The sequence below is a fragment of the Barbus barbus genome, assembly GCF_936440315.1.
Source record: "Barbus barbus genome assembly, chromosome: 38".
Lineage (NCBI taxonomy): Eukaryota > Metazoa > Chordata > Actinopteri > Cypriniformes > Cyprinidae > Barbus > Barbus barbus.
The window spans coordinates 4,326,300-4,448,195 of record NC_136716.1 but is presented as its reverse complement, the minus strand read 5'-3'; the positions used below and the strand labels follow the sequence as shown (position 1 = coordinate 4,448,195).

General features: G+C 36.3%; 6 protein-coding genes across 11 annotated transcripts; 3 read left to right on the top strand and 3 right to left on the bottom strand.

The window, feature by feature from the left end:
* Positions 1–2,739: 2,739 nt before the first annotated feature.
* LOC306857813 (phosphatidylcholine:ceramide cholinephosphotransferase 1-like) lies at positions 2,740–25,019 on the bottom strand. Of its 2 annotated transcripts, none has more exons than XM_079397995.1 (6): positions 11,356–11,595; positions 9,557–10,356; positions 8,183–8,300; positions 5,534–5,687; positions 4,071–4,237; positions 2,740–3,980 (listed from the first exon to the last, which is right to left on the bottom strand). In XM_079397995.1, exons 2-6 carry the CDS (start codon positions 10,168–10,170, stop codon positions 3,807–3,809), a joined length of 1,227 nt encoding a protein of 408 aa, XP_079254121.1. In that variant the 5' UTR covers positions 10,171–10,356; positions 11,356–11,595; the 3' UTR covers positions 2,740–3,806. The 2 variants fall into 2 exon arrangements, with proteins under 2 accessions (XP_079254121.1, XP_079254120.1); XM_079397994.1 differs by lacking the exon at positions 11,356–11,595 and adding an exon at positions 24,812–25,019 and having other exon boundaries at positions 2,747–3,980.
* Positions 25,020–26,905: 1,886 nt separating this feature from the next.
* LOC306857456 (alanyl-tRNA editing protein Aarsd1) lies at positions 26,906–36,427 on the top strand. Of its 2 annotated transcripts, none has more exons than XM_079397411.1 (12): positions 26,906–27,033; positions 27,321–27,449; positions 27,570–27,729; positions 28,897–28,954; positions 29,049–29,205; positions 32,528–32,644; positions 33,486–33,616; positions 33,686–33,752; positions 33,843–33,934; positions 34,112–34,166; positions 34,263–34,357; positions 35,093–36,427. In XM_079397411.1, exons 1-12 carry the CDS (start codon positions 26,995–26,997, stop codon positions 35,229–35,231), a joined length of 1,239 nt encoding a protein of 412 aa, XP_079253537.1. In that variant the 5' UTR covers positions 26,906–26,994; the 3' UTR covers positions 35,232–36,427. The 2 variants fall into 2 exon arrangements, with proteins under 2 accessions (XP_079253537.1, XP_079253538.1); XM_079397412.1 differs by having other exon boundaries at positions 26,935–27,033; positions 27,321–27,481.
* A 247-nt stretch (positions 36,428–36,674) lies between these two features.
* LOC306857350 (glucose-6-phosphatase catalytic subunit 1-like) lies at positions 36,675–38,785 on the bottom strand. Its single transcript, XM_079397257.1, has 5 exons — positions 38,521–38,785; positions 38,328–38,437; positions 38,118–38,226; positions 37,894–38,009; positions 36,675–37,615 (listed from the first exon to the last, which is right to left on the bottom strand). The coding sequence occupies exons 1-5, from the start codon at positions 38,748–38,750 to the stop codon at positions 37,113–37,115; spliced, it is 1,068 nt and encodes a 355-aa protein (XP_079253383.1). The 5' UTR covers positions 38,751–38,785; the 3' UTR covers positions 36,675–37,112.
* Positions 38,786–43,061: 4,276 nt separating this feature from the next.
* On the top strand, positions 43,062–47,386 carry LOC306857648 (glucose-6-phosphatase catalytic subunit 1-like). Its single transcript, XM_079397677.1, has 5 exons — positions 43,062–43,394; positions 44,264–44,373; positions 45,131–45,236; positions 45,317–45,432; positions 46,356–47,386. Exons 1-5 carry the CDS (start codon positions 43,177–43,179, stop codon positions 46,865–46,867), a joined length of 1,062 nt encoding a protein of 353 aa, XP_079253803.1. The 5' UTR covers positions 43,062–43,176; the 3' UTR covers positions 46,868–47,386.
* A 5,335-nt stretch (positions 47,387–52,721) lies between these two features.
* On the bottom strand, positions 52,722–55,619 carry LOC306857810 (putative protein PTGES3L). 3 transcript variants are annotated; one of them, XM_079397979.1, is made up of 9 exons: positions 55,472–55,619; positions 54,437–54,783; positions 54,149–54,262; positions 54,000–54,066; positions 53,619–53,717; positions 53,456–53,545; positions 53,258–53,317; positions 53,114–53,165; positions 52,724–53,068 (listed from the first exon to the last, which is right to left on the bottom strand). In XM_079397979.1, the coding sequence occupies exons 2-8, from the start codon at positions 54,463–54,465 to the stop codon at positions 53,157–53,159; spliced, it is 468 nt and encodes a 155-aa protein (XP_079254105.1). In that variant the 5' UTR covers positions 54,466–54,783; positions 55,472–55,619; the 3' UTR covers positions 52,724–53,068; positions 53,114–53,156. The 3 variants fall into 3 exon arrangements, with proteins under 3 accessions (XP_079254104.1, XP_079254105.1, XP_079254106.1); XM_079397980.1 differs by having other exon boundaries at positions 55,537–55,604; XM_079397978.1 differs by having other exon boundaries at positions 52,722–53,165.
* Positions 55,594–71,054, top strand: LOC306857809 (histone acetyltransferase KAT7-like). Of its 2 annotated transcripts, XR_013783141.1 has the most exons (15): positions 55,594–55,787; positions 56,189–56,336; positions 57,078–57,323; positions 57,513–57,595; positions 58,092–58,175; positions 58,484–58,582; positions 58,725–58,835; positions 59,882–60,073; positions 60,200–60,289; positions 60,461–60,601; positions 62,727–62,820; positions 65,611–65,757; positions 65,865–65,971; positions 68,228–68,340; positions 68,848–69,615. XR_013783141.1 is itself a non-coding variant. In XM_079397977.1 (14 exons), the coding sequence occupies exons 1-14, from the start codon at positions 55,773–55,775 to the stop codon at positions 68,947–68,949; spliced, it is 1,659 nt and encodes a 552-aa protein (XP_079254103.1). In that variant the 5' UTR covers positions 55,594–55,772; the 3' UTR covers positions 68,950–71,054. The 2 variants fall into 2 exon arrangements, 1 of the variants encoding a protein (XP_079254103.1); XM_079397977.1 differs by lacking the exon at positions 68,228–68,340 and having other exon boundaries at positions 68,848–71,054.
* Positions 71,055–121,896: the final 50,842 nt, after the last annotated feature.

Below are 121,896 nucleotides of genomic sequence, written 5' to 3'. Positions count from 1 at the left end.
AACATTGAGAGTGTTCTTAAGATTAATGGTGGTTTGTGTGCTCCGTTTAAAGTTGAGAGGGGAGTTAGGCAGGGATGTGCCATGTCTGGTATGTTGTATTCCCTTGCCATCGAACCTTTACTTCAAAAGTTACGAGCTCATTTAAAAGGTCTGATTTTCCCTGGTTGTAATAATTCTTTACATCTTTCCGCCTATGCTGATGATGTTATTGTTTTTGTTAATGGAAAGGAGGATGTTATTAAGTTAGAAAAAATAGTTAATGATTTTAAATGTGTTTCTTCTGCCAAAGTCAATTGGAGGAAAAGTGAAGCTCTACTAGTGGGAAATTGGAATGGAGATCTTTCTGCTTTACCTGGAGGATTAATTTGGAAAAGAGGAGGTTTAAAATACCTTGGTGTCTATCTAGGAAATGAAAATTTCATTAGGAAAAATTGGGAAGGTCTAATTGAGAAAATAAAAGGTTGATTGAAAAAATGGAAATGGTTGCTCCCTCAGATATCTTATAGAGGACGTATTCTTATAATTAATAATCTTGTGGCATCTTCATTATGGCATAAACTGGCGTCTGTGGACCCTCCAAATGGACTCCTTGTAAATATTCAAAGAGAACTGGTGAACTTTTTTTTGGGACAAGTATCATTGGACTCCTCAAAGCATTCTGTTTTTGCCCAAATAAGAAGGAGGTCAAGGTCTGGTTAATCTTGCAAGCAGAAGAGCCACTTTCCGTCTCCAATATGTACAGAAACTTTTAATGGGACCTTATTCACTTGTGTGGAGACCATTGGCTTTAAGCATCTTGAGAAGAGTGGGCAATATGGGAATAGATTTAACATTGTGTTTAATGGATCATAAAATATTGAATTTTACTGGAATTCCTCCTTTTTATCAAAACGTGTTTAAAGTGTGGGGTCTCTTTAAACAGCGGTGGATGGAACCAGCAACTTCTCTTTATAGGTTGTTGGAAGAACCAGTTGTTTTTGGAGCTAGATTTGATACTTCAGGAGAAGATTTTCCTGGTATAACAGATATACTATGTCATAAAAAGCTTTTTAAGCTAAAAAACATCATAAATGAATCAGGATATAATTTACTGAGAGCTGAAAAAGTTGCTATCCTTTTAGGAATTAGATCAATCCGTTTTGCAAAGAAGTTTCTTGACAAACTAACTAAAAGTTTAACTGTTGAAGAGAAGATACTTTTAGAAGAGTTTGGTGCAAGGACTTTAATCCCTGATAGTAAAGATCTTTTTCCAGATCTTGAAATTTGCCCTGTAATAGAGGAGTCTTGTCTTAATAGCCCCTTGGAATTAATGAGTATATTGATTTTTGTACAGTTGAAGGGAAAACATTATATAAATGCATTGTGAAAGCGCATAATCAGCGTAATTTAAGCATTAAAACAGATACAGTATGGAGAGAAAAATTAGGAATCAACTAAACCTGATTGGCGAGCATTTTACAAACCACCATTAAAAAAAAAAACTTGGTGAGTTGCAATGGAGGATTTTACATGGAGCTATTGCCTTTGTGTCTATTTTAAACCACACTGTAAGTGATAAATGTCCTTTTTGTTTTGAACGCGAGACCATTTTTCATTGTTTTATGGAATATAATCGACTTAACCCTCTTTTTGATTTATTAAGTGTTTTTTTAGATTCTTTTAATATTTGTTTTTCAAAGCAAGATTATATTTTGGGTTTCTTTTACAGTTCAAAACAAAAGTTCAAATGTCATATCAATTTTATTGTTGGACAAGCAAAATATGCTGTCTATATCACTAGGAGAAATAAGATAGAAGAAAAGCCAGGGCAAGATGTGTTAGTTTTTAAAAAATATGGTAAAATCAAGAATTCTTATTGATTTTAATTTTCATAAATTGATGAACATGAAAAAAGCTTTTGAAATGCAGTGGTGTTGCAACGATGCTCTGTGTTCAGTTGATGATGAAGAAATTGTTTTTTTTGGGGTTCGTCTAAATTTGTATAAATGTTAGTAAATATTTTAATAAATTGATTGTAAAAATCCAAAAAATCTCTCTCACGCTCTCTCACACACACACACACTTTTTGTCGTTTTTGCTTATTAGCATGATTGAATTGGATGACTGAAGGTCTGCAGCAAAGACACTGTTTAACAAAAAATGGGATTAGATACATAAAGGATTTTTGCATTGACATTTAATTATTCTATTATTATTTTTCTTCATTTTGTGGAATACTGAATCTGTTTTTGTGCAAGTGAGAGGAGTAAATGCATGTTCACATTTAGTCTAGAACTACACAGGACACACATCTCTGCACTTAATAAATGGGAAAACAGAAACTGGCATTACTTATTTGAAAAATAACTCAGATATTTTCTTTTCAATTAAAAAGTAGTGTTACATTACTAGTTACTTGGGAAAAAAAGTAATCTGATTACGTAACTTGCGTTACTTGTAATGCGTTACCTGCAACACTGCTTACTGAAGCAATTAATTATGCATAATTACATGCATCTACCTCGAAACCAAACCCTAAAATATGTATAATATTACACTATGTAAATGTATAATTACACTGTAACAAAGACACCTTAGAATAAAGTATAAATAAAACAATTGATATACGGTATTGATCTACCAAAATAATTTAAAAAGCCTTTCCATTTTTAAAACGTTTATATGTTTATATCATGACAAATATTGATAATTCAGACTGTCACTAAAAAAGAATCAAATAATGACACAAAGCTGATTTGTGCTTTTTCTGTAATTTATTTGTTTGCCAATGGACGAACACCTCCTAATATTACATCACAATATAGCAGCTTGTTGTATTGGATGGTCAACGAGGCAGATCATCTGTTCTGGCTCATGGAAAGGATGGATTGGTTCACATCATCTTGCCAGTCAAACCCAGAACTGAATACTCCAGAGACCTGGATTTCAGTCAGAGCCATAAAGCACCAGCTGTCTGACAGAGAAACAACGTGCCAAAAACCGATTCCAGAGACAAATACTAAATATAACAGAACAAAGACATAAATAAATACATTCTGAAAACAACATCAGAGAAATGGTTATGGACAACGGAATTAGCTTTGCTGACACAGTCATGAAAATACACTTTCAAAACTAGCAGTTTTGTTACATTCAAGCGACGAGGTGAGTTCTGCTTCAAGCATACTGTGCATGGTTCAAAACACTGACAAACATTAAAAAAATTACTACAGCTGACTGTCAGAACACTGTTCGCAATGAACTATTAAGGCACTGAGGAACATTAGATTATCCAAACGATAAACATCTTCTGTAGCTCTCAATGTATAGAAGTAGTTCAAAAAATAAAAAAATTGTTCATATAAACCTTCTCTGACAGCATGTGGTGTTTAGCAGACGACTAGAAAAATGTCAGGCTGTACAAAACGATTCTTGTTCCATCCAAACAGAAAAATGCACTATTTATAGTTTGTTAAAATGAGTTAACAAAACCTAGCTCGAAAAGATGGCTTTGTGCCTGTAAACAGGGGCAAAGATACTGAAGATACAAATAAATAACTTAGCATTTAGTTTGCTGGCTCGTCTTTTTGTTGGTGCAATGCAGGATGATGCTACGGGCCAGCCCAAAATCAATGACAATGGTTTCTCCTAAAGCCATAATTGTTCTCGGCCCAATATGTGCCCAATAAGTTTAACATCCGAAACCAATCCCGTGAGGATGTCACAGAGGAATGATATACATTGGATGACTGGTTTTGTTAGTTAAAGCGATCAGCTACAACTTCAGGCTTGGAGACCAACTTCCAAATATAGCATTTGCACATTAGTCAATCCGAGTCTATCCGTGTGTACTTCACGGGGCCCCAATGCAGCGATCGCCATGAGAAGGGCTTCTGGTAGCTGCGGGGGATGACGGCGGGAACGTTGTTTTCCAGGTACCGAAAAAAACGGTACCACCATACGTGGGTGAAAAAGTTGGTCTGTGATGTCTCTTTGAGGGCCTAGAAAAGATACAGATGTAGAAGGTTAAAATAAACCAGAAATAGGTTGACACGGAAATCTGAATGGAAAATTTTGCATGTGTGGCATACTTGTTGGTTGGCCATTGTGTGATACCACCAGAAGAGACGTGTGGTGATGAAGTAGGCCACGACAACATCAATCGTGTAGTGGTCATGAGCAAGAAGGATGCAAAACACTCCTATTGCGCACAGAGCCCAGCAGCCCCAGTGGTACCACCAGAACCTTCTAGGAGAATCTGTGAGGAGCAAGACAATCAGGGGTCTTATAATGTAGAATTGTGAGTCTACCTAATAGATAACCAGTGAAATAAGGCAAGGCTCGGCAACCTTTTGGGCATGAAGTGCCATTTTTACTTTACCACTTTGCCAATAAGTTTCCACTGAAATCACCTCCTCTAAAGCGCCTCAGATGCACAGCGGTCATGCGAATGGTTTGCCGGAGCCATGCACATCTGTAGACTAGCGCAGGTTAATTCTCACACATAGTATTTATACCTCCTAACCAGCTGTGTGACTATGAGGAAAGATTAACTTAAAATGTATGTCGGAATGCAGTTTTCTCTATTGCTCACTCTGCGTGCCAATGTTGGCATGTGTACCATAGGTTTCCAACCCCTGAAATAAGACAACAATCTACTGACAGCAAGCAAAACTTACATAAAGTCGACTCAAAATGTATTCTGAGGACCATTAAGATTTTTTTGCACTGAACATTTCAGCACATTTTTACCCAAACGGTCAATGCTGTGATGTCTTAAAATAGTAAACGATTACAGGTTTAGATACAGAAAAGAAATGGAAGCGATACATACAGTAATTTATACACAATTAATCATTTTTAGCGCAGGAACTAAACTTTGCAAATGAGCCAAGACTATCAAAATACTAATCTTTTGGAATTTTTACAAATTCAAAAAAAAAAATAAAAAATTTAATTTAATACTCAAAATATATGTAACCTCTTCCCCATATATCACACACTTTTGGGATTGAATATAGTTAATAAATATGAATAGGAACTCCTAGTGATCCATTGACCACTTGATGAAAGCATTGGGTGGAGAGAGGGGAGCGGGATGGGCAAAGGACCTCAAGACGGGAATCAAACTCGGGTCGCCACGAGCACAGTTGCGCTATATGTCGGCGCAGTAACCACGAGGCTATTGGTGCAGACTTTTTTTTTTTTTCGTGCATCAGAGTGGGTTTCTTGTTTCCAGTAATAACACAGTAACAATAAAAACGTCACTATATTTGCATAATCACTCATCTGTGAGGAAGTATTGATCATATAAAATATAGTTTTGGTTGACAAATGTTACGTTTTTACTTTTATTAAGCTTTCAATCCACCTGATCCAAATAGACCCAGGAATGCAAAAAATCATAATCATCTAGACTAGAGCAATAAAAGTCTTACACGTTCAAGTGCATCTCAATATCCAAATACTTTTTGGTACCACTGTATCACCAAAACTTGTGCTTCAACTGTCCACTAGGGGACGGTGTTGTCTCAAGTCAGTGTGAGTTACTCACACTCCTTCATGAAGAGATAAGTGAGGGTGAGCATGACCGTGTGGCCGCTGTACAAGTAGTCTCCACACATGTTATGAGAACCCGTGATGGTCAGACCTCCTCCTGCAATCATTTTCATCACCCGCCGCATCTGAGATTCCCAGTCACCATACAGCTGCCAGAAACAACAAACAAGCATTAGCATCATGACATTCTCCTAGAATTTCTTAAAACCTGTCCCATTTTCTTTCTACAAACTCAGCATGTGTTCATGTCGAGAGCATAAATCAACAAATAAGCCCTTTGAGACTTAACATAAAAGCAAAAAATGGCTCCCAGAAAACAAAGTTCTTGGTGTTGTTGTCTGGGCTTTCTTTCAGCAACTGCATTCAACAGGAAAGCAGGTTCTAACAAGAGTGAAAGAAATGCTGGCCTTCATAATAAGTGTTTCCTGCAGGTCCCATGGTGTGGATTTCCTGCCTTGCATCTCATCGACCATATTGAGTCTCTCTATCTCTCTCACACACACACACGCAGTTGTGAAAGGATCACCAGTGGACTGTCAGCATGGTAATACTAGAGGAGTTACTCTCCAAACAATCATTTCATTTCACAATAATATTGCTCATTTTTCCAGTACGGGCAGATTTTGTCTTAAGATTCATGCAGTCCAGAAAGAGGGCCACTGATGGGGAAAATAGTTCCCTATTTTTTTCTATGAAGAAAATTGCACATTTTCAAAATATTTCACTATTTGACATTTACTTCCCTTATTCTTATTTAACCCTTAAATTACACAACACAATTTTCAGTTAAAGGGGTGGTTGATTGTGATTTCACTTTTTTAACGTTAGTGTGTTACGACACTGAAAGTTCAATTCAAACGGAGATATTGTTTTTTAAAATGATGGCAGTTTAATGCCTACAGTTATGGCTTGTAGGGACTACAATGAGATACTTCTGGGGTTGGTGACATCACAAACCCTGTAATTTACATAAACCATGTTGTGCTGTTTTAAAGAAGAGGAAGAGTTGTTGCCATGCCGTCAAAACTAGGGATGCACGTAAAAATCTATGAATCACGATTCTGTCTTCTAAAGATTCTAACTAATTCACAAGTTTCAAAATCAATGTTCTAAAGCAGCAGTTCTTAATCCTGTTCCTTGCGTCCCCCTGCTCTGCATCTCTCTCAGATTCAGATCATCATCTTGTCAGCTCCTTCAATGAACTGTGTTCCAATTATACAATTTATGTGTATAGACAGAGATATTTTTTCACATAGCTATGTATTGTTACAAAAATGCTACAACGCAACCAAGTATTCTGCTGTATTAAAGTTTTAATCAGGAAGAAACTGTATAATAGAAGCTAACAGAAGCAGTAGCATTTACAAATAACAGCGTAACTAAAGGTATGAGACAACAACAAACCAAAAAAACATACCATTCCGAAACGTCCTGTGAGAGCCGTGCTTGCACAGGTTCTGTGCAATTCTCTTAACTAATATTCTCTGGGTCTCATTCAGGCTCAAATTGATAATCAATATTGACGACGCCATTGTTTACAATACAACACCGGAGCACATGCACTGAGGTGAGGGGCGGGACATTTCTGAACGTCCACTAGGCGATTTACCAAATCACTACACCCTGGGCCAGCTAACCGAGTCCATTGCGTATTTCTAAGTGATTTCCATTAATCATTTAGGATCATAATTCTTAGAATTAAAATCTTTTTTAAACCAGAACACTTGAAAAATTTTACATTTAATCTGTACATTTAATCTAAAAGCATAAATCTAAAATGTAAAAAAGGAAACTGATAAATTTTTTTTTTAAGGGGGGGGGGGGGGGGGGGGGGTCTGTCTTAAACCTTGAAATTTGCAGATCAAACTGACTTGCTAACATCACAATCTTAATAGAAATTTCATAAGCAGCTTTTCAGACATGTTCACAACCCTAAAAATATTATTTAAACAATTTTATTCACATTAAAGCAAAACGAACAAAATATCAATTAATTAATTTTTTACAGTAATGAGAATAATATGGTCTTGCATGACGTTAATGATCATATAAGTAAAATTTGTGCTTAATTGTTATGAAAATATTATTTAAACAATATTTTATTCATAAAATCGGTAAACTTAATATTTTCATTTTTCCATTAGAGTAATGAGAATAATATTTTGTTGGATTAATGATCATTTTGGTGAAATCGTGCTGAAATTGTCAAAGTGAAATGATCATAAAAATATAGTTTATATTTATTAATATAAATTAACATATTATTCATATAACCGCAATTAGAAAAACAATATTTGGGCTTAGAGTTAGGTTTAGGGGTGGACCTCCATGCTTATGTTTTTCCCAAAAATGAAACATTATACAAGTAAAGTATCGATCATTAAAGGAGCCAGGACAATTACATAGTCTATGCCTGAACATGCGAATCACAAAGTTTTTAATGGCACTTCTATTTTTACAGCTTTAAATGGAGTCTCTATTCCCTTCCACTGTATTCTAAATATTTTGGGTGAACTATTCCTTTAACTGGCCAACAAGCATACATGTCGAACATTGTTAAAATTCATAATCAGCACAACTAACTTTGCAATGCTATTAAATAATATGGGAATGGGAAAAGAAAGTAAGATTTTGTTATTTTTACCTTAGGAGAGCATTTGAAGTGCATGCCAGGCACTGGAAGAGTAGTAATGTACATGGTGATGCATCTGTAGAGGTAGAGCGTCCCGACTATGAAAAAGAAGCGTCGACCTACAATTGATCTGTGGAAGGAAGATGTCATGGTTAAATATTTTAACCACAGTACTACAAGAGTACATGTCCAAGCAAGTCACATTTTACATTTCACCCTAAAATTTACGGACATAAATAAGAAATTAGACCTGGTCTATTCATTAAGGTTTTGAATTTTGAAGGTATAGTCGCGACAATTAAGCACATTTTCTCGTCAAAATCTCATTACCATAATGTGACATCCAGACATTTTACATGATGATTCTCAACGATGATTCATACAGTGAAATAAAAAAATTATTTATAGATATTTATTTTTAAAAAATTGCAATGAAAAATGAGGGAAAATTATGCTCAAGCGTTATTAAATAATATTTCATTCATATTTAATTCATATTACAGCAATGAGAAATTTTTCCTGCATTACAGTAATGAGAATAATACTGTATTGCATTACGGTAATAAGTAAAATTGTGTTAATTGACATTTTTTAAATATTATTTAATATAATTAAATATAGTAAATATAATTTTAATATAATTTAATTGAAATATAATTACATTTTTAAATTTTTAATTTCATAATTTTTTGATTTACAGTAACAAAAGTGATATTTTCTTTAATTGCGGTAATGATAATTTAAGTGAAAATTGTAGTTAATTATGAAAATATAATTTAAACAATATTTTATTCACAAAACGATATCATTAAAAAAACTATTCTTTTTATTACAGTAATGAGAATATTTAAATACTGTTATTCATAAAACAGTAATCAGAAGAAATTTATTTTTTTGCATTACCATAATATTTTAGTGAAAATTGTGCGTAACTGTAACAAAAATATAATTTAAATACATTATTCCTATCACAGTAATCAGAAGAACATAGTTTACATTTGCTTTACTGTATTATACTGTACTAAATATTAATCTCATAACTATAATGCATAAAAAATTAATGATATTTTCTTCTGATTACAGTTGAATTTCATGAATAATATATTATTTTAATAATATTCTGTGACAATTAAGCACAACTTATTACTGTAATGCAATAAAATATTATTCTCATTTAAAAGGCTTAATTGTCATGAAAATAATGTCAAAGTCTAAAAAAATCTCCTTACTGTCTTTAAGCACATTAACTTATGTATTTCTTTTGAATTTGTGATAAAACATGCCTGGGACATTACAGGATTTATGAGAATCACCTATAAACAGCATTCATGCAAGACTCTCAAATGATTCACCTACACAGTATGTGCTACTTAGTGTGTAACTCACTTATGTTTTAAGAGACTCAGCTGTATAATCCACAAGACCATCAGAATCATTCCGTTGATCTCGCATATAGTGAAAGCCCACTCCACTCGATCAAAAAAGTCAAAGAACTTGTCAGGGAGTGGTGGAGATGCCTCCTTAGGAGGCACACGTTCATGGACCACAGAAATAATGACGGTGGTCAAGACGAAGCAGCATAAGGCATAGACAAGAGCCACGGCGGTCTTTCCCCACTCAGGAGGGAACTGCGGGGAAGATGGCTCTGGTATGGGAATCTGCACCAGTTCCTTGTGGAACCCATTCACTATGCCATTCCGGTGAGCTTTTCCGACACTCCCAGCATTCCCGTTATGATTCAACACCATGTGCCCATTGGCATGTCCGTTCTTGTGGACGTCGATATGATGCTCGATCTTAAGAGTCTCAATCTTTTCCAGGAGCAGACGACCACCGTCTGACGTGACCCTGGAGAGGGGTGACCTCTTGAAGTCATCCGTCGTAAGACTTAACAAAGCCGGTCCATCGTAGTTTCGTAATGGTTCTGAGTATTCCTGCAGGCCCTGATCGGTCAGCCAGAGCGAGACCTCCTCTTCTGACCACGATGCTACTTTATTCATATCAGCCCTTGAGCTTGTAGAAATGTAATGGAGAATCCGACATAGGCACACACTGCTATGAAACACAATGTTCTTCTCTGACCATGCTCATGACATTTGAAGGGCGTTGGGGAGGAATGGCTCACAATTTCCAGACGTTTAATCCAAATATGACGCACAACTACAGCCTCTTTATAGATGTATGTCCTGTAACATAAAAGACAAAAGTGCATTACTCAGAAAGCACTCCACATTCTGTTTGCAAAGGCATACAAAGCATGTAAGCACACAATTTAAGATTAATTTAATTTATCGTTGAGACACTATAATAGATTTTCTTAATGCTTTAAATTTGATTGTTTATATTTTATGCTTTCTTGTTAATTTTAATTAAAGTTGTTTCAACTTCTAATAGTTTTTGTTATTTTTAAATATCTGTATAGTTTTTAATCAGTTCAATTTTTTGTTAATTTGTTAACTACATTAAATAAAATAATTTGACCTTTTTTATATCTTATTTTATGCAACATTTAATTCAAGTAACAATGGTTTTTAGCTTATATTTAGTAAAAATTAACACTTATATTTAGTAAAAATGTGTATTTTATTTTCTTTGTCAAAAATACACTTAATTATTGTTAACATATTGGCTGTTTATTAGTACTAATAAAGCACATATTCTGCATAACCATATTCTACATTCCTAATCCTACCCAATACTCAAAATTGACAACTACCTTACTAACTATTAATAAGCAGCAAATTAATTTATTGAGGGTTAATGGTTTGTTAATAGCGAGAATTGGACTTTAAAATAAAGTGTGACCATATTCATTTGGTAAAGAAATGCATATTTAGCCATACTCTTTATTCATCTACAAAACTAATTTCAAGCATTTAAAAATAAATCTTTAGTTCTTACAGCATCTAGCATTAGAAATGAACTAGTATACAGTTTAATGACTTTCTGCTAAATACATACAAGAAAAATCTCAAAAATAAATAAATGAGAATAAACCTTTAGACCTTAAATATCTTGAAGATGAGAAATAAATTCAGTCAAATATGTTTTGACTAGTTTTTACAGGTACATGAACATGATAGCAAACGCATTAAAACAGTTAAAATAGTGCACCAATGTTCACAAATGTATCTGTGATATGACAAAAACAGACAACAGTTAAGAAGCACGTGTAACATACTCACGAGTTTCACTTTCCTTGAGAAATTAGCATAATTTCCAGTCACAGTAGACACTCTTTAAAAGAAACTTTTCCAAACTACACAACATCGGAGCCATACAGTCAATACAGCAAAGTGAACCGGTAGAACTGCTAGCTATATTTAATCTTGGTGTATTTACGGAAAGAAGCACATTTAGTTCTCCGAACGGCTGCGAGCTGGAGCAGAAACACACTGATCAGGACCACATGCATCGTCTGACTGAATTCCAGGAGCTCTTGAGAGTTTCCATGGGTGTGGCAGGACTGTTTACATTACAGCAGTAGGGAGAAAGGAACCATCACGGACAACAACTGGTTTCCATTAGCGAGGATGTCTGCCATGAGTTGGCTACCCCTACATAAAGATTGTTTTGAGCCTGTGAATAACTTTACCACATCTCTATCTAGTGCTTGCCCAAGTAAAACTCCAGGGCATGTTGCTATGCAGTTGCCAAGGTGTTCAAGTTGAGTCAAAAAAAACCCACCCTAAGTCTCTATGAAAGGGGTCTTCAAACTTTTTCATTAGTTTAAAAATAACAATAGTCAGTGGATCGTCTGTTTAAAACTCCTAATCTAGGATATCACAGTCCATAAATATTGCACTTTCAAAAAGGGTAGTTCACTGATTTCCAACTGTATTTTAGCATTATTATGAGTAAATGAACAATGTGTAAAGTCCACCAGATGCCGCTTTTAAGGCCTTTTGACAGCTCCAGGGCTTTTGTGACAATTCGGTACGTCTGCATTTTTGTAGCCCTGCTCACTGATAGTCTGATCGAGCCCAGTGCATTATGTTTTCGTATATTTTTTTGCCACAGTCATGTTGCACCGATTAAAAATAAATACAAATTCACATAAACTTTTAACGTTCTCTCAACCCTAATTTAACGTTTTCTTTACGTTACGGAAAAAGTTTTATTTTTGGCCATTCATTTACACGACAACAGCATTTTAGCGGTGTGAAAATGCTAACTTTAAAAATGGGTTTCAAATTTGAAAACTTGTGTTATCCACTTCACGTAAACTACAAAAACCTCAATTTGCAAAAATGGTGACGTCATGTGGTTGTGCATTACGAGTTCAATCTATAGGTATGTGCACAGGCGCTAAGTGTTTACTAAGTGTCTTTACAAAGTGATATCGCCAACTACTGGCCTGGCATGCAAAATATAACGTTTTTAGTCCTTTTCACGGATCCATGTGAACGTTGTTGTCTGTGCGCTAAACTTTAAAAAACACGAAGGAAAAAAACTTTTCAATTTTTAGTACAACGTTGACATGTAAACCTGCTCTAAGTCTATCATAAAATGGGCTATTTATTTTTTTAGCCCATTTTATGTACTATTATGCACTATTATCTATGTCCACAGCATAAGCAGTGTAGTTCGAGTCACACAAGTGTAATAGTAACAATGTTAAGTAAGAGAAATATAAACTGTGATGCTTGACTTACTTAAAGGTCCCATGGCATGAAAATGTCCCTTTATGAGGTTTTTTAACATTAATATGAGTTCCCCTAGCCTGACTATGGTCCCCCAGTGGCTAGAAATGGCGATAGGTGTAAACCGAGCCCTGGGTATCCTGCTTCGCCTTTGAGAAAATTAAAGCTCAGATGGCCCAATCTGGAATCTTCCCCTTATATCGTCATACAGGGAAAGGTTACCTCCCCTTTCTCTGCTTTGCCCACCCATGAGAAAATGAGCTACGGCCGTGCGAGACGAATGCAATTTTTTGTTTTTTCCTCGAGAGACATCATGGCTTGCAAATGAGCGAAGCACTGTTTTGCGTCTGAGTAATAAACTGCGCATATTAACAGACAAATTATGTTCATATTTAAAAGTCCAAACAGTCAGTAAGCGACAAGTGCTTGGAAACGCTGTTTTGTAAATGATTTATTGATGAGTCTGCTGCTTTAAGGCAAACTGAAAGCGCTGCTTCTCTGCCGCTCGCTGCTCAGAACAGACGCCGAGAGAGGCGACACTGCGCCGGGAGAGAGACCTCACGCTCGCGGGGCAGTACTGGAGACATCTTCCAACTGAATGATAAGGTTTTTTTGTTTGTTTTTTTTAAGTCGCTAGGTTTGTTAGTATGTACCCGTTATGGGGAAAAAAGCCACCTAAAGGGTCTGAAAGTTACTAAATATTGTGCTAAAGTCGCGCTTGTGTGTGTGAGATGCGGGAGCTGATGGCAGCGGGCGGTGGATAGTGTTGCGGTCCGCCCAGGTAAAGTCTAAGTGTGGGAAACACTGACCATATCCAGACACAATATTTTAAACTAACCATTCGGAGACGTCCTGCTGTAACCGCTGAGTTGCAACTTCTTCATCCGGTGCTTCTCCATCCGGATCAGATTCTGGGTCAAACTGAAAAGCTTGAAGGACTGCGTGTCTACGAGCCATTGCGATACATCCACTGTCAACATTAGCACATGGTACCGTGGCCACAAGCTGCAGGCCACACACCCACCCTCCACCTTGCCCCGCCTCTCTCCTCCTCATTAGCATTTAAAGCTACAGACACAGAAATGGCACGTCCTAAGGCAAGCTCATTTTGGGACTGGCTCATAGTGGCTGAAATTCTGGAACGAGACTTCAGATACAGTACTAGGACCACTTAGGCCTATATAAAAGCATCCAAAAAACAGCATGTCATGGGACCTTTAAAAAAGACAGGACGAAATTAAAATTCATGAATTTAAAAATTTTAAATTTAGAAATGTCTGAATGCATGTTATAGATCTTGTGAATAATTCATCCTTGTAAAACTGTATTTTTTTACAAAAACTTTTTTTTACATCATGTTTAGTCAAAATAAACCTGCCCCCTACTGCAAGCTCATATTCATCTGCCTCCACTTTTGAGTACTACTCCCACATCTCAACATCCAATAAACAACAACTAAATAGTCCAAAGTCCATACCCACCTTTTTTTTTTTTTTTTTTATTAATTTTTTTTTTTTATAATCGTCTTGGATGTGCATCACCATACAGAAGAAAAGATCTGTCGCTACTTTACTTGCATTTCATTGCAAGTTCAGCCCACTTTGCAGTTTATTTTTGATAAGAACAATTTACGTAAACACACAGACACTGTTCGACAGACATTTAAAGTGACCAATCACAATTAATTTTGTTTACATGCGGTTTAGGGATGGTCGATTTGACTGCCACTACAGAAAATAACCTGGTTAATTTCTGTCGTTCTGTTTCTGTATTCACAGAACTTGTGATCTCATTTCCAGGAAAATCATGAGTCAAGTTGCAAATGTGCACAAGAAATAATGGGAGGGGTCCTTATTTATACAATGGCACACACTTGCAAGAGCCTCGCTTCCTGTCACAACTATACTACACAAAAGTTGTTATAGCCATGAAAAACTCTTCCCCATCTTGTAGGAAACAGCAGTACATATATGATAAGATTAGGGGTAAAGAGAAGTGCAAATTTTTATCTGAAATGATTATGCAATTCAAATTAAATTAAAATAAATGAATATAGCTAACATGCAAAAAATTATATCAGAGTGTAACTATGGTTTCCTGTGACATTTTTCACACACACAAGCAAACGAATATGAATATCACTAGTCAAGCTGAGCAAGATCGATACATTAAGACAAAACAATGGCACTGTTTATAACCGCTGCTTTATCACCTCTTTTATAACTCAGCTACTCAGAAATGTTAATTCTGATTGGTCATAGCATATAGAGCATATTCATGTTAAACTCTATATTGGACTGTAGCAATCTTGTTTTCACTATGGTTTACTACCGACTGTAGTAAAAATGGCCTGGGGGGGGGGGGGGGGTTAATACTAATCTATATATTTATGTTAATGTATATGTTGAGCATAAAACATCTGAGGTATGCAATACTGATAACTTTAAAACAAGTTGTAGCAAAGAACATTGTTTGGAAGAACATGAAAATGTTAAGAGATATTAAAGCTGCACTGGTGAGCGTGACAACCACAAACCACAGTTGCAAAGCCGCTGGTAGTGGCTGAAAAACAAAATGCACATGTTAAAGTTGCTCTTTTAAGTGGATAGAGGGACAAGAATTGAGTACAAACTTTGTTTACAAAAGAAATAACAGTTTAGCAACTAAATATGGAAACATGAGGGGTATGTCAGCACATTAAATTGGATTAAGTAAAAATTGGCTTTGTATTCTGTCTTACAATTTGATCACTGAATGTCCCACATTGAATCATTAATTTCTCTTTCCCAATTCATTACTCACATCTCACCCTCAGTCTTTTTTCCGCAGGGGATTTATTAGGGCTGCTATAGGGGATTAGTATTATTTTGATAATCAATTAATGATTAATTGACAAACAGTCAATAATTTTGGCAGATTGATCAGTAGGCTTATTATTCAGCTTTTGCAATTCATTAAAATATTGAGTTATACATGTTCTATGCATATAGAGCAGAAAAACAAGTACACTGATACAGTTTTTTTCCATGTTTAATATTGTAAAGCATTAAAGCAAGTGTGTTTTAAAGCAATCTATTGCATAAAGTGTAATCATGACATGACTATAATGGAGTGCCAACTGCAGAGCTTATGCAAACATCTACATCGATACGATCAGATGCCTTCGTTTTTTCATGTTGTCTTTTTTATTGTATATAACATCCTCATTGTAAAATAATAGTTGAGGATAAAATTAATCCTTAATCATATGGACTGATTTGGAAAAAGAAACAAAAATGGCAAGTGTATAATAATTTGGAACACGGTGTAATACGCTGATGAAAATTTAATTTAAAAAAAATAAAAAATTATTATTTTTTTATATATATATATATATTGTGACATGCGTCCCGAGCACCTATCAGCGTCGCCCTGGAAACAGAGGAGAAACACCTGTTCCCAATCACCGCGGGCTGGTCGGGCACAGCTGACGCCACTTCGGCGAGGGATACAAAAGCCGCCTGGCGGAAGGACAGGGTGAGCCATGACTCCTGAGCGAAGCCAACTAACCTTTGTCTTTTTTTCCTGTGCCAAGCAGACACCAGTGCATGACCGACCAGCCCCGGGATTTGAGCACGAGCACGAGCACGACGCACGGAGCACCCACACCGGGGAGAGGAACGATCACAGAGCACCGACTGCAGCACTAAAGACACGTTGGCACTTCCCCACACAAGGAACTATTAATAAAATACACCCTCCGGGGTTTCTGTTAACCCTCAACCCCTCGTGTGATTCTTCAGCCCGCTACAAAATATATATATATATATATATATATATATATATACACACATACACACACACACACACACAGGTGCTGGTCATAAAATTAGAATATCATGAAAAAGTTGATTGAGGCCAGCAAATAAGATTAGGGGAATGAATCTAATATACAAGTTTCACTTTTTGAATGGTATTACTGAAATAAATCAACTTTTTCATGATATTCTAACTTTATGACCAGCACCTGTATATGTTTACCTGCATTTAACCCTCAAGGGGTATGTCGAGCAAATATTTTAGGTTTGACTGACAAAAAAAGTGATTTTAGTTTTAAAAGATTGATGGCTTTAAACTTTTTTTGTGTAAAAAGTGTTACATTTAAATTTCTCTATTTTAGATTTTGGGTTTTGTGATCAGTCAATGCATGAGTCGCTCACTTGATAAGGGAAATGAGCTTGCAAAATAAATATCCAACACTGACCAAAACTTAAAAAATAATAAAATATCAAAGAATATATGTAGGTTAGTAAATATAACTGATTATCAGTGTTATATGAGTGCATGTATACATATATACACACACACACATATGAAAAGTCTGTATTGCATTGTTTTGTTATATCACCCAACCCAAAAACTGGGATGTGAAAGGTCAGTTAAATGTTCAACTCTAAAACTACAAGTCAGAATAAGATGGCCAGCAGCACTGCTGATGGGGAAGGACAGGCCACAATAGACCCATTGAGTCTCTGAATCACTCTCTGTCTTCTCAGAAACTCCTCAACACACACATTCCATAAGGTGAAACTAAATTAGCATTACCAGCACGTCTTGAGTTCACATTAACAAACAAGAGCACAAACTGGGAAACGCCTCGATTCGAGCAGTTCAAAAGTCAGATATCAAAGTGGGAGGCACTGCTTTGTAGATACATTTCTCTGCATGCTGTAGCATTTGGACCAGTCAGACACACATTTATTCATTATATTTAATGAATAATCAAGCAAACCCTCTCATTCAACAAACAATCTGTGAGGGTCTATGGACGCTTCCCCCCCGAAAGAGCACCCTAAAGGGCTCAGTTACCAGGGCAACCATCTGATAAGACTGTTATATTGCTCAAATAAAATGACCCTTCTGAAACCCACGCAATGCCCATACAAACAAAACTTTCCTCCTTGTCACTCATAGACAAACCCATCTACAGATAAACATGCATCCCAGGACATTGTGTGTATGATTTTAACCATCTTGGTTTTTAACCAATAATATTCCCCCTTAAGCTAATTTGCAACAATGCTTGACTTTGCAATGTAAACGGAGCAATTAAAATTGCACTTGAAACAAGTAATACACACACACGTCATTACATGGAACTACAAATGCAAGGATGTTTGGATTTTGTGTTAATGTTCCTACTCTGGTTTGATTTGGGCAACTACTATGCGCTGAAAATTGAATAACATTAAAAAAGAATCACTGAGGAAACTGCCATGTCTATTAAAGGTGTTCTACTCCAATCTTAATGTGAACAAGAGGGATTTTCCATTGTCTGGTCCTTTAGTGCTGGTGTAAGGTTTCAAGACTGGACCACATTCACTTGATAAGAGTCTTTGGGGAGAGTCAGTGTCTGGCCTTTCCAACACTGAGAGCTTTATCACATGTCTGCCTCAAGAATAACATTCATATACAACCACGGGATACAGGATATAGCCATTATAAAGAGTATCACAACGCATGCATGTTCTACATCAGCAGCACCACACGCATGCGTTGTGATACTCTTTATAATGGCTATATCCTATATCCCGTGGTTCTATATGAGTGTTATGAGTGCCTTGTTTGCGCATGCATTGGAGTACTCTCCATAATGGTGGTAAATGGTTATTCGGGGGAGAAGAATTGTTGAATAAAGTCTTTATTTTTGTTTTCTATGTGCACAAAAATATTCTTGTAGCTTCGAAAAATTATGGTTGAACCACTGATGTCATGGAGGGTCAGAGAGCTCAATATATCAAAATATCAATATCACAAACATTTGTGTTCTGAAGATGAACAAAGGTCTTATGGGTTTGGAATGACATGAGACCGAGTAAATAATGACCAAATTGTACTCCGTAGGCTAGCTGTTTTGTTTGGTTTTTGCAAAATACTCGATAATGTCAAATTGTACATTGTTAAAACAACAATTACAATATTATCGCAGACAATATATATAGCACATCCCTAACACACAAACACATCTCGTATCTGGAGCCTTGTAAACAGCACATTTGTATATGGGGTTTGATCCTTCTCCTTTAGCAAAATGGCTATTGACTGGAAACCAGGAGACTCTCAGTTTAGTGAAGAACCAGGAAGATAGATCAGTCCCAGATGTTATTTATCACATCAACACAATGTTTGGCTCCACTCTCACAGAAGGAAGCAAGAGTAAAACAAAGGAAACTTTGCTTATAAGGGGCCAATAAACTCTGTATTACATATAAACACTCAGGCTTCATTTGGTAACAACCTCATTGACATCTACTTTTTTTGTGTGGAGTGGATCATGTTATTGATCTGGCTACGGAATTTCCTTAATGTAAAACAGCAGATCTCTAAATATGCACACATTATATAGATTTTCTCATTAGCAAACAGTAATAATCTGAATTCTTAACATTTGTTTACTAAGCAAATGGTCATCAGTTAAGAATTGTGTGCTTGTGATTTTCAACAGGACTCATTTAAAACTCTGAATGCATCAAAGTTTTGTATTGAGATTAAAACATAGCCGGAATATAATTTCATTTCATTCACATGTGTTTCATAAACACATAATCCTTTCTGGATTACAATCCGCCATCAAAATGATAAGTTTAATTATTTTAGCTGCTGTGAGAATGATCCTCCACCTGCAGGATCCTCACATGCGATAGCCTAACAGCCAGGAAAACGTCTTTATGTTTACAGACGTGACGTGCAAACCTGCATAAATTAAATATGAATAAATGAATAAATAAATATATTAATGAATAAATGGATAAATAAATGTGATAATAGGAAAATAAATAAATGAATCAACGACTTGATAAAATAAATATGATTAATTTGTAATAAAATTACCCCCCCCCCCTTAATTTATTTTCTGCTTTTAGACATTAATACATTTAAAAAAAAATCACTAATTCTTTTTTAATGTATTTTTATTATTTATACATTTATTTATATATGCATAAATTTTTTTAGAATGATTTATTCCCACATGTATTTATTTTGATTTATTTATTCATTTATTTTTACTTTTCCGTGTGTAACATGTACATGAGGAAGGTGGTCCTTGTGTAGCTTCAGTGCATCATTGGTTGAGAGCTCACGCGTCGAATCGTCAGGCCAGCTAAGTGATAGAGATGAGAGTTTTCAAAGAAAATAGCGGCAAGTAGTAATTTGTTCTCCAGTTTGCTACGGGATGTGGCAGATCAGCTGGAGAGTTGTAAGTTATTTTCACAGAACGTTATTCGCATTAGTGCCGAAATATTTAAAACATTTTCCAGAAATAAAAACAGGAAGCTGAAGCTGAAGTCTGGTACCATCGACATCAGACCCTAGGGTGATGACACCCAGAGTCAGACACCCAGTGGATGGTCGGTTTCTAGTCTAATAACTGAGTGTTATCACCCTAGGGACTGAAGTTCCAGACTCGAGGTCGACGATGCTGTGGGAGATCACATACAGTGGGTACGGAAAGTATTCAGACCCCCTTAAATTTTTCACTCTTTGTTATATTGCAGCCATTTGCTAAAATCACTTAAGTTCATTTTTTTTCCTCATTAATGTACACACAACACCCCATATTGACAGAAAACACAGAATTGTTGACATTTTTGCAGATTTATTAAAAAAGAAAAACTGAAATATCACATGGTCCTAAGTATTCAGACCCTGTGCTGTGACACTCATATATTTAACTCAGGTGCTGTCCATTTCTTCAGATCATCCTTGAGATGGTTCTACACCTTCATTTGAGTCCAGCTGTGTTTGATTATACTGATTGGACTTGATTAGGAAAGCTACACACCTGTCTATATAAGACCTTACAGCTCACAGTGCATGTCAGAGCAAATGAGAATCATGAGGTCAAAAGGAACTGCCTGAAGATTTCAGAGACAGAATTGTGGCAAGGCACAGATCTGGCCAAGGTTACAGAAAAATTTCTGCTGCACTTAAGGTTTCTAAGAGCACAGTGGTTTCCATAATCCTTAAATGGATGACGTTTGGTACGACCAGAACCCTTCCTAGAGCTGGCCGTCCGGCCAAACTGAGCTATCGGGGGAGAAGAGCCTTGGTGAGAGAGGTAAAGAAGAACCCAAAGATCACTGTGGCTGAGCTCCAGAGATGCAGTCGGGAGATGGGAGAAAGTTGTAGAAAGTCAACCATCACTGTAGCCCTCCACCAGTCGGGGCTTTATGGCAGAGTGGCCCGATGGAAGCCTCTCCTCAGTGCAAGACACAAAAAAACACCTGAAGGACCACAAGATGGTGAGAAATCAGATTCTCTGGTCTGATGAGACCAAGATAGAACTTTTTGGCCTTAATTCTAAGCGGTATGTGTGGAGAAAACCAGGCACTGCTCATCACCTGTCCAATACAGTCCCAACAGTGAAGCATGGTGGTGGCAGCATCATGCTGTGGGGGTGTTTTTCAGCTGCAGGGACAGGACGACTGCTTGCAATCGAAGGACAGATGAATGCGGCCAAGTACAGGGATATCTATGGAGCGATTTTTGTGCCAATATTTATCAAACAAATCCAGTGTTTTGCAAATAAACACAATCTGCTTTGCAGAGAAAAACTCGACTTTCAAACAAACGCAAAGAGATTTTCAAATACAAAACTCTTTGAGAGAAAATGCAGAGGTATGGACAAATATATGTATTGTGTGTTACAACTGTGAGACTCATTTGCCTTTTTATGAGGAAACTTGGCTTGATTTTCTCACAAATGCGACAGGCTGATTTTCTCACAGGAGTGCGGGCTGATTTTCTCACATGTGCAATTGAGCAACTTTCTTTTCCAAAACCGCATCACTTTTGCGTTTGAAAGTAGAGTTTTTCTTTGCAAAGCAGATTGTGTTTATTTGCAAAACACTGGATTTGTTTGATAAATATTGGCACAAAAATCGCTCCATAGATATCCTGGACGAAAACCTTCCCCAGAGTGCTCAGGACCTTAGACTGGGCCGAAGGTTTACCTTCCAACAAGACAATGACTCTAAGCACACAGCTAAAATAACGAAGGAGTGGCTTCACAACAACTCTGTGACTGTTCTTGAATGGCCCAGCCAGAGCCCTGACTTGAACCCAATTGAGCATCTCTGGAGAGACCTAAAAATGGCTGTCCACCAACGTTTACCATCCAACCTGACAGAACTGGAGAGGATCTGCAAGGAGGAATGGCAGAGGATCCCCAAATCCAGGTGTGAAAAACTTGTTGCATCTTTCCCAAAAAGACTCATGGCTGTATTAGATCAAAAGGGTGCTTCTACTAAATACTGAGCAAAGGGTCTGAATACTTAGGACCATGTGATATTTCAGTTTTTCTTTTTTAATAAATCTCCAAAAATGTCAACAATTCTGTGTTTTTCTGTCAATATGGTGTGCTGTGTGTACATTAATGAGGAAAAAAACTTAAATGATTTTAGCAAATGGCTGCAATTTAACAAAGAGTGAAAAATTTAAGGGGGTCTGAATACTTTCCGTACCCACTGTATGTAGCTTCAGCTTCCTGTTTTTATTTCTGGAAAATATTTTTTTTTTTTTTAAATGTATAAAAGCAGCAAATAAATTAAGGGGGGGAAAATTAATTTTATTACAAATTAATCATTTACTTTATCAAGTCGTTTATTTATTTTCCTATTATCAAATTTATCTATTTATTCATTCATATTTAATTTATGCAGGTTTGGTCCTCCATACACACAAAGTAGGATTTACTTGGAAAAAAAGCTAAAAAAAAAACAAATCACTCAGAAATTGCAAGTAAATTTCCCAAACAATTACAATGAAACACTGAATTAATGACATTTTTAAGTAGTCAGTAAAAGGCACTCCAATTAAATCCATTTAATTTACTGTGAAAAAATATTTTTTTACTGTGCATAAGTGGGATTTCGCACCACACATCATACATCTCATGATTTAACTTGAGTGTGTCAGCGACAAACCATCCACAGCCGTTTGACAGTGTATATATATATATTTACTTTCCACAGTAAAAGTCTATATTAGGAGCATGTGTCTCCACACAGTGCGCATGTCTCATATTTTCCATAAACAGCCTGGAGCTCTTGGTTATATGAGTGTCAACAACCACAGAGAGAAACCACACAAGAAAAAAAAACAAGCATGTGAGCCTAAGGTCAGGAGCCACAAAGTGCATCTTCATCAATACTGCCGATCCATTTTTGATAAGGATGATTAGTAGTAACCATTTAGACTTAGTGTAAACTTGAGATCATTTTGTCTTGAATGCCACTCTGTCCTCTTTACATGAACTGACTTTGTATACAACAGGAAACAGCTTTATGCAAAGTTTAATAACTTTCTGCAGAGAAGACATTTGACATGCAAATAGCAGATTTTCACATTTCTGTAAGCCTCTAGTTGAGCCCCCTGGGACTGGAGCCCAGCTGCTGGCCTTGTGTTTCCAGTGAGTTCCAGAGCGCACACACACACACCTGAGAGACATCCAATTACCCAAAGATCAACACAGGCTCCAGTCTTTCCACCAGCTAATAAATGTCTCCTGCTTAATCCTAATTACATTTAGTCATTAGTCATCTGAGAACACCTACACTGAAACCATCAAGACTCAATATGTCAATATGCAGCATTATTTCAGCCTAAAAAAACAGAAACACCCTTTTTGTCCCGAAGCATATGGCTTATTATATTCCAGCCGTGCAGCTAAAAACACAACATTATGAAAGCTACAAGAGGAAAATAACATGAGGCTCTGTTCAGAATGACACTGTAAATAAAGAAATAAATAACAGAAAATGTACTGGTCATTTTCTGCCATTTATTTTACGGATATTTCTGAGAAAACACCAAGCGATGAAGTGCAAATTTCAATACAGAAAATTCCTTCATGTCGTGTCCTATTTTTTACAGTTTTTTAAATTCCAATATAAATGAAATGGCACTGAATACAAACCTTTTTTTAATTTTTCGGCCAATTTAATTTGGACATTTTCATCATTTCAACACTCTACAATAAGGTTTAAATTATTAACATTAGTTAATGTGTTTAACAAATATTTTTAGAGAATGCATTAATCTAGGTTAATGTTATTTTATTAATATACTATTGTGCAGGTAGGCCTAAATCATGTTTGTTCATAATACATTAAGAAATATTACTTAAAATGTAAAAAATGTATTGAGCCATATCTTTCCAGTTATTTTTGCTGTAATTTTGCACTTAATTAAAACTCATTTTTTAAATACCATTTGTTTTATTAGACAAAATAGCATAGATTAACTTGCTTGTAACATTTAAAACTATTGATTTGATTTTTTTTTCTGACAAACTAGTATAAAGTCTTTACATCATATTCTTGGATTTTTTATTATTATTATTAATGTACAAAAACAAATGAAACCAATGCAAACACAATTACATTTACATTACAAAGATCTATTATTACAGGGTTCCTCCAAGATGATGACTTTTCCAATCCAGGAAAATGACTAATCCCTGATATTTCCAGGTTTTTCCATGACACAGTAAAATATAACCAGGCCTTTTCTCAGATTTCATCAAACAAATTTGTTCAAATAAAGAGAGAATCAACGTCTATTTAGTCTACTAACGTTACACCTAAGTACCTCGAAGAAGTATTACCCCTGATGATGCTAGTAAGCTAACATTGGCATTTTAAGAAAGATTCCAACATATCAAGTCCCAAATATCATCCTGCCACCACTCGATAACAAAACATAAATAAACAAATTCCACGTTTATGCATACACCGTGATGAATTCGCAACAGATGGGACGACAACAATACACGAGCATGTATGCATTTGAACAACTGTACGCATTCTGACCAGCAGAAAGTTGCGATGATCAACAGATGAACCATTGCATCCGCTGTAATCGCGACGACACTCGAATGTTCGAATTTAGGCTGTTGCACTGAAATGCGCGCGACGAATACAGTGAACGGATTGTTTAATGCAGTCGAAAACCTTACCACGAGCGCTCGTCTTCACAAACCCACGGGATGCATGCGCCTTGAGCTTCATCTTGGAGAAACTCGCTCTGAAAGAGCCTGCAGACGTCTTGAAGGGTCTCTAGGCAGCTCAGCACGCATGTGTTGAGAGTTGCATAGGGTAAAGTTGGTGGATTCTTGGTAACAGAAGCACGTAACGTTAGGTCACCAAAAGAGGTTTGTGATCAGTAACCACCCTGAAGGCGGGGCGAAACCTCACGTTTTGAGTGGGTGTGGGGGGCAAAAAGGATGAGATGAGAATGGGAAAAATCGAAGTCGTGCCATATCATTTCACAGTTAATGAGCTGTTGTCTGCAGCTGAAAGCAGTTATTGATTGTTTTGTTGATTGTTGAGAAAACTGACTGCCATCCGTGACTTATTGCATTATTCTAATAATATTCTATTAAACATACTATAATAACATAAATATATCAAATAAATACACGTAGCATGCATATGCAACACGCATATAAACGTGTTATTAGTGCTGAGTAATTTCACGTATGTACGCCGCATTTAAAACACATAATATAATTATTTCCATTAGATACATTATTACAGTAGCCCCTCACTGCAGAACAAAGATCCAGGGGGCGGGGTTGACTCTACATCTAGGGGGTGGAGACGGGTAGGTTTAGGGGTAGGGATGGGTGGGTTTAGGGATCAGGGGATGGAGACGGGTAGGTTTAGGGGTGGGGATGGGTGGGTTTAGGGATCAGGGGGTGGAGTCGGGTAGGTTTAGCGGTGGGGATGGGTGGGTTTAGGGATCAGGGGGTGGAGACGGGTAGGTTTAGGGGTGGGGATGGGTGGGTTTAGGGATCAGGGGGTGGAGACGGGTAGGTTTAGGGGTGGGGATGGGTGGGTTTAGAGATCAGGGGGTGGAGACGAATAGGTTTAGAGGTGCAGATGGATGGGTTTAGGGATCAGGGGGTGGAGTCGGGTAGGTTTAGCGGTGGGGATGGGTGGGTTTAGGGATCAGGGGGTGGAGACGGGTAGGTTTATCGGTGAGGATGGGTGGGTTTAGGGATATGGGGGTGGAGACGGGTAGGTTTAGGGGTGGGGATGGGTGGGTTTAGGGATCGGGGGGGGAGACGGGTAGGTTTAACGGTGGGGATGGGTGAGTTTAGTGATCAGGGGGTGAGACGGGTAGGTTTAGGGGTGGGGATGGGTGGGTTTAGGGATCAGAGGGTAGAGATTGGTAGGTTTAGGGGTGGGATGGGTGGGATTAGGGATCATGGGGTGGAGATTGGTAGGTTTAGCGGTGGGGATGGTTGGGTTTAGGGATCAGGGGGTGGAGATTGGTAGGTTTAGCGGTGGGGATGGTTGGGTTTAGGGATCAGGGGGTGGAGATTGGTAGGTTTAGCGGTGGGGATGGTTTGGTTTAGGGATCAGGGGGTGGAGATTGGTAGGTTTAGCGGTGGGGATTGTTGGGTTTAGGGATCAGGGGGTGGAGATTGGTAGGTTTAGCGGTGGGGATGGTTTGGTTTAGGGATCAGGGGGTGGAGATTGGTAGGTTTAGGGGTGGGGATGGGTGGGTTTAGGGATCAGGGGGTGGAGATTGGTAGGTTTAGGTATAAAGTAGGAGGAGTTGGATCTTGATCCAACCACGCCCCCTGGATCTTGTGTTCTGCAGTGAGGACCTATTATTAGGCTATATGTCATTTGTAATCAATTGTGCCACCTTCTGGTCAAGAACGTAAGTGGCTTCTCACGGAATAATAGAAAAAAAGGACAACAGTTTTCACCACTGCATACAAGTTTCTTGAGACCTGTCAAATTAAGTGCAAGATGAAAATTATTAGATGGATGTGCATACAAAAGTACTGAAGTATGGTAAAAAAGTCTAACATTAATAAAACATTAGGTTACATACATTTATGTACTGATATATAAACTACACGGAAATAATAATAAAAATTTGATCACAAAAACGAATAAACAAAATTAGCACTAATACACACTGAAAACAAATGCTGATTTAGGGTTTACTTGAAGAAAAAAAAAATCTAGGAAACGATTTTCACTCAGTAATTACAAAAGAAACAGCAAGTAACACTGAATTATTGTTACGTTTTGAGACTTTTATTTTGAAAACAGCGGCCATGATAATCTTTGGGTTTACTGTAGCAAATACTGATTACTTGTACTTTACATTTGCTGAAACATGGCTTTCCAGTGTCAGAGGGACTGTTATATGCAGGAGGTATGTGACTTTTTCTAATGTTGTGATATTTCACTGTATGTGTATCGCATGTGGAACATCACTGCTGTGTGTTGAATGCCAGCACATGTCCAGCAGTGACAGCTGCAGAGATTATACTTCGCTCTACATATAGTTCATGTAAAATAATGACATGATAAATCCTGATATTAACATTAACAAGGTACTTTTTTTTAAAATGCATTTGTCACTGCATGAGTTTAAGACAAATACATATATATTACATATAAGTCCATGCCCATGTTGTTTGTCAACTTTTCTTTTTCTAGTTCGACACGTGTGTCGTGTCTTGCGTGCCTGCAGAATTAACCCTCGAGAATAATGGAAAGAAAGAAAAACTGAAGGGCTTTAATCTGAAACTGAAAGACACGATTCTGTTTCCAGAGGGCGGGGGACAGGTGAGTTTCCCCTCTAATGATATGCCATGCAGGTAACTAGAAAAATTTGAACAATCCCTGAATATATTTTTCATTGCATGAGCTTGATTTGAGATTGATGTCTTTTTATTTAATTTCCAGCCTGATGATCATGGGACGGCTGGAGGTGTCCCTGTCCTGCGAGTGTTGAGACAGGGTCCGGAGGCAGTGCATTTCATCAGCTCTGCTCTGGAGGAGGGTCAGGAGGTGCACATCAAGCTGGACTGGGAGCGACGCTTTGACCACATGCAGCAGCATTCGGGTGAGGAAGGAATGAGTGTGTTTGGGTGAACTATTACTTCAACCCTGTGAAAGCAAATATATGAAATAATAGTCAGGAGAGATCAAATTAGACAAAGTTTGCACTTTTTTTTTTCTTAAGTATCATATTTGAGACAACATGGTTTTAACCTTTTAAACTTGTGATCACATTAATAATTTAGAGTAGTGCTGTCAAACAATTAATCGATTAATCGCATCAACAACAAAAACGTTTTTGTGTACATAATATGGACACAAAACCAGTCATAAGGGTCAATTTTTCGAAATTGAGATTTAAACAGCATCCGAAAGCCAAATAAATAATCTTTCCATTGATGTATGGTTTGTTAGGATCGGACAATATTTGGCCGAGATAGAACTATTTGAAAATCTGGAATCTGGGGGTGCAAAAAAATCTAAATATTGAGAAAATCACATTTAAAGTTGTCCAAATTAAGTTCTTAGCAATGCATATTACTAATCAAAAATTAAGTTTTGATATATTTACAGTAGGAAATTTACTAAATATCTTCATGGAACATGATCTTTACTTAATATTCGAATTATTTTTGACATAAAAGAAAAATCTATAATTTTGAGCCATACAATGTATTTTTGGCTATTGCTACAAATATACCCCAGCGACATAAGACTGGCTTTGTGGTCCAGGGTCACATATGTGTGTGTGTGTGTGTGTACTGTGTATATTTATAATGTGTATATATAAATACATACACATACCTGCATATATTTTAAAAATATTTACATGCATGTATATATTTGTGTGACTGTATATGAAGGAAAAACGCATTATATAAACTTTTTTATAATGTTATCGTGGTTTTACTGTGCTTTAATGTGTTAGTTAGCTGTTTTATTTAGTTATTTTTTTTAACCTAGTCAAAATAATCCAACTGCAGTTTGATTGAGATTAATTGGAATGCACAATGAAAAAAAAACATGATTTCTGAGAATTGTTAAAAACGGAGATATCTGTTTTTGCAAATGAACCCTTCGTGTATATATATATATATATATATATATATTAATCGTTTGACTGCACTAATTTAGAGTCAGAAATTTGCATGTCAAATATGATACAGCAGGCTTTATAGGGTTAAATGAAGCTCAAGCTAATTTCTTTACATGCTTATCATCATTTTTAAAGGTCAACACTTGATCACAGCTTTGGCTGATACAATGTTTGGATACAAAACTACCTCTTGGTAAGAGCTTTGGTAGAATCTATTAAATGACTCAGTCATAAATAAATTTGATTTCTAAATGTTAAACCATCCGGCTGATTATGAAATGATCCAGGGATTTGGGACGTCAGCGCAGCAGCATAGAGCTGGACACGGCCGCGGTGAAGCCTGGAGAGATGGAGGCTTTGGAGGTGGCTGTGAATGAGAAGATTCGTGCACACATTCCAGTCACTGTCAATCTCCTGTCCATTGATGATCCTACTGTGGAGAAGGCATGTGTGCACCTTCAGAAATCTCCTATCAGTCTTTTTAGGAATCTAATTTTCACAACATTTACAAACTACAGAACAAATGAATTGTCATTAATCAGTCATTCAGTGTGCGCAATAATAATGAAAAGATAAGCGACACAACATAAATTAAATGAAAAATGAAACAAAGCAAAAACAACATGAATAATATTCTAAGCGAAAAACTATAAAATGCAATGTTGTTCAAACATTTGGGATTGCTAAGATTTTTTAAAAGAAAGTCTCTTATGTTCACCAAGGGTGCATTTATCTGATAAAAAATATAGTGAATACAGTAATATTGTAAATATTATTACGCTTTAAAATAACTCTTTTCTGTTTGAATATATTTTAAAATGTAATTAATTCCTGTGATGCAAAGCTGAATTTTCAGCATCAGTCTTCAGTGTCACATGATCCTTCAGAAATAATTCTAATATGCTGATTTACTGCTCCAGAAACATTTATCATTATAATCAATGTTGAAAATGGTTGTCCTGCTTAATATGTTTTGTCGAAACTGTTATTTTTATTTCAGGATTCTTTGATGTTTATCAAAACTTCAAAAGAACATTTATTCAAAATAGACATTTTTTGTAACATTATTAATGTCTTTATAGTCAGCAGCCTTGCAGCTAAAATTAAATAAATATATTAAAAAAATCAATAGAAATGTGTCCACAAAATAAAACTGAATGGAGCTAACTACAACAAAACTGAAATTAAATGTAAAAATCCAGAAGTACTATAATCTTATATTGAGATAAGAAAGGAAAACATCTTTTATTTCTATTTTGCTTTTATTTATCTATTTATTTATTTTTATGTTTGGCAGCAAATCTTTCCCTCTTTTTCCTCAACAAAATGTCATACATTTTTTTTTTTTTTTTACTTTTTCCTAAGTTTATAGAATTTAAGATGTTTTGATGACCTATAGTGACATTTACATTTACATGTAGTCATTTGGCAGACGCTTTTATCCAAAGCGACTTACAATTGGGGAATACAAAAAGCGATTAATCTTGAAGAGGCAATCAGACAGAGGAAGTGCTCGTAACACCAAGTCTCAGTCATTGTTCAAATAAGTACAAGCTAGTAAGGGAGGGAGAGAAAGATAGAGGGAAAGAGTAATTTTTTTTTTTTTTTTTGAGTTTAGGATGAAGTCAAGTACTGCCGAAAGAGATGAGTTTTCAGTTGTTGCTTGAATATTGCCAGGGATCCGGCGTTCCGGATAGGGGTGGGAAGATTATTCCACCAGCCAGGAATGGTGAACGAGAATGTTCTGGAGAGTGATTTTGAGCCTCTCTGTGATGGTACCACAAAGCGTCGCTCACTAGCAGATCTCAGACTTCTGGAGGGGATGTAGGTTCATAAAAGTGAGTGGAAGTAGGAGGGTGCTGAGCCTGTGGTCATTCTGTAAGCAAGCATCAGTGTCTTGAACTTGATGCGAGCTGCCACTGGTAGCCAGTGCAAGGAGATGAAGAGGGGTGTAACATGCGCTGTTTTGGGCTCGTTGAAGATCAGGCGTGCCGCTGCATTTTTAATCATTTGTAGAGGTTTGATTGTGTTTGATGGCAGACCAGCCAGAAGAGCATTGCAGTAGTCCAGTCTAGAAACGACAAGGGCCTGGACAAGAAGTTATGCAGCATGCTTTGTCAGAAAGGGCCTGATCTTTCTGATGTTGTGTAGTGCAAACCTGCAGGATCGAGCAGTCTTTGCAATGTGCTCTTTGAAGGTCAGCTAGTCATCAAAGATTACACCAAGATTTCTGACCGAAGTTGATGGGGTAATCATTGATGAGCCTAACTCAATCGTGAAGTCATGCTGTAGAGTCAGAGTGGCAGGGAAGACAAGAAGCTCCATCTTTGCCAGGTTGAGCTGTAGGTGATGTTCTTTCATCCATGCCGAGATGTCCGCCAGGCAGCCTGAGATCCGTGCAGCTACCATTGGATCATCTGGTTGAAATGAGAGATAGAGCTGTGTGTCATCAGCATAGCAATGGTAGGAGAAGCCATGAGCCTGTATGATGGGACCCAATGATGTGGTATATATGGAGAACAGGAGGGGTCCAAGAACTGATCCATGAGGAACCCCAGTGATCGGTTGTGCTTTGGATACCTCCCCACCCCAGGCCACCCTGAACGACTTACCAGTGAGGTAGGATTCAAACCAACGAAGTGGAATCCCTGTGATGCCCCGTGATGAGAGGGTGGACAGGAGGATCTGATGATTGACAGTGTCAAAAGCAGCAGATAGATCTAGCAGAATAAAAACTGATGATTTAGCTTTTGCAATCCGCAAGGCTTCCATGACTGACAGTAGCGCAGTCTCAGTTGAATGCCCGCTCCTGAAACCCGACTGGTTAGCGTCCAGTTTGTCGTTCTGTGAAAGAAACGATACCTGGTTGAAAACAACTCGTTTGAGGCTTTTCGCTATCAATGGAAGGAGAGAAACAGGTCTGTAGCTATCGATAAGTGAAGTGTTTAATGTAGGTTTTTTGAGCAGTGGAGTTACCCGAGCCATCTTGAGTGCAATGGGGAAGGTGCCTGTAAGGAGAGATGTGTTGACGATGTGCGTGAGTGCTGGTGAGAGTGTAGGAGAGATTGCTTCGAGAAGGCATGAGGGGATTGGATCTAGAGGGCATGTTGTAGGATGGCTGGAGAGGAGAAGTTTTCATACTTCTGCCTCAGTGAGGGGACAGAAGGAGAAGATGGGAGTTTTAGTAGTGGTTGGTTGGAGGTCCTGTGGGTGTGGGGCTGAGAATTGATTGCTGATTGTTCTAGTTTTGTCTGTGAAGAATGTGGCGAAATCCTCAGCTGTTATTGAAGTGTTATTTGAAGAGATTACGTGTGTCTGGTGCGCTATTAATCTGGTTGAAATATGAAGATTTGGCAGTGTGGACTTCAGCAGAGAATGATGAAAGCAAAGACTTATACATACTCGGGTCTGACGGGTCTTTTGATCTGCGTCATTTTCTCTTTGCTGCCCTGAGTTTGGTCCAATGCTCACAAAGAACATCGGATAATCAGGGGTTAGAAGGGGCAGCCCGTTTTGGCCTGAAGGAGAGAGGACAAATATCGTCTAGACAAGAAGTTAAAGTGAAGCATAAAGTGTCAGTTGCAGCGTTCACATCAAGAGATGAGAAATGGATAGGTGAGGGAAGAGAGGAGGAAACAGAGGAAAGATGTGAGGGTGAAAGGGAGCATATTTATATCTTTAATGATTTTAAAATTATCCTGTCTCCAAATTCACTTTTACTTTGCGCAGAGCTAACAAACCACATTTTTTCTATTCTCATAAACAGGTGAGAAGCCGAGGTCTTCCTGACGACCACGCTGGACCCATCAGGATCATTGACATCGAGGGCATAGATGCCAACATGTGCTGCGGGACTCATGTGTCCAACCTCAGTCACCTTCAGGTCAGTCCTCCTCTCCCTGTCAAGCACATTTTAGGCCAATTTAACTGTGGGCCACAGTTTTAGTGTACAGGTGCATCTCAATAAATTAGCAAGCTTGAGAATACTGTCAAGCAAAGCTGATTCAAACACTTGTGAGAGCTTCACAAGGACTGAAGCTGGAGTCAGTGCATCAAGAGTCACCACGCTCGGACGTCTTCAGGAAAACGGCTACCAAGCCACTTTTAAACCAGAGACAACGTCAGAAGCGTCTTACCTGGGCTGTGGTTCAATGACCATGGGGTTACTGTGCTTGATTGGCCAGCAAACTCGCCTGACCTGAACCCCATAGAGAATCTATGGGGTATTGTCAAGAGGAAGATGAGAGACACCAGACCCAACAATGCAGATGACCTGAAGGCCGCTATCAAAGCAACCTGGGCTTCCATTACACCGGAGCAGTGCCACAGGCTGATTGCCTCCACGCCACGCTGCATTGATGCAGTAATTCATGCAAAAGGAGGCCCAACCAAGTATTGAGTACATATTCAGTAAATGAACATACTTTCCAGAAGGCCAACAATTAACTAAAAATGTTTTTTTATTGGTCTTATGAAGTATTCTAATTTGTTGAGAATTGGTGGGGTTTTGTTAAATGTGAGCCTAAATCATCACAATTAAAATAACCAAAGACTTAAATAAATTCAGTGCACACAGACTGAAGTAGTTTAATACACAAGTTTCACAATTTGAGTTGAATTACTGAAATAAATTAATTTTTCCACGACATTCTAATTTATTGAGATGCACCTGTATTATTCAGAGCTATGCTACTGTTTAATCACTCCAAAAATGTGCTCCTTAGGTTATAAAGATTTTGGGGACCGAAAAAGGGAAGAAGAATAAAACCAACCTGATTTTCATAGCTGGCAACAGAGTGCTGAATTATGCTGAAAAGAGTTACAGCATTGAAAAATCACTGACCGGCCTTCTCAAGTGAGTTAGTCAAGTGACCTGTCTGCTTTCTTCTAGCATTAGCTAATGTTTGTCATTGTGGTTTATTAGGACAGGAGCAGATGAGCACGTTGATGCTGTGGACAAGCTACAGAAGACGGTCAAACGTCTTCAGAAGGTAACCTACTGTAAAACCTACTGTGTCAGTAAAGGATTAATCTTTGACTTTTGCAATTATTAATCATTACCCTTTATGTTCCTCTGACAGAGTAATCTAATTATCCTGAGGGAAATGGCTGTTCTGATAGCGCAGAACTTCAAAAACAAAGCAGACAGAGGAAATTTCTTCAGCTTACACAAGTGTGTGATTGAGTTTGCCTGTCGAAACCTTTAGTCAAAGCTGTATGAGTGAATCAAATCGACAAGAAAGGCTGTCAACTTATTCTACTTCCATGTCCGGATGTGTTTCTGATTACATTTCTGATATTCAAAAGTTCAATCCAAGTTGTTTAAAAATAAGCCTTGTTCTTTTCACAGTAAAGACGGTGATAATGAGTTCATGAACATCATCGCGAATGAAATTGGATTTCAGGTGGCGCACATCTTTTATTCATTGAATAGAATGTATGTGCTTTGTTAGATTGGAGATTGGTGTGTAGTTTATACTTTCATTGCTGTGTTTGTGTAGGACACCGTGATCTTTCTGACCGTGGGTGAGGAGAAGGGTACAGGACTGTTCCTGCTTGCAGGGCCTGAGAATGTCGTCACTGAAGTGGGACCTCGGTAAGACCGATGCTGATTTATTCCCTTTCATTCTGCCAATTTTTAAGCCTGTAAAGCCTGACATGTCAAATAATAGTAAGCAAAATCTAAATGTTCAAAGTGGAATAATATGTCAAAGCTTTACCCAACGTCTGAAAAAAATCACATTTTTAGGACATTTTTAGAGTAAAACTACAAGGCCTTTTACTTACTAAAAAAACTATAAACTGTCAGTCAAGTGACATAGTAGATTGTGTAAAACAAGTTTTTTTATCATTTAAAGGCCTTAGAAATTTGTATATCAAATATGAGACAGTAGGCTTTATAAGGGTTAATTGCATTTTTTTTTTATTCAAGTGGCAGCTTAATCTGGCCAAGTACCACCCACTTAAACAAAGACTGTCTGCCTGCATGTAATGTGACTTTCACATCTCACACAATAATCCACTGACATGAAAAGAAAAGTCTCAATAAACAGTTGTACATTAAACACATCTTATTTCACAGACATAACGCAGAAACAATTTAACTTCATTAACTGTTCTTCCATCTAGTTTGCCTGCTGCTACTTTAACTTTTTCTGCTAATATTCCTTTGCTTTGGAATTATTGACTTTATTCATCACAGTATGTCAAGAGAATGATGCTATATTAAATATGATTGAGTTTTCAAATTTTTCCAAGGTTGCATGTAGATTTAGTCTTAGGTGCCACTCTTCTGAAACATATGCTCCTGTGTTTGTGTCGTCACATGCAGGGTATCAGAGCTGCTGCAGGGTAAAGGAGCAGGAAAGGGTGGACGTTTCCAGGGTAAATCCAACAGTCTGGTGAAGAGAGCAGAGGCTGAGGCTTTACTGAAGGAGCACAGCTGCAAACTCACCGCAGGAGAGGAATAAAACGACCGCAGACAGACACTGACATCCAGACTCTGTCTACAATGAACACATGCATCATGCTGCGACTCGACGAAACTAGACTGTTTTGTTGCAGTCAGCGGAGCAGTCCACACTGGAAGCACACAATATGTTGCAACACATCATGATGCACCTTCAGCTGATAGAGGCTCCATTTCTGTTTTTGATGCAAAACATAAAAAAAAAAATATGTTTCCATGCTGTAGATTTATTATTTATACTGTATATTATACTTCTGATGTGATGGTTTGGACCTTCAGATTTAAATAATTTTACTAGAAATTTACAGAGTACTGACGTGTAAAGTTTTTCCATTGTTCTTAAAAAGCCCATGCAAATGTAGTTTTTAAATCAATGTATTTCTAAGTGGAAATTTAAAGAAACAAATTCTAAATTATATTTGCAATCTTACAGCTGATTGGTCAGTGTTGTACTGTTATATGATTGAGTTTACAAAAACATTGTCTTATTTTGATCAGAATTAAATGACTCCATGGCATATGAAGTATATGTATTGATATTTTTTGCTTTGTTAATTTGAAGTAATGCACACCCTTCAGAAATCACCATAATGCACATAATTTATTAATTATTTATCAGCCATTGGACTGATTCATAATAATTGCCAAAAAATACTGAATTAAGTGTATAAGAATAAAAAAACAGACAGCAGCTCTATCAGACAGACATCTAATGAACTTAACCTCATGTCATTCCGAATCCATTTGATTTCATTTATTTTGCAGAATGTTAAAGCTACTGCTCTCCATACAGTCAAATGGGGGGGGGGGGGGTCTACCTCCAAAAAGGACAAATAATCACTGTAATTATGTGCCATTAAAGTCTTCCATACGAGTCATTTGCTATAATCCAAGGCCTTAAATGTCTATGTGTGTTGAACATAACAAAATATGAATGCTGACAATGCTAAAAAATCAAAAAGTAGGGCTGAAAAATCAATGTGTACATTTACAGCAGTTCATTTGTTCTGGTCTCAGGGATTGCTTGTAGTTTTGTTTTATTGGGCCAGTGATCGCTATACATAAAGCTGATTGAATACTAAAAAGGATTGTATTTGAAATGAAGTATGAATAAATCACCTGTTGGGTTTCTAAGCGTATGATTCACTCATACCTGACTGAACCACACAGCTTGTGCTAAAAAATAAATAATATTCCAAATGATATTGTTTTCGAGGCTATGGATTTATAGTGCAATTCAGATAAGGTTCGTGCTTGATTCACACCTGTTTTATTGGAGATGATTTGGTTAATCAGATTTAAGCAAATCCCCTAACTCTACCAGTCAACTAACACTCTAATGAGAGTTAATAGGTACAACATTACTTCTAGTCAACAGAATGTGTTAAAGGGACCGGTAAAATAAAGTGAAACCAAAAATGCAAATAAAAATTACAGTCCTAGACAAGATATACTTTCAGTGTTTTATTACAAATGACCTAAATAATTTCCAAAAATAAAATAATACAGAAAATCCATCCAAAAAGTACACATCTTAGGGAGGATAAAAATTGTCGTCCTATATACATATACTGTACTTTATAATTTCAGTTCTCAAAAAAGAACTTAATACTTTTGTCAAATGCCAGACCTTTTCATGTAGATCCAAAGGCACAAAAATATAAAAACACAAAAATTCTTTCTCACACAACACATCATCGTAATGTGTAATATAACAGTGCTTAAAGTGTCTGCATCCCTTAGTTAGAAAACACATTTAAACAGGCAAGTTGTTCATTGGCAGTGTTCCTTCAACTGATGGGATGAACTATGGAAAACATGCTAGCTTCAAATACTGTAAGTTGTTGTGTAGTTGCTCAGTCTTTTACAGTTCTTTCTCAGCTTAAAGGTGTTTTTTGTTTTGTAAACTGAGCGCTCCAGACACGCAGTACGGGATGATACTGACTGTGGCGAGGGGAACGGTGGCACTCTTGCAAAAAGACAGCAGGTAGAAGAGGGCAGCCGTGTGTGTGGGAGGCTTGATGGAATCGAAGAGATGCAGCAGAAACAGAGAGGCGACAATACAGGCCATCCTGACTCGAGCGCTGCTGCTCCTCTTGCTTTCCGTGTACAGCGGGGAATGAAGGCCGAGTCCCAGACCGAACAGGGTGCCCATGTTCCTCAACAGGCTGGCGAACGGCGTGGTGTCCAAATGGACCCAGGCTGGATTGACGCACCACCGCTGGGCTTTCTCAAGCGTCCACAGCAGATCCACACCCAGAGCTTTGAGGAGCAGGTACAAGCCCACCGCAAAAGAGAGCAGGAACAGCGTGATGTTCAAGTAATTCTTTAGACTGGCACTGTAGATCCATTTCTGTCTGTTGAAGGCCTCGGCAACAATCATGCCTGTGAAAAATAAGAATGAATGTATTATTTATTTATTTTTGGAATAATGATGCTGAAAATTCAGCTTTGCATCACACGAATAAATCGCATTTAAATTTATGTTCAAAGAGAAAACGGTTAAATTGCAATAATATTTCAAAATATTTCTGTTTTTAGTATATTTTTGGTCAAATAAATACATCTTTGGTGAGCAGGAAAGACTTCTCTCAAAATGAAAACCCCCTTTAAGAATCTTTATATTTAAGAGTATAGAAATGACAATTCAGTGAGCTGTTTACCTGAAATAACTCCTGCTAAAACTTGATGGGGGAAATGAGCGGCGATGAAGACCCGAGAGAGACAAACACAGACCTGGACCGTCCAGAAGAGTGTCCAAAGTGAACCACGCAAGTATCTGATTAAAAAAACAGATAGTAGATCATAAACATACTGCAGAAGCAACTATCTATTTTAAAACAAATACCATGATAAAATAACCTAATAGTGATAAATATTGACTTACAGGCTCTTAGATGAGGATTTCTTCTCTTTGCTCAGCATTATGGCGAGGACTGAGGTGACCAATGTGTAGTAAACACCAGCAGCGCCCATAGCGTGACCAGACGGGCTTCCTGCATCAAGAAGCAGCTAAGTGAGCAAAGTGCTCTTTTGATGTAAGATAAAACAGGTTTTAAGTGGACTAGTGTGGTACTTCTAGAGGAGAAAGACGCACCTGGACCAGTCTCACAGGTCATGGGATACTGCTCAATATGCGGCATTGAGCTGTTGATGTAGTAGGAAGTCTCATGGACCCACCAGTATGGACGTTCTCCAAACAGGATCCTTAAATAGATGAATGGAACAACATTAAAATTCAATTCATGATTTAATTTGACGGTAAACTCTTTATTGGTCCGTTTGCTTACCATTTGAAGACCAGATTGAGCCAGTCTCCTATCACAGCCACCCAGATGAGCTTGATCCCGACTGATTCTTTCAGATGGAACCAGATGGGAAAGAAGATGAAGAAGGTGTTCCTCAGATCTGCCGCAAAGGAGACGAAAAGAAACCATCCTTGGGCGTCTTTGTAATGGGTCTGCAGGTATTGGGTGCTATTCACTCCAAACCCGTGCAATGTATCCATCACAGCATTCATGTTTAGACTTTGTCTAAGGCACTATGCGTTGTAGAGCTTGTCAAGAGTGATAGTCCTCCAGCGCCTGCCTGTGGTTTTTATACTAGCAGGCCCACCACCACAACGCATGGACAAAACGATCTTTGAACCTTGCACATGTGTAATAAAACACAGAGTGGAACAAAAAAAAACGTCAGAGTTAAGAGCATGTTGTCCTGTCAGAAGAGATAACGCACAAACAAGTTCAGGAGAAAACGGACGTAGAAAAGACGTAGCAGTGAATCATTGAATTCATCTGTGACCTCAGAAACACATCCAGCCTCATTCAACGTGTGTGTGTATATATATATATATATATATGTGTGTGTGTATATACATACAGTGGTGTGAAAGTTTTTGCCCCCTTGCTGTTTTTACTTTTTGCATATTTGTTACACTTGAATAATTCAGATCATCAAACTAATTTTAATATTACACAAAGATAACCCGAGTAAATACAAAGTGCAGTTTTGAAATAATGATTTCATTTATTAAAGGTGGGGTATGTATTTTTTTCAAAAACGCTTTAGAAAACTGTCGGGCCCAGTACCAAAACAAACTTGTAGCCAATCAGCAGTAAGGGGCGTGTCTACTCATGATGTGGAGGAGAGAGCACTCAGTGAACATGACGGACATTAGCCGAGCGATGACAGAAAGAGAGAGATGGCGGATAAAAAAACAAAAGAGGAAAACGTCTGTGGAACAAAAGAAGGCTTACATCGTGTGTCTACCCTGGACGTGGCAAAGCGACCGTTGAAAATCATTTGACCGTTGAATCATCATTGTGTAGTTTACTCTTGGGGATTTGTCGTGTCGTGTCGCGGCGCGGCATCCAGTGTAGACAGCATCACTGATTATAATGAGTTCTATAGTATTTTGTCGCACCGCGCCGCTCGCGTCCGGTGTAGACACGGTGTTACGATAAGGCAAGAAGTAGGACCTGTGTAAATATCGGCTCAGCTTTCCAGCGCTGGACAGAACTCAAGGAGCGGGAAGGCCTGTGATCGGACGCCGAGGTTGCTTTGTTTCTTCTCGATAGGTGAGTAACATTGGTTTTGCTTTGTTTCACAGAACTAATCGTTGCCTGGGTGGCGTATATGTGTGGGGCGGAGCTATCAAACAGGGGCGAGACCCTTTTGGGGTAGGGGCGTGTTTGTTTTGGTGATTTCAAATATCAACACTGGCTACCAGAAATCACTTACCCCACATTTAAGGGAAAAAAGCTGTCCAAACCTGTCTGGCCCTATGTGAAAAAGTAATTGCCCCTAAATCTAATAACTGCTTGCGCCACCCTTTGCAGAAACAACTGCAATCAAGCATTTGCGATAACTGGCAATTAGTCTTTCTCATCACTATGGGGGAATTTTGGCCCACTCGTCTTTGCAGAATTGTTCAGCCACATTGGAGGGTTTTCAAGCATGGAGGGACTGTTTAAGGTTATGCCACAGCATCTCAATTGGATTTAAGTCTGGACTTTGATTTGGCCACACCCAAAACCTTAATTTTGTTTTTCTTGAGCCATTCAGAGGTGGACTTGCTGGTGTGTTTAGGATCATTGTCCTGCTGCATAACCCAAGTGTGCTTATGCTTGTTGGTTTTGCGCCAGATGTAATGGGACACGCACCTTCCAAAAAGTTAAACTTTTCCCTCATCAATCCACAGAATATTTGCCCAATCGTCTTGGGGATAATCAAGATATTTTTTGGTGAATCTGAGATGAGCCTTTGTGTTCTTTTTGGTCAGCAGTGGCTTTTGCCTTGGAACTCTCCCATTGATGCCGTTTTTGCCCAGTCTCTTTCTTATTGTTGAATTATGAACCCTGACCTTAATTGACACAAGTGAGGCCTGCAGTTCTTTAGATGTTGTTCTGGGTTCTTTTATGACCTCCTGAATGAGTCGTCATTGCATTCTTGGAGTAATTTTGGTAGGCCAGCTACCCCTGGGAAGGTTCACCACTGTTCCAAGTTTTCTCCATTTATGGATAAGGGCTCTGACTGTGGTTCGCTGGAGTCCCAAAGCCTTAGAAATGGCTTTATAAACCTTTCCAGATGATGCATGTCAACTATTTTGTTTCTCCTTTGTTCTTGAATTTCTTTAGATCGCGGCATGATGTGTTGCTCTTTAAAGATGTTTTACTTTGTCAGACAGATTCTATTTAAGTGATTTCTTGATTCAACAGGTCTGGCAGTAATCAGGCTTGGGTTTGGCTAGTGATATTTAACTCGGCTTTCTAAAATAATATGGTTATTGGTTAATAAAGCAAGAAGCCGTGGTTTACAGTGAATTTATAACAGCTAAGGGGCGTTGTTAAGCACGACGCAAAGCGGAGTAAAGCGGTTATTCCATGTACGTAGTAAGATTTCACAAAATAAAACGGAGCAAATAAAGTGTAATGATATTAATAAAAACATTATTCTTCTACCAAACAATGTAGTTCCTCAGAAACAGCTGTGGTTCCAACAAAGTGGTTGCCGAGCAACGAACTACAAATGTAAACAAAGGTGTATGTTTGTAGAGTAATTTACAACAGCTTCGAACTTGGCTCAACCAATCAGAATCAAGGACCTGAACTATCCGTTTTATAATCACAGTTATTTCGTGATTTAACGGGAGGGGGCAATAAATTTTTCACGTAGGGGCAGGTCGGTTTGCGTCGATTTTTTTCCCTTACTAAATGAAATAATCATTTAAAAACTGCATTTTGTATTTACTCGCATTATCTTTGTGTAATATTAATATTTGTTTGATGATCTGAATCTTTTAAGTATGACAAATATACAAAAAAAAAAAAAAAAAAAAAAAAAATATATATATATATATATATATATATATATATATATATAATCAATATATTTAAATTTTTACTGTAATGTTATACCTAAGTAATTAAGTATTTTTTTTTATCTGTATTAAAACAGTATTTCAAGTTTAAATACTTTTTGATTTGTCCCAATGGAAAACAAGCTGTTTATTTACTTATGTATTTTGTTTATTTGTTTGTTTGTTTGTTTATTGATTTATTTTATTTTTTTGTGTATTTGGGTCTCTTTTTTTTGCTCTCAGACAGGCATTCTTTTGACTGCTTACATAGGCACTTGCTGATTTATATTGAATTGGTTTGTTTAAATGTGTGTTACATAAGTGAATGAATCATTACATTGATCAGTGATGCTTAAATGACAAGCTAAACTGTAAACAATGCAAGGCTTTTTGTTAGTCAGGTCTAGCTGATACTTGTAGTGTTTGTTTATCCCTCCACTTGCTTATCCTTCCAATTGCATCTTTGCATATAACAGAATAGAAAAAAATGATAGTGATGTTTGTTGGTACAAAACAAATATATAATAATATATATTATATATGAAATATAATATTAACGGCCACTTAATGGTACTTAAAGAAAGAATATTTCTTAACAAACTTAAGTACACTTAAAAAGTGCACTTTGTAATGATGTCAAATTAAGTTTTTCTGTAAAAAGTCTTGTGGTACTAAAGCACACGTAAAGTAGTTGATTTTATTTTTAACCGTATAGTGTGTTATTTGAGATTGCATTTAAAGGTAGTATTTTTACTTACAAACATATTTAAATACACAATATACACGTATCGATAAAAATTACATTCAAGTATATTTTAGTGTAACCTAAATGCTGGACATTACGTTCAACTTTAACCATATTTCAAAGACAAAAGAAATAATTATGAACTTGCAAAAATGCACTCTTAAATTCAACTAATTGCATCTGAAATAAATTTAAACTATAATACATTTACATCAAATAACATGCAATTAAGTGTCCAAATAACACATTCAATTTGTACACAAGTATATCATTCTAGAGTATTTATTTCAATAATAAGTGCTATTTTTAAAAGTATGCACAAAAAAAAAAAACCCTATGAACTTAAAAAATCTCTGTAAGACAGAATACCATGAAATACACCAAAACAAACTGTCACAAGTCAGAACACGAATGGATCAATGAATCTGTCCTACAGGACAGTATGGTTCATTCTTTTTCCCATGATCACAAGCCACACAGAACCATTAAAACTAGATAATTGACATTAAATGCATCATTCCAAAATGTGATCGCAGTGACATCACGCTCCAAAGACAAAACTAATCAGTGTGTCCACTCAGCATTTTATCAGTATGTGTCCCATCAGCGTCATCACAGGTGAAAGGTCCTGAAATCGAGGGCCTCTGAGTTCTCCAGTCAACATGCAAACAAAACCAATCCATCTAGCCTTGAATAAAGTCCAACTAGAACAGAAAACTGGGGTCCGACGGCTGGACGAAGCCTGGCAAGCTGCCTGCGTATCTGCAGTTTGATCCCCATCCCTGTGCCTTGTGCCTGATCTCTGCTTTACCAGGGTGACCGTCCCGATCTCAGACTACAGAGATGGACCTGCTCCACAGCTGGGGGGTGAACCTAGCCGTCTATTTGCAGACGGAGTACCGGGACTCTGAGAACCTGTTTCAGTGGGTCTCCTCGGTGGCGGATCTCCACACCACCTTCTTTGTGTTTTTCCCCATTTGGTTTCATCTGCGCAGAGACGTGGGTGTCAAACTCATCTGGGTGGCTGTGGTTGGAGACTGGCTAAACCTCGTGCTAAAGTGGTGAGATGCTCATTGGTTTGTGTATTGTTAATAAACATGTTAATATTATGCTGGTCGATACACTGACTTTGAAACGATGCAGAAATTGTAGTGAACTTCACAACTAATATTAAGTAATGGCAAGTAACACATGGATTGAAACATGAAATTTTAAAGTAGAAAGCCTGAAATAGTATTTTCTTGTAAAACATACTCTAGTATTGTTTATTTTATCTACAACTTCCAAAATAAAATTTGATAGTGTAGTAAATTGGTGCATTATCAGAAATGTTCTAAATTAAATATTGCAGCTCAAAGAAAACAGAACACAATTTAATATTTTCTTTAAAAAATATGCATTTAATAAATTACTTAAATATTAATAGAAACGACTCATTTTGTAATTGGTCATTTAATTAATATTTTCAATAGGGCACCAATTTATCACACTAAAAATAATTTTTGAGGTCAAGTAAACATTATTGGAGTATGTTTTACAAGAAAATACTGTTCAAAGAAAATCATTCTTTGAAAAATAATGTTTCACAGTGTAATAAATTGGTGAGTTTTCAGAAATATAAAAAATTAAATATTGCACAAGGCAAACATAAAACACAATTTAATGATTTGTAATGAATTAAATCAAATTTAATTAATAATAATTTATATATTAATGTTTAAAATGAATAGGAAAAAAAAACAAATATATATATATATATATATTAGTAAATTATTATTATCAAAGAAATGTTATTTAATTTAAATGAATTATCAAATTATGCTGTAATTTTGTTACTTTGTGCCGCTATTCTCCCTCTGCAATTAAATGAATAATTGAAATGAACATTTTTAATAATGCATTTCCATATTATTTGATGATATATTCATAGGGTGCTCTTCGGTGAGAGGCCGTACTGGTGGGTGCTTGAGACTAAGTTTTATGGCCCTGTAAAACGTCCTGAACTGCAGCAATTCTCCATCACATGTGAAACTGGACCAGGTATATTACAGTATTTATTAAGGCTATCTGAAATACTTGATTTTGATTGGTCAACTTAAATCTTTATTTCATGCTTATTTGGTTATTTATTTATTTTTGTAAGTAGTCATTTAATAATCAGTATAATATACACTGAACTGGTCATTAGTGCTCAATAAGTGGCCCCTCCTCTGCCCATTTGGGGTTTATTTCCTAAAAAATAAAAACTGACTGGCTGTACATTAAATCCCCTTCTAACCACTTTGACTATGCTGTGTATGAATTATACAGCTCTATCTCCTAATCAAATCTGCTTCTCTGTAAACCGGTGGTTATGCAGTTTAAGCAAGGTTGCTGTTCTAATCTTTCATGTGGAAACGGATCTGCCTCTGGTTATCGTAGCGTGTCAGTTCAAGGGCCGTATCTCAATGAAGTCATATAAATATTACACATGCTGGCGAGTATCCATTCATTCTTGACCTGAATTAGCATCCTGGATCAATTAAAAAGGCCCATGAATTACCAGATTTTTTATCTTAATGGCTGCTGGTGTTTTGTTGGTCTTATCTTATTTAAGCTGGATTTAGCTGGTGTCCAAAACTCCTCTAAACCAACCTGAGAAACCAGCAGACCAGTTGAACAGATGTATTTCTAATCAAACAACATTTGCTTTCCCACACAATCAATGATTTGATATTTTTTGTAATGTAATATTTTCATGTTTGTTTAATCTTTGCCCTGTTTTCACCACACTGCTTGCTTGGTTTTCGTCTGTCAGGAAGCCCGTCGGGTCACGCCATGGGTTCTGCGGGTGTTGGGTATGTGATGGTTACAGCAGTGCTTTCCGTTGTTGCTGCAAGAAAACTACCTCCTTTACAGTATAGGTCAGTCTGAGACATCTGTGCCTTATCATCTAGGCTTAATGCTTTAATATCTCACACCTGACAGTCATTTCTGCTTGCAGATTTTTGCAGCTGATGCTCTGGATGCTTTTGGGTTTGGTGGAGATACTGGTGTGCATGTCTAGAGTCTATCTCGCAGCCCATTTCCCACACCAAGTTATCAGTGGAGTTATTTCAGGTGGGTTAGGGTATCTACTTTCTAATGTAAAAATGTCATGTGGTGTAACCATCAAGACAAAATTTAATTGAGTGCATGCGAATGAACACATCTTAATAATTATTTAAAAATATTTTTTTGTAAATAAGGAGATACTGTATGTATATTCTTCTTAAAAATATGTGAATTATTATGTTTTTGGGAGTTGCACCACATGACATTTTACAACCAGAATCAGTGTAATTGTAGTATTTAGATATTTCAAATAATTTTCTTTTTTCCATTTTGTTTAAATTGTGTTTTTTTTATGTAGTTTTTATTAATTTTTCATAGTTATTTCATTAAATCAAGTTAAAGTAAATTGAAATGAGAACTATTACTTTGTTAACCAGCTGAAATAAAATAAGTGTTTAATGTTTTATTTTAGATAGTTTATTAGCTCAAATGAAATAATTAATTATTACTAATAAATAATTTACTTAACAATAACTCTGACCTGAACCTTTCTTAAATTTTCTTTTCTTAAATATTATTATGGAATGAAGCAGTTTTGTTTATTAAAATAGCAAAAATACTTTTAATTAAAAAATTAAAAACATGCTAATCTGATACAGATTTGGCTTATGATTTACTTTAAAAATTGTTACTCAGAAATTTCTGCTAGTAAATTTCACAAATAATTACAAAAACAGCAAGTAATTTTGATGTAGAAAGACTGAAATAGTACTTTTTCTTGTCAAATAGTACAATAAACTTTGTTTTTTAAAGCATTTTATAGTGGATAAGAGGTGTATTCAAGCCATGTTATGTATGAATTGCATTTTGATGTATTTCTGAATTAATAGATCCTGGAAAAAATAAGCATCTCTATGTTCACTTGATATTGCATCAGTGCTTTGTGTTGGATCCAGACGCTCTCATAGCTGGTGGTCTTTTATTTCCAGGTATAATTGTAGCAGAAATATTCTCCAGAGTGCAGTGGATCTACAGCGCCGGTCTGAGGAAGTACGTCAGCGTGACTCTGTTCCTGCTCTTCTTCGCGGTGGGTTTCTATGTGCTTCTGAAAGCCGTGGGTGTGGATCTGTTGTGGACATTGGCGAAGGCCCAGAAATGGTGCGTCAATCCAGACTGGGTCCTTTTGGATAGCACCCCCTTCGCCAGCCTGCTGAGGAACATGGGCACACTTTTTGGTCTGGGACTTGGCCTTCACTTGTCAGGCTACAGCGAAACAGCAGGCAGGAAACACAGCAGCGTCTCTTTCAGGACAGGATGTATTGGTGTGTCACTGGTGTTGCTGCAGCTTCTGGACAAGATGACGTTTTCCTCAAGTAACCAGCTATTGTTCCACTCTCTGTCATTCTGCAAGAGCGCTGTGGCTTTGGTGCTTCCCACTGCACTCGTTCCTGCAGTCATATGTTGTATTTCATCAAAAAACAAGCATGAAAAGAGCATGTAGTGCAATGATTTTCAAGTTAAATGCAGTGCTTCAGCAAACATTTTTGCAGTGCACTCTTTATAAAATACCTCAGAGTGGCTACAAAACTCAAATCGTTTAAACAGTTTTGAACTTTTAGTTTGTTTTATACATTTTTTTTTAAATTCTCTGCATTATGAAAACCATATGTCCATTTAAAAGAGAGATAGAGAGAGAGAAAGAAAATATCTTTTAGAAATGTAGTTCTTTAAAATGTACTTTGTATTCATGTTGGTTTAAGAAAAATTATTTTTATACCATTTTCAAGAAAATGGTATCTTTTAAGAAAATGTTTTTTTGTAACATGACTGTAATGACCGTAAAAATTCATGTGGTATAACCATCAAGTAATTTCTAAAAAATAGTTTCATAAAAGGTATTTTTCTGATAATTATATTCAGATTTCAGATATTAATAAGCAGTAAAGCTTTTTTTTAAGTTTTGTTAAAATAATTAAAAAATAATAAATGGAATAATAAAAGATTTTGAGAAAAAATGGCTCTCAGCAAGAATTTCATCTATTTACTGAGTTCTTCATCTTCTTCTTCTTCCTCTTCTGTCTTTTAGAAACAATAGTTGGTCTGCATTATGAAAGACAAATGTCCATGTTTGGGAATTTTTTTTAATTTTAATTTTTTTTTTTTTTTGAGTACTATTGTACTCATTATATTTATGTTGGTTTGATAAATATTTATACCATTGTCAAAAAAAGTTTCTAATGACTGTAAATATGGCATGCGATGCATCAAATAAAAAAATTACATTTTATATCTTGAATACATGATGTGAATATACACATCTAAATATAAAAATTTAAAAAAAGTTTTGTAATAAGTTTGATAAAGCAAGTAACAATGTATTATTTCATGAATATTTTCATGAAAAAATAAATTATTTTTTATCTTTAATTGTTTTATTATTAATTCATATATTAATAAATAATAATTATGATCATTTATACATTTTGGGGAGTTGCACCAAATGACATTTTATAGCCTGAACTAACCTTGCCTTTTCATAAATGCTATTTTTCTGGTAATATTTGCGGAGATTTATTGACCTTGACATTTGGCAGACAAAAGTTCTTCAAATATTAATAAGCCATGAAGCAATTTAGTTAAAACAACTTTGACTTGTGTCCTTTTAATGAGACTCTCCCCCCACACAGTACGTCTTTTAGAAACATTTGAACATTGGTCTACATTATGAGACGCAAATCATTGTGAAAGCTTCAAGATATATCCTGACTATGATGAATTTATGTTGCTGTAATCATCTCTTTAACAGATCTTTTCAAGATTAGTTGAGCTTGTTGTTGGCAAGTCTTCAGATTATGGAGACTCCCAGCACATCTTGTTATCTATGAATGGTTTTAAAGGCGGCTGATCCATTCACTAACTAACTTTCATTCACATCTTCTGTTCAAAGGTCCCTCAGTCATGCTCTGTACATATGGCTGTCTTCTGTACATTGTTCATATGCCGGCTCATTCAGCTCAAAATGTAGTTTATGTAAAACTTATAACACCATTCATCTGTTTGGAGCTATACATTAATATCCTACCAAAAACTTCCTTTAGACAAACAAACTCATTTTTCACATTAGATTAGCTCTATTTCTTACAAATGGATCTTTTAAAATCAGAAACGCAAAGGATTTTTTTTTTTTTACATCCAGGCAATTTTGATTCATTATTGCAACATTCAGTTTTTCTTAAAAAAAATGTATTTGCATTTGTTGGATTGGATCCATATCCAATATGTTTCAATTGTATTACTTTATATATTTAGATTAAAAGTGCCTACATGCATTAATAAACATAGGATATCTCTTGGCATCTTTTTATGACTTTAATTATGGAATATTGTCTCTATATTTTTTTTGTTATCTGTTACCAATCTGAATGAATGCATGCATACCTTTCAGATTCACTAACTGACTAACTGCACATGATGTTGCATAATGAGATAATAAATGTTTACAGTGTGGAGACGGTGTTTGCTTCTGGTTCACTCATACATTTCAAACTTATCACCAAAACCTCTGTTAATTTTTTCCAGCTCCAGTGAGTCCAGGTGCAGTGGCTTCCTACATTAGTGCACTGGGAAAATATATAAATAAAAGGTTACTGGAGTATATTTGACAAGAAAATAAGAATTCAAAGAATGAATATTTAATTCAATGTGTTGCTTACAGTTTCTTTGCAATTATTTGTGAAATTCAATAGTAATTTTTGAATGAAAGTGTTTCAAAGTAAATCCTACACAATATTTTTTTTCTCAATGTGTGAAAAAAATGCAAATGCATTGTAGTAAAAATGGGTTTTAGAAAATTATTACATTTATTTAGAACACTGTATCTCTTTGCATTATTTAAAATGTTGACTTTCATCAAAAAATGATCATGAACAGACTCTTTCTGAAAAACACCCATACTGATTCATTTTCTCTTTAAAGGACTGCTTTTAAATATTAACTTGCGTTGCCTCTCTAACCTCTTTTATACATGTTTAAATTTTGTTCTTCTGTAAGGGTTTGTGACGGGCGTAGTAGGCCAAAGTTCAGAACATTTTGTTTATGGAGAATCTGTCCGACCCGTTACATCACAGACTACACAAACATCCTTATCAATGTTTTTCACTCCTTACTGAAGGATACAGGTTGGACGTGTGCCACACAGCACTCTTCTGTCCCTGTCTCAAACAATGCACCGGTTGCTATTCCATTGGCCATTGGCTGGAAAAAAAGAGTAGCTGAAGTTCAAGTTCAGTTTTATTTCTTAAGCATGGAACAAGGCCGATTAAAGTGCTGCACAACAAATAGTAAAATACAACAAAAAGAGAAAAATCAGTACACAAATTAAAACCATACAAGAGCTACGTCTCTACATATTAAAAGCCAAACAGAGGAGATGGGTTTTAAGTCATGACTTGAAGTCAGATAAAGCCGTTCTAATGTGAATTGGTTGGGACCAACCACTTCAAAGGCTCTGGATCCCCTGGTCTTTAAGCGGGTTCTGGGATCTGGAGGAGAAATTTGCCCTCCGATCTTAGCGCCATCGCCGGAGTGTAGGGGTGGAGTAAATCAGACAAATAGGGAGGAGCTTGATTGTTGACAAGTAACAAGATTTTAAACTCAATTCAATAGTGAATTGGCTGTCAACGCAATGATCTCAAGAGGGGAGTAACGTGATCAAACTTTTTACACCCATTCAGGAACCTAGCTGCTGCATAACAGAGAGATTTGAGACTTTGATATACCAAAACAAAAGGAGTTGCAATAATCCGAGATGTAATAAAGGCATGGATAGCAACCTCTAGAGAGCTTTTAGAGAGAAATGACTTGATTTTAGAAAGAGAAGGAAGATGGAAGAACCTAATTTGTTTATCACACCCAGGTTCAAGAAGTTAAGGGTCTTGAGGTTGTGTTGATTACTTGCCATATGTTCAGAGGAATTGAAGACAATAACTTCGGGTTTATCTGTTCAAGCAAAGAAAATAGTTTGTAGTAGTAAATGCAAAAAAAATTGCATTGTTTGCACTCTCATGTCATGCTAAACCTGTAAAACTTTATTTCTTCTGTACTTCCATGCACTCTTGCGAAAAAGAAGTACACATTAGCATACTAAGAAAAATAATATACTTTAAAGCAATATGCTTAAGTGTGAACTGAATGTAATAGTTTCATGTTATTTACAATTCAAGGAAAGTTTAAATTTATATTAAATGCAATTAGTCGAACTTTAAAGTGTCTGAATTGCATCTTTATATGTAATTTTGTAATTACATCTATTGCTTTTGAAATATGGTTAAAGTCTACTGCCCAGTGTTATGTTAAACTATATGCTTTAATGTCAATCCTATTGAAACATATGTCATGCATTTTCATATATTTGTAATTGCACATTTCTAATGATGAAGTTGCAATTTAGAATTTTCAAATAAATATCAAATAACAGCTTTAGTATTTCCACAAAATATTAAGCAGCAAAAATTGTTTTTAACATTGATAATAATAAGAACCGTTATTAATAATTGAGCGTCAGTAAATATTAGAATGATTTCTGAAGGATCATGTGACACTGAAGACTGGAGAAATGATGCTGAAATTCAGCTTTGCTTCACAGGAATAAATTATATTTTAAAATATATTCAAATAGAAAATGGTTATTTCTAACTTTAATAATATTTCACAATATCACCTCTTTTTACTGTATTTTTGATCAAATAAATGCAGCTTTGGTGAGCAACTTAAGTAAAACATTAAATATCTTTTTTTTTTGCTATGTACTTCTGATTTTATATTATTACACATTTTTAAAGCATCTGTGTTAAGAAACAAGTGTTTTTGCTTTAAGTACACTTAAGCTGCCTTTCATTTTGTTATATAACCTGCAAGTACAGTATATTTAAAAATATACTTTTACGATTTAAGTGCACATTTAAAACAGTTAAGCTCGCTTCTTTCTTTTCTTGATCAACTGATTTTTCTTCCTCACCAACACTCATTACTGTGCCGAGGACAACTATGGTGGACATCTAATTTTTAGTGAATAACAACTTAAATTGTGTCTTTTCCTCACACAAAGATATTGTTTGACTTCAGACGAATTGGAATATAGTGCAAAAGTTGGATTTGCTGCTTTCATGATACTTTTATGGTGGATTTGCGTCCTTGAAAGCTTCATTCCCCATTTGTTGTACTGTAAATGTAAATATATTTAAAAGCACAACCAGCATATTCTTCCAAATATCTTCTTTTGTTTTCCATAGAAGAAAGTAAGTCATTCAGGTTTGGAATGATGTGAAGATGAGTAAATGATGGCAGAATGTAAAAATGCTGCAAGACATCACAATACACTTGCACTGTAATCATATGATATTTTGCTTCCACCTCAGCAATCATTCCCTCCTTATCGTTTTTTTATCACTGTAGTACAGTCTTGAGTGGGTCTCTTCCTCTTTGTACACACTGATGAACAAGATTTGGCCAATGGACTTCTGCATGTACAGTAATACCAAGAGTCAGTTGAAGAGAAGTAAGGTTAATGACTGCTTGACCTGTTTTCCGCTTCGTTGCATGAATGATCTGTAATGAAATTGCAAAGGCTTTTACACACACACACACACAGAGAGAGAGAGAGCCCTACAGATCCACTTGGCCTAAGTCGAGGGGGTCACCTTTGCCAGCTGACGTAGTTGAAGGAAGATGGCACAATCCTGCTGCATAAAAAGAGTTGAGCAAGAGATGTCCATGCGTAACAGTGATGAACGCTTGTGCTCACAGACCTGCTGTGCTTGCAGAAGCACAGGCTGTTCAATGGTTCAAGGTGAGCCTATGATGCATTCTGTCTTATGTTATTGCATTAAATATAAAACTATGAGGATTTATAGCAATAAAGTGCATGTTTTGTGAGTGTATGATCATTTATTATTATAAAGGGCCCAAAAAATTGTATTTGGACAAATAATATTCTCCCTCAGGTGATCCAGGGTGTAGATGAGTTTGTTTCTTCATCAGAACAGATTTGGAGAAATGTAGCATTACATGACTTCCTCATGCAGTGAATGGGTGCCGTCAGAATGAGAGCCTAAAAAATCTCTCAAACCAACTTTATATCTTGGATAGCCTGAGGGTGAGCAATTTTCTAAAACAAAATTAATTTTGGGGTGGACTATTCCTTTTTACATATTTTACAAGATAATGATAATAATTGGATAAATATAACATTTTATAATTTTGTTTTTAAAACTATTTTTAAATGTGTCTTATGGGTCCAGTTACTTCTTTGGATAAGCGTTGTATGAACCTTAAATAAACAAACACATATGAAAAATACCATTGTATCACAGATTTCAAGCTCTTTAATGGAGAAAACACATACATATACAGCATATGAAAAACATAAACAATTTCTTTAGTTGCATTTTTAAAATCATAAATAGAAAATACACATGTAAGCAAGGATGATTTGTTTTGCAAGGAAATAAAGAAAATCAACATAAATGGAAAAAAGATTAAAAAAGAAAAAAAGATATAAAATCAAATAAAGAAAAAAGAAAGGTTAAAAAAAAGACAGTTACATATTACATCCATGTCATACATATAAGTCTAGCTCACAATGTCAGTGGCGGTCTATTGCACATTTATCAGGGCAATGTGAATTGGCTTTTACTACACATTACTACATTTACTACACTACTACATTACTACATTTACTACACACTACAACATTTTGGAAATCTGTAATCGCTCATCTTGGGCTTTGGCGCTCAGTCACTCTGTAAAGAAGAAAAGTTGTCATGTCATGACCTCAAAACTGAAATTAAATAACTATAACCATGTGATACTGTTTCAGGATCACATGACTTACAAGATCGTCCAGGTCATCCATGGCAGGAGGCTCTCCTTTGTTCTTCATTTCATTAAGCATCTGCATTTCAAAAGAGTTATTAATATAATTTTGCAGAAAAAATTATTTAAGATCTCAACATGCCAAAACATCCTGTGTCAGTGCAGGAAATGATATCAGGTGTTGCATCACCCACTTCAAACAGATGAAGTGACTTACATCCACATACTGTTCATATTCTGCCATGCCCTCTTCCTCTTCATGTTCCCAGTCCCTCCAGTTATCAAAGTCTACTAACAGCCATGCGGGCTGAAAAGACAATGAAAAAATGACCAGAGCACAATAGATTGAACAATGGATGGTTGGATGGATGGATAGATACCTTTGCAAGATCTTTCTGGAGTCGAGGCCATGCCACATGTTCCTTCACTTTCCTTATCAAGACATTAACTGTTCGGTCAAAGACTTTCTCCCTTGAATCCTAAAAGAGCATTATTCACAAAATTGTTTAAAACAGCCACAGAAAACTAAGCATTAATGAAATGTCTAGGCATTTAGCCTCATTTACATATTTCATGAATCATGATATCATCAAAACAAAATAGGACTTATTTCTAGGAATATTAATATTTCTTCTGTTGGTTACCTCCAATAAAACACAATAATAGGTTTAAAAGTGTATGCATGTGCCATCAAAATTACATATGCACACATACTACAAGCTTCAGGGTTCAAATCACAAACTGAACGGTTAAATACTTACAGATTTAAATACTTTGTCGTAAAATTCAATCTCATTGTAGATATTGTTGTCATCTATATCTTTACAGCTGAAAAATAGGGATTACAAGGGATTACACAAACATAATCAAATATATTTGATATAATACCTTTTTGAAATAATCTTCTTACCTTAAAATAATTTTTGTGTCTTGAATATCTACTTGAACATCTTTTGGGTTTTGAACCACAAAGTTGATAGTCACATACTTTTTCCGGTCGTACCACAGTGTTCTGGCTGGTTGACTAAACAAATGAAAGAACCAGTTTAGACAAAATATGTCTCATTACGTTACAAACTGTCTGCTCAGAAGTAAATAAAATTAATCTTTAGTCTAAGTGCAGTTGTTCATTGCAACATTGACATGTGCTGTTCAAAGACATCAGCCATTTCAAACAAGCCCTCATGCTCACACCTACCAATTCTCTGGTCTCACAATCTTTGGCATTTTGACTTCTCGTAGGGTTGTTCTTGTAGTTCCCTGTGTAAATGTTTTAAATGGTTAATAGATTACGTGGTTTTCTTTACTTTTAGAGAAGACGGGACTGGCAGGAGAGAGCTCAGTGTATGTCTGTGGCTGTCTGAGAGGTTGGCTCTATTTTTAGGATGGAAGGTATCAGCTGCTGGAGAGGAACATACCACTTCACCCCCTGCTCTTCCCATTTAAAGGCGGTGGTGGAACATTCAGGAAAATCACTGTAGTTTCTTTCTACCCTCACATGATATTCCCTTTCACGCCTCCTGCCTGAGGAGGAGGGGTCAGAATCTGCCAGAGAAACAGATGCAAACCTCAACAAAACGTTTACTTTAGATAAAAAAATACATTTCAGTTTGATAAATTACACAGATTGTTGTCTTACACATCAAATCTTACAGATGAAGCTGAATATCTGAAATCACCATAAAGTCATTAATTTCTTTGCTTATAGGTTTATTATCACAAACAAGTTTTTTTATTGAGGATATGTAATTATGAGCTGATGTGACTGAAACCAGCTTCATGCATGATATTAATAATGGCCTCAGTGCAAATATTGACTGTGTCTGCAGCGCCATCTGTAGAGTTTGTCAATATTTTGCAATGTGGAGCCAAATTCAAACGCTATGTCAAAAGTTGTCTGTTATAATAGTTAAACATTTAAATAAAGGACTTACTCGTGAGAACATGGATATAAAAATGAGAAGTAATCTTTATTACATTAAAAATACATTATTTGAAAACAAATATCAGTCATTTTAACTTGCAAAACGTGCATAAAAATATCGAGCTAGAATAAATTAATCGCATAAATCATTACGTTTGAAATGTTTAAAACACATTTTCGCATAACATTTATTCAACAGGTTTTTGTCCACACAACTCTGCAACAACAATATATCTTTGTATTTGAACAATAGGATCATCTGCATAAAATTAATTAAAAAAAAAAAAGGATTCACGCTGAAATACTTACATAAAATCCCAAAACGAGGATGTTATAAACCGGAAAGTCATCGTTTGTATTTATACGAGCATTACTCAGAACAAGTCCAAAATTATTTCTGATACGACTAGCCTGCCATGTTTTTCGTCCTCACGTCACTTCCGCTTTGGTTCGGTGTGGCGCGAGTCGCGAGAGAGTGAACAATCGGCGAGAACACAAACACAGAAACTTATGAACACACAGCTGCTGTATTATATCAGATAACAGAAAACAAACATATCTGTTTGACACATTTGTGAAAAGGATAGCGGTTGGACTCATCGAAGAGAACATGCCGCGGAGGAAGGTGAGAGAAAATGCGAGAATCAGGTCAGCAGTCGCCTCAGCGCGGGCTAACTGCTAGCTCAGTGTTTATGTTACATGTTTGGACAAAAATTGTTTAGTTTCTTTGAAAATATTACAATTATTTATTATCAGCTAACATATTAATACATTAGAATCGAAAACCACCGAAGTGGCTCTGAAACGGTTTGTTTTAAGCTGATAAGCTAACGTTAGTTAATTTAGCGGTTTGGCTTTAGGTGAGGATGTATACAAACACAACCCAGATTGTATAATAGTGAAATGTTTCTGTTTGCTTTTTACGCTAGATGTATGTTTTTGACCATATTTATGTTGTTGGCATCTTTAATTGCTATATTTAGTCTGACTTGTTTAGTGATAGAACTGTTTACACCCTGTTTGCAGAGAACAGCAGGCAGTAGTTCAGACGGGACTGCTGATTCTGATGACTCTGGAGATCACGAGAAGACCGACAGCTCCCATAGTGAAGCCAATCAGCGCAATAACACCCGTATGACCCGAGCATCACTGCGCCTGAGCCAGAGCTCTCAAGGTAGAAACACACAGCTGATATATTGGCACCCCATACAGTCGGGCAGTAGATAGATATTAGACTTGATGATTTTCTTCAAAGTGCCAGTTGTCCAAAACACTTGAGAAACGGTTGGGTAAAGGTATGTGTTAAAGTAATACACCTTAAAAAAGCATTGTTTACGGTATGACATTTATGCTTGCAAAATTTCACTAGTGTTACTGCAGCTTAACAGTTATTTTTGATTCTTTAATTAATCAGAAAATAAATTCTCATTTTATTTCTAGTAATTCATTCAAAAAAATTGGAAGCTGAAATAGGACACATGAGATATATATATATATATATATATATATATATATATATATATATATATATATGTGTATATATATGTATATATATGTATATGTTTACTGTTTATTTTGCAAAACAAAAAAAAAGAGGCATCAGGAAAACTTCTGCAGTTAATCAGAAAAAAAATCCAAATTTTATTTCCTGTAATTTATTCAAAAAGTTGGAGGTTATAAAAGTAAACATGAATATATCCTGTACATTAATAAAGGAGGAAAAAAGCAGAAACTAAGTTTTAACTGGCTTGAGACTATATTCTTCAAGGTCACATATATTCTTTAACTTAACGTATTACTGTGATGTATTTGTGCGCTATTATTCATGAAAGTTACTGTATTAAAATCCCTACTTTTCTGTTTGACACACACCTTTATGCGTGTTTATAAGGTGTTCTTTATTTTCTTCATCTAGATGCTCCACAGGATGTGAAACAAGCAGTCGAGAGAGACGAGTCTCCCCCCAGGACACCCACAGGAAACGCCCCCTCATCCGAATCTGACATTGACATATCCAGCCCCAATGCATCCAACGATGAGAGCGTGACTAAAGACCAGAAAGACTCTGGCAGCGACCCCTCTCATCGTCCAAAACGCCGGCGCTTTCACGAGAGCTACAACTTCAATATGAAGTGCCCCACACCTGGGTGCAATTCTCTAGGTAATTGCTCTTCAGATTAATTTCCTTTTACATTGGCTTAATAATAAAATTCAGTGCTAATGGTTTACGAGGGCTTAATTGGAAAAAACAATGTTCACAGTTTTATAAAACATTTCAAATTTAAATGGATCGTTTATAGTCAGGTTTAAAGCTAAAATCTGTATACTTTTCTGTCTTTCTTTTGTACAGGACATTTAACAGGGAAACACGAGCGACATTTCTCCATATCAGGATGCCCTCTCTACCATAACCTTTCAGCAGATGAGTGCAAGGTGCTTTAAGCCCAAAGTATACTTTGCTTGTCTGCTTTATTTTCTATTATTTATTATTATTTAGTCATTTAGCAGACGCTTTTATCCAAAGCGACTTCAAAATGAGGACAACAGAAGCAATTAATTGTAGTATTAAAACAACTAAAACAGATCCAAAACTAAAAGTTAAAACGTTATAAATACTATATATACCCATTTAAAAAAAAAGAATTTAAATAAAAATTACATGCATACAGCAAAATATCAAAACTTAACATTTAAATGAAAACAATAAATAAAGCTAAAAACAATTCAAGATATTAAAGAACAAAAGGTATAGGAGTATAATTTTGTTTTGAATGTTTCTTTCATGGTATGAGCTTTGACAGTTAAACACATCATTTTGGTCAGCCACTAAGTTGCAATTATTAATTAGCATGGGCATGTGTGGTTTGTCCTTTTCTGTATTGTTTAGCACTTTCTCTGTTGTTTATCTTTGTGTGCTTATCCCTATCAGGTGAAAGCCATCGAGCGTGAGAAACAAGAGGAAGAGCGCAGTCAGGGGCAGAATGAGGAGAACAGACACGCTACTCGACATCAGGTGCTCGCCAAACAGATGTTCGCTCAACACTAAACAAACATTACACAAGTGTGTTAATGCCTCTTAAGTGCATGCATGCTATTGTCCCAAAAAGACACACTTATGTGAAGGCCTAACGTCAGCAGTGTGTTGCCTTCTATTATTCTTCTTTAAAATTAGTTGTGATTGTTTGTAAGCCCTAAATTCTGTGGTAACCACAGTGAGGTTATGACTCATGAGCTATCCATGAAGAGATTTATCTGGATGAAACAGAATGTAGCTTTTAGTAAAAGTGGGGTGTAATATTAATTTGCTTTGCTCATTCACAGGCACCAACTCAAAGACAAGTTCGATATAAAGAGAAGGTCATGGAGATGAGGAAGAGGAGGGATTCTGGCCTGACAAAAGACCAAAAAGAAAAGTACATGGTAATAGTGTCCTCTCTGTGATATATTGAAATATTTATCTATATTTTAATGAAAAAATGGTTATATGTCCGCATAATGCTCGTGTTATTAATGATGTTTATATATGTGATCATCTACATCGTTTTTTTTTTTTATGTGTCAGGAGCACAGACAGTCACATGGAACCACTCGTGAACCACTGCTGGAGAACATCACCAGTGATTATGATCTAGAGCTCTTCAGGAAAGCTCAGGCCCGTGCAGCAGAGGATCTGGTATGAACAGACATGCCTCACTTCTGACACAGCAGAGCATCACTGCAACTCGACTAAAACCTCACCCTTTAGCTTCATCCCATCAAATTGTAAATAAAGACAATAGTCATTTGAGATGTCTTCATTTAAGTATTTAATTTACAGATATTATAGTGTGGTTATGTCAATTACAGATATTATAGTATGTGTGTTTTTTTTATTTAGTAAAAATAACCATAGTATAGGGCTGGACGATTAATCGAAAAGAAATCGAAACCGAAATTCAGAACCTTTAACCGACTTAATTTTCCCATGTCAGTTATTTTGTTTTTTTAAATCCTATTTTTTAAATATTAATTTGCGAGAAATACAAGTTATTTTCTACTTTTCGCATGACAATATTTTTTTTTCCCCAAAATATAGTTATTGTCATTTACTTGAACATCAGAACAATCTTAAAAAAAAAAGAGAGAGAGAAAACAAATCACAGAGATATCACAAAACACTGAGACCACATGACAATATTTAAAATTTTAGTTTGCAAGAGATGCTGCTTATTTTCTACTTTTGACATGGCAATATTAATTTATTTTGTTGTTATTTTCTTTTTTTTTTCTTTTTTTTTAGGAAAGTTGCTTTATACATTAAAACTGAAATTGTGAATTTTTTTTTCATAAGATGTCTTCATTTCAAGCAAACTTTGATTTCACTTGTTCTAAATATTCAGCAAATATCCATAAATAGTTTTTCCTTCAATTATTTTAAAATCACAAAGATAAGAAATGCACTTTCATTAGAAAAAAAAAATCTCACATTTAATATTGGAGTATTTTTACACTATAACCCTTTAATAATCTATGAGGGGGGAAAAAAATAAATGTAAAAATTAAAATAATAATAATAATTGTTAAATCTTAATTGAGGTTTTGATTTTAGGTCAAATTGCCCAACCCTACCATATGATGGTTTAATGTTACTGGGATGAAATTAATTGAGTTAACTGAGATTTTGGTTGCCCAAACCAACTGCCCAATCCTAGTTTTTATGTTATTTTGTGTTGTTTGCAGGAGAAACTTCGTCTGCAGGGTCAGATCACAGAGGGCAGTAACATGATCAAGACCATCCTGTTTGGCCGTTATGAGCTCGACACTTGGTACCATTCTCCTTACCCTGAGGAATACGCCCGTCTGGGGCGTCTGTACATCTGTGAGTTCTGCCTCAAGTATATGAAGAGTCAGACCATCCTGCGCAGACACATGGTATGAAGCCAAACTTCCCTTAATCTCTGTTATGATTGCATGTCTAAAAATTTAGTCAAATGTTAGTGCTGGTTAACTCTATATGGAGATGAAGTTAAATGTGAAATGATGTCATGATCTATGCAGGCTAAATGTGTGTGGAAACACCCTCCTGGTGATGAAGTCTACAGAAAAGGTGCCATCTCTGTGTTTGAGGTTGATGGGAAAAAGAACAAGGTGGGCATTGGATGTTAATGTACTAATTTTTTGTGGCTGTATGTATGCAAAGAGTTTTGGACGTGTGTGTTGCTTTGTGGCATGGACTGTTTTCCCTCTTAAATCCAATTCTAAGCTGTTGATGAGTTTGTTTGATAAACATATGAAATTTATTCATCCCCGCCCCGACAGATATATTGCCAGAATCTCTGTTTGCTGGCCAAGCTGTTTCTGGACCATAAAACACTGTACTATGATGTGGAGCCTTTCCTGTTTTATGTCATGACTGAAGCTGATAACACAGGCTGTCACCTCGTGGGATATTTCTCAAAGGTAATTAGGTCCTTGAGGCTACATGTTGGGAATTACATGATCACAAAACCATAAGCACTAAACTGTCAACTAGGTATGTCAAAGATTAATCGACTGCATTTTTAGACATTTTTATGAAATATACATTTATCTCACCCAAATGTTTGATCATTCGGTGCATTTTTTGTTTTTCCATTCGTGCAATAGTTGCAGAAAAGCTTACACACAGCACAAGCCTGATTTCACACAGGAGTCCACTACTGATCCATCGGTTTACCACAAACACAAAATTGATCCATTTTGATTTCAAATCCAAACATTGGTACTAAAAATGCTTTTTCATTGTGATTCTTTTTTTCACGGTAATACAATGTTTATAGACACGTTTAAACGCAATTAATATAAGCAACACATTATTCGAAGCTTTTTACTTTTGCATTTACTTCTAGATTTAAATATTAAGTTGCTCAAGCAAGTGGCAAAACATGTAAACTACTTTTCTTATGTTATCACAAACATTCTAAATTAAGCTCTACTGCATTTAAATCTTTATTACAAACAATCCTGCGGTTCATAAAAAACTTTGCTTTCCATACCTCCACAAGTGACATCTAATATCACCTTGTTTATCTAAAAGTGCTCTTTTCCTTTAAACATGGCCAAAAAGCCATGTGTCGACTGTGAAATACAGTAGACTTTAATTATATACATTTATAGTGTAGTTACTACATTTTCTTGTCAATCCATGTTCATATTTACAATGCGCTGTCACATTAATTCAGTGCGTGCAGTACAGCAAAGAAGGACTCTGTGCGGAAACGATCTCTGCACTGCTGCAGATGCACCGCTCATGGAACGCTCTGGGGTGCGTTTCCCAAAAGCATCGTTAACCAACTATGGTCGCACGTTCCATCGTTACCATCATAGTTCAACGATTCGGTGTTTCCCGAAACCATAGTTCAAACGAGCGTTCGCAATCAGCGTCACAAACTTACGTGGTTGGAACGACAGCTTTCGACCTGTGGTTAGAAGCATAGTTTCTTGTTAATAAGATATATGGGCTTAAATAAATATGCTCTTCGGCACAACAAGCAAGCTAACATGCAATACTACAGGTGCATCTCAGAAAATTTGAATATGGTGAAAAAGTTCATTTTTTCTTTAACTTATTTCAAAAAGTGAAACTTTCATATATTCTATATTCATTACATGTAAAGTAAAACATTTCAAAAGTTTTTTTTTTAATTTTGATGATTAGAGCTTACAGCTCATGAAAGTCAAAAATCAGTATCTCAAAATATGTTTCAAACATTGTGATTGTGTTTTATAATACAACAACGAGCACCATGAAAACCAGTTAAAGAGGTGCATTCAGCGGTCTCCGTGACTCTTCATTTTATCAAATGATCATAATCACATCTATTCATTTTACAATCCTGCTACTACCCATTTTTAGACTAAAACCTCCTTTAATTTGGGTGAGGAAGCCGGTGTTTTGAGTGACATTTGCACATCCTGTCATGCTGGTGAATATGCCACTGCAATAGATGCATTTTGCAGTATTAAGGTTAACGATTAATCGATCGTTCATCTAAACGACAATCGATCATGGACATTATCAAAAATCGACATCCCTACTGTCAACATATTTGCATTTAATGCCAGTGTCCCACAAACCAATTTTTTTACTGATTTTTGAAAGTTTCTTTTGTAGTTATTGGAGAATGAGAGGGTGTGCGCAAAAACTGTTCTTAGCAGATTTGAGTTTAGTTTAGCTTCAGTAGGATGCTGCTTTAAGCTAGGGAAGTAGTGACTGATTGAATTTAAGACAGCTGTTTTGATCTTTGCTATTTTCTGTTCTGAATAGGTGAACGAGGAATCGGCTGGCATGGAGTGTCTTTCTAAGGGTCTAATTATGTGAATAAAAAAAAATCTGAACCAGACTTAAGTGTTTTGTGGGGCTACTAACCAGTCTGAAGAGCACTTCACCCTATTGAGTACTGAAAACCTCGTGACCTGGCAAAACATGCAAATATAATGCTACTTTTATGAACAATATTGAGAAATGTTATTCTAGTGTTTTTCGAGACAGAAGAGTTGTCATGTAATATGCGCACTGGCTAAACTGCTTCTCCGTTTTGTGCAGGAGAAGAACTCGTTCCTGAATTACAATGTGTCCTGTATCCTGACTATGCCACAGTACATGAGGCAGGGCTATGGCAAGATGCTGATTGATTTCAGTGAGTACCTGTGTTATGTCTTATGTGAGTTTGCAGATTAGTGATATGAAGATCTAGATGGTAATCTGAAAGCATGTTTAATTAATCAAAATCATTAAACTGATGTATTGTAAAAATGTATTAAAAGTTCAGCAAATAAATTTTTAGGGCCCTATGAATCAGTTAAATTTTTTCACCCCGAATTTTATTTTATTAATTTAATGTTTCTGAATTCCGCTTTATTGGTTTAACCTGTCAACTGTCGGTTCCACTTTTTGAGTATGGACCCGAAAAATGACATTTCCAACTTAAATTGTTATACATTTTGAATGCTTTAGAGCATAGACTTGAGGTTGGACTCTTTTTAAAGAAGATACTTGGCAGATTATTGTAGAGGTGAAAAAAGTTAAATTATATTACAAAAATGTTATGGAAGTTTATGAAAATTTGAAAATTTTACAAAACATGTTTTACTCTAAAACTAGAAAATCAACCAAAAATCTGAAGAAGTTGTTCCAAATTTAAGGTTGTCTCAAAAAATGAGCTTTCAGTGAAATTTTGTTTGGGTGTAGTACCAAGCTTTTCCACTAGATGACCATCAAACCCCATTAGTAACCATATAAGGGCGGCTCCATTTCCATGTATGGTTTGAGTGATCTGAAACATGCTTTTCCATACTTTTCTCAATATTTATGACATAGACATCACATTCAGAAGTATGGCAGTATTTGATTTCAGTTCAGCCTCTAAAAAACACACAAAAACATGTGACAAGGACCCTAAACTTACGTTATAGTTCACGCTGCATCTAAAATTGAGAATCTATTGTTTTTTCTTTATATTCAAACCACTTTTAGATCTTTTTTTTTTCGAGATGCACCGAAATGAAAAATCTTGTCCGAAGCCGAACAAAATGAAACACTGGGCCGATGGCCGAATACGTTTTTTCGCAAGATGAGTGACAGCTTTTAATGATTATTAAGGGAGTTTGCAAATGTGATATTGATTTAATACAACAGTTCATTAAACAAGAAGTTAATATTAAGTGACTTATATTGTCTGACTACACTATTGACTTATTTTGCTCTATTTCATCAACGAAAATAGTTTCAAACAAAGTAACACCCAAGCCGCTGCGCATCTCCATTCAAACACAGCGGTGTTTCGTTTATGAATGAACTGCATTTTTAAATGAATCGAGTGAGTCAATGATTCAATTACCCATTCATAAAGACAGTCATGTACTTCACTCCTGAATGAATCAGCCGTTTGAACGAATCAATTAAATGAATGATTCAGTGATCATATCAGTGACATACCGCCACCTACCGGCAATTTTAGTTTTTATCTTTTCTGTTATTTAAATCCTTTAATATTTCTACATTCAAATTGTATATTTAAAACATTAACCTAAACATGAATTTATGAATTTAATTGCACTTATGCAACCTCTGAGCCTCATTAAACATCTGAAAATGCACCTACAAGCCACTTGTGTGTTCTTCTGTGCCACCTCCGTAGTTCAAATTTCTTAAATGCTGATTTCGTTTGATTGGCATCTTATTCTACTTGTTTTTTATTCTGTTGTTTTAATTAGAAATGATAAATGCTTATAAATATATTTTTTTGCATTTTACATAAAAGATTACATACTTTTAATAAAGTTAGAAAAATGCCATTACAAAGGTAAAAACAAAATTCCCTGTAAATCACTTTAAGGAGTCAAATATCACCTCGTAATGGGAAGGTTAATTTTTGATCAGAATTTGATTATTGATTTGAAGGTGCTCCTAAATATTTTAAATTAGGAGCACAAGCGCTCCTAAAAAGAAAAGTAAGTGTAGAGCCCTGATACACTACAGAAACCAGCAACAACCACCCCTTCCTCTTCTCATCGGAGACATGAGATGCAGTGCTAAGCAGTCTCTCGCTGTCAGTGCATTGTGCTTTTAATGATTTTTGCATCTTTCTCGGACAGTTTTAAATACTTTCACACTGCAGACGTGTTTGCTACATTAGTGCTTTTTTAGTGCAGTAGACTGAATGTTATCTTTTGAACACTTGACATGAACATGAATGCCGTTTTTTCATGATTTATCATGATTTTATATATGTATCACTGTTTCAAAGTAAAGGTCAGAACTCGCTCTCTGACTCTGATGAGTACTCTTCTTGCAAATTAATAAATTACAGTTGCTCTGTAAAATATTTCAAAAATCAGTCCCCAAATATGAAAACTAGAGTCTTTAAGCTTTCAAATGATATAGTTTGTCAAGATTGCTTTAGGTTCAGACTAAGATATTACTGTTCAAAACATGTAATGGCAAGTGGGCCCACCGGTGGGCCTGTGACAATTAACAGGTTTTAATTATATTTTTATAACCAAAAAGCATGTGTAATTAGTCAAAATAATAAAACTTTTAACAATTTAATAATTTATTGTATTATAAAATTGTTCAAATCATAACATAACATTTAAAATGTAATCAAATAAAAATGTTTGGCAAACAAAGTGCTGCACAAGTGGGTTTACTATTAAATGTTAAATTCTGCAATATTTTACGTTATTTTGCAAGTTCCATTTGTATAACTGCATTCTGCAATACCACCTGTGTTTTCAAGAACACAGAAATCATAGGCCTCTATACATGGCATCAGTACTTTGACATCATAACCATTTACATGTTAAAACTGTAACCATTCCCATTAATATTGGAGATCTTTCAGAACAGTTGTAGTTGTAATGTCATTATCTCTGATGCTGATATTCTTCAACACGTGCATCACTGTCTTTGTTTGGCATGATTCTAGGTTACCTCCTGTCAAAGGTTGAGGAGAAGGTAGGTTCTCCAGAGCGCCCTCTGTCAGATTTGGGCCTCATCAGTTATCGCAGCTACTGGAAGGAGGTGCTGCTACGGTACATGTGCAACTTCAAGGGCAAAGAGATCTCCATCAAGGGTAAGATAAGTTGCCCCTGCCATGCAAGAGAGTGTTTTGTAAGCACGTTTACTCTGACATCCCTGTAAAATCACTGTGGGTTTAGCCTTTTTTTTTGTCCTGTTCAGAGATCAGCCAAGAGACGGCAGTGAATCCTGTGGATATTGTCAGTACTCTGCAGTCACTTCAGATGCTCAAGTACTGGAAAGGGAAGCATCTGGTCTTGAAGCGACAGGTATCAGAAAATACTTTTTTTTTTATTTTTTATTATTGTGCTGCTATTTCCATGGACTGAACTATGTTGATGATAATGTATTAATCTTTTAGTTAGGGATGCATGAAATTGGATTTTGCCGATATCCAATGTGCCAATATTTTTCGACTCGTTTTGCCCGATACTGATATATTTCCTTTTGTTTGGAGGCAACACCAAGTCTCTCCTGTGCAGAAATTATAAGCAAAATATTTTAAATTATTCAATTTAATAATCTAATTTATTTGTTAGAATTAAACAACAATGAAGGTTTTTTGACAATACGTTGAAGCTTTGAAAATAACTATAAATAAACTATATATCAATCGCTGCATTTTTAATTTATAATAATTTTTTTTTCCCAGGAGGATGCAGTTAACCCTAACATTTTGTTTTAAGATTTATCTAACATTTGTAGATGGTCTCAAGCAAAATAGTTTAGAGCTTATGATTTGCTTAAAAAATAAAACATATTGCACATTAATGAATAATTCAGTATATATAAAATTATTTAATTTACAAGTGTCATGTTTGTGAATTTGTTTTAATTTTTTCTCCCATGTAAGCTATAGTTTCTGACCTTTAAATTAAAACATACTCATTATTTTGTGACATGAATTACTGCTTTATTTAATCAGAAACCGTCTAGATGTTGTTCGTGTAGGCTATTTTATAGGGGTGTAAGAAAATATCGATACACGTATCGCGATATTTTGTTTGGGATACTGTATCGATTCTCAAAAATGGAATATCGATATTTAAAAAAAAAAAATAAATCATACAGGATTCATGACAGTTGTTTCGTTTTGAGTTCATATCCCGGGCAGTCTTCATCTCTGAACTTAAACAGTGACAGGAAATACTAGCATTAGAGCATGCCACTAATGTTAGCGGTAGTTCGCTGCCAGTAATGGAGAATTAAAAAATTGTTCCAGCTCTCGTTTTTTTTTTTTTTACAGTCTATGGTTTCGGTTTACAAAGCTGAAGTGTGGCGTCATTTGGGCTTTTGTGGTTACGTCCGCTCTGGGACTGCGGCGCGGGTGCCACCTCGGTCCCGCCGCTTGCCGCGTCCCGTGTGAAAAGCCCTCGCGCGATACGCAGCGGGCGGTAATGCAGCTTTCTCTCGTGTTGGAGGCGTTTTGTGCCGTTGGGGTGGTGCTCGCGCCGTGGCCTCGACGATTCCACGCGGAACATAAATACAAACTGAGAACCTGTGAAATCCAAGTTGAAAGCTTCTGAGAATGTTCAACATCTGTATTTATTTTTATTGTTTTACAATTAGTTTTTTTAGGAATCCAGCAAGCACTTTATTTTTCATTAATACTATGTATTTTTATTTTTTTATTTTTTTCGGATCAAAATGTTATGACATCGTTTATTACAATTGTAAACTTAAACTGGAAAAATAAAAATATATGGTCTTTTTTTATAAAATACATTTTATAGATTTAACTAGAGTGCAAGCACTTTAATTTTCCCCCCCTTGACAAAAAGTGGTTCAATAATGTTGAATGTTACAGGGACTGATTATTGCAAATGCAGATCCCAGTGTGTTCTGGTTAAACAATTTTTATTTATTTATTGCTAAGGTTTGCATATAGTGGTGTGCTCTTAATGACAGCTTTCCTAAAAATATATCCTATTCCTAAAATCAATATATCGATAAGCTATTCATAATTTTTTCTACCTCATATTCCTGCTATTTAAATACCCTGTACAACTTTTTTTTGCACATTCCTGTTATATTACTATTTATGTCAACAACATACTGACCTGTACATTTATATTTATAATTTTTTTTACCGCTTTTATTTATTTATTTATTTTTTTTCTCTACTTTTCTTTTTCTTAATATTTGTACACTATATAATTGCACTGTCCTTGGAGCGGACCTGACTTACATTTCACTGCTGGTTATACTCTGTATAATTGTGTATGTGACGAATAAACATCTTGAAAATAAGAAATATCCCAATATATCGCCTTGCTTACAGTATCGCAATGTATCGTATCACAACCCCTGTATCGTGATACGTATCGTATCGCCAGATTCTTGCCAATACACAGACCTACTATTTTACTTTTAATTTAATTAGAAGTAGGCCAACAGCGCCCCCTAAAGATTAAAACTCTTTACTGAACAGGCGTTAGGACCCCGGGGGAGGCTGCCGCTGCACGTGCTATTACTGTGTACTCTTATCACACACCGAACGCATCATTCTGTACATGCTTTCACAGATTAAATGCAGCAATCCAAAAGAGTGAATCTAATCATCATTCAGACAAAACTTTGCTTCAAGAATGAGCCACACTGCTGATGTGATCTAATCGCTAGCACACCTTGAGCACATGTGAGTTAATGTATTCCTCTTATCGGCAAGACATATCGGTATCATTTTTCATATCATGCCGATATTTACATTTAAAGCCATTATCAGCCGATTCCTATATCAGTCTGTTAATATCGTGCATCCCTACTTTGTTTTTCCTCTGCAAATTTTAAAAGCCAAAATGCAATTTATTTATTTTTATTGTAAAAAAACCCTAAATGTTAATTTAGTAGTAATTGCATTGTTGTTCTTGCAGAAATATCATTGCATTAAAATGTTGTTGGAATAAGACTGAATGTTTGCATGTATGTGCCTGCTCTATGGAATAATAATGGAAGTTCAGTGGCAATACCCTAGTTTTAAGTATTCAGTTTTTTTGGAAAACATGCATGATTTTGAAAGGATAATATTACATGAAAATGTAACTTGCGTGCTGGAGGAAAACATCTCTCTTTGTTTTTTTGTGTATGCTTTATATAATAGTTTTTTTCTCTCTCTCTCTGGTTCTTTTGTTTCTGAATGGCACAGGACCTGATTGACGAGTGGAAGGCCAAAGAGACCAAAAGGGGCAACAACAACAAGACCATAGACCCCAGCTCTCTGAAATGGACCCCTCCCAAAGGAACCTAATGGACTTACACGTTACTTTTCGTACTGCCGTTATATCTTTTTTTTATGACTCCATCAACAGTGTCTTTTACAATGGCTTCAGCTGTTAGTGTAATTTTTGTCTCTTTTTATGTGCCCTTTGTATCTCTGGAATCTCTCACTTTTGTTTATACAATGCTATTTATTTTTTGAAATCGTGTTTCATTCATATTTTTCTCTGGCCAAAGTATTGACTATGCCCCAGCATATATTTTTAACGTTTTTTTTAAAAAGCAAAAAATAGTTTCTCAGTAGAATATAGTTAAAAACGAGGCCTTACGGGGGTAAAAAATCAATTTGGATTTACACACATTTGTTCCCTGATTTCTTTGTGTTGAAAGATTTGTGAAAATGTTTTAATTTAAATTAGAACTAGGAGAAAAAAAAACTTGTTTGATACATACTTTTATTACATCACATTTGATACCTGAAGCAAGACATTTACTTGCTTAATGCTCCCAAATTATGTTCTCATGAATTATGTTGGTGCCAGTAAAGGAGAATAATTGTGTATTGATTCACGGAGGCTAGTGAAGTCTGTCCCATTCCTCTCGCACATCTGCTGTGTGAACAACAACATGATTTCACATTCATAAACTGCTGGTTTTTCATCATTTTTGCATAAATACAGTTTTATTTCAGTGTTGTACCTGCTTGTTTGTTCAGATCTCCAGATTTCTCCATTGCTGTGCTGGTCTCTGGGATTGTTTTTCTGAATTCACCTGCAGATTAATATGAAAATCAGTTTTTCACCTCGTTTAAACTGTTGCAGTATAGCCCAGCAGTTTTTATTTTACATTTACTTTGTCATTTAGCAGATGCTTTTATCCAAAGCGGCTTAGAAATGAAGACAATAGAAGCAATCAAAACCAATAAAAGAGCAATGATATGCAAGTGCTCGGTTAGCTTAACACTACACGTAGCAAGGTGTTTTTTAATCTATATAATAAAAAAATTAAGTAGATGGAATAGGAAAAGAAGAAAGCTAGAGGCCTTTTTTTTTTTTAATTGGATAAATGAATTCCCAACACCAATAAGACTGTCTAAAACATTAACTGCTGGTGTAAGAGCAGTGTAAAGCATACCTCCTGAAGATCTCTTGCCCATTAGTCCCACAAACATGTCTCCCTTATGCCCTTTGAGGAAACAGAGCTAGTCTTTAATGCATGTTTTTAAACCAAGACATTTAGCCAGTGGCAAACAAAATCGATCTGTTATTCATGGTTTCTTAATTTGCCCTTCCACACCGGCAGAACATCTTTGAATTCATAGTCATGGTATTAAACGTTGAATACACTGCAAACATTAATATCTTCCTGATAATATATGTTTGTCTTGTGTCTAATACAAATACCTAAACATCCTTAAATCAAGATAAATTTACTTGAGATGCAACATGAAAATATGGAGTCTGGTTGTCTGAGAAATTACATTTTACAGTTTGTACATGAAGGTTATGCTTAAAAAATGAACAAATATTTGTTGTATGTTTGTATGAATATTGATGTAAGGATCTTTAGACATTAGTGCTTTAAAACAAGACAATATAATGCAAGTTATATTTTCCAACAAAGTGTTGCTAATACAACTCGGTGTGCTCCCTAGATGTGTTTCCATTCAGAGAACATGCTGATATATTTTGTTCCCTTGAATTTGTTTAAAAAGCACTTAAGTCTAACATTTACCTTTATAAAACCTTCAGAAAGCCTGGATGTAGATATGCATGTTATATAAAAATATAGACATTAATCGAAGGAAATATTTAATTTAGATACTTAAGTGAATTTACTCACTTCTTTGTTCCATTTTCACAGGCTGGACGACTTCTAGAACAAGTAAGGGAAATCAAATCATGAATATACAGCGTTAATGTCAGAAGCGCACTACAGTGAGTTCATTTTTTATTGTTAATGTCATTAACAATTTTTGTTAATATTATTTGATTAAAGACTGTGAATTATGCAAGAACAACTGAAATAGTGCACTAGAATCTGTCAATGTTTCTGCTTAAATTTAATTTATTTAAATTAGACTCCACTGTATTTTGTTGTAATAATCAAGTATTAATAACTGTAATACAACAAGTTAAACAGAACATAATTCTTGTAGGTGTTTTGTATCCTGAAGTAAGCAAAACCAAATCTTACCAGAGCGTTTTCCCATTAGTCCATAGAACTGATGAGATTTTGATCTCTTTAGTAGACTGGCTAGAGTCTCCTCCACTGGCTCAGTCTGTCCAAACAACCAAAGCATTTTGATGAACGCACAGCATTGCGTGTTTTGTTTTTATGATGGAAAAACATTTGTAATGGGTAAAACCATTAATTTATTAATCATAACCTTTTTGATTAGTTACATTATCTATATATATAAATATATATAAAAAAATAAAATAAAACATTTCTCACCTCCCATTTATCTGAAATCCAGGGGTCTCTGTTTAGAGTAAAAGACAATCCTTGAACACTACAGATAAGAGCAAGTATGGTGGGCATTAACACTGAGAGTTTCCAAATCTCCATAAGGAACCAAAATATGCAAATAAAATTCTTATATTAAGTAAAAAAAAAAATACAGATAATGAGCTTAAAATACAAAAGACAAATCTTTCTCAGCTAAGAGATTTTCTCCGTCAGTACAGTCTGTCCAGGCAGCAGGAGGGTCTTCTGAAATCGCAGATCTTTTCTGTTCTTCACTTAGTCGCGGCTGCATTTATAGCCATACGGCTGCCAACCCCCGCCCAGCTCTCAGATCCCAAAACCACCCTCGTCACACCATCTCTCTGCCATAATCAATTCATATAATGCATTTATTGCAAAATGACGTCCACTTGACTTGAGTGATCAATGACTCCATTTCCATTCCCAGGTTTTGATTAATCGACCCATCACACATCAATGAAGATGCAAAATAATTCATGAAACAATGTTTTATTTTTATTTTTACATTTGTTTTTAATCCATTATTAGGCCCTTTTATGTAGAAACATGGATATAATTAAAAAATATAAACAAATTATGAATTCAGTAAATCAAACTTACATTACAGCCTTATGTTTGAAATGACGTTAGCAAATATTTGACCTTTTGTTTGTTTGTAAAACATATATCTAGTATAAAGGATATTACCTGTTTCAGATTAAATTTCTAACATTTCAATCTTAGTTTTTTTAGAGCCAAACAGATTGACTAAAGTGTCTTATACTTTCACAGGGCTTGGCAAACAATCCCTTCTGTTGTGCAAATAGTGACTAACCCACTAAGTACTTAATCGTTCAGTAAATTCTATTCATATACTAAATTACAGTCGTCTCAGCTGTAAGCAAAAGCCTATTGCTTTCAAATAAGCCTGGATTTACAAAATCAGTCAATTGCTCAAGTCAATTTTTGCCATTGAAGAAACTGCTGCTCACTGTAACTTGTCTTATTATACTACTTTGTCTGTGATCTGTTGAAAATAGGTTTAAATTATATATTTTGCCTAAAAGTGAGTTAGTTGGCTTGAAGTTGTCAGTCCATATGCATCATCATTTGGCTCTGTTTTGTTTAACCCTCATGTCGTGTTCTGGAAACGTTGGTTAATGTTGTCTCACACAACCAACTTCCCAAAATGACTGGCCAACAAAAATGTTCTCAATATGTTTTCTTTCAATTGGCACTTTTTTTCTTTTGAAACTGATTGTTCATAGTCCTTGTTTGCCTTACCTTCAGTTTTGAGTGAACATTAGCAAAATGATCCACAAACAAGTTTTTTTTTTCACTCAAAAACTGGTGCATAGGCTAAGCTGAGGTGCACAGCTCAGGTCAATGAGGGCTACAATCAGTTGGTTCCCAAAAGAAATACAAAACCTGTAGGCTACGAATCAAAAGAAAACAAGTTGCTGGAAAGATGTAATATAGCATAACGAGAGATGTACAAGCAAGTCATTTTTGACCAGGATCACCAAATTAGGTAAAAGATTTTCAAAATATAATAGATCTTCTAAACATTGTTAGCGATGCTTTTTGATAGCTAGCGAGACCTTTTTGGATGATAGATTTGTGCTGAGGGTTGAAATGTGAGGGAGAAGAAGGTTGAGGAAGGTTTTTAACATCACTGGTGTGACCTGATGATAGAGGCACAAGATTGTTTTGCTCTTGTTTTAAACAATATAAGAGAACTGACAAAAAAAAGAACTGTACTAATACATAGAAATGACTGTGGCGTTATGAAAAACCTGGAAGCCCATTGGAAGCCCATGAATAAAAAAATACAAATTAAAACATAAGAAAATCTTGAGGCAACTCATGGCTAAATGTAAGATCCTTGTTACTTATTCTTCCCTTTATCCTACTTATACCTTTGTTTCTGCAAGTGCAAGAGTATAAACAAGTATTAAAATAAAAAATGAGTGTTTGATTACGTCAACGTCTGAGAATCCTCCAGGAAAGCATTAATTGTGCTTTAAAGCAATTAAAATTCACTTATTCAGAAGTACTTCAAAGCTCAATGCATTGTTTGCGTTCATCCGACAATTAAATTGAAAGTTTTTTTCAATTCCAAATGACTAACGTATCGAGCTTTACACAAACACCTCTCATTGAAACCTAGATGACACACAGGATTTGTGCTCTTTGATCCCACCACAGGTGCTTAACAAAGCAAGAAACCAATTTTCGATAATTTCGCCTGAACGCCACTCATGCCCTTCCAAGCCCACAGAGGTCTAATGTTGAGTGCTGAATCAAAAAGATTCATTTGCATATGAAAACTGTTTCATTCAATGGGTTCCTGACAATGCTGACACCATATTACCATGTTATACTCAAATGTTTTCCCATATTAGGCATAGATTTACGATGGAATATACCACTGATACTATAGTTAATCAGCATTATGAGAAACATTTAGGCCTGAATTTAAGATTGTGTGTTTCTGATGTATTTGAATTGCATATAAAATGTCCATCTATTAAGACTGCAGAGTTTTAATAAAAAAACAAACGAATAAAGGTAAAGCATGCATGAAACAGGTAAGGATTTACAACCAGGGGCGCAAAAAACGGGGTATGCAGTGCATAGGGGGGTGCCATTTTGCCGAAATCATATGTGAAAATCTTATTTTAAAAATAACCAAAAGCTTAGTTGATAAAAATAATGTCATGAAACATTTTTTTTTTTTTAAGCATTTTAATGAGTTCAAAAATGTATTTATTATGAACTTATTAAGATGCGGAAGCGCTGTATCTCTTTATGACAACAAATGGGAGACTTTTCAGATGTGCACTTCAACTTTGACTCAGCGCGCAAATTAAACAAGCACGGAAAAGGTACGGGTGCCAGATGAGTTTCAGTAGAACAACAGTGAACTGCGGTCTGATCAGATCTTGTTATATGTCAGTAAAACAAACTTTCCTGTTCTGTCGGACGTTTTACTGTGCTCACAGCGCACGCTCTTCAACTGTATATTATTGCTCTATATTACTTCATCATAAATAACCCGCACAAGAATCCATGCATCGTCATTTAAGTCAAGAAATGACCAAAACTGAGATTTAAGCTGAAAAACTGTACATACATGCATCACATTTAAGAACGTCTCTCAAATGCATGTAGGCAACTAAAATATTCTGCGATTCGAGATCACAATAGGGCGCAAGACAGCCTATGCAATTTTTTATTTGTAATTTAATGCTTAAGTAGGTTAAATGTGAGCACAGTGCAGTTGGACTAGAAAATATGCGCTAATTTTTCTTTAATTTGTACAGTATGAAAATGCCGATCTTGGAGACAATTTTATCGTCCACGATCAAAAAAATCGTCATATCGAACACCCCTTCCCTTGGCAGAAATCGCAGACTGGGGGCACCGGACCACAAGGGCACTTTACTAATGCACTAATGCAGAGCTTCAAGAGTTCTTGAAGCTCCGCCCTCTTAGCTCACTCACATTTAAAGCAACATACTCAAATCAGCGTTTTGGCTCATACCCTAAAAGTGGCAATTTTAACAAGCTATAAAAATGTATCTGTGTGGTATATTGAGCTAAAACTTCACATATACGCTCTGGGGACATCAGAGACTTATTTTACATCTTGTAAAAAGGGGCATAATAGGTCCCCTTTAAAGCAAATGAAAGTATGCGTAGTCTTAAAGTAATGCTTATACAGCACACACAGACATATGGAGCTCAGCTTTTCTTGCTCTCTTAAGGAGAGTCATGATCTTGGTGGGAAATCGTGACTGGGAGTCTAGATTGCATTCCCTTTGACCTCATGACACTTCCTGAAGCTCTTTCAACTTCCTTTGTGCATCATCTGATTGCTGATATTGTTGCTTTTAATAGATGTGATGAGACATGTCTTGCTCTTTTTATCAGCAGTTCAACTTGTCCTGTAATTTCTGAAAACTTTTTCAAACCAGACAGATGAAACTGATATTTGAAATCTGGTAAAGCATTTTTTAGCCATTGCAGGTCCTGGTTTGCGTTTAAAGGAGTGGAACACCGTGTGCTGCACAGGTTTTGTCAGCCTTTAAAATGGTTCAGAATGAAAGTTATCAAAAGTTGTAAAGAAATGTACTAGTAGTTTGATCTGAATATCTTCTGTTAACTCAGTTTGAGTGTCACACTGTGCAAAAGTACAGTCATGGCCAAAAATATCGGCACCCTTGGTAAATATGATCAAAGAAGGCTGTGAAAATTAATCTGCATTGTTAATCCTTTTGAACATTTATTTGAAAAAATCACGAAAATCTAACCTTTCATTGGATAATAAGAATTTAAAATGGGGGGAAATATCATCATGAAATAAATGTTTTTCTCAAATACATGTTAGACACAGTTATTGGTACCCCTAGAAATTCTTATGAGTAAAATATCTCTGAAGTATATTGACATTCATATTCACAATTTTGAGCACTCCAGGGTGATTATGAACATGAAATTATCCTGCCATGGCTTCCTGTTTCACAAAAATATAAATAAAACAAAGTTCAAGTTCAATATAAATAAAAACCAAATTCCCTTAATCATCCATCACAATGAGAAAAAAACAAATAATATATTTCTGATGTGCAGCAAAAGATAATTGAGCTTCACAAATTAGTGAAGTGGCTTTAAGAAAAGAGCTAGAGCAGTGAAAATTCCCATTTCCACCATCAGGGCAATAATTAAGAAATTCCAATCAACATAAAATGTTACGAAACTGCCTGGAAGAGGACGTGTGTCTATATCCCTATTTGGACGGGATTAGTCTTACAGGGGTAGATGGGGTAATGTAATTTTACCACAGGATGTCTGTAATATTAATGGCCGATTCGCACGGGATTAGAAATCTCAGTAAAGCTATCAGAAGTGTGAGGGGTAACTCGATTTACGCACCGCCGTCAACTGCCTGTCGTCACGTACGTTTTATGTTACTTCCTGAATGTAAGTGCTCTTCATCGTTCTGTAACAGTAAAAATGCTTGAGGTGGTTTAGACAAGACGAGTGATGCGCTGAGTGATTGACAGGAGGCGTGACTATGTAGAACTATGTAGAACTGCTGTGTGTGATATGAACTCACTGTCAGAGAGAGCGGAAGCGTAGCGTAGCTGGTATTGTTTTACTAATCCTGCATTTATGTTGAAAAGAATTGAGGTTTGCCACTGACTTGTCCCTCTGCCTAGAACACAACTGAAAGCTTCTTCAAGCGCCTCCATATTTGAAAAACCGCGGGAAATGACGGAATATTTACTTATATTTTTACAGCTGGTCTATTCACACGGGATGAGTATTACCTGAGGTAATTTCTCCGGACCTTTTTACAGAAGGTAAAAGTCGCCGTAATCTTTACTGACATTGTCTGTAATGACTATTGAGATGGCGTATTCGGACGGGACTAAAATAACTGAGAAGCTCTGGTAATAATTACTTTACCCCACCTCTCCATGTAAAACTAATCCTGTCCGAATAGGGCTTATATCGTCCTAATGCACGGTGAGAAGGAGAGTTTGAGTGGCTAAAGACTCTCCAAGGACCACAGCTGGAGAATTGCAGAAAATAGTTGAGTCAGAAAACCTTAAAAATAATTGTCACAGCACCTACATCACCACATGTTGTTCGGGAGGGTTTCAAGAAAAATTATCCTCACTCATCCAAAACAAACTCCAGCATATTCAGTTATCAGACACGACTGGAACTTCAAATGGGACCGGTTTCTATGGTCAGATGAAACTAAAAAATGAGCTTTTTAGCAGCAAACACTCAAGATGGGTTTGGTGAACACAGGGATAAAAAGTACCCCATGTGTACAATGAAATATACTGCTGTATTTTAGATGTTGTGGGCCTATATTTCTGCTGGAGGTCCTGGACATCTTGTTTAGACACATGGCATCATGGATTCTATCAAATACCAACAGATAAAAAATCAATAAGTGACTGATTCTGTTAGAAATCTTATAATGGGCCATGTTTGGATCTTCCAACCGGACAATAATCCAAACACAAACCTCAAAAACAACACAAAAATGGGTCACTGAGCACAAAACCAAGCTTCTGCTGGCCATTCCAGACCTGAACCCTATAGACCAGGGCTGTCCAAACTCGGTCCTGGAGGGCTGGTGTCCTGCAGAGTTTAGCTCCAACTTGCCTCAACACACCTGCCTGGAAGCTTCTAGTATGCCTAGTAAGAGCCTGATTAGCTGCTTCAGGTGTGTTTAATTAGGGTTGGAGCTAAATTCTGCAGGACACCGGCCCTCCAGGACCGAGTTTGGACAGCCCTGCTATAGACAATGCGTGGGGTGAACTGAAGAGAAGAAGCACCATCATGGAGCTGTGAATCTGAAGGATGTGGAGAGATTCTGGATGAAGGAATGGTCTCTGATCTTTTGTCAGGTGTTCTCTAACCTCATCAGGCATTATAGGAGAATATTTAGAGGTGTTAAACTGGCAAAGGGAGGTTTCAAAAAGTATTGAATAAAAGGGTGCCGTTAATTGTGGCCAATGTGTATTAGAGAAAAACATTTATTTCATAATTATATTTCCCCCCATTTTAAATTTGTATTATCCAATTAAAGGTTAGATTTTTGTGAATTATTTAAATAAAAGATCAAAAGGACTAATAATGCAGATTAATTTTCACAGCCTTCTTTGATCATATTTGCCAAGGGTGCCGATATTTTTGGCCGTGACTGTATATCAGATTTCTTTGAAATATGACGTTTGTTCATTAACCGTTTATTATGTTTTCATGGTAATAAATAGCTACAGTCAGTTAAACAACCCCATAGGTGAAAAAAAAAATCACATGAAATGTCTTTACCACAGCATACTGTATCTTATTTGATACACAAATTTCTAAGGCTCTAATTTATCAACATGATCAAACCTGTTGCACACAATAAACTACATGCCTTCTGTTATCTGATTGATAATTTATACTTTTTTAGCAAGTAAAATATGTTTTAGTATCGTTGTATAAAATGATTATTACATAAATTATTATAATAATATAAAATGATTATTTACTGGATAGAAGCAACAGAAGTTTACTTGATTATCCATACATAATGTTTTAAAAAAAAATCATGTTAAAAAGTGAGTATCAAATATTATACAGCAGGTTTTTGATGGACATTTATTTGTTCATTTCTCAATCATCACTGTATTTAATTGAATTATATGTTTTGCCCCCACAATAGAAACTCTGATCATAAAACTAAGAATTTAAATATCATCCTTAGGCTTATTATTAGGAGGCATAGAGTGACAAATGATATTTAAAGCCGTTTTATGGAAATAGTCTGCTATACAATTTAAAAAAATATATTGATTTGCATTACAAGCTGTCAGAATTTCTAATTTTGTGGCCATATATATATCAGCAACAGATTTCAGCTCTCAGTTTAGGTCTAGATATATTTTTTCCTTCTTCCTAAAGGCCTGATGTACGAAATATGCTTCTTAACAAAAACCCATGTATTTAATTTAATTTAATTTTATTTTATTTTAAGATTAGGGTTAGATGTGAGCTAAAGAAACAACTATGAGTAATATTTTGTGTGTTTATTTAGTGTTAAGGACAGATTTAGACATTCTATTAAACCATTTAGAATGGTTTGTGCTTTAAGTGAACATTATTAATTTTTAATAAAGTTCTTTACTACTTTACTTAGAGAGAGAAGTATTTACAGACTGTGTCTATGCAGAATGAAGACAGGAAGCCTGTGGACAGGTCCTCAGCTCTCCAAACGCCTCCTTTGTTAAAGGAGTCACTGTTAAATGATTGTGCTCTAATGCTGTGATGACAGATTTGCCGTCAGATTGGCCTAATGCCAGTTTCTGTGCGAGAACAATCATTGAGTCCAACAAACTCCATTTATCATCCTTATAGATTTCCTGTGTTATACTGTTATTTTAATTATAGCAGTTGTGAGTCTGCGATCACATTTGCTATTTTACTAGCTATTATAAATCAGTATGGCTGATCTTTCTGAAATTTGACAGGCTCTTAGAAATGATCAACTTTATCCCATTAAGCCAATTCAATCCATATAAACACATAATTTTAATCCCACAGTCATTAAAATGAGAAGGATTTACATGGCTGAAATACTATTGCTCGTAAAATAGATGATAGTGCTAATTTCAAATAAATTTTAATAAATTAATAAAATTGCGATTCCTTTAAATGATCTGTATTTATTTAATAGATTTATTTCTGATTTAAAATTAGCATCATTATCCAGCTCTTGCAGCCTTAGATAAACATATGCTTTAGGTTAGTCTCTAAAAAACACAAACAGCACCAACAAAACATATAATGGAAACAACCAAAAATCACATAATATATTTAGAACACACTTGACAAAAAATAAACACACACACACACACACACACACACACACACACACACACATGCATGCTCACAGACATATGAATGCAAATACAGGAGCTAATCAGAACGGACTTGTAATGTTGGCTATCAGTATATATGTTTGGTCCTTGGGATTCTGTATTTGGCACATGTAAACGTTGCATAATGATAAAAAATTTAATAACAATTAGCATATACTTGTTATTAGATCTGCTAAGCTGGTTGGTAATTACTTTTGGTTTTTTGTTTTGCTCTTAAAATGCCGAATACTTCAACTTGGGTGTGTGTTTTGTGGTTGTAGGTTTGCTTTCATTTGTGTGATTTGGCCAGGTACTATTATTCACAAGATTTTTTGTGCCTTTCATGGAAATCAGACACCACGCAGATGCAGCTGCTGTGTACGAAGCCAGGATTGTAAACCTTTGCTTGGGGACAATTCCTGTCTGACTAGTTTACTTGGTCTTTGACCTTCCAAGATTCCTGAGGTCTCCTCCCATGGAGTCATCACATAACCAGGCTGGACGGTCTGAGTGGCTTCAACCAATACCTTTTATCTCAGGTATGATCTTACCAGGGTGAGGCCAGTATCTCTTCAGAGATTATACTGTGTTTTAGTCACGCAATTTGTTATTGTCTTGACTTGTGCTTCAGTAATAGCAGCCGTATTTAACAGTGTCGAACACAAACTATTTATGTCTAAATAGATGGCTGCCTTTGGAACTACATTCTTGGATTATGTCATACATGGTTATGATTACATGAAATCCTTAGTTTTATGCAAATCTCCCATGCATGCATCATGAAATAGGCCTAATAAAAAACATAAATGAAATTACAGCTCAAACATGCCTATACATTTTTTACCCTTTAAAAATTGAGCTTCTCATAGGTGATAGATTCTCATTCTGCCATTAGAGGGCAGTATTGTTTCATTTGTGAAACATTAAAAGTGTCCTGACAGGTCTCTGTTTGCTTCTTTCTCCTAGACTTGATATTTTCTTGACTTTAACACATTTAACACTTCTTTCTATCTACAGTTGCAAAGTAATAACCAATCATTATCTTGCATAAATGTTAAGGAAACACTTCAAATGGATTTTAGCGTTTTAAAAGAAACACGGATTGCATGTGATTATATTCGGCTAAAGTATGTAATTCCCAGTCAAACTACTTCTGTGACAACAGTGGCACCATCCCAACATTTTGATATATTAGACGTTCATGTTTGGACCATCTCCATGATACCTGTAACTGTTAAAGGAGATGTGGAAATATCACAGCTTTAAATATAACACAGCTTTCATAAGAAAACGACTACAGTGGCTGTACAGTTATGGCTTATTTGTGGTTGTTGTAGTTGTTTGTGACTTGGCTCTGTAGCATCAGCATATTTTTGTCCTTTCGCATTCACAGGCCTTTGACACAAACACTAATATACTTGGCAAGAGGCGAAAATGTGATGAGTGTAAATGTAGTACATCCACACTTGTATGCAAAAAACAACTTACTCTTAAGACTCATTGGATCTTTTTGTTTTTAAAGACCAAATTCACGCTGTTACTAACATTGATGTAATTTCACACCAAAAACTGCTTTTAGTGTTATGGATAAAAACTACATGATGTTATGTCAGATAATAGTGCCAAAATCCTCTCAGCGCCATGTTATATAACATTCTGGGTTGTTAGCATGGCGCAGACAGACTCCTGAAATAAAGTCTTAGTAAGTCACAATAGCGGGCGTAACTTGCACAGAGCTATAAATTGTCAGAGAGAGAGAGTGTTCTATTGCATTTTTGATCCCAAAGGCCTGATTCTCATGTTCCTTGAGTCATTTTTCTGTGATTTTGAGACCCATGGCACATTATGTGTGCTCTACGAGAGCAGAAGGAGACTTTGAGGCAGCAACTTTGTTTTTTATTTCAATTTTTTTTATCTCTTCTCTCACACTTTCACCAATGCAAGCCAAAAAACCTCCAGATCCTATGAGACAGCTGTCATTTTTTATTTGAATTTTTGTCATCACATGAGACTACAACTTATTGATGTTGCAAAGCACAAAAATACATTGTGCCTGAGAAACATTTGACTTGCATGAAGCAGATCCAAGACAAGCAAGCACTGTCTTTTGATGAAAAATGATAAGAAAAACTGAAACTTTAACACTGAAAGAAAAAAATATATTGTAACATAATATAAAAAACAAACTAAATATAAGAAATAATTTTAATATATATATATATATATATACACACATTTGTATAAATTTTGTCAGTGAAGTGGTGCTTGATACACAGTTAATAATAATAAAATACATGTATAAAACATGATAAAATTATATCCAGCATAAAATGAGATTAAAATAACAATGCTGGCGACAGTTATTTTTACATTAGTATTTATATGCCCACCATTTTATTAGGTGCCAACCAGCATTTTGTGCAGTGAACAGTTGCCAATTCAAACAAACATCAGTCATGGACACAATGAAATTTTCTCACAGACCTTGCATGTTGATGTGGGTCCCTTATAAACAATAACTCACATGCATTGATACACACACTCGTACACTATGTAATTAACAGCAAGCTCTCTTGCCAAAAACATAACGGTCATCACAAGCAGTTATTTACCATTTTTAACAGTCACTGACTAAAAGATTGTCAGGAAAGCTCTTGGTAGTGCATTGTGTTCGCCTGTTAGACAGCTGATCACACGGCTGCACGCAGAAACCAAACCTGCAAGCTTGTTATCATGGTTATGTCCTAACATTTTTCCTTTCAGCAGTTTGAAATTACAACGGCATACATAATGAATGCAGTAAAATGTTTTTTTAGTCCAATCTTGTGGCAACGCTGTTCAGAACACCCTGCAGTGCTCTGCTTTGCATGGTCAAATTTGCTTACTTTGTCTTCCAGCCAATATCTAGCTCCTCTGGTGAACCACAGAGGTGCAAAAGCCAAGAGCATAATGGGTAGACTGGGAGCATCGTACAACTGGACAAATGTCAGCGAGGAAAATGGCAGTCAATTCATAATGTGGCATTGTGTCAGTCATGTCAGAATAGATTAGGATTTGCCGTATCCCTATTTGTCCTCCTCTGTAATTATCAGATCTGGTCTGCTTTAATGCGTTCCTACAGTTACTACCACACAACAGCAGTTCACATGAGCCTGCATGCATGTCACTGATTTATACTTTAGGATTTTCTTCTTTCATTTGGTTTATAATTCAGTTCACATTTTGACTAATTGTGTTATGTTTATAGTGTACTAGTTTGTTAACTAGCTATAAACCACATAGACATTTACACCGATATTGATAAATATGTTGATTAATCAATCATGGGATTCATTTTCCTATATTTTTGTCAAATGAGTGCTAAAGTATATTTTTCAACGTTGTCCCATAAGCTACTTTTACATCTGCTGCATGTATACCGTCTCTTTTTTGTGTGATAAAGAAGTACAATTGAGTACACTTTTAAAAAGAGGATTGATTATGGAAATAATCTACTTTGAAATAATTGATCCACATAAGTAGTTTACATGCGTTTTAGTATGTTAGCCAACACATCAAAATTAAAAGATTATTTAAACATAAGGATTTAAAATGTATGTTTAACTTGAAATTACTACAATGCACACTTTTTAAAGTGTATTTAAGTGTGTTAAGTACACTTAAGTGGCCTTTTATTTCATTAATATTATATTATCTGAAAGAAGAGTTTTACACTAAAAGTGCATGTTCAATACAATTGAAGACTTTTTCACTATATTTCTCACATCTTTAGCAGTTAGAGTAGTTATAGCTTTGCTAGGTAATGCTAAATTGTGTAAATCGTGTCTGACAACAGTTTGCTATACTGAAATCTATATTAATAATAATAACTAGTGTCAACATAATATGATTGCAGTGTTTGTCTTGCTGCTAGGTGGATGTTGCTATGGACTATTTAGCCTATTATAATAAGCCTGGATGTATGTCATGGAATAATATTTGATTTATATGCTCTCTTTTTACATATATATGTCAGTTGCACAATTAAGTTGCAGTTTCTATAAATATATACGTCCTGAAACGTTTTTTTTTTTCAACAAATGGTCAGTGAATGGAAGTAACCTTTAGAAAAGCTAATATATATATATATATATATATATATATATATATATATATATATATATATATATATATATACAGTATATAATGTCTATTACTACATTTTTTACAATTTATAATATTTAAAACCTTGATTAGTGTTCTTATGTAATTAGAATTAAACATTAAATAAACATTAAATTAAAATATACAAAATTATGATATATTATTATAAATATATATATATATAAAAATTATATATCATGTATACAGTATATTATATTTATATTATGATATTAAATTATAATATAATATAATTTAACAGTGATGAGTAGTTGCGCTTGATGAATGCACACAACAATATTTTGAAAAAACATCCTTCAGAAATCATACTAATATGCTGATTTGCTGCTCAAGAAATATTTCTTATTATTATCAATGTTTAATTTTTTTTTTGCTGCTTAATATTTTTATGGAAGCCATGACTTTATTCAATTCTTTAATTAGAAAGCTCAACAGCATTTATTTTCAACAGCACAAATTTTGAATGTACTGTTTCTAGGTTTCCACAAAATATTATACCGCAAAAAGGATTTTAACCCTTATAATATACTTATAATAAGTTTCCTTAGCAGCAGATCAGCATATTAGAATGATTTCTGAAGGATCATGTGACTCTGAAGACGATGCTTAAAATTCAGCTTTGCATCACAGGAATAAATTACATTTTAAAATATTTTTAAACAGAAAAGAGTTATTTTGAATTGTAATAATATTTCAGAATGTAACTATTTTCCTGTATTTTTAATAAAATAAATGCAGCCTTGTTGAGCAGAAGAGACTTCTTTCAATAACATAAAAAAATAGTGTAGTAGTGTAGAATGACACCATCTTCCCAACATTACATAGAAAGAGTCTAAATGATATTCTTATACAGACGTTTATGTGTTTAAATCGAGCTACTTTTCATGCTGTGGTAATGGTTGGATAATAGATTATCTACCATATATATGAGTTCTGACTAATAAAAACAACCAGGACACCAAGTGTACTGAAAACTACCTGATAGCTAGCTATGGCTCACAATCGCACAGAAATTCACACAGAGTTTGATGCCGTTGACTTTACGAGGCTTGTTTAATACACACGGTACATTTCTTCCCCTCCTCCGCTGCCTGCTGTATTTGCAGGCGGCTTTAGCGCCAGACACCCTGAGGCAGCAGTAGCGCCAGTGAGTCTTCCCACCTCTGTTTTTGTGGTGGGAGATGACATGTCGAAGCTTTGAAGAGCAGCGGAGGGAGGGAGGGAAGGACTGAACACATCACTCTGTGAGAGCACAGAAATGTCATGTGGCCAGCAGTCCGCCCAGATTCCCTCACTGTCTAAGTGGGCCGGAGAAATGTAGACAGGAAGTACAACTCTCTCTCACACACACACACACACACAATTAAAAACTCCTAAACTCTGCAGTGCCATATTTCCGTCATACCTACCCTGTCTGAGTTGTGCTGTGCAATGCTACAGTCAGCTCAAAGCTGTGCCAGAACCCACACCTAACGTTCAGAACTGCTGCAACACATCACAGTTCCTTTAAGAAAGAGAGAGAGAAAGAGAGAGAGAGAACAGAAACACTTGGAATGTTGAGTCTCTTTAAATACACCAAACAAGAAAGAGACACAGGACAAACAGACTCAGACGATCCACCCACCCGCAGCACATACACCAAAATAAATAAAGACACCAAGACAAACACAAATTCTTCTTAAGTATAGCACAATGCTTTCTGTGTGTGAGCGTGTCTGTTTGTTACACTTGTGAAGTCATTGTTTTGGGTATTTCGGCCGTTTTCTGGCGTTCTTGTGGTTAGAAACTGCACAGGTATACAGAAAAGTGAAATAAAGTATGGCCTCTGTATAAATATGTATTTAATGTCATCACAAATCAAGTCCTCTCTTGAATTGGGTCTCTATTAACTATCCATTTTTAGTTAAGTACATACAAATTATATTAATCTACTAAAAGACAATCAGGCAATAAAGAGAGTACCCATTAAAAGTTATTTGAGCTAGTAGGATTGTATGAGGTCCTAATCAAACTTTTGATGCAGGACTTGATTTTTTACGGCAATGGCTGACTATTCTAATCGGCTAATCTGTATACTGCAGTCAAATATTTTTGTGGCACTAATCTGACTACTGTCTCATGCAAACGGTTTTTAAATTAGCATGGATTAGCCAAGTAGTGCTGCTTTTAGACTGAAATGGCTACAAATCTAGAAAAAAACAGATGACATGATGTGCTTATAATAAACTGAACATTATCATCAATTTGTATGGTCGGTAAAGTAGTTATTGTTATTATAATAGTTATCGTCCTTGGTGTGAATGGCCTTTTATACTGACACCCAGTGGTGCGGATGTAGCTTTATGCAAAAGGTATACATGCATATGTGACCCTGGACCACAAAACCAGTCTTAAGTCGCTGGGGTATATTTGTAGCAATAGCCAAACATACATTGTATGGCTCAAAATGATTGATTTTTCTTTTATGCCAAAAATCATTAGCACATTAAATAAAGATCATGTTGCATTTTGTAAATTTCTTACAGTAAATATATCAAAACTTAATTTTTGATTAGTAATATGCATTGCTAAGAACTTCATTTGGACAACTTTAAAGGTGATTTTCTCAATATTTAGATTTTTTTTTGCACCCTCAGATTCCAGATTTTCAAATAGTTGTATCTCAGCCCAATTTGGTTCTATCCTAACAAACCATACGTCAATGGAAAGCTTATTTATTCAATTTCGAAAAATTGAGACTTAAGACTGTTATTGTGGTCCAGGGTCACACACACACACACACACACACACACACATATATATATATATATATATACATTGAATAAAGTGAAAACTAAAAGACTTTGAAATCACATGAGCCAAAATTTTATTCAGAATAGAACATAGAGAACATAACAAATGTTTAAACTGAGAAATTTTACAATTTTATGCACAAAATGAGCTAATTTCAAAATTGATGCCTGTTACATGTCTGAAAATAGTTGGGACGGGGGCATGTTTACCATCGTGTAGCATCTCCTCTTCTTTTACAAAACAGTTTGAAGACGTCTGGGCATCGAGGTTATGAGTTTCTGGAGTTCTGGTGTGGAATTTGGTCCCATTCTTGCCTGATATAGGTTTCAAGCTGAAGAGTTTGTGGTCGTCTTTGACGTATTTTTCGTTTAATGATGCGCCAAATGTTCTCTATAGGTGAAAGATCTGGACTGCAGTAGGGCTGCCACTAACGACTATTTTTATTTTGATTAATCTATCGACTAATTTATCGATTAATCTAAATGATTAATTTCCCACAAAAAAATCATAAATTTTACTTAAGAATATATTAAACTATATTTTATTAAAGCAAATGAAATCCAAATTTCTATGAAATCCTTTTTTTAAAGCAAAAGTAAAGTGCAGCATAGAGTTCAAGAAGCAAATATCCATCTCATAGTCCAAATCACTAAAATCAAAGTTCAGTTCAAAGTTCAAAGTTCATTAAAGTGTAAGAATGACAACATATCCACATGTTCTAGTCTACTAATAATAAAAATATAATCAAAAAACACTATTTAAAGGAGTATTTGCCAGAAATATTATTCACCAGAATTTATTTAGGAGAAAAATATAAATGTGCAGTATTTCTGAAAAACAAAAAAAAATTAAATCAATTAATTGGAGATGCTATTGATTATTAAAATTTAATGGAACCATTAAAACAGAGTATAGAAAAATGAAAATGGTAAAAACTGAATTTGGAAATAAAACGGATTTCATAGGGCCCTATAATTATAATATGTTTTTTTTCTTTTTTTGTGGTAATAAAAATAGATGTAAGTGAACAATAGCCTTTAAAATGACTTAAAATACATATATAATAGCAATGAGGCAATAATAATTAGTTCAAATAAAGTATCAAATGCAAGAAATCATATGGTTTTATTGAACAAAACTGTTAAAATACATATTGTATTATAAACAATAGAGCTAATGTAGATTATGCATTACAACAACGGCCTGACGATTGTTTTTACACATTACTGTGCGATCTAATCCTTGTTTAATATTGACCAAGCACCATTTAATTCAAATGTTCACTTAATCTTTAATATTATTTATTTAGGACAGAAATGCAATAGCCACTGTAATTAAATGAATATGTGGACATCAAAACGTGTAAACTCAGAGTGAGGGTTTGAGCTTTTATTTTGAAACCACGATGTATTCTCCTCTGTTTGCGTAGATTTAAAAATGATTTACTTTACAAAGCTGATGAAATGGCGCATGTTGCGTTCCCAGATAAACGTTATAATAAACCCAAACTCACAACAACATGCAGAGTTGGAGTTCACATGTAAATGATAAGTTTCTGTGGAACTACTGTGAACGGAACCGCTGTGAGACGCACGTACTTAACCTACACGCATGTAAATAATTAAAGCGCATATACTGTATTAGAACTGCATCACATATAATTATTTAATTAAATCGTAGCATTGTGAATTCACAATTATGCTTATGATTTTTAAATGGGTTTAATATATCATGCAGCCTTGGAAAACAGTCTAATAATGTGTTTTATGGATTCTCGTCTGTGAAATGCTCCACTTCCGGTATTTTGTCGGTTAGTCGACGCGAGCAAAATGAAGTCAACGATTTTTAAAAATCGAATAGTCAACTAAAATCGACAAATCACGAAAGCCCTAGACTGCAGGCAGGCCAATTCAGCACCCGGACTCTTCTACTACAAAGCCATGCTGTTGTAATAGCTGCAGTATGTGGTTTTGCATTGTCCTGCTGAAATACACAAAGCATTCCCTAAAATATACGTCATCTGGAGGGGAGCATATGTTGCTCTAAAACCTTTATATACCTTTCAGCATTCATAGTGCCTTCCAAAACATGCAAGCTGCCCATACCGTATGCACTTATGCACCCCCATGCCATCAGAGATGCTGGCTTTTGAACTGAACGCTGATAACACACTGGAAGGTTTCCCTCCTCTTTTGTCCGGAGGACACAGCGTCCGTGATTTCCAACAAGAATGTCAAATTTGGACTCGTCTGACCATAGAACACTTTTCCACTTTGAAACAGTCCATTTTAAATGAGCCTTGGCCCACATGACACGATGGCGCTTCTGGACCATGTTCACATATGGCTTCCTTTTTGCATGATAGAGCTTTAGTGGGCATCTGCAGATGGCACGGCGGATTGTGTTTACGACAGTGGTTTCTGGAAGTATTCCTGGGCCCATGTAGTAATGTCAATGTCAGAATCATGCCGATGAGTGATGCAGTGTCGTCTGAGGGCCCAAAGACCATGGGCATCCAACAAAGGTCTTCGGCCTTGTCCTTTACGTACAGAGATTTCTCCAGTTTCTCTGAATCTTTTTGATGATGTTACGCACTGTAGATGATGAGATTTGCAAAGGCTCTGCAATTTGACGTTGAGGAAAATTGTTTTTAAAGTATGCCACAATCTTTTTACGCACTCTTGGAGATCCTCTGCCCATCTTTACTTCTGAGAGACTCTGCCTCTCTAAGACATCCCTTTTATAGCTAATCATGTTACAGACCTGATGTCAATTAATTTAATTAGTTGCTAGATGTTCTCCCAGCTGAATATTTTCTAAATTTCTTGCTTTTTCAGCCATTAAAGCTGATTTTAGCTGATTTTAGATCATCTCTTTAATAAAACTGTATTTCTACTATATGAGTGTAGAAACATGCATGTTTGCTTGTGGTGAGTTGGATGTGGGTACACCTGTACGCAAAGACATTAGACAGAGAAGCGCACCTCCCTCAGCTGTGCCACCAGCACACCTCCTGCAGGGTTTATGTCCGCTTGGATCTCCTGTCTGAAGTGCCGACCTTCATTTAGAGACAGAGATTAGAGAGGAAGCCCTCTGTATCCCTCCTATAGAGATCAAACAGCACCAAACCCACATCTCATGCAGCGCTGCAGTCAGGGTTACAAGGAGTTGGTGCAAGTTTAAGCCGCACACTCCTAGACAAATAAGCCACCAGACGTTTATACACAGAGCAGCAAAGATTCAGAAGGCAATGCTAGCATTCCGCAGACATTATGTGCATTTAACTTCTGCTGTAGTTTGTGTTCTGGTTTAGCTTGATTGATATGATAAATTGGTTGTAATGTTCCTCATTTGTAAGTTGCTTTGGTTAAACAGGTGAAACCGAACGTATTATGCAAAGATACGTTTTAAACCGTAATATGCTAAACTACTGTCACATGACCTTGTCACTTTGCATTAGTTTTTCATTAATGTAAAGTGAGTGGCGCTAAGAATCTTTTTTTCCCCAATTCATTATGGTTTTCACAATACACATCATTTCAGAGAATCTTTACAATCATGATGCTAATGTTTATAATTTCTTAATATCTTCATGCCTTATAGTCCCGTTTTGCTTATTAGAGCTGGATGATAATATAACTTATATTTTGCAAAAATATAAACATTCAAGCAGTTGAGTTTTGTTATATGGTATATATTCCAACACACTCATTTGGAAATTCATAACTATTTAAGTTTTTGGCAAATTGGTGGCTAATTTTGTGTAAAATTGTCTTAAATGTTGTTAGTCTGAGAGAATATATATATAAAAAAAGTTGGTTGATATTACTTCCGGGTTATTTGTCACATAAATGAAGAAATATATGAATTGCCTGCTAATTTGTAGGAATTTGTATGGTTTCATATGTATTCATACAATTATGCCTCCCAGATTAGTGGTGGACCTTCCCAGCAAAGAAATATATATGCAGATATTGTTTATGCTCAAACAGCAACATTACACACTAACTAATGTTAAAAATGTGAAATCACAATCAACCACCCCTTTAATTTATAAAAATGTTCTGAACATTCAAATCAAATTCAGTTTTTCAAATGTTTTTTTCTAGGTTATGTCAATGTTAGGGGAATTTTCAATTTTTTAATCATTTTGCAAATATTATGGGAGTGTTATGTTTGAATGTTCTCTGAACATTTTGAAATAGTAACATTCTGCTAAAATGTTTCAGGATAAAATCTTCTGTGAATGATGTATAAATATCGTTTTTGAGAACAATATTAAAGACCAGAGAACTTTTAATGAATCTCCTATCAACGTTACTGGAAGAATGTTTGTTCATAACTTTGAGAAAGCCTTGCCAGAACATTCTGAGAACGTTTCCTCTTAGCTGGGTTCAGGCTTTTTCTGGATGTTTTCATACAAATTTCATCATATGAATTCACCACCTCGTTAAATAGTTAGGTTTTCTCATGAAATCAGGGCTGGCTATTCCAAACCCTCAATATCTGTGTTAAAACACCAGAGAAATCCTACAGTATTGGAAAACGTCTGTGTAAATATGTCTTAGTCAGTTTCTGATTTACTTCAGATACCTGTTTGATTAGCTGTGGTTTAGTGCTGCTTTTATTTTGATTTGGCAGTGAGTGATTAAGGAGTACCATTGGATGACCTCCAAACTGTGTTGATTAGATTTTGATTGCCATCACCATCAAACATTTTGATAAGCTGCCAAGAGGAGGCCGGGAGTCTTGTGATCTCAGCTCACCGTCGACAATACTTTGTGTTGCATTAGAATTTTGCATGATGTCTCCGTCAGTTTCTTAACTGACTGAATCGGTCTTTGACTGGCCACAGAATCCTAGACTGCTCTGTCTGCACCTGCAATTACTGTGAGTCTGAAGGTTCTTTAATCAGGATCTGGAGTGACCTCATCTGTAAACTCCATCATAAACAAGCCTCATATTTAAATGGCTTCTTCATAACAGTTTACTTTTATTACAACATATTATTCTAAAGCTATGCCTACGCAAAAAGCTCAGACAGTTCATACAGATGTAAAGCCTTTAACCGCTATGAAACCTTCAACAGTTTAGCCATGTTAAAACAAGTATGTCTAACACAAACCAAATGGTTCTTATATGTATTTATTTATTATAAAATCTTACTTTGTTCTCAGTTGTTATCAGCATTTGTTAATTATTTATTTATTACAAACTAATAGCATTCTTCTTTTTTCTTTTATTTATTTGTTTATTACAAACTAATAGCATTCTTTTATAATAAATAGCATTTATTTATTTATTAATTGAACTTATGGATATTTATTTATTTGCTTATTTATTTATTTATAAATTATTTATAAACTAAAAGCGTTATTTATTTATTTATTTATTCACTCATTCAAAGTTGTTCATATTCATACTTTTAGGTCATCATTCTATACGCCAGATTTAATCCTGGAGTGCGTATTGTCGTAGCATTGCTGGAGTGCTCTGTTATGTCATTAAAGTGAAAGGGCCGTAGTAAATAAACATATTATACACATCATTAGAGTGAAAGGCTGTCATTATACGACTGAAAGTCAGGTGGGGTGTCAAAATCTAACTCACCCACTCTGCCAGATCAGCAGTATGTAATTTCATTAGATAATTATAGCACTCAAGAGCTTAACTATGACATACTATGTCAGTTACGCTGAACGTGTCTCTCGGGTTGGCTACTTTACATGTCGTCCAACGTGACGGCGTGCTGCGTTTAGTTTCGGTTTGGCTCGATCAGGTGAATTTGCCCATGAATGGAGCACCTGGACAAATGACTCAGCTTTAACGGCAAAATGCGGCCACAGCAAACAAAGAAACCAAATAAGCAGAAACGACAGTTATAGATTCCTCAAGGGACGGCAGGCTTTAACAATGTGTTAAAACCTTTAAGAAAATCTCAAGCTGTCAGAAATGCTTATGAGCGCATGAAAATAACCCCTTGTAACCTCCACACCTCCCTCTTCCTGGTCTTTCTAGTTGCGTCTACATTTTCCATGGCTGCCGGCCCAGCTGCTGAGAGAGCTGTTCCATGAAGCCGCAGTGTATTTAGAAACAAGGTTGAGGGAGAGCGCTCAGGCTCCGTGCGGAAAACACAGGCCTCACAGTTCTGGGCTGAGGCTTGGCAACGGACCTGACCAGAGAGGCCAGGCAGCCAACACTCCCCACAGCATGTGACAGCAGGCCAAAGAATGAGCCGTGTGTGTGTGTGAGGGAATCTACCTCGGGGCAAGAGCTGCATCTAAGGTGTGCCAAACAGCAGAACCTGTCTGTCCTTGATTTACGTTTGCATGCATTAGTTGTCCGGCTGATCTGCATTTGGAAAGAGTGACTGTTATAGCTGATTAAGTCTTTGACCTGTACATTTAGACCTGTACATACCGTAAAATAATCATAATTGTCTGAAAGTGCGATGTGACGTGTGCGTGAACGCATGCCTGGGATTTTTGTCCAGTTGTGAGGCGTTCCTGCCCATGTTTTTGTCTCATATTTGCTTCCTGCGTCAGGCGGTTGTGGTTTCTCCGTTTTTGTCGTTTCATCTCGATATGCGGGGGTCTGGTTGTTGTAAAGCTGGAGGAGGGACCAGATGTTTGCCGATTTGACCCATCCACACAGGAAGAGGAGAGGGGAGAGCGTGAAATTGGTTCCATATGTTTCGCTGACAGTGAGGTCATTACACTGCGTTACACGGGTGACAGTGTGTCGTAGTCGGGTGGTGGGGGAATGAATCTTCAGAGACAGTGTGGTGGCTTCAATACTAGAAAATTTGGGTGCTTGCCAGGCAATTGCTATGCATTTGTTAAGGTGTTCTGCATGGTTGCTTGCAAGGCCATTTCCAGAGTGCCCAAATTATATTTAAAATGCATGTGAAGAGTTCATAAAAATGTACTGTTGAATTCATAATAAAAAAACAATATACAGTTTTCGAGGCAAATTTGAAAATAATGACTGTGGTGTAACCATCAAGTAAAAAATTTATTATTTTCAAAAAGAAATAATTTTTATAATTTAGGTTTTAAAATGTATTTTTCATTGCTATTTCGACACACGGGAATGCCATTAGTATTCTCTACCTACACCACAACGTCAGTCAGCTGTCAAAAAAAAAACAATCTCCCTGGAATATTCTCCCTGGGGTCTGTAAGTCTGGGCCGCAAAATGCAAAACCACTGAGAAGAAATAAATACAAATAAATGTTCCTGATTTGTCTTCTGTGCCTTTGTCTGTCCAACACACTCAAGTCCTCTGTGTGCCAAGCTGAGCATCTACATTTGGGTTTGGCTGTTCTTGTCTGTGAAAACCACAGGAAAAGGAAATGTAAAGCCCTCTGAAAGCTTGAAAAACATTGGCCTGAGTAAAAATGGCTGTAAAAATGGAAACATCTAGTTTATACTAACATTTTCAAATTTTAACATTCAGGCACACTGCCTTTTTTTCTTGATAATGTGTCCTCCTTTTACATTTGTTTAGCTTAAATCACTTTTCAGAGAGAACATTTTCTTACCATTTTTGATTGCCATGACTGTCTTTCTTCAATGGAACACAATAAGAATTATTTATAACTCCATTAAAAGGGAACTTTCACCGTGACTGTTAAAAACATTTTCAGGGCAATATATTGGCTTCAGAGAAACTTATAATAGCTTAATTATACATGTTTTTTGTTTTTTTAATAGTCCCCATTCATGTATCCATCGCATGGAAAAGAGCCGCACAAATATTTTTCAGAACATCTTCTCTTGTGTTTCACAGAACTGTCTGGAATGACATGAGAATGAGTAAACGATGACAGAATTGTCTTTTTAGGGTGACCAAATCATGATTTAATGGCTTAATCAGACATCATTCTTTTGTGTTTCACACACAGTTCTGCTCACGCTTCACACATGCCACATATAGCCTCGCTCTGTGTTCCCAGCTGTATTGAGCGTGTCTAACAGTCTTGGTGAATGAGTGTAGAGTCTTCGGGATGCTCCAGCGAGGTGGGCCATCTGGTCACTGCTGCCGGGCCCTTGAAGTACTGTGAGAGAAGCCGCTGCGGTCGGCCATGGCGACTGGAGGTTTGCAGCACAGCACTTCCAGCCCTTGCGCTGACCTCAGAAAAGGAAATCTGGGTTGGAGAAACAGAGGGGTTGCTCCAGAGCTATTTCCAGAGCGCTCTGCCTATCCATTGCCACCCACGAGATTCCATATGACAGAAGAAGAGTGTGTGTGTCTGTGTGTGTGTGTGTCGAGTTTTATGACAAATTATATGTAAGTACACTTGCATATGTACATCAGCAGGATAAGATTTTGAATCTGATAAACCTATAAAACAAAATTACCCAGGTGGTTTATAAAAAGCCAGTCCAGTTTTTCATCAGTGTTGGTATATTTTCCATTTATTTTTCCCATAGGGATTTTAAAGTCTTTAAGCATTATAAGCCATAACCCAAGCCAAACAACTATGAGGTGAATCACAACATTACAAAATTGTATTTGAAGCATATTTTTATTTGCACTTAATAGCTTTAATGAGGGAAAAACTACAATACCATGAGGCTTTGTGAATGACAATCAAATTAAAAATGATGGAAACATATAAACCTAGACATTTAAAGTTGTTGATTATATTTTAAATAATTTATTTTAAGTATATTGCTTTATTTATTTATATATAATATACACACACACACACACACACACACACACACAAGTTATCATTAAAAATAAATTTTCCTAATACATTTTACCTTTTTTTCTGACGTTATGACATTATAGGTGGTCTTTATGTTCGAGTAACTGAATCATCATCGACCAATTTTTTTAAAGACACATATACGTTCATCAGAAACAAAATGGTTATGGCTAGATGGTATACAGGTTTGTCTACTGGGCATGCGTACATCAATACAGAGTAATTTTTGTCACACTGTACAACAATAATTATTGTTTTTGTATTATTGTAAGAGGTAGCTTTAGGGTTGGGGTAGGGGTAGACATTAATAAAACAATCTAATAGGCAGAAAATTAAATTTATTAGCTTCCGGTTTTAGCTGTATCCCTTCTAGCCACAACTTAACAAAGCTGTGAGTTATTAACTTGACTAATCCACTGATTTAAAACCTCGATTAATTCAGTATCAAAACAAGAATGACTAAATCATTTACTCAACCAATTTGTACAAAAATACTGATTTATTCAAGAAGGAAACGTCTGTATTGTGTGTTGCTTCAAAGGTGTTTTCATGATTAATCATATCTAAAATGTAAGTAGCTTAATAACTTATTTTTCACTGGACAGTGTATAAAAGCAAATGTCACCCTCTATCACGCAGTAGCACTGTGATATTTTAGAACAGAAGTCTTGTCAGTGTAATATTAAGCATAATGCAAAAAGGCTGTTTTTCTCGTATGTAAGGATATCCCAATTGCACAATTAATATGATTTGTGAGCACACTTTCATAGTTATTAAAAATGAGTTGGTGTACGATATTTTAGTCATATTCCCATTTTTACCATCGCCTAGTACTAAGTTCTGCTAAGCGTAGGTTGTCATGCTCTCCATGCCGAATAAACTGAGACTCAGTCCTCTGTCGTTTCACTTGCACATACTGTAACAACAAAACCACATAGTGAGTCTCAGCAAGTAACCATAAATCATAAATCACAGTCTTTTTTGACGCCACGTTTTAGTCTGCATACCTTAACCCAAATTTGTAGGTTTGTATTTTCTTTTCCACGACTGTATAAGCAGTCGCTGGTCGCTACTGTTGATGGATATGCAGAAGGGGATATCACGAAGAGAAATATGAGGCTTGTGTTACAGTGCACAAGCTTAAGATTCAGAGAGGCACAACGTTTGGTTCAGATGAGCTCATGGGCATCTCTGTTTCAACAGACATCAATCGTATTCTGTGGTTTTATGGTTACTTCTAAGAACTACCTTTTTAATAATCAGTGGTAGTCTGACTGTGAAGCTGTAGTTAGAGACTGAAAAGGCTGAGTATGCTTTTTGACATAAATGTGGACTACAGTGACATTTGAACAGCAGCTACAGAGCAATGGGCTATCAATTGCAATTATTCATTTTTAAATAAATTCTTAAAGGGGTCATATGATGCGATTTCATGTTTTCCCTTGTCTTTGGTGTTAACAAGCTGTTTGTGCATATATAAGATCTGTAAAGTTGCACAGATTAAAGTCTCAAACCCAAAGAGATATTAACTTAAGACTCTACCACGCCTTCCTAAAACGGCTCATTCAAACACGCCCCACATGTCTACGTCACGGTGTGGGAAGATTTGCATAACACCGCCCAAACGTATACGCAAAGAAAGAGGGCGTAATTTTTATTCTCTCTGTAGTATTGTTGTTGCCGTCGTCCTGTCATGGAGAGATGCTGTCTGTTTCGTCTTGAAAGCGAAAGTACTTTGTTTGGCCTTCCAAATGAGTACACAACTAAAAATCAGTGGTTAAGTTAAATTTACAACACTGTTCCAGAACAGTACAACGCAAATATTCGAGTGTGTGCAGCGCATTTTATGGAGGACTGTTTCCTGATCCTGGGAGAGAGTAGCCTACAATGTGAACACTATGAATGGCTGTGAACACTATAAAGTGGGGCAATTCCAACGTTGCAAGGACAGTCTGGTGCTTCTGACTCACAGCCTGTAAGTACGTTTCGATATTTAAAGAATTTACTTAATGCGAGTTTTGAGCAGTGCAGAGTAGTGCTTGTTTGGCGTTTCTACGATCACAAATGCAGACATGGTGTTATGTTTAGGTGGTGCGGTGCAACGCGTAAAAAGACCGTATGAGTCATTATAATCAGTAATTATTCCCTCACTGAATGCAACAAATGCCTCGTTTATAATGGGTTTTATTGTTTTCGTCTCATCGCGCCGAGGACACGGCATCACAACATGGTAAGGGGCGTAACATTTCTGTCTCACGCACGCTTGAGGTATTCCACTAATCACAACGCACTGGATAGCTGGCCAATCAGAGCACACCTCGCTTCTCAGAATGATGAGCTTTGTAAAATTCAGTTTCAGAAAGGCGGAGCATAGTGGAGCAACAATAATACAGCCTGTGGAAAATAATGTGCTCGAACCATGTAAACACATTGCATTACACCAAATACACAAAATAATGTGTAATATTGTTTTTGCAGTGTGCTAGTCAGCAACAAACGCATGGCAGTGATCCTGGAATCGTGGAAATCATGGAAACCAGAGGCTTTTGGTTTCTATGCATCTGTATAGTCAATCAGGAGTCACATCGCAGCTTTAAAGTCCTGAATGAAGCAGACAAGCCACCCAGGAGGACCTCCAGGAAGTCCTGTAAGTCTCCGGATGGAGCTTTTTAGGTTAAAGTTATTTTAGGTAGCTTTGCTTTAGAGGAAATTATAGCAGCAGTGGTAAAACGAAGAGAGAGAGAAGAGGAGAGAAAAGACCAGGCGGTCAGAAAAGTATATAATTTTCTCATTGCTCTCGTGGAGGATGAGGTATTCCTCGAGAAGGCTTCATTAGATTTATGCAGCCTCTAGCCCAACCCTCTGATGACCCCAGATAAACAACGTCGGTCTTCTTTAGGCTGTGGAGACAGTGGTGGGGGGCTCGGTGTCTCATGCTGTAACCCTTTCTGCACGCTTGGGTACATGTTATCTAAACTTCATCTCTTTTTGTAAAACTGTCAACACTAAATTCACCAATGCAGCCATTTCCATGAAAAGCTTAGAGGCCACAAATGAGCAGTTAGCATCCTGTTAGCTCATAGGGTCGTTTTATCATCATTGTGCTATCATTTTATGCAATGCTGCACAGTCATGCAGCTTGAGAGGGGTATGAATGCATTTTGAATTTTGGCATAATATGTTTTACCACAAGAAAACAATTTCAGCTCACTCATAACATAACATAACATAACAATAAACTTGCTACGTATTTCTGCTTTTATACCATGCAGAAGTCAGTTTACATCAATTGTAAGTGCCTTACTGAAGCTGCCACTTTTGCTTTTGTAAAGAAACTGAGGGACAAGTAGAAATAATTTTCATAACGTCATAATGCTCCAAATGTTGTTGCTAGAGCTTAAGTTATATTGAACCTGGAACATTCCTTGATCACTTAGCATCATTATGCTGTCTCTGTGTCTCTTTCAGCTTTAATCATAGCCTTTACAGGGTTTACGTTCTGTCTCTTTTTTCAGTAATGTTATGCAAAAGCGGCTTCTTTTTGGAGATTTTCTCAGATTTTTACTCAGGTTTTGCTTTGATCTCTATGACAGCTGGAATTAAACTCTTCAGTCTCTCGAACATCACTGTAAGAAACATAAATATCACTCTTAATCTAAAAGATAAGTTGGGCATTATCCATTTTTAGCACACATGTTCAGAAACATTGAGCCTTGGTGTTTATGCAGGCCACATTTGTTTGAATTCTGCTTGCAACGGTTCCTCTTCTTATGCTGATGAATTTGTGGTAAAATTCAATAGATATAATTTGTTTGGTAGCACAGCCAATGACATCGACAACTAAATATAGGGGAAGTGTTTTATCTTACCTTTTAAAAACAGATGTACTACATATTTGATCTTATAGTTTGTTGCATTTAAAAGGAGCATTTATTGTTGCTTCTCAGACCAAACCTGCAACACATTTTTTTGGCCATGACCCACCAGTTGAGGACTATTGCTGTAGGAGATGTATGAGATCATTTGTGCTGTCGAACTCTGTTCCTACAATGCAGAGCAGTGTTTTGGCGAACAAAAACTTATAAGCAATTATTTATAACGAGTCTTTTCGCCACCCCACCACACACTGTGCTATGTGATTCCCAGTAGCACATCTATAAAACAGCAGTGAATGACATTAATAATGAGTACTGCATGTCTTTGGGTCTATTCCAAATCTAGCAAGCTGCCTTCGACTGATTTGAAACATTCTACATAGGCAACAACACACATAATGGCATGTGAATAGTGCTTTTAATGTGAGGCGTGACTAAGAACCGAATTCAGTTATATTTGTAGGCCTAAACCTGGAAACGAGTTAGGAGTTTAATGATTCTAGTTCCATCATCAGTGGGTTTTTTGAATGGAATTTTGTTAAAAGTTTGAAATAAGGTCTGTGGTTAACACAATCTCAGGATATTTTAATATTTTATTTTATGACATAAAAAAATCCCCCCTTGTGTTTTTTTAAATGCTTTTACTTTTCTTGAAAAAGCCGATTGATAACAAGCAGCTAAATTGGACTGCAGAGGTTGTCAGAGACATTTAAGGGGTAAAATTAAAAAATGAAACATTTGTCATTCCAAAGCTGTCCTCTTCGGAACACAAATTAAGATATTTGTGATGAAATCCGAGAGCTTTCTTACCCTGCATAGACAGCAATGCAGCAACCACGTTCAAGGCCCAGAAAGGTAGTAAGGAGTCTGGACATCATTATAATAGTCCATGTGACATCAGTGGTTCAACCTTAATTTTATGAAGCTACGAGAATACTATTTGTGCGTAAAGAATACAAAAAAAATACTTAATTCAACAATTTCTTCTCTCGTGTGTCAGTTGACACACGTTCACAAGAGTACCACAATAATATAAGTCTCAGGTGTCCCCAGAATGTATCTGTGAAGTTTCAGCTCAAAATATGCCATAGATCATTTATTATATAATTTTGAAAAATGCCTAGTTTCCAGAATAGGGCTGTGCCTTTACAGCTGGTACCTCAGATATTCTGCCAAAAAAAAAACATCTGTTTGGTTTTGATTATCATGTCTTTCATGCTGAAATCATGCATTTTAAACCATATTAGTTCAAACTTCTGATATACGGTTTTCTAAGCGCACACATCCAAAGATCGCACACAGAAAGCATCTGTCACATGGCAAGTGAGTACTAAACCAAGTTCTCTTTCATGTCTTATTGTGGTTGGTTATGTCTGTTAAGGTAAACAGCTGGGAAAGAAATCGCATGTTTATATATAGATCTGTGTGGCAGCAGATAATTACTGCAAATAATTCAATAAATCCACTGCTGGGACTCTAAATAGTGTTCTGTGCTCGTCAGTGCAGCCAATGACAGAACAGTTAGGATGCTTTGCTCGAACTTTCGCCATGGCATTAGAACTGGTACACCGTTGTCGCTTGCGAAAAAAAACAATAGCGGCGTCGTGGCTGGAAACTTGCAGATTAAGGTGCGGTAATATTATAATAAGATCCCCTTTCTACAGAGCAATATATGACACACTCATTTTTTCACAAGCTTGCAGAGAAAGGCTGACCAAAAATAAATAAATTACTGGGAGGTTCTTTTTCACATTTTCTATGTTGGTAGATGCACCACGGACCTGATTATAGCACTTAAACACAGAAAAAGTCAGATTTTCATGATATGTCACCTCTAAACTTTTTTTGAAAATGTATATATTATACATACTGTATATAAATGTCATTTTTTACAGTATAATGGGATTAGCTTCTTTGTGAAGATTACATGCAAAGGTGCCCCAGAATTTGACTAAAGCACTTGTATGATGCCTTCAAATGCTGCCTATGTAGGCAGCTGACTAGGTTTTAAAACAGAGATGAATGAGCTGGAGGGATCATGGAGAGAGAGAGAGAGAGAGAGAGAGAGAGAGAGAGAGTAGGGGGTAGAGCTGTGTAATTATGGGCCCTGTGCTGCAGCTAAACTGGTCTGGGCGGTCTCTGGAGCCAGTGGGTCTGGCACAGGGAGGTCTGGCCACAGACCCCAGCGGTGACGGCACAGAGTCTGGGACGAGTCGCAACACCAGCCCGGGTTTGAAGCATTCCACACATAACCCTCCTCCTTCCTCTTCTCTCATCCCAGCCCTTCCCAGCCATACCAGACAGGGAATTCTGTTGTGTGTGTGTGTGTGTGTGTGATGATGAACATTTATGTTTGTGTTTTGGCATGCAGGTGTGAATGTTTTTATGTGTGTGGACATTGTTGTTTTTGCATGCCTGTTTTTGTGTGTCACATATTTTCTTTGGGATTTAGATCTAGACTTGCCTGAATTTTAAGGGGAGTTTTCTGGGACAATGGTAGAAGATACCGTACAAATGGATTCTGTTGAAGTCAACATGAAATGGTATTTGCATTTTAATTCAGTGATGTGTCATTTCTAAAGATATTCAATATGATAAAATGTAAGCAAGGGCTTTGTTTTATTTATCTGGAATTTTTCGGATGGTAAAAAAAAATGGTATAGAAGGGGAGAGGCTGAAAAATAAAAGGCCTTAGTGAAACCAACTGAAAAGAATGTCTTATTTATTTATTTGCAATAACCTACACTAATGGACCCTTTTCACAGACTGATGGCATGAAAGTAACATTGTTAATCTAGCTATGTTTTTGTACGTTTTCATTTTTAGAAAGATTAATCTACATTTATAGCACTATATATTGTTTTATAACCTTGAAGAATTCTAGAAATCTGGTTAACACTGCTGTGTTGCGTGACAACAAATTTGACATCTTTCTTTCTTCTAACCAATGTAATCAATATCTTTTATTTATTTATTTTTTGTTTTTGTTTTAGAAAGTCATAGAAATGTGTGTTAATTTTCTGTTGCTATTGGGGTCAGTGTTGGGTGTAAAAAAGTAAAGTAAGGGATTACTGTTTTTTTTTTTAGGTCATTTAGTTACATACTGTAAATAATTTAAACAGTTCTAAAATCAATATTGAATTTGAAATCTACATTTACAGTTTAAAGATCAATGTCACGATACAGGCTAGGAAACACAGAAGTAATTGTTGAAACAGGGGTATTTATTTGGGAAGACACTGAGGAGAGAAACTGATGGTGACGGTGGGTGAATAGAACACAGTCAGAGTGGATCCGGTTACTTCGTTGGCAGTAACTGTCCTTTGTTTCAATCGCAGGAACTATGGGGAATGGCAGGAGCGGTGGAGATCACAGGAACGATTAAGGTACGGAAACACAGGTAAGTATCAATGGGGTCTGGCTTGATTCAGTAATGTGAACGGTAGACCGGACGAGGAAGGAGTGTGGAGAGTGTGCAGATATAGTGGAGCCTGATTAGCTGCAGCAGGTGCGGGAGTTGCTGGGAATTGGTGCCCTACGCAAACTCTGCATATAGGGAGCAGCGGTACTGGGTAGCAAGAAGACTAATGCTGCATCCAGATAGGCATACTTGCCTAATATAGTAAGTGGAAAATCAGTGTGTGAAGAGTGGACTGTCTGAATTCACAATATTCAACAGTAGGCAAAATTGCTAATTTCCTACAATATTCTGAAGTGTGCATCCAGTGGACACTTTACTATCCCATGAGGCATGAGGATAGTAAAGTGTCACTGATTGGACTGTTTTCGAAGCTGCTGCAAATGATCAGGACGAGCTCACAGAGACTATAACATCTTATATCAGTTTCTGTGAGGATGTGCGCATTCCTACCAAGACTCATCTAACTTACAACAACGACAAACCATGGTTCACTGAAAAACTCTTGACAGCTCCGTCAGGTCAAATAAGATGCTTAGAGAAAGGGGGATAAAGTCTTGTATAAACAGGCCAAATACACACTGGAAAAGGAGATCAGAGCGGCAAAGAGGAATTATTCTGGCATGCTAAGGAACAAATTGTCTTCCAGTGATTCTGCTTCAGTGTGGAAAGCTATGAAAGATATCACCAGTTACAAGACACCATCCCCCAGCACTCTGGAGAATCAACAACTGGAAGACGATCTGAATGAGTTCTACTGCAGGTTTAAAAAGACACCCCACACTGAACACCTCTCCACACAACCATTAAAACCCCCAGCAACCCCCCTCTCCCCCACACCTACAATTCAGATCAGTGAAGATGATGTGCGCCACGTCTTCAGAAAGAACAAAAGAAGGAAAGCACCAGGCCCACATGGTGTGCCACCAGCCTGCCTAAAAACCTGTGCTGACCAGCTGGCCCCCAACTTCACACATATCTTCAACAGATCAATGGAGCTGTGCAAAGTCCCCTCATGCTTCAAACGCTCCACCATCATCCCAAAGAAACCCAAAATTACTGGACTTAATGACTACAGACCTGTGGCTCTAACGTCTGTGGCCATGAAATCATTTGAAAGACTAGTTTTGGCTTATCTGAAGGACATCACTGCACGCTCACTGGACCCTCTGCAGCTTGCCTACAGAGCAAACAGGTCTGTGGATGATGCAGTCAACATGGGACTGCACTTCATCCTGCAGCATCTGGATAGACCAGGGACTTATGTGAGACAAAAGAACACTTATTGATAATTCCAATTCAGGAAGGAGACTGTCGAATTTGGGGCAAGTAATCAAGACTGACGCCGGTTTCACACTGCAAGCGTAAGCAGGGCGTACGCAGCGCACAAGCAGGACGGAAGCAGAGCAGAAGCAGCGCGTATCCATTTTGCATTCACACCGGCAGCGTTTGCAGCGCGCACCTGAACCGCGGATTTTGTACAGATTTCTCAATAATGGGTAATAAGTTAGCTTTGTTTTATTTCTATTTAAAATACATTACAGAGGGAAAACGTGCCAAGAAGCTTATTTTTTTAATAAATTACGAAATATAAGTTTGTTTTCGATTTTCTTTTATGCTTTGTTTGCGTGTAGTGAGAGTTGTTGACAGAAGGAAGGCAATCGCGATATATATGTTGTTAAGAAGAATACGAAAACGTACGCAGACTTTGGGTACACTCTATGCAGTTTACACACAATGTAAGATGAAGGAAGAATAGCCTACCTTCCTCCTCAACTTTAAACATTTAATTGTATACGTATATCTCATATTTCTTATATATGTGTGATTATTGTGTGAAAAGTATCCATTTTTAAATAAATGTTTTTATTTCATCAGTGTTGTTTCATTACTGATTGTAATACTTCAGAAACTGTACTGATTGGATTTGCATGGCTGAGGCCAACACAATGCTTTATCCTGAACATTACATTGTAGTATTGACAGTGCTTTTGAGGTTGTCATTAACCTTGCACAGTAATTGCTTTTACATATTTTATATATGTGTAGAATAATTTAAATGCTAATATTTTGATATATGAATTATGGTATAAATTACCTATTTCATTACAAAAAAAACATTACTAAGAAAATCATTTGTAGTTTTTATCTATCTTATAAACAGAAAGTTTACATACATTACCCATCAAAAACATAGAAAATCCAAAAAATATCTGTAATAACCTTAAACTTCTTAATAGACACGTTTTTTAATTATCAATTTATCGAGAATTAAGTCTAAAATAGACATACAGTAGTCTACAGCGTAGATGTATGTAGCATGTGTGACCTTATTCTGTCTATTGTATTTAGTTAATTAGCTATTCATTTGTTCGTATGTGGGCATGCTAAAAATTGAAAACAAAAAAGTAAGAAAGGTTATTACTTTCTGCACTGAGTGCTGATGCAACATCCTCCCATGCTTTTTCCCTTTGCCTGCAAGTCTTTATATAGTAAATTATGAGGATCATAAATAACTCTATTTTTCTCAACCTCCACGATTAGACGAGTGTCGTCCATGATTGTCTTCTTTACATTAGCACTAGTACCGTCATCATGATGTCAACATGACACCTGTTCTTACGGCAACTTACTATATAGTTATAACACATATAGGCTAACATAATTAATACAATTAACCAGTGACTTAAGCTGAAATAACAGTATAAATTATTTAAACTAATTTTAGTGATTAGAGCAAAAACTTTATTTTATTTAGTTTTTTGTAATATAGGCCTATATTATTATTATTATTTTTTTACTTAAGTTTATACTCTATTTACAACATAGTAGATGTCATTAATTTACATTCTGGGGAACAATTTCACTTTTTCGTGTGTATTTTGTCCATAATCAATGCTTTGTCACTTTAATTGAGCGTAAGCAGCACAGCAAAAATAGACTCGGCGCCGAAACGATCGCGGCACTGCCGCTCCTGCTCTGCTCCTGCTACGCGCTGCCGCACCGCTCCTGCGTGCTGTGGGAACGCTCTCATCCGTTAACATGGGCGCCGAAAAAAATACGCGCTGCTTACGCCCTGCTTACGCTTGCAGTGTGAAACCGGCGTAATGGTCAAAGATATTGCCGTCACAACCTGTAATAGAAAATCACGAGCTACAGACTCTCTTGGGCAGGTCTTCCCCCATACAAGACAAAGACAGACTGGAATTCCTTAGGAGACCTTTTAACCTCTCTCTGGTCGTCACAGAACATGCCTCTTATTCTCCATAGAACTACGCACTAGAGACAATCTGTTCATATGCACTAAAAATGATCTTAAAAGGACTTATGAACTATTTCTCTGCATAGAAATAACCTATATTATGTTTGGAACCCACACATTAGATTATCAGAATCAGAATCAGAATGAGCTTTATTGGGCAAGTATGTTTATACATACAAGGAATTTGTTGTAGTGACAGAAGCTCCACAGTGCAACAGAAAGGCAGCAACAGGACAGGACACATATAATAAAAACAAAATAACAACAAATAGCCAATAACCAATGCACAAAGACTGATAACATGCTGATTTATGATGGAAAGAACACCCCTAGCTAAGATAATAGCCTATCTAATTGGTCAAGACACCAGAGGGGATGTGTCCAGAAGCCGAGTTTAAAAACTCAGGACACCATCAAACTCTCTCTTGGTCCTCTGTCTTCTCTCTCCTTTTTGCTTCTCTTTTGCCACCGTGTTTTGACGCTGCTCTTTGAGCGTGCTCTGGCCCACGTGCCAGCTGCTACCACAATCAGAAGACAACCACCGAGTCTTGTTACATCCTTTTATTCTTTTACTTTAATTTATTTCCTTTTCCGTTGTGAGTTTCATGTACTCAGTTAAGTTTTGCCGCCATGCCTCGTCTCCGAGTTCAACTCGAGTCTGTGACTGCCTCAAAACTTCTACTAACCCCAACCATTGGCTTCCCAAGACGTCACTTCAATGACTACTGAACTCACAACCAGTCAGCAACTTCGGGGAACCCCCTTTCCTGCAAGACGATGACAAAAGGGATTCCCTTAGCAAAGCAAGCAAGTACCTCCAGGTTCTAACTGAATGGGTGCAGTTAATATACATTTTAGCCTCACTGAGAAACTCAAAGCTAGGGTTAAATAATTGATTGATTGTTGTTCAGGTGTATGCAATTGAACATATTGCTGTAAACATGGGATATCACATTTCCATTCTCTTAAACTCATCCTTTCCTCACTTTCCCTCTTTCTGCAACGTGTGAATGTGTGAATGCTTGTGTTCATGTGTTAGATTATCTTATGTCTTAGGTTTATATAAATAAAATCTTATTTATATTGAAAAGAGAAGAATCTTGTGTTTTGTGCTCACAAGTTAATGTCTTAACCAGCCGGTCTTGTTACTGTGCTATTTAATAGTGTTTTCACTATATTTTGGATTTTAATATCCAGTGCAGAGTTTGTTATACGGCTCGTTCAGTGATCAGCTGTAAAACAGTGATTCTGTTCAAATTCCCTATAAAATCATAAATGATTCCCTTTGAGCTAAATTAAACAATTTGCTTTAAATTACATATTAATATTAAATTTTTTATTACGTTACAGTAGACTTCAGCTCCGCTTTTAACACCATCATCCCCGGACACCCTTCAGAATAAACTGACACAGCTCTCCGTCCCCACCTCCGTCTGTCAGTGGATCGTCAGCTTCCTGACAGACAGGCAACAGCTAGTGAGGCTGGGAAAATCCTCATCCAGCACCCATACCATCAGCACTGGAGCTCCTCAGGGCTGCGTTCTCTCCCCATTGCTATTCTCCCTCTACACCAACGACTGCACATCTAAAGACCCCTCTGTCAAGCTCCTGAAGTTTGCAGACGACACCACACTGATCGGCCTCATCCAGGACGGTGAACGACCAGACCAGAGGACCAGAACGACCTGACACAGAAACAGTTTCTTCCCTCAAGCAATCCATCTCATGAACACTTGACATTAAACGTGGAACACACAACACTATTATACATTATTTATTCACCACAGATACTTATTTTTTTCATTTCAAATTTGCACATATCAGACCTGTACACACGTATGGCGTTTTTCCACTGCATGGTACGACTCGGCTCGGCACGGCTCAGAACAGCACGACACGGCTCAGTTCGGCTCGGGTTGTGTTTCCACTGCAGTTTAGTACCGCTTTAGAATGGGCGGGATTATTCACGTGTCGTTATAGCAGCGCCGCCTCTACTGCCATGACTCCTGAAAAACGTTTTAATTCTGCGTCGCTCCATTAAGCTCTCACTGGATCCGCTCCTCGGCTATCAACGAGAGGAACGTCTGTACTTCCTCAACAGAAAACGAAACAGACATTATTTAAAAGAAAGGTGCGCTCATTCAAAATTGTGTACGGCCCTTCACTGGCTGTGCTGATTTAAATCTAGGGGGTCTGTTGGGTCTCGTGCTGCAAGTTCAATGACGCAGGCAGTGACTATTTTCTCCGGCCAATCAGTGATCAGCAGAGTTTACACGTCACGTTTTGGTAATGGTACGGCTCGCTTGGAACCTCGGCCAAGGTGGTACTAAAAAAAGTACCAGGTACCAGGTACTGTACCCAGTGGAAAACCCCCCAAAAGTGAGCCATACTGAACCGTACCGTGCTGTACCATGCAGTGGAAAAGCGCCAATATTGTCTATATTATATATTGTGTTTTTGCTATTTTGTACATTGCCTATTTGTATATTTTTTACATTATTCTTTTATTATCTGTGTCCTGTCCTGTTGCTGTCTTTCTGTTGCACTGTAGAGCTTCTGTCACTATAACAAATTCCTTATATGTGTAAACATACCTGGCCAATAAAGCTCATTCTGATTCTGATTCTGATAAGTACCTAATCAGCTTTGATAAAAAAACAAACAAAAAAAACCCCAAAAAAAAACGGGGACAATATTTAACCTTAAAACTCATGAGTCTGGTGCTATATATATATATATGTATATATATATATATATATATGCTAGTAGTTTTTAATTTTTTAAAGACTTGTATTTACTTATTTATTTAAATAGAAATGTATTTATGTGTACATTATTCTTTCATTACGTTATGAGAATTGTCCCGTGGCTAAGGCCACCCCTCAGGTTTGCTCTGTGAAGACTGTTGCATGTCTTGGTCTTTGGGATCCAGCCTTGGTTTTGTATGATGGTTTTTGGGGGTTGATGTATCCAGTACGCTTGATGTTTTTTCAGAGGGCTGGGGTTTTGCGGTTTGGTGGGGGTGCCTGAAGCCAGGGTGGTGTCTGAACCACCTTCTCTCCACTGGCCATGTGCCCAGTGTCCCAGCTTCACCAGTGGCGCTCCACCTCAACTATATGTCACTGCAGCTAAGCCCGTCTAGGGCAGCCAAGAAGATGGCGTGCAAAGCAACAGGAAATACAAGACAGCCTTGTTTGTGAGTACAGTGTGTGATGCAATGCTGCCTGCACTGGACCAACTGGTGCCTTTGAGGCAGACATCTTTCAATACTGCCTGTAGCGTCAGCATTCGCAGCTGCAGCGGGGATTTCAGAAGACCCACATTTCACCAGTAAAAGTTTTAAGTTTTAAGTTTTAAAGAAAATGTACCATTGTTTCTAAATTGAACAACATTTTTGGAAGTTCAATTTTGGAAGAATTTCTTTAAAAAAACTTCTGGAACAAGTTTGCAACTTCTAAATTGAAAAAAAAAACCCTGAAACTTTAATGTTAAATTTAACTTTAATTTTGGAACTTAAACAAAATAAAACTAACTAAACAACAACAAAAAAAAACTTTTGGTTTTCAACTTCTAAATAAAAAAAAAATAACTTAATTTTGGAAACTACTTGAAAAAAAAGATTTTGGAACTTCAAGTGTGCAACTTTAAATCAAACTTTTGGAACTTCTGGTTTGCAACTTCAATTGAAAAGACTTTGGAATGTCAATTTTGTACATTCTAAATAAAAAAATAGAAACAAGTTTGCAACTTCTAAATAAAAAGACCTTTAGAACTTAAATTTTGAAACTTCTAAAAAAAAAAAAAACTTTTGGAACTTCTAAATTAAAGGAACATTTTGAAGATAACGTTTGCAACTTCTAAATTGAGAAAAAAAAAAAAAAAACTTTGGAACTTCAAATTTGGAACTTTTAAAATAATGTATATAATTTAAGAACTTTTTTCAGTGGAAGTGATTATTTGCCATATATCATGCAATAACAACCAAATCACCATATATAGAGGACAACACATCGTTTCTCAAACCACTTGACATGACGACAAAGTGTCTTTCCTTTAAGATGTGCATTGTCACTTGTTTTTTTCTCTCTTCCTGCTCGCTCTACACTTGAAGCAGATCAAAGGCAGCACATCCGTCACCTGTCCCTGGAATCCACCTCCTCCTCCATCCATCAGCATGTCTCCTCTCCCAGCGCATGGCAGCAGCCCAGGCCGGATCAGGCCTCGGGGAACGCTTTGTGATGGACATGTGGCACCACGATACCGTTAGAACTATGTGCGTGTGTGTGTTTACTTGTGTGTTTTTGGGACGGGGCTGGTTGGGAATGGGGAGGGAGTGAAGCGGGAGAAACCAGGGTGTGAGCCTGTGCAGTCAAACAAGTCACAGCTTTGCTCAGGTAGTTTTTCTGATGTCTGCGGTTTAGACAGGGCGTTACGCGACGTTCACGAGAACTTTGAGGAGAAAAAACAGAAGAAAAGAGAGGGATTCGGCATGCGTCAACATGCATACCTGTTGCTGTGCAGAGAAGGCCCTGAAGGCACGATGGGAGTTTCTCATGAGTGTGATGAGCCAAGCCCAGACAACAGGCCTACGAGAGCACTGTGCTCACCTGAGCCACACTGGCTTAGAGTGGCGTCAACCACCAACACCTTCACATTCTTCTAGGTTTTTTTTTTCCTCTCTGCATCATGTTTGTGTGGGCCGCTGCTGACTGCGGCTCACTTTAGAGGTCTTGTTTTTCTCATGAGTTTGTGGGTGGTAGTTAGAGAGGCAGGTCTTAATGCTCTATGATGTCTGTGTGACTATACTGTATTCTGCACGTCACAAAGAATGGATAATACGACTGGCACCAAGCACTCACCATGATTGTCACCTTCATAATAGGATATGAAATGAAGGCTTACGAAAGTCCTGCAGTCAGATTACTGTGTTGGCTGTTGGGTCAGTGACGTAAAGTTTTATTTGCTTTTGCAGACCTTTTTTTCATTTTGTACAAAATTTTCCCTAAGTTATTCAACAGCACACTACATGTGTTAAAAGCTTTTTTATGTTTTGATGTTCATTATTGTTATGTGTGTGAGGGACATACAGTTAAAAAACTCTCATTAAAAGGCTGACAAACGCAAGTTAGTTTTTTTTTATATTTTTAAAAATTAAAAGTAAAAACAAATTGTGATTAAAAAGTTAAATGTGATTACATTTTTTTGGAGTGCAAATTCATTGACATAAAAAAACAGCTTAAAAAAAAACATTAAAAAACATCTTCAAAAAAAAAAAAAAAAATCATACAGTCAGTAAAGTAGTTTTTTTTAAGTCAAATATTTATTTATTTATTTATTTATTTTATTAATGCTAATTGTACAAGTATTCTGTAAAATACTTAGATTTTTTTTTAAATAATACATTTCGGTAATGTTGCTAAAGCTATTTGAGTTTTCATATGCTTTTACAACGTCCACATATTTTCTGTTGGAAAGTCCGCATGAAATCAAAATTTACACTATTTACTTTGCCAGTGCACATTTCTAGTCTTGAGGTGAACAGTTAAATCTATGCAAGTTAATCCACTGAAAAAAAAAATTTTCCTTGATAATCTTTAATCAAAATCTGAACATTTGCTTTCGCTCTGGAATGGCATTCCTTCTCTGATGACATCAGTTTGACGGCTTGGGCAAACCATCCTTAACCACTCCAAACTGCAAACTGGACCAGACTTTATGCCAATACTTAAAAGTCTGGCTGTGCAAAAATCATATTAACAAATGACTGCATGTGCATTTTAAGAGGTCACATTTGCAAATGGAGCGCTGTGCTGGCAGATATTGTGAAAATTATTAGAGGCCTAAATTAGATCAAGCACAAGCTCAGATTTTGTTATGTAGTTTATAGCCATAAAATTTGCCATAATTCATACCAATGCTAAGCACATAAAATACTCTCTAGTAAACTGTTGGTGCAAAGCCACCGGGGCTTACAGCCTTACAGGTCCATCTGCAACTAACAGCGAATATTCTGTATCATTTCCGCATCCCGACCGATGTCAAAGAATCATCGCTCTGTGAAAGGTGAAGCTCAGAGGCGTTTCGAGTCTGATGTTGCGTGACACACAATGGGAATGATTGCAGCCGTCTGTCAAAAGGTTGCACAAGACAGACCGAGACAGAAAGAAGAGGCCGCTTGCACATTCCTGTACTTCTCTTTACCTGCTTTGTTACACCGACAGCTAACAGGCATTGACAGCTGCGTATCACAATGCTGTGATAGCGATCTAACAAATGAGAAAAGGGAAATGAGAGCCAGTACAGTAGGTATAGGCAAAAGTGTCTGGAAGGGGGGACAATAATTAGTTTTAGGTTACAGGCCCCATTTACCAGTTTTGTCATTTGAATCACAAAAGCTGTAATTAGCTTGTAATTGCCTTGCCACGAGTTGTCAATAATTTACATTAGTCTGTGTTTTGGCGCATGTGCAATGCAATGGGCGCATCCATTAAAGTAAACCCTAATTGAAGGACAGCTGATATGATAATTAAGATAAGCTGGTTACAAAGCCCCAGGTGCCAGTTTCTATGTTAGCACTGTGATACAGCAGGTTCTTCCAGAGCTAAATAAGTAGAGATATCCCAGAGAGGATAATTGCTGACACTGTCATTTCAGGGGGGTTCTCCCATTCAAAACAGTGGCATGCTGTTGGGTGATAGTGTTGAATACGTAGATATAGCTCGCTCCAGGCGCATGTGACGCTAAATGGCTCTTAAGACGAGACCTGTATGCACTTAAGTTGTGCCTAATTGTGGTTTTTGTATTATGAGTTGTTCTAAAGAATAAATGTGTTCGACTGATTAAGTCAATTGATTCAATGGATTAGTTTTGATTCAAGCAAGCCAGCTGTTTCAGGATTTTATTTTGAAATAAGGTAAAGCTTTGTACATACAATTTTGCTGTCTTAGACAAATAAAGGATTTATTTAGCCATGTATAAGCAAAACTGCTTATAATGTCTTTACTTGGTGTGACTTTTCGAAAGTATACTGAGAATTATTTGCTGTAGAAACTATTTTAACTCTGAAATGTTTGTAAACAGAGTAAAATAGTATTATTATTATAATTTTTATATTATATTTTTTGCAGAACGTTCTAAAATAATCTTGCTTTTATTGCTTTTATTTAATTTTATTCGCTTTTATATTTTGATTACTATTACAGCTTTACGTTTTTTATATTGTATTCAATTTATTGTACTAGTTGGCCATTTTGGTAGCATTTTGTTGTACGAAATTTGTAGGTAAAACATCACCAAGATGGTCCACCTCTAAATCTTAGAGTGGGGAGTGAGCAGATCTGTCAAAAATGTATGAATTTGTGACAAATTTACCAAATTGTAAAACAAATTGTCATGAGTCTGTTGAACTTGTTCAATGACAACAGTAAATTTGGCTGTATTCGCTAATTTCACACTCATAAATAACAAATGAAAAAGCATATAATCATAATCTGACAAAAATAATTATAAACTATTATTTACTAGGTTAGTGGAAAATTCAGCAGCAAAAGATACTCTAGTCTAGAAAAATCGTGGGTGCTCAATTTTATAAAATCGAAACATTTAGTGAAACAACATTATTTAGTGGGGAACAAATAAAAGTTAATAAGTGTAGGACTAAATCTGGTAAAATGTTACATATTGCTCTTTGTATTGTAAAATACATTCATGAAAAACAAGTAAATACATTTATATAAATATATACTATTAATTAAATGGCATTCCTTTTAAATGTATTGCACTGTAATGAAGGCAGCAACATATGATAGATAGGACAGAACAAGACAGTCTATTAATAATCTTTCATTGTGCAAAAGTATTATAATACGAAAGGGTATCACTCCAATGCAGAGCGGTACTAAAACGCAGCATAGAAAAGTTCAAAGCACAAAGGAAAGAGACATTGATGCGTAGTGTATTGTATATCTGTGCAATAGTTTGAGCCTTTTCCTTTAACCGTTTTAAATCTCAGTTATTGAGCCCTCTTGGAGAGAGTTTCATCATTTTGACTGAAGTAACAGAACGCAAAATGCAGTTTGAACGCTGGAGGATGACAGACAGCTGCAGAGAAGAGTTTACCTTGAATTTAATGACTTAAATATTCATCTGTACCTCACATTTAACTATGAAACCACTTCAGAACACTTGAAATATAGTGCACGAAAACTTTACGATGCTTTATAATGTTTTTGTTCCTTTCGTAGGGCTTAACAATAACATAGAATAGTATACGCACAATATCGGATTTGGATCAGTCTCGTCTGACCGATACACAATCCGACACAAAATGACCGTATCGGTCCCGATACCGATACTGAGTATCGGATCAATGCATCCCTAGATGAAACCGGAAATTTCAACCAACCTCATCAAGGCGATGTTGGAGAGAGCTGAATAAACTTGTTAAATTATTGGCAGACAGACAGAAAAATAAATATGTAAAAGTGGGTAGATAAATATTCAGTCAGTGACTAAAGTAGCATGCAATCTGACGTGAAAGAGTCAATATCCGACAAACTGACAAGTAGCAAAATAGGAATTGTACATCATTCACCTGGTGTAGAAGTATAAATTAAAAAGTGACCCTCTTTATGTATTTTCCAGATTCTATTGTGCAGATCTTTTTCTTTTTTTTTTATTTGAAGTCTATTAACTCTAATAATACATTCTTCCCACACTCTAAAAAATGCTGGTTTATATACAACCCAGTGCTGGGTAAAATATGGGCGAACCCTGTGATTGGGTTGTTTAGACCCAGCAGTTGGGTTACTGCCCAGAAGGATGGGTTAAACATTTAACCCGACTGTTGGTTGAAAACAACCCAATTGCAGGGTTTGTCCATTTTTAACCCAGCATTTTTTAGAGTGCACTAATCACCTGACTTTATTCTGACCTGCATTTTACTGAAAGCATCATAAGTAAATCATAGATACCATTTGCACCAATAGAGTGTTACACCCACTTTTCATGATCCAATTCCCAATGGATCAAATGAAGTCCCATCCTGCACTTTTTATATTCTTGCAAAATTTACACTTTACATCAGATTATGGAAGTATAATGGTTCGTGAATGGTGTTTCATGTTGACATTTACCTAAATACATCCACCAACCTAACATTGTCTCTTAATACATTACTTTTGTTTTCTGAAAGCAGTAGCCCTTACAAAAAAGTGCAATGGTAGAACCATCAGAGTAATGGTATCTGGTGATAATACTATTGTGTTATGAGACATGCCATTGTATTGAATGATTGCCAATATTTTCTACCATAGTTTTCCTCACTACCGGCTTCTCAACAAAGACAGTCCGCATTGAATCTTGAGATCGAATTCAGCCTGCCAGAGCACTTTTTAAGTGCCAAGTCAAAACACATGGTGAAAACTGTGCATAAAAATGAAACGTTGAAAGTGCCACTTGAGTTGGGTGTCAAGAACAACAGCATCAGTGTCATCCTGCTGTCTCAGGTTTCCAGCGTGCCACACATGGGCACCGAGCCATTAAGTTTCTCTCACGCAAACAGTTGGCTGTTCCACATGGCTCAGCAGCTTAACAACAGGAGCAGGGTGTTGTGGCATTAAACATATCATTACTTCACTTGGAACTATCAGGGTGTCCTTACAGCTCGGTGCTGCAGCTTCATTCATACCAACTACAGTTTGGATTTCCACCATTCAGGCATGTGAATTTAGGAGCTACTTAAAAATTTATATCTCAGATAGCGTGGCTTCGGTTTCCACTCGTATAACTTTCTACAGAGTTGTCAGACAAGCAGACAAAAAGTTTTAAAGTCACCATTATTAGATTCAAAGACATTGTTTTTCAAGATCTGCTGTGACAGAGAACATAAGGTCAGCCCGGTGGTTACAAAGAGCATCACTAGTCAAAAAGGTGACGCACTTGTCTTGTCAAGGCTCCGTAGGTGCTCATTGGCTTGGGCTCTGGTGTGAATAAGCATGTCATGTGGGTATTAGTCACGCTCATGCTGCTGGTGTCTATAATTGATGAGTGGTTTATGGCTCTTCCAGGACAACCGGAGGATTTATGCCCTCCCAGAACAGGCCGCTACCTCACATCTTAATTAAGTAAATGGAGACAAAGTGCACATGAGAGCTCCTGAACAGGACCAATACCTCTCCAGCACTTCACAACTTTTGTCTCACCTCGTTTCTTAATATGTCTCCACTTGAGCGCTGTCCCGTCTTCCCATTTAACTAGACCTTTTTTCCTTCTTATGACAGCTGTGTGTCTGTCTTGGAGTGATTTGGGTCATTCTGTGAAACAGAGGTTGGTTTGAATTTCTGGTGTAAAGTCACTTGCATTAAGCTTGTATTATATGCTGGGATATAATTATGGTTTGAGACAAGGTTATTATATTATATTAAAATATTTTTTGTCACTAGAAAGCAAATGTTAACTGAAAATGTATATATAAAAAGTATTTTGTTTTAGTTATTAACTTGATCATTTTCATTTAGTTGAACTTGATGTATTAAACTAAAACCAAAAAAATAAATCTGAATAAAAACTATATAGATAGTTTTGATAAAACAACAACTATAATTATTAAAATTTATTAATAAAAACTATAATAGTATTTCAAAAATATAAAAATAAGACTGGTTTCAGAATGCAAGTAACAGTATGGACAGTTTAATAGCTTCTTTTGATATTATGAGCCTTGTGCTTGAGTTTGTAACACTGCAGAATTCTTCCTAGAACGTGAAATTCATGCTGGTTGTAATTCTACAAATATTCACTTTTGAATTTTCTTTTGCTTACCATATAAAAGCATTTTAACAGGGTTGATATTTAAGATCGACTCTTTTTGAAAAACTTAGCAAGGATGTTTATTTCATTGAGTTTTTCTGTTAAAAAGTGATTATTTTAAAAAGGGAAAAATATGAATTTAACAGGGTTGATGCATAAGCCTGATTTTTTTTTTTAAAACAAAATATTAATATTATTTGGAGAAATTGGAAATCTTGTTATAAGGGTGTATGGTATATAGGATTAAAATCGTTAGAAAATAAAATTTCTATATCTGCTTCCAATATTGACCAAATCAGAGTGACAATGAACATAAAAAAAAAAAAAAAAAAAAAAAACATTTAAAAAAAGATAATGTTAAAGTCCCTGATATATTAGGCATCCTAGAATGAAGAAAAAGTGTATTTTAAGATAACACAGAATAGTTGCCTGAATCTTCCTCAGTTCTCCAGCGAGGTAAGGCAAGTTCAAAATAAATCAGAATGACTCAATTTAAGATATTTTCTCTGAATACAAGTGAGAACAATACACAGTCCACCTGAAGTAAATGCATTAGTTGAATTTTTCCATTACTTGTCTTGCAGTCATAATATATTGTTGCTTCTCCATAGTGTTGACTATCCAGTGTGCCAGAAAGACAGCAAATGAGAGGTGTAAGGCCAGAGGTCTCGAGCAGGGCTAATGGAGAATGCTGTAGTGGTCCAGTGTTACTGTGAATTATTGAAGAAGATCAGGTTTCCTGTGGTAACACTCTCTCACACGATGGAAAGAAAGCCAACACCACTAATCCTGGCACTTTGTGTGTCGACTTCACCCTGCACAACATTGTGTCTGTGTTTGTGCACTCCAGTGTTTGTTGTTTCAGTGTGTGGCAAGATCGAGAAAATCCATCTGTTTAGATTTGTTCAGTGTATGGTAATGCTAATGTGTTCTTGGCAAATTTAGAGTGGTAGCGATTATTAATGTGATTAGGTTGCGTTTGAATTATTAAGCATCCTTTGGTCATCAAAATCCCTTAGTAAATAGACCATAATTACAGTGTCTTCTACAGTGTTAAATCATATCAGAGCAATCGTATTTACGAAATGAGTAAAGCATACATACAGTAATCAAGAGTTTCTTACTGACTTTCTGAGTTGTGGGCGTTTCAGTTAAAAATCATAATCATAAGTATTGTTGATATTAGTTATAATAGAAATTAGTCAGCTTAGACACCATATTTAATATTACTGAAAACGAGGCTGTGAGGTATAGACACTATTTACAATGGCACACACTGTATCATCTGCATTAATTTTATAATAATAACTGTTTTATGGAGTTTGTTATGGAGTCTATTGAAAGTTTTTTTTGTGCTGTAAATGAGGAATAGTGATAAATAATACTAATTTAACTGGTTTATGATTGACAAAACTGCTGCTGTAGAGAAAAAGCTTAATAACACACCTAATGAGCATATTTAATAGCAGCTTTAAAAAAGCAAGTAAATTAAAGAAAGGAATGCAATATTTTTTTCAGACCACAATCATTTTTTTTTTTCATCTTGGTGGTTTAATACACATTGTTCCTGAAAAAAAAGAAGCTATGTTTCCTCTAAATTTCGCAGTTTGATGGTGTTTTAGTCTTAAGTGTTTTGTTGAATTTCGTTTAGCTGATGTGAGCGATTTTAAATAACTCAGCTGATAATCCATCATAGGATGCAGTTTTTGAGTATTGCCAGGTACTTACATTCCCACACACCCATAAGACAAGTATGCAAATTCTTTGCAGCTCTTCAACTCTCTCCCATCGTTTACTGGCATCACAGTCTACCGGGAAAACACAGGGTTGGATTTTTCCTCCTGTCCACCATCCTTGTATTTTTAAATAGCGATGTGTGACTTACATCTTTGTCAGACTTGTTTTGGAAAAATAATATTTTAATTGCAATGCAACTTTTTTTTTTCAGTTCTACAAAGACAGGTCTCCCCTGTCCGGTGGCTTTGACACAAACAGACTTGTTGAGCATGAAATCCTTAAGGATTACAAAGATTTCCCTTTTGGCTGTAAAGGTTTCTGTCTGTAATTCAGCCGAGCGCATTTTTTTATTAGCATGTGGTGTACCAAGAGGATCCTAGCATTCTCACACCACAGCCCAATGGAAAATCCCATCCCATTCTACGTGTTTCCCTTCCAGTGAGATCATCTCACCAGCCTAACCACAGCTCACCCACAGCTCACCCACTCCAGAGAGTGACAAGAAGTAGAGGAGCACTATTTACTTGATTTTTGAGGACATACCGCTTGGTGGCAGTGTTGAGCCAGTGTCAGTCTGAAACCCAAACACATCTGCATGCACAACAAAACCACTGGAGAAAACCACTTGTTTTGTACAGTTGGGGATATTTGCAGGATGTTTGTGATTTTTTTTTTTTTTTTTTTTTTTTTTTGGAATAGCATAGGTTTTAAAGTTCATAATTTTTTTTTATATTCCTGTACTTTAAATCATTGTCACTGGTCCTATTGTCATCCGGCAATCAGAGGAAGTATTGTTCCTGTTCTTTCAACTAGACTTACTTGTCACTGAACCGTATCCTGTGTTTAGCTTCTGGGACAGGGTTGAAGGATGAGACGTCTCGAGAAACTATAATCTCCAAAGAGATAAATGATCAATCATCGATCTGCCAAACAGGGATTCACTAGTGTTGATGGAGGGTCATCCTCGCCTCTGGAAAACTGCTGAAACAGTAATGCTTCCTGATGGGAAACGGTACCACTGTCAGACTGACTCATGTAGTCGACACACAAACAAATACTGTACCAATTGTATTTAAAACACAAGTTCCAAATATATTAAATGTAAGTGCCACATATCAAGATCTAATCTATCTAATGTAAAATTGCCTGAAATTGTTCATATAAAATGTAGTGTTATAATATTTTAACTTTTTTTTCTGAACTATATCAATAAACAATAATTTGTATAGTCCAAAATATTGAGTGCGTCGTTGGGAAATAATAGAATAGAATAGAATAGGACCAGAATATTATATTAGAATATTTATATTAAATAAATTGTTTAATAAATATTTAGTATGTTGTAATATTATACAGCATCTTTTTGCCTGAAAACTATAAAATGTTAAATATAATATGATATAATAATAATATAGTATAATACCTGGAACAGAGGCTATAATAATAATAATAATAATAATAATAAACACTGTATAGTCCAAAATCTAGACTAGTTGGCCACTGGTCGGCACACGTTGAAGTTCTGCTATAAATTATATATAATCCCTTAATTTGCTTTCCTAAATATTTAAGCACTCATGAGTGTTTCTTTGATATTGCCAATCATTGATTTGTTTTTAAATATAATTGTAGCAGTGTTGGCTTCTTCTGTTGGTGTTTCCTGGAGTTGTTGACTAATTCTCGCTGTTTTGCTCGAGGGAAATATGTTTCCACCTCAAGGGTCTTTTGTTCCACCTGCGAGCTGAAGGAGTCAAAGGTCAGCTGCACCTGAGGCCAGGTCCAGTAACAAAAGCTTTCTTTTCTTTTTCTTCTTTTCGTTTTCCAAACAACCACTTCTTGTCACGTGCACAGAAGACAGGAGCACAATGGCCTTACTGGAATGTCACAACAACTAAACCTGCAGGATCACTTAATGTGCATTAAGCCTTAATTATGGCTTATGACTGTTTCAGTGTTCTCCGTTTATTCATTAGGACGTTTAGAGGTATCACCATTTCGGCTCATCAGAAATTCAATGGAGATCTTTTAAAGGCGGCCCATTGTTTTCAAGTCGAAAGCTGTGCCAGATTTCACCGCTTACGCAATTTTGGAGGATTTCGAATGCTTTTGGACGGGTTGCCTTGCGTTTGCACCCATTGAAAGGGAAAAAAAAGCTCCTTCCTCCCGGCCTCTTCCTGGTTCCTCGGCTCTGCAGTGGGTCTTCAGCCCATCTGGCACCAAGTCAAGGCCAGCAGATGGGAGTCTTTATCCCTGGTGTTGTGGGTGTCAGGCAGTTGGCCTGTGGAGAGATTGGCCCCTGGTGAGAGACAGAGCCGTTGATCACAATGGGCTCAGGTTGTGCCTGTTCAGACACGAGTCCACCAGGTGAGGGGGGTCTCAGCGGCACAGCAGGTATTGAGCCCGGCCCCCCGACCCTCTGTATTCCTCCTCACATAAAGCCTTCCACCTGGGATGGGAAACAGCAGGTTCCTCATGCTTCCCACCCTTCTGCTCTCAGAAATGTGCGCTCTCGTTCACGGGAACTCCCGCCTGCGCCGGCACCAGCTGCGTACCTGCTCAGAGGCCTGGGAGTGTCTGAGGAAGAAGATGAGGAGCATCTTTCCCACAATTGTCCTGCTAGATTCATATGTTGTCATATTGACAACCCTCTGAAATAGCATGCGTTATTCTAATCTGCAGACAGGATCCAAAATGAAACCTCGCCATGTGCCAAATCCAAGTGAAGTTCAGCTTGGGCGAGTAAACAGAACAACGGAACACAGATCAAACTGAAAGACGTAAATTAAATGATAAGAGAATGATAGAAAACAAAGACAAACTGAAGAATACATCTACACTGACTTCATGCATTCAGTGGAACTTCAGTGGAAGTTGATCTAAGATGCTCAAGGTTTTTTCCACTAATTAGTGATGACGTGGAATATTCTTCGTTTTAAGGCACGAACACATATACACAAACTACTGCTCCATGTATTTATGACAGCTTTAAAGAGAGAATGAGACAATCTCATTTTATGTATAATTCTGTGATTTAATACAGTGACACAAGCTCAACTAAATAATCCAATTGTCATAAAAAGAAAGAAATTATTTATATATATATATATATACCTACATTTCACTGCTCGTTATACTCTGTATAATTGTGTATTTGACAAATACAAATTTTTTATCTTGAATCTATATAAATAAATTATATGTGTGTTTATATAATGAATTATTTATTCAAATAAACCATGCTTAATAAAGTATATAGTAGTATATGTAGTTATATATTTTTATTTTTTATATTTGTAATTGTTT

What these genes read in the sequence shown, in the direction of transcription:
- LOC306857813 (XM_079397994.1), bottom strand. Translation starts at nt 10,170, where the DNA reads ATGAATAAAGTAGCATCGTGGTCAGAAGAGGAGGTCTCGCTCTGGCTG. An exon ending in ACTTCAAATGCTCTCCTAAG is followed by an intron (nt 5,688 to 8,182) that starts GTAAAAATAACA and finishes TGTTTCTGGCAG; the next exon opens with CTGTATGGTGACTGGGAATC. An exon ending in TTATCTCTTCATGAAGGAGT is followed by an intron (nt 4,238 to 5,533) that starts GTGAGTAACTCA and finishes TGCTCCTCACAG; the next exon opens with ATTCTCCTAGAAGGTTCTGG.
- LOC306857456 (XM_079397411.1), top strand. Translation starts at nt 26,995, where the DNA reads ATGGCTTTCCAGTGTCAGAGGGACTGTTATATGCAGGAG. An exon ending in ATGATCCTACTGTGGAGAAG is followed by an intron (nt 29,206 to 32,527) that starts GCATGTGTGCAC and finishes TCTCATAAACAG; the next exon opens with GTGAGAAGCCGAGGTCTTCC. An exon ending in TCACTGACCGGCCTTCTCAA is followed by an intron (nt 33,617 to 33,685) that starts GTGAGTTAGTCA and finishes GTGGTTTATTAG; the next exon opens with GACAGGAGCAGATGAGCACG.
- LOC306857350 (XM_079397257.1), bottom strand. Translation starts at nt 38,750, where the DNA reads ATGAATGCTGTGATGGATACATTGCACGGGTTTGGAGTGAATAGCACC. An exon ending in GACCTGTGAGACTGGTCCAG is followed by an intron (nt 38,227 to 38,327) that starts GTGCGTCTTTCT and finishes TTCTTGATGCAG; the next exon opens with GAAGCCCGTCTGGTCACGCT. An exon ending in TTTAGCAGGAGTTATTTCAG is followed by an intron (nt 37,616 to 37,893) that starts GTAAACAGCTCA and finishes TATTTTTCACAG; the next exon opens with GCATGATTGTTGCCGAGGCC.
- LOC306857648 (XM_079397677.1), top strand. Translation starts at nt 43,177, where the DNA reads ATGGACCTGCTCCACAGCTGGGGGGTGAACCTAGCCGTCTATTTGCAG. An exon ending in CTACCTCCTTTACAGTATAG is followed by an intron (nt 45,237 to 45,316) that starts GTCAGTCTGAGA and finishes TTCTGCTTGCAG; the next exon opens with ATTTTTGCAGCTGATGCTCT. An exon ending in TATCAGTGGAGTTATTTCAG is followed by an intron (nt 45,433 to 46,355) that starts GTGGGTTAGGGT and finishes TTTTATTTCCAG; the next exon opens with GTATAATTGTAGCAGAAATA.
- LOC306857810 (XM_079397978.1), bottom strand. Translation starts at nt 54,465, where the DNA reads ATGCCAAAGATTGTGAGACCAGAGAATTG. An exon ending in GACACAAAAATTATTTTAAG is followed by an intron (nt 54,067 to 54,148) that starts GTAAGAAGATTA and finishes CCTATTTTTCAG; the next exon opens with CTGTAAAGATATAGATGACA. An exon ending in TCCAGAAAGATCTTGCAAAG is followed by an intron (nt 53,546 to 53,618) that starts GTATCTATCCAT and finishes TTGTCTTTTCAG; the next exon opens with CCCGCATGGCTGTTAGTAGA.
- LOC306857809 (XM_079397977.1), top strand. An exon ending in CCTGAGCCAGAGCTCTCAAG is followed by an intron (nt 56,337 to 57,077) that starts GTAGAAACACAC and finishes TTCTTCATCTAG; the next exon opens with ATGCTCCACAGGATGTGAAA. An exon ending in GACACGCTACTCGACATCAG is followed by an intron (nt 58,176 to 58,483) that starts GTGCTCGCCAAA and finishes GCTCATTCACAG; the next exon opens with GCACCAACTCAAAGACAAGT.